The following is a 144,179-nucleotide window of genomic DNA, read 5'->3' on the forward strand; positions in this document are numbered from 1 at the left end:
ATTTCTTGGGAAGGAACCAGCAGTTAGATCCACCTCTTTGTGAATCTTAGTGGTGTTCTTATCATTACACTGGCACCACCACCCATGAAGTTAATTGAGGTGCTGGCTATGACTAACTTTTCAGGATTCTCCAAGGTCTCAAGCAAGCTTTGGCAGTTGTATGTCTTATTCTGCAATGCTTTTAGAAGGAGATAATTATCTATCTCCATATTGTTCGGGTACTTCTGAGCATATATGCCAGCCAGAAAAAAAATTTAGCTGTATTAGAAGAAACATAGTGAGTTCAGGTGCCAGGATATTGAAGCAGTGCTGGAAAATGGGTAGATGAAGATCTTTGGGACTCAGAAGGGTTTACCCAGAAGGGTAAAGGCATGGGCCACACTTTGGGTAGTCGTTAATAGCACATAGCTTGAAAACTGCTGTCTTTTGGGGGAAAAAGTGGTCCTAAACACATCAAAACCACCAAACCAATCCTAATCTGTGTTTTGTCTAATCTGTGTTTGGGAGACATCAACACCAAGGCTGTAGGTTCAGTCCCATATGGGCCTTTTCCTGAAGAGTTCGATTTGATGATCCTTGTGGGTCCAAGTCAGAATACTCTGTGCATATTCAGAATGTTCCATCTGGGGTAATTTCGGGTGAATCTGCAGTTTCAGCAACCACTGCTGCCTGAGTATTATGTGAGGGATTTCATTTCCAGGCTAATAGAAGACATGAAGAATTTGCAAGACAATCAGCTTTAAAAATATTAAAATGCAGTTTATCTGTATACTGAAAATCTGATAATTCCCTAGAAGTTCCATCAGAAACAAAAAGCTGTAATTACAAATGCAAAGTAAAAATTATTCTAGTAATTTACAGGGGCCTCCTAGACATGAATTCATCTTACTACTAAGGTATTTAAATAAGAAACCTGTGAGAATGCCAGACAGCTGTATTTTTTGGAATAAGCTAACATGGTAATGAGTTTACTGGTTGCATCCTGTTGCCCATACTGAAGTCTGTGCAACTCAGTCACTTTGCTGCAATTTTTCTTGCAGAACCATCTTAAAAGCTGCCTATTGTTTTACCTTTTCATTGCTTGCTTGCATCTATCTAGAACCAAATAGCTCAGAGTAAGTGCAGAAATGATGCATGAGGTATTAACATGTGTGTGTGGCTGCAGGTTTGTGTTACAGATATAATAAGCAAGAGGTGTATATATATGTGTGTGTGTGTAGGCTGCACATACATCTTGGAAACCTCAGGGTTAGGCTGACATAAGTGCCTTCTGATGGCTTGCTAGCTAAGATCCAGCATGAGGCTCTCTGGGGATGAATTTCTTAAAAAAATAAAAGTGGGTTCGGCCACATTTATTTGATATTACATTCATAGGTGTAAAATAGCAGTTTATAGTTTCACTTGTCCATTTCCCTTGCTCTGGACCTGCTTCCCTGATCAAGAAATTCAATAGCTATTAAAAGCTGCAGCTGTACTAACAGTCCTATGCTTTATAGGAGGCATTTTGCAGCTATTACTGTAGAACAGGCGTTCTGTGCCAGTACAGATGTTACGTCCACCTTTTTCATAAGCACTTTATCTGCACCATGGGCATTGCATTTCTAATGTTTGCCTGAAATTGCTAAACATGCTCTGTGGCTGTAATTTATTTGGGCTGGTGTAGTTTAAAGGCCTGAAAGCTGTGTCTGCACCTGTTCTATTCATCCGACCAGAAAGCACGAATTCCACTGCAGGAGGGTTTGTGCAGTTTGGATCTGTTCTTTATAAGTCTCCTGAACCAAAGGCAGCCATTTGCTTCATGTGTATGCTCCCCTTCCCTGAAGTGGAAAGAGCTTGCATATATATCACAGAATCCCAATTTTCTTATACTGAAAGGAGAATACACCTCTTGTTCTAATGAAGGACAGGCATACAGATCCCATATTCCCTCCCTCAGCCTATCTCTGAGCAATCAAATGTGCACAGTGAAAGGTGAAACATGTGGCTCCAGTGTGTACAACTGGAGCAAACTGTGCCAGGATAATGACACCAGTTTCATTGTGGGACAGTGTGACAGATACTTCTGAGTGAAATGTACTTAAAGTGATATAAAATGAGTGAAAAGGGAAAGCCACTGCTGAGCCAGATTTGCCTCCTGACAATGCTGATATCAGTGAATTTGTGCTAATGGAAGGTAAGCAAGAGTTGAAGATGACTGAAACATTGTCAATATCTGAATTTTGAATATTGAATGCTGAACCAGTGTAAGAACCATTCATTCAACTGTTTTAGCCCAAAGTTTTGGAATTCATGCAAAATCCAGGAGTAGTCCTAGCTCTGAAGGACAAAAAATAAACAAAAAAAGAACTTAAAAAAACCCCAGAAACCACCCCAAAACAAGCAAACAAGGAAGCCACTGTTGAGTGAGGTTTCCCAAACCAAAGCTATGTCCCACTTTGCCCAGTTCTGCCAGAGACATATGTCATCTGTAGACATGTCATCAAACATGACTCAAACCAACCCGTCCCCCAAAATAAATAAATCCAACCACATAGACCGAAATGATTCTTTGGCATCCTAAAGATTCTACCCTACTTACTTGTGGTGAATTTTTAATTTACAGTTAAACCAGGGGCTGATCCATTACTTAGTGTTTTCATTAAAGTAAAACAGAAAAAAAAGCACTTGTGCCATGATCAGTCTCTTGAAACACTTGTAAATATGTACTGAATTTAGTGCAATAGAAGGGAAAAGCAACATATCTATAAGAAAAAAAAATAAAGAACCAAGGACTTGAGGAACAGAGCTGTATGTGGAAATAAAAAGGCAATAAAAAGATTGTTCAAAATATATATTTTGGGAATAGTGAATGAATACTTACTCAAATATATTAGTGGTAATTGTATTATTAACATAAAATGCTCCTGAATTGTGCATTTAGGCTTTGAATTCCTTTTGAAATTTCTGATGGCTTTTGGCAAACCACAAGCCTTGTTCAAGAGGCTAAGGATACCTCCTTTGGTAAATCCAAAAGCAGATTCAGAATTTGGCCCTTCAGGTGTAGGATACCATCAGAAGCTTTAGCTAGAATTACAGTCCTGCTGTACAGAGCTGAGTGTATATAATTCTCTAAGTAAAATTCATGTCTTATGTGTTGTAAAAGGAATGAAAGGTAGCTGTTAATTCCAAGGCTTATAAATATGTCAGTGGGTTTTCATAGTGTCTTAATAAATTACAAGAAAAACTCAGTGACTCATGATGTCACCAGAACTACATGCTGCACTGTATTTATTGTAATTATGTACAAAACTCACAGAATTCTTTTTACTATCTACATGAATATATAGGTCCCACTAAAAAATCTAAGCAATCCTCAGGGATCTCTTCATTATTTATTTTCCATCTTTTAGCTGTTTTCTTGTTCTGAGCACTTCTTCAAATGAAGAAAATTTTCAAGAAAATATGTTTAAAAGAACATTGCTGCAACTGCTGTATTTATTCATAGAAAAGCTGAAATAAAATACAGTTTCCAAATATCCTCAAATTTGGGTGAAGTTCAAATTTTCCTTGGATCCTAGTTCTCTGGCTGGCCACCAGCCCGTATCACTAATGGTATAGCTAGCTGAAAAATGGAAAAACAATTTCATGAAAATTTCAAGGTTATTTTGGCTTCAATCTGACACAGAGAGATAGCATCAGTATCATAGAGTTGGTACTGCTTCATTCTTTAGTTTAAGAAATAAACACAGGACAGGCTAAAGGCTTTAGGCAAGTTAAATGTGCAAGACTAATTCAACAGCATTTCACATTACCAAAACAAACTTAGTGCATGAAGAAGCCCTTGGCTCTTTAGAGCTCCCTGCCCCAAGTGATTTTTGCTGTCCCAGATGCAAGTGTAGCTTGCATTGAAGTCTTGTGATGATTAACTGTTCTCTTGTATCATAAACCACAGGGCTGATCTGTGGAGCTGGCCCAGCTCCCATGTGTGTGCTAAGGTGTTGAGTTCAATGGAACAGAACCTGTTACTTAGGATGGGGAGCAAAGGAAAGAATTCCACACTGCATCCATGTTTTATGGCCCTCATTTAAACCACTGGAAATGGTACCTCTGAATTTAACACACCTTGATTTGATGACATGCTCCTCTGAAGATACAAAATAAACAACAAAAAAATAATGACCCCAGTGTTTCTCCCTCTGTTGCTGAACTAATTCTCCAAGATATCTGTGCTTCCAAAGCCTGTCCCCTTCTTCCAGCTGCATGTCCACTCACATACTGCTTGCCATGCAACAGGTACATTTTCAACATGGATGTCTTCATTTTCTGTCCAGGAAACACCATTCCAAACTTACCATTCCAAAAATAATAGCAGTGTTTAGTCACATTTTATGAAAGCATCTTAGAATTTATATAAATAAAACTAGTGTACATTTTTAAGGAATATATAAAAAGCTGGTGTTTTACTGCAAAGATCAAAGAGCTGATTTGAATTAAAATTTCATGAACTTTAAATTATGCATTTAGTCATAAAAAAAATTAAAATAAAAAAAATTAAAGCAGCAGGTGTACCTTATACAGTAAGATAAAGTTTAATATATTTTATTAGCTTAAGGGACACAGAATAACTATCTAATCAGAACTTCAGGCATGCATTTACATAAATATATTAAATTAAGAAAAGCAATTATACACTTAAACATCCTTTTGTCTAAAAAAATCATTAAATCCACAGATTAACAATAAATCCAACTCTATGTATTTATCACTTCCAGATACAACTGTTCCATTTCTCAGATATTACACAAATACATTTGTTAGAATTTATATGCATTATACATATATTATATATTACATAATAGTGTGTATACATACATGGTGTTCAATAATATAATAATAATTTGTAGTTTTTATAGCACTTTTCATTTGAAGAGCTCAAAGCGCTTTTACAAGGATTGATTTCACTAATTTTTGGATGGGAAGTGGAGGCACAAAGATGCAATAATTTCAGGTTGTACAGAATTTGTGACAGACAGCAACTGAGTTCTCTTGTTGGGAACTTCAGTCCTGCTGTCTGCCTAAAAAGAACTGCACGTATAGCATAGAGAGTCTGTGTAGGTAGACTTGCAAAGACTTGTAAGGTCTCAAACCAAGAAAACATTAATTATATTAATAATGTTAAGCACATGACTTCAGTGAGGCTCATATGCTTAAAATTACTTGTGTGCTCCCAGCTAGATCGGTGCCTGTATATGCTTAGTAGTATAATTCAGTTTACAGAAGATGCTTAAACCTAGCTTGAGTTTTTTCTCCAGATATTTTTTAATCTATTTTCCCACATTTCAAATGTACATACAGTACCTGACAGCTACTATGAATTAAAACTAGTTGAACAGGGGAATGCCCCTACAGTAATGTTCTCAAGTGACAGAAGTTTGTTATTTCCTTTTCTGCTTGGCTCCCATTACAATCTAATTGTTCTCAAAGGGGAATTGAAGTTTTAATTCTGCAGTATAATTTGTGGGGGACAACTAATAGCATTTCTGGATAATTCACAGGGTAGGGTTACTGCTCCTGGTACTAATGGAGACCACTACAAGCTTCATCTGGTGACTTAATACCAGGTGGTTTCTGGTCTCAGTATGTCTTGATATGAATTAAAGTCATTCTGCACACCAGTTTTGACTGCCTAGAACATTTTCTTTTTAGCAGCTCCTTCTAGGAAAATTCAGAAAATGGGCTTGTTTGTTACTGCCTTGTGATGCAAAACACCCTTTGTCCTACTGTAAAATGTATCCTACATTAAAAAAACCCTGTCTCCAAAGCAGCCAACTCTCTCTGCCTTCTTTCCAAGAATACTGTGAGCACAGCCATTGTGTATATTCACATGCTTTAGCTGATGTTGCCTTTCTGAAATTTCCTGGGAATTTAAGCAGTTTTTCACTTAAAATATTTTTTACTTCATCACAAAATGAAAATAAATAGGAAAATCTCATGGACCATAGAAGGACCTTTACTATATGATACACTGAACCCTCTTGGTAGTGTGTAACAGATGGAAAGTTGTTTTTTATCAGTAGAAATAAAATTCTTCTCCAGTAATGCAGCTTGCTGTCTGAGCAAGAAGATCTGACAATTTTGTTTCTGGAAGCCTGGCTGTGTGCAGTAGACAATAGGTAAGGATACAAACTATTTGCATATAAACCAGAATATTGTTTGTGAATGTCTGTAGCATAGAATGATCACTAGATGATACTTTCTCAGTACTGAGAGCTCAGGGAAGCAGGAGACTCACTCGGCTTTCCCATGAGCTGATGGCCAGACATTTAAAAAGCATCAAGAAATCAGGCAGATTTTGTGTGAATGCTGGCAACACCTATAAGGAAACCCAGGAGGATTGGAAAGCTCTGTAGGGCTTCTGCAGGGCTGGGGCTGCACTCTTGTTCCACAAAACATTGGTGTAATGCTGCAGATGCAGACACGGGGAGGTCATGTGTGCACTGATGTCTGAAGTTAAGATCTTCTGCCAGCTAAGTGGATATCTTTTAAGTTCTTAATCCTATAACTAATGAAGTCAATAGGAGATTATCACTTGACATCAATGGGCTTGGAGTCATGCCCTCAAAGATTAAAGTAATCCTGTACTAAGCTTTCAGGTGGCTTCTGCTGTTTCACACCTATATCCCAAAAAGTACGTGCCTTATTTCACTGAATTACTCTGTTGTTGAAAACAACAAACTTTTCAGCAAAGCAGTCTTAATTTTTTTCAAATGTTTCTGAAACATTTTGTCCTGAAACTACTTAGGGAAATATTTATTTATCAGGTATTTGCAGCTAGAACTCAGATTATTTGGTACAAATTTTCTGCAAATTTGAATTAAAGGGTTGGCTGCATTTTTTATGAGTATTTTACATTTTATTTTTCTTAATATTGAAAAATGAAAATAATTAGTTTTAATTTACCACTTGGCTTCCTTTTGGTTTTTTCCAAGACAAAGGACACCTTTTAAGTTGGACAGAAGATCAAAATGGCAAAATTCCTAATTTAAGTGATACATAGATAATCTAAAGGATAGTAAATTAAAATGCATGAATGTCTTTTAAGAATTTGCATGATTAAGGAGAAATTAGCAGTACAGGCTATCCTTGGACTTGTTTTTTCCACATAGAACTAATTTTATAAATGCCTATTTCATGGATGCAATCTAATCTTATGAATGCCTATTTCATGGATGCAATTAGAATTAGATGTATGAAAACTCATTTTCACCATAGTGCAACTTTACACCTGTGGAATTACTTGTTCATATTTTCAGCATCTCCTTTTTGCATAATTTTACAGGAAAAGGTCCTTGTTTCTCAAGCCAAATTAGAGAAAACATGTACTGAAAAGCTACATTCCATCATGCCAGGGATATCATTCTGGTTTTCAGTTAAGGCATCTGATCACTGGATTGCAATGGGTAAATTTGTGATAAGCACAGTGACTGAAGTGATTTCTGCCTTCCTCCAGCTCCAGTCTGTTTGTGCCTGTGCTGTGTGAGGCTGGAATTCCTGGACTGTAAGTGCCCAGCTAAGACACGGTGCTAGAAGTCACTATAAGATAACAACATTCTGTGGAATGACCAAAAGATAAAAGGGAAGATGTTGATGCACACATCTGTCAGGCACTTTCAAAATTAGTAAGCACCTGCAGCAACCAGGGATTGCTGATGTTTGCTGTGGGTCTAGAAGGGATGAAGCTGCAAAACCAAATGTGGACAAGTGAGTGAAAGGAGATAAACAGAGGTGTCTCGTCAGTGATACAGAATTTATATTCTTATTTATACCTAACTTACACTTTGTTTGCATGAAATAGAATAACGTGTGAGGATTTAAAGGTAAAAAGGGTTTGGATCTGGGTCCCTGTCTGTTAACAGAAGAAATTTATTCCCAGAGCGGGGGGCTTTGAGTTAGTATTTCTTATGGGGTGCAGGAGAAAAATGAGTTTACTGTTTTTCTGAAATGGAGTGAAATGATTTGGAGCTGCTTTTGCATAACATCTTTTTGTCTCCCTGCTTATCTATGGAGTAAAGATGTTTCTCCTTATATTCCAGTAATATGCCCTCTTTCTGATCAGCAGCATGTAAAAAGAGAAAGATGAGTTTACTTCCCAAAATAATAAAGCAGAGGGTTAACACTAGCAGGCATCAGGGAGAGTCATGTTTCTTGCAACAGGTAGGTTTGTTCTCCTTCAGCAGCAGAAAGGCTGACAGAATGCCTGAGATGTACAATGTGTTGGGAACAGAGAGGCAGTAGCTCCGAATAAAGGAAGAAATGAATGGAATAAAAGATTAGGAGAGAGAGAGAGACAGAGACAGAGACAACTTGAACACATACATAAAATCCCTTCTGGAGGCCCTTATCTAATTGCCTCATTTATCTAGTTTCATTTATAAGCTCAGTTTTATTCTGGGACACTCTTGGAGGCTGTGTGAGAATGGCTGCAGAATGACCTAACTGGCAACAGGCTTTCTACAGACCCTTTTTTTTTTTTTTTTTGCATGCCAATTCTCAGGGCAATTACTGCAGTTGCCCTTTTTATATCAGCATCTTGGGTGGCTAGGCCTGGGGTTTGCTCACTCTTTTTAATAGTATAATTTCTTTTGATAAATAAGCAGCTAGGATTTTTTTTTTCTTTCTTTTTTTTTTTTTATGAGAATTCTTCTTTTCCACTGGGACTTCCTATGAACATGTGGGCTTAATGCAGATGCCTGCTTTCACGCAATATAAAAGATGATTTAAAAATGAATCAAAACAGTTTCACAAGCTATCTCATCTCTCCCTCAAACCTTCACTTAGATTATTTCTTAATTTTGAAGTTTTTATGGAATGATTCAGAGCAGATTTTTTTTTTTTTAATAAAACAAACTGAAGAATTTTGCTTAAATTTGAAAGTGATTTTCTGGGTGCAGCACAGTCGATGTGAGTTTTTGCTGTTGATTTGAATGAGGCCTGGATTTAATTCTTTGCTCTTACTGGATTTTTATTTTTGGATTTCACTAGTAAACTAAATTTTCATTATTTTTAAGATCAAAACTCCAAGATCGTTGTTTTCTGTTCTCTGCATGACTGTGGCATGTATATATTATTGTGAACCTCCAATTTAGGTGCCATCTGTGGCATTTTTTAAGGCACTAAGCAGTGAGAAAAGAGCTATCACATCTCCCCAGCTGGTTGTTGAAAACATGTCACAGTAGAGTTAAAGTTGGGTTTATTTTTAAATATATTTCATTGAAGAAAGTGTTAAAGATGTTATCTCTGTCAGATATTTAAATGTTGCTAAAATACTTCAGCAACTTTCTTGCCTTGCTGACTATGAAGAGTGTAATAAAACCGTGCTATGTGACAGATTTAGACAGCTGGCTCATTCATGAGAAGTTCACGTTTTTGTCACCCACGTTGAATAAGGAAAGATTAGATGCTAAGGTCAATTTACAAAAATGGTTGTCAGGACATTTTTTAATTGTAGAACTTTTTGTGATGGAATTCAGGGAAAAGACTAAAGGCAGAAAGCAGTGGAGACAAAGAGCTGCTATTAACCTACAGATGCTACCACAGGGTTCATTTTAAGATTGGTCACACTGCTTAGCCAATGAAGTGTTCGTGTGACTATAAGGGACCACCCTTTTCTGGGGTGAGAGGGCAATTTGGTCTTCATGCTCATTTAATCCCAAGATGTCTTTCAATGGACTGTCAGTTGAATCTACATTGTGCAAAATTATGCATGCACTTTTTAATGCAGACCATTGTTCTCTGAGCACTTAACCAAGATTTCTCAACCAATTCCATTTGGCATGAGGTCACTGAAACCCAGGCAAACATATATGGAAGGCAAATGTAATTGTCTGTTCCTCAGAGCTGGAATGTGTGAGACACAGAAATGCAAGTATTGGTTATGCTGTAATTTCAGATTTAATACTTACTAAATGAACACTGACAAATTTCTATAAAGGAAAATTTGTTGCATGCTGCTGCCCTGGAGAGATGATTTTACTACTGGAATGTAACATGGGGAAAGTTTTTAGATCTGTTTGGCTAAAGTGTTGTCAGTCTTTGATGCATGAGCAGCTGCTTCTAAGGACCACAGGATGTGCACACTGGGGCTGCTCTGCTTTCTTTTCTTAGGCAAGATTTTGTAAAAGCTGCAGTAGGTAGTTTGCAGGTAGTGCAAAGGAAACCTGATAGTTGGTAAGCAGTGAACAAAGAAACTGCCAGCAGAGCTGGAGATAAGAGGGCACCAGTTCTGCAGAATACATCTAATTAATTAATACCTTAGAAAACCTGACTACAGCATGTACACCACATTTATTGATACATTTACAAAGACTTGGTTTTCTGTTGGCTCTCCAAGGAACACTTAGAACCACATTTGGCAAGAGCTGCTGTAGGTTTTGTGCAAGTGACACCGTGCACAGGCAGCCCGTGCTCATGCGAGCTCTCGCCCCGGGACGCCCCGTTCAGTGTGACATGGGCAGAGTCTGCCTGGGTATCACCTCTTGCACTGTCCTGCTACAGTGGAAATCACTTTATGGACTCTTGCAACACATGCTGCAATTTTATTAGGGTTGGTGGGTGTTTGCTCTTTTTTTCTCATCCGCTCTAAATGATCACAAGTTGACACAAGGGTACATTTCTTGATTAGATCCACAACACGTTAAAGTGTGTGTGTGTTTGCTCTCTCTTTCCCACTCTTTCCAATTACCTTGGTGAAAAATGTAACTTTAGTATTTTACAGGACATGGTAAAGCTGTCTCATCTAGGTGATGTCTATATTATAAAAATAAAATAAAATAATATAAATATGTAACATGAACCCAGTGCCCATCGTTAAATAAAATATATGATAAAAAGCAGACCTTCTAGGATGACTGGTTTTGAAATATGCGAATATAATTTAATTATTAAACACTTGAAACAATCTTGATATTAAGCTGCGATAACCAGATTTTTGCATCTATGCTAGATAAAGAAATAACATTCTGTAATAGAGTTACATTGATGAAAGTGAAGGTTACAGTCTTACAATGAATTGCCTAGATAGGAATGCATTAAGCAGTTCTGAAATATTGTCCCATGATGGAGTTCAGTTTACCTTAGAAACTGTTACAACTGGATTTTATTAAGTCCAGCAGTTTATAGAGCGATGTTTGGAAACTGCTTTCTCACTGCTATAATCAGATAGGTACAGGAACGAGATTTCTGGGATGTCAAAGAATCCATTAAGACATCAGGAAAGTCCTTTGACGAAAATGTGTTTTACAGTGGAATTGCTTCGTAAACTATTTCTCATGAAGAAATAAATATTAAAAAAGATTCCACTCTCTGCAAAACCGTATTTGTGATAGCGGCTGTGTGTGTATGCGTGCACATATTGGATATCAGGACGCCTGTGGAGACGTGCAGGAATATTTACACACATACAGGGGATTTTTCTGCACATTGGTGGATATTACACTTAAATTAATAAAGGAAATCAAATCACCGGTGTTTGTTGCAGGATAACAGTCTTTCAAAAACGACAGGATTCTAAACAAATGCCCGCTGAAAGTGGAGTTTCCAAATAGTCCCAGAAACTATACAATGTAGCTGGTTAGATCCAGCAAATAGGATGTCATGTCTAGGATCTGATCCAGAATACCTGCCCTTGTCACTCTTCGGATGTTTCTGTCCACTTGTTCACACTGGGGGCCGAGATAGCCTTTTTTACACAAGCATTTATTGGGCCTCACACAGACACCTCCATGTCGACAGGCTGGGTCACATTTTGCTGTGGGTGAAAAAAACAGTGATTTTCTAATTTGTTTAGATCATCACAAACTAGAAAAAGATACAGTAGACATTCATTTAGAGCTTTTCTAACCTTGTAGTGAAAAAGCATATAAATTAAAAACAACATAGAAAGGATGAAATATTAGGAGTGTTGAAAACATATTTTCTAAAGTTTTAGAATATTAGGGGAGAAAGTAATTTTGTATATAATTTTGAGGACATTACCTGGGACAAGACTGATAAACTCAAATAACAGATTTTTTATGAAATGTCCAATTCCCATATTCAGGTTTCATTTAGGAATCTCAAGCAAGCTCCTTTGTATACTCAGAGTTCTGTACTACACACGTGCCTCAGCAAAGCACACTACACCTGAGCAGTGCACCCAATGCACTCCTTTGGCTCTTGAATCACTTAATGCTGGGACCAAAATTGAACTCCTATTGGAGAAAAAAGAGCCAGGGTGTTTTTCAACCATTTTTATCAGTTATATAAGTTTCAAAGTTTTCCCCTCTCTTTAGCAGATGCCTGATGATTTATCTGTAGAATTCTAGGTTAATCAGCTTGCTTCAGTCCTTCAAATATAGCTCCTATTTTAAATTGTAGCAAGTGTTAGCAAAATTAATAATCAATAACTGTAGTTGTGGTAGTATTTTCTTCTGGGGTAGTCACAGGACTGTGATATATATAATGTATATAGTATATCTTTCTTTTTCTGCAGGCGTTATGCTGCTTAATGTTATCTATTGCAATGAACTTTAATATGGATTTACGGATATTTATACTACACTAACGAAATGCAGGTTTTCTTGATTCTGTCCAAGAGTTTCTTAACTACATGAAAAGGAAACTCATACCTTGAAAGGTAAATTTTCTTATTTAAACTATAATAGTAGCTTGAGGTTCAATTTAGACAATCCCTATTAATTGTCATGTGGGATACAGGGAAGGAAGATCCTTAGTCTACATATTTTCTGTGGCTTTCTTGCTCATCATGTCCATCACATAATCTATCATAAAGCTGTGATTTTTAAAACAAAGCAGGTTATCAAGACCCATTTATGTTCATGTTGGAGGCATTTTTTAAGTTCCACTTGGACAAAGGCTGTAGAATGGGCCTCATTCTCTAAAAGCAGGATGGCTCTGGAAAGTGAGGACAATTGAAGTTGGGATATTTGGCCAGATTACCTCATCCATTTCTCTAACCTGCCTTCATTGCTGGGTTTTGGATGGTCAGCTTATGAATCTTTGCCAGTAAGATACTTTATTAGTGGTTTAATAATTTCATTTCATTCCGAAGTCACTTCTGCTCATCATTAAAAACCTGGAGGTTGCTGAAATTTACACTCCAGCCCATAAGTACTTCATAGCTGACCCTACTTCACCAGGCCCCTCCTAAGTGCCCTTCCAACCTGGATTATCCATGATCCATCGTGGGATCCTTGTTTTCCCTTAGTCCTTGCTATTTCTTTGAGTTTTACTGCCACAATATGGACATCTCGGTGTTAATCTCTCATGTGGTCAAACTTGCTGTCCAAAATATGCCCAGTCAGGGGACTCTGCTGATGCTGAGGAATAAAATCTTTGTAATAACATCTCCTGGTACCCAGGCTGGCTCTGGAACAGCTGTACCGGCCAAAATGACACAGCTCAGACAGAGCCATGGCCTCTGAGACAGTGATGGCACAGCTGAGACACTCTAGGCTCATTCACCTCATCCCTTGGCTGGCACACCCATCATCTTAGTTCAATCACAGTCACTTTTCCAAGTGACTTCTAAAAGCTAAAGCAACAAGATAGGACTTGATGAAATGACTGTAATAATGGATCACAACAACATTGATTATTTGCTGTTTCGTGATACATTGTACAGAGAATTCTCTTCAACAAACTGGAGCCCTTTCATTTGGCAGGATCAAAGCAAGAATGTACCAAAACTAAAAAATATGCATTAAATTAGTGAAGTGCAAAAGATGCAATGGAGACCTGCAGTTCTTCTTTACCATCTCTCCTGACAAGTCACCTCTCTGACACTGACAGTGATGATACTGGAAGTGGAAGGTGAATGTCCAAACACAGGACATGTAGTGACTGCATCTCCTTTCATTGGAAAATCTTGGTGGAAAAAAAAAGAATACTGTTGTCATGTTTATGCTATCAATTGCATTCTGCACTGGCTCACAATGCATTAGATGTTTTAGCAGTTGCATTCATCTAAAGACTTATTGTTCTCCTGCAGCTCATGAAATCAGTATTTTCTAATGTTGTCTTACGACTGAAGGCCAATATATTGGTGAACATATACTGAAAATTTCTCAGAGCAAATAATTAAAAGCCAATTATGACATGTCACTGCTTTTTTCACTTGTTGGTGTGAATCTGTATACAAACCAGTTCTGCAGAACTCTCCTTCCCAGCCTTGATTACAGCAGCATTTTCCTGTGGGAGTGCAGTGCCCATTCCTACAGTGCCTTGAGCATTCAGATGTCAGTATCTGTGCAGGCTGAGCTGTTCTTTTGCATTCTTCAGGGACTAAAGGCCTGAAAAAAACATACAAACCAAACAAAGAGTTAAAAGTTGGGATCAAGAAGAAAAGTTTTGATTTTTAAATTAAAGACCTGATTCTCTGCTGTAGTATTATCAGTGGAAAAAATAATGAGATTTCTTTTTTCCTCAGAAAAAGAAGTAAGCCTATAGATGATATGTTACAGGAAAATACAGTACAATTTGCTATTACTTTATGTAACTGCCTTCAGAGATCTTCCACAAGATTAAGCAATATTCCTTGAGAATTCTTGAAGCATGAACCTGCCAAAACCAGCTTGCTGAAGGTTTATCTTCATAAAGCTGCCAGCTTACTGCAGGCAGTGATGGTGGTTTTTTTTCATTTCTAGCTGATCTAGATTTCCCCTAAAAAAGGGGGAAGAATAACCTGAACAAGTTTTATGGCATTGTGATGTGTAATAATTTTGCAGAAGTATTTCCTCTGTCTACGAGTTCAGCTTTAAACTGCTGGCTTTTTATTTCCATATTTCCATAGAATGATATTTGGATTGTGCATTCTGGATGCTTATTTAAGCATCTGAACATCAGAAAAGACTTTTTCACTCCAAGAGTGACCAAGCACTAGCAAAGGTTGCCCAGAGAGTTGTGGAGTCTCCATCACTGGAGATACTCAGAAATTGTGTGGGAAATTGGCTGTAGGAGTCCCTGTTTGAGCAGGGTGGTTGGACCAGGTGTTCTCCAGAGGTGCCTTCCAAACTCAGCCATTCACCGTCAGGTGATTCTGTAGAATGTATGCACAAAGGAAATTCTAGTTCAGATGGCTTAAAATATTTCTGACACTGGATGTTTTGGTTAGGAAGATAGACCTTAGAGAAACCTTGGCTAAGTGTCCAGCTAGAATCCAAACAAACCAAAACAAAATTCTATGAGAGAATAGAATAGAATAGAATAGGACATTGCTCATTATACTGGCATCAGTATTAACACCCCAATTATGTGCAAATAGCTGTAATAGCAGCTTGTGCACTGATCACTCTGTCACATATTAAATTCCTAGACTGATACTCCTGTGCAGAGGAAAGGATAGTTTTTGGGGTCTGAGAAAACATGGGTATGATGGAGGTGTAGAAAACAGTGACAGAAGAAAAAGAGGAAAAAAATTTAGCAGTCTTGTTTATCTCCCATTTCAACATCAGAAGAAACATCAAGGGAAAAAGTTAAGCTAAAGAAAATAAAATTAACTAGCTGAACTTGTGACTACTAAGATATCAAAAGATACCTGAAGCCCATGTTCTACTAGGATTTTAAATAGATATTTCTGTGTGCAATGGTGCCATTCAGAGTAATATTAGATAGGGTAAAAATAATTTTTTAAAAAATAAGAATTCATACTTAAGTCCCTCACCAGTTGACTGGGCTTACATTTCCCCCTCCCATTTTGACATGCATCTTGTTAATGGTTCACTACAGGGTTTGTTGCATTTTTCCTTGAAAGAGAGTAATAGAGTACAGGCCCACTGGTTGGTTTCAGCATAGCACTTTCTCTGCTCAGTCTTAATTACTACCATGATTGTTTAAACATCCACACACAAGAACCGGTTCCCCAAAGATGTTAAGGACAGAAAGAATGTGAAGGTGCTTCTTTAGCATAGCACCAAGTCCTAATTTCCAAAGCATTTCTGAGAATCACACTGAAGGTCCTGTATTATTCAAGGGATTTGAAACATGTTTTGACACCTTTGGTGCAGCATATTTGAAACCCTTTCAGTTTTGCTGTTTACATATTTCCACAGCTGTCTTTTAAATAGAATGCATTATTTTTTTGACCTGTAAGGAATTCCAGTTCTGTAATGAGCAATGAGTATATTACATGTGTTCTAGTTAAGAAAGTTCCTACCCTTAAAAAATTATAAGCAATATTCACATGCAATGCTGTTTTGGAAACGGTTAGAGAGAATAATATGATTTTCAGTGGAGACTTGTTCAGATTTAAGGTAATAAGATCTGTCTTCTAATTCCTACATCTGGAAGAAAAATCTACATTTGAAATTATTTCTGTATAGCCAACTGCACAGGATGCAACATTCTTTACCTGTCACTACTTAAAGCTCATTTATTTGAAGTTACTTTAAATGGGAGGCTTCTCTTTCTCTTGCTCAAGCACAATTACAGTTCAGAGCTTAGCAAGAAACATAACCTCAGGCTCCTGCAGCATCTCTTGGAAAAGAGCTCCAGTGGCATATCTTTAGCAAAGAATGACCTCTTAAGTCACAAATGTGTTTTATTTGGGAAGATAATGATTTATTTTATTAATAGATGTGAAGTATTTGTCTATGATAATGCTATAATACATGTTCTTTTTGTATGCAATTAGGAAGGCAGAAGTCACACTTCTTTGAATCCAGCTGAGCATGGCTGGTCACTTTTATGATTTAAAGTTTTCTACCGCTCTCGGTACTTGTGAATATAACCTTGCCTTTTATTCTACCATCAGTCAAGAACTTGCACTCATCAGCCTTGGATAATATTTATTAATGGTGGGGTGGAGTAGAAACAAAGATGGAAAAATTTCTGGTTGGCAAGGTGCCTTAGGAGAAGAGGAATACAAATGCAGCTGCAGTGGAATCCTCGCGTGTGAGAATGGCTGGTTTCCCTGAGCTGTGCTCTGGGAAAAGCCACACTTCTTTCTCAGGATTTAAGCACTGCTCTGGGACCAACACGTATCGAGAGAAAGCCTCTGCCCCACAGCACTCACACTTTGCATTCTTAGGGCTTGGAAGAGGTGGAAATGTTCAGGCTGAGCACAAGTTGAAGTGAGTCTCACAAAGATAACGCAAGTCCTGAAACCGACTGTTGGGACTTGATCTCTCCTGCACTTAGACAGGACCATGATTTTGTTTATATAACCAGTGCTTCGCTGTGTCTCCTGATGTGGAAAATGGAGAGGAATAGATGGAGCCACACTCTGGGCTGGAGAGAATTTTTTTCCTTGTATCCCTCAATCTATAAAACTCTAAAGGGTACAGCTTGATTACTCTTACAGTAAGCACTATTTGGTCCGCAGAAAGTCAGCCAAAAATGTAGCTGATAATGACTATTTATATGGTCTGTACAATTCTAGTTATCTTAAAGAGCTGTTCATATATACAGTACAGTACAGTATATCTTGCTTGTTAAAACAGGCTTTCATGAAACTGTATAACAACTCTAAATGTATGGAACACGAAGGAAAAGTTGTACTGGGGGCTGGGGCCTCACTGGATCCCTTCGCTGACGTGTGCAGTGAGCCGGGAATTCTTGACTGTGCAATGTGTAAAATAATTTTTGCTGCCTTACCATAGCTAGTAGAAGAAAGCTGCCTCTACTGTTTAGAGGCATTTAAAAGTCCAACATGCTTTAATAGATTAAAACTCATTCTGGCATAGCTCAGGACTTCATGCTTTCTTCAGCGCATCTCTGTTCGCAGCTCCACTGAACACATAGAGTGTGTTAGTTGCTGTATGTGCTATCTGTAACTCAGATGTGCATAAATCAATGCAAATGGAGGGCCAAACTCTGCAGTAAAATAATGATACTGAACAGAAAACAATTCCTCCACCAGGCTTTTGACACAATATCAAAAATCTCTACTTCCCTACTAAAACGAGGGAAAAAAAGGCAGACAAAATTCCTGAATGTTCAGATTTCAAACAGGAGATACTGCTGTAGAAATCTTGATATAAAATATATGGAATTATGATTCAATTATCTGCACATAAGATTTAGGTACTAGAATGACACTTAAGTATATCACCAACATTTGTGCATCAGTTGTTGAGGTTTTTTCCTTTATAAGGGAAAATGTCAAGAAAAAATAATTTTGTTTCACTCTTTGTCATAACCTAAATTTACCGCTTGTCATAGAATAAATATAGCATCTCTTCAGGTACAGCTTCTAAAATTAAAAAGTATACCTTTAGTCCTGGGAGAGATGCCAAAAGCTCGTTACTTGTCTCCAGATTTACTACATGGGAATAATGTGGAAAAAACTCATGGCTTTTAAGATTTAAACTCAGCAGCATATCAAATTTATTCTTATATGGTATACTTGTTCATGACCTCTAGTCTTAAGAAATTCTGTCATGTTTGAAAACTAGTCCCTAGCGAAGCCTGTATCAATGTTAATAGCTAAGAGGTCAATGCAACTGCTAAACAGTTTGTATTACTGTCAGGGTGGTCATGAAAACAACACCTGCTGCATGAGCACTTGGCAGCTGGGTCAACAGGCACTGTGGGAATTTATCAATTTAGGGGGCCACTTGCATAACACTTTGACTGATGAATTGGGAATGACTGGCTTACTGGTCTAAAGCTGCTTTATTATGTGTGGCTTTCTTTAGGATGGCAGAGGCTTCCTGCAGGCTCCAGAAAATAAGCAAAAGATAAACTGAGCTGTTTTTTTCCTTATAAAGTGATAAAAAGTGAGAAGTCCTTAATAGCCAATGCTAGGAAGACTTTAAGAAAAGGGGAAAAAATATAAAACCAAAACAAAAACTTTTACAGTCAGTGAGCTGTGATGTGATTGAAAAAAATCCTTAGGTTTTTCCATCGTGGTTACAAAGGACTTTTTGTGAAGTACTTCTGTAAAGTGAAACTCTCTAGACTGGTATTAGCAAAAAGCTCTAATTTCTCTTTAGTGTCTCTTGTGGGAACAGTAACTGCATGTGGGTAGGTAAATGAGATAAGAAATTTGTATGCTCCGGCTAAACTAAACATAATTAGACATTAATTCTGGCTTTCCATTCCCTCAAATGACTTAAGGGATAGTAACTTTCTGAACAGAAAGAAATCATATGGCCCACCTGGGTTGGTGAGGGCATTCACCAACAAAATTGGCTCCTTCTACAAAGAGTTTCCAGTAGGAGCTTTGGAGTTTATCTATAACTATCAGAACTGAGTATCTTGATGCAGATTACTCTAAAACCGTGTGTTTCCATTTCCACAGGAATTGAAGGCTCAAACAGAGCTTCACTTTCATAAATGCTTTTCTTCTGTCATACTACCAAACACTCCTGACTCACATTAAAAAATCAAATCACTAATGGTTTTCTAAAGAGCCTGAACAGCGTCAAAATGAGGCATGGCCTAGATATTGTCCCTTGGTGTCTGAAATCAGCCTGTTTGGAAATGCTCTCCGACAGCGGAAACCCCGGAAGGTGATGATGGAAAGGATGATAAGTGGAATTATATACTCTGGAGGGGCATGAAAGAGGAGTGAGATGGTTTGAATCAAGTTCAAGTTTCAATCCAACGGGAAGCAGCAATTCCACTGCTGATCTGAAACACATTGAAGTCCAGATCTATAAGGTGTTACGAGGAGAGGAAGAGGAAATCTTCTTCTGTGTGCAGGAACACTTGCTCAGGCTCTGCCCTCCTTCATAAAAATCACCTGCTGGTTTCAGTGAGCCATCCTGGTCAAAACAGTCACTCATCCCCTTTGGAATCACTCTATGGATGGTGGCAAACTCTTAATTAAAGCTTCACACTTAAAACTTCACAGCACATATTTTAAAAGGAAAACTTTTGCATTGTCTGTCACTTCTAGACTCTTCTCTGGATATCTTTCCTTTTATCTGTAATTTCCTTAGAAATTAAAGAGATCATATTATAAATATCTGAAAGAAAACTTACAAAGCCTCTTTATGGCTGTTCTTCCACCATACAAAGTTTATTTTCTTACTTCTTGGTCTAGTAATAATGTTTAAATTACAGAGTGTATGGACCTATCAACAAATCTTACTTATTTAAATATTCATTTTCACAGTTGATTTTCTCCTCTCATCATGCTAGAAAAATGATTGCTTTTTCTTTTCTAATGGGTCTGTCTCCTATTTTCTCTGTTATTGACTAACTGGAATCTTTTGACCTCTATACATTTTCTACATCACTGTTTACTTAGCTGATTTTTCTTTTCAGTTCATCAACACTTTCGTGATTGATATTAGTATGTATTTTTAGAAACAGAAAACATGATAGAAAGGTTATAAAACAGAAAGTAGAAAACTAGAAAATAAAGAGATTTTGGTGTTTGGTCACAAAAACAATTTATAAAATGCTAGTATTTGCATTGATCTTCAGGATATCTGGTAACCCTACCTTTTAGTTGAGAAGAACATAAGTCTTTCTCCCTGTATTTCCTCACTAGTACCAATCCCTGGAAAGTAGTACTAATGGGTTTTTTTGATAATCCTCAAACAGTGGAAATATTTTTCAGAGACAGTTTTAACTTAAAAATGTCTTTCAACTGCCAGTTTAACTAATGTGCCCAATGTTGGTTTTATGTGCCTGTAATTTTTAATGTTTCCCACATCTCCTCCATCCTCAGAGCTAAATATGCTATTGGCTATACTCATTTCTCTATGGGATTTTTGGTAATATGTAGTATACCTATATTTTGCAGCACTTCACATGCTTAGGGCTTTTTTTTAATCAGTTCATTGTCTGTGAGCTCTCAGGCACTAATGTATCATTATAACAATCTTTTTACAAAGAGAAGGATTATTTCACTCACTGCTTTCAATGGGGGTCTGTTTAGTTATTGATATGAAGTACTTGGAAGAACTGAACAGAACTTTTACTGTGGTACCTGGAATTCTGTATTTCAAACTGCTTTGGCAATTGTGGGATTCAGAACCTCTGTGTTGATCATGTTCATCAATTTGTCATATATCACCTCAGTTAAACACCTCATTTCTATTACACTTGAAGGATTGTTGTAGGATGGGATTTTCCCATTGCTGAGTGTTGAAGACTAATGCAAAGAGTTTTGCATTAGTCTCATCTTCTGATCTCCTAATGTTTAACCTGCGACCTAATTTGATTTTTTTCTATGTCCAAGTAATAGAGTTCTGTCTTAAGCTACATTTGAGACAAGAAAAATAGGAGTCATGGTTTTGTTTGATTATGCAGTAGTTTTCCACAAGACAAAAGGATATGTCCTCAAGCTGTGCCAGGGGAAGTTCAGGTTGGACATCAGGAAGTATTTTTTCACTGAAAGGGTTTTTAAGCATTGGAATGGACTGCCCAGAGAAGTGGTGGAATCACCATCCCTGAAGGTGTCCAAGAAACACCTGGACATGGCACTCAGTGCTCTGGTTTAGTTGACAAGGTGGTGATCTGTCAAAGGTTCGACTTGCTGATCTTGGAGGCCTTTTCCAACCTTAATGTTTCTATGATTCTAAAAAGATCAAAAGAAATAAAGCCCTGCACCTTCATGTAATGTTTATTTTTAAAATAAATAATAATTTTGTAAGCTTGCGGCAGCTTACAAATGACCACAAGGAGAAGAAGGTTGTGTTTGCATGGAACTGTTAATTTCCAGCAAGGGGCTACTCCAGGGCATGATAATTTTGTTCTTCTACACTGCCCCAGGCATGGAAGATTCTCTTTGTAAATTAACAGGTCTGCCAGGGACCACCTCTCACAGGGGTTTTTTAGTAAGTAATGAATTTCTAAGACATGACAAATCAATAGGTTCATTATTTTATTATTACCACCTACCTATAGTCCACCTGTAGCATCCTTACTTTGTGTTCTACAAAGCTTATTGTGGTAGGGTTTATGTGAATATTTGTTGTATTGGTGTGGTGCACACCACGAGGAGAAGCAACAAAATATAAACATGGAAAAGAATATTATCTTGTAAATAACATTATTTTGTTACTAAAACTTTACATGAACATTTGCCAAAGCCATGGAGTTTTTAAGTTGTTTACATGGGTGGTATGAACTCAGAATGGAATGGGAAATACATCTGCAATGCTCCATTGTGGAAGTCACTCATTATCGTTCCCGTAAAAGCTGCAGTGGTGTGAGACTGAAAGACAGCAAAACTCAAAACTTTGCCTGAATGAAAATTATCCCATGCTTCTGAGAAGAGTTACCAAAAACGATATTCCCGTGCCACAGTCTGTTTAATTTCAACTGTGTGCCAATTTACAAAGGTATTTTATAGTTTTCTGGTTACTTTCACCAGTAACCAAACACAGTCTTGACCCTTTTCCATGCATGAAAACAGCCAACCATGAGTGCAGCAATGGGAGGTCTGGCCTTTCAGGTATGTCAGCTGAAGACCACCCTACTGGAAGAGGTAACAAGAACAAAAAGCTGAGGTCAAAAAAGGCAGCCCCATGTAATTAGATACTAATAGTGGATTTAGGGTGTAAAATTCACTTAAAACCATACACCAACAGACTAAACAATCCCAGGAAGAATGGCAAGTTTTGTTCTAAAAAAATGTTTTCAATACCAGAAAGCATAAATAAAACATACATAATAACCTTGACTGACAGACTGCACCAACCTGCAGTAACATCTGCTTCCAAATTATTTGTTGTAGTTTTGGGGTAGTACAATTATAGAACATGGAAGTCCACTACCCCTGAAACTCTAACTTACAGTACAGTGTGCAACCAGTGTCATGATTTTCTTGTTGTATTCCCTTGTTATCCCACTAACAATGTTTAGAATTTAAGTCTGACAAGAAAATAAATTCCTCCCTTAATAGGAAAGCCAAAAATGGAAGTCTGACTGTATCTGATACCCATGGAGGAACATGATGAAGTAGATGCTGAACAAACAGGCAGCTGCTTTTGTAGGGTACTATGGGGTCAAAGTATTATACAAAAAACTTCACTTCTGATGGCTGACTCCTTTTGTGTTGATTTCTGATACTTTTGCAGGATGGATGTGCAACTTTTACATGTCAGAACTTGGTCTGATAGAGCAGCAAGATCCATCATGAAGAACATGGTATTTCCCCAGCTAAAGTGAGTATCTATCTGCTAGTCATCAGCTCTTATTGCTGCTGGGGCCCCTGGGTCATGTTGGGAACTGGCTTTTTGCAGTCCTTCCAGATTCCTTAATCTTTTCATACATCCAGCTGCTCTGCAAAGATCATGCCTTGAGGAGCTTTGGCTTGATAATTTTCATTTATCCTCATTTTACAACTGGTAAATTAGTCTAAATAATTAGAACAATCCTATTAAATTCCATGTCTTATAAATCACTTGAGTGGGATTTATAAGCCCTTTGGAAGCAGTTCTTTAAGAATGGTTAAAGAATTCCCTGTATTTCTGGCACAGAGTCCAAGGACAGAGGATTTCCCTTCCTGGTGCTCCAAGCCTGCCAAGGGAGAGATATATAATAGAAGGGGTATGGAAGGGGTATGTTTAATATCAGTAAGCAGTGACAACTACACCTACTGAGAACTGAGTCCTCACTATTATTGTCCATTGGTGGTATCTCCTGTACAACAGGAGAAGAGATATTTGGGAAAGACTGAAGAGATATTTGGGAAAGACTGAACGAGTCCCTTAGAGCTTACTTATGGCCAAACTGACCCTGGCTAGGACTCACTGGTTATTTTCTGTGCTTGCTGTTTAGTACACAGAACAGGTTTTGTTACACAGTGCTGATTTTTGGAGGCAGCTTTTGTTGTGCCCTGTCCCACCACAGTGGCAGGTGAGGAAGCAGCAGTACTGGGGAGAATTCCAGCATCTGCCTTCCACTGATGCTGCATAACTTTCTGTGGTACTTACAAATCACTCGGCTTCAGAACTACCAGGAGCATCTTCTACCAGTCCATATGGTTCCAAATTAAGTAGGTCAACGTCTCTATGAAAACATGCTAAGAATATACATCTAGGTGGGAAAGTGGGCAGCTTTCAGCACAATGTCAAACTGTAAAAATTCCCAGAAGTTAGTGCTGGTTACCCCTCTGCTGTTCTGACATTCACTTCCTATGAGACAGTGAATCGATTCTGCTTGCTGCTGCTGGAACATTTGCTTTTAGGGAGCCCCCTGCATTGGGAATTTTCCTTTTTATTGAACAACAGTATTGCATAATTCAGCCACATGAACAGAACTGCAGTTACCTTCTGGTTTTTAATCTATTTGGGCTGATCCCAAAAAGAAGCGCAATACTCACCTTTTTGGGTCAACAATCTTGTAGAGTTTTCCACTGTGAGGCTGTGTCATACTTTTACTGCTTGATAATATGTAAATCTCACCTGTTAGGGAAAACAGTGCAATAAATTACTTCTCCTTTCCTAAGATGTTAAATACATGACTTTTGTGAGCTGGTTGTATTTGCCAAATGAGATTTTAAAAACTTCAGAAGAAACAGTGAAATATACAAAGGAATCATTTGCTATTTGAAAATTTATATAAGCACTTTCCTCAAATGGATGTTAAAATGTGAAAAACATTCTATAATGAGAGATTTTTTTTTTCACAAAGTAGAGAATTGATTAAAAAAATTAAATTGGTGAGGAAGGGCGAAGAGGGGTCAGTCTGCTCATGCAATATCTTTGCCCTTTAATTCCGTAATGCTGGAAATAAAAGCAAGTATTTTATACATTGTGTCATAGTGAGTGCCAGGTTCACAGCATGTGAGACACAATAAGGATTTTTGCCCCTTCCAGCAACACATCCTCTTCTCAGTTCTCCCTACAAGGCTGCTGAGGTATAGCTGAGAGCCGTGAGAGCAGCTTTGGCAAAGGACAGATAGCCTTCTTTTTAAACATTTACTATAATTATGAATACTGCTGCAGAAATTACTGATAACCCTTGTAATTTAAGAAAAATTCTTTTAGTATTTACCTAATTCATCTTCTCCAAATCCCAAGACAGGGCCTGAAAAGAAACCTCTACATGAGCCAGTGTTGCCAAGACAGAGGGGTTTCTCTTGCCACTGTTTGGTTGCAGGACTCTGTTGCAGCGTTAAAAAATTTCTACATTCACAAATAGAAAAAAAAAGTTATATAAAGTTATATTACATTTTGAACAGAGGGTTTTCATTGTCCAGATAAATAAGTAAACACTTGTTGCAAGTAGCTTCATAGATACATCTGTGCAGTTCCTTGTCTTACGACTTTCTGTACCTTTTTCCAAGGATTAGGTACGTTCTGTATGTCACCATGCATTAGAATGCTGTGCTATTTTATTCCCAAATCTAGAATCTAATCTGCATTACCCCACTGCTAAACTGGCCAAGTGACCCAATATACAAGACTGACACAGGCAGCTGAGTGACTAAATCCACTTGCCATGCATTTCTGTTCAGAGTGAGCTGTACCACACGTACCCATTGCGGTCTCCAAACACGTAACTTCCATAGAGCCTCTCCGACTGGCAGCCCCGATACACAAATCCACCAACCAGGGAGCCACTGCTGAAGGGTTTGAATTCTAGAAGGGAGGGCTCACTCTCTGAAAAGGAACTACCGTAGCATTAGATCATATGCATTTTCATATTGATGCACATCTAGAAAAACATTACTGCTTCAGTTAAAAAGATTAATTCCATTTAAAGATTCCTCAGAATTCAAGATGCATTGACATTGTAATGTTAACATCTCAGAAATGAGATGTTAAAAAAAAATCAGAAAATTACAACAAAGTCTGTTTGGGAAACAATCCCTTAAAGATTTCAAAAGGTGAGGCTATAATTGTTTTCTTCCATGTGCACAAGCTGGGAGAATAAAACTACATAAAGATTAGGCTAAACTTCCATTGAAACCAGAGTGATTACTGCTATTAATTTCTATATGTCAATCAGTCTGCAGACTGGATCTCCTGAACTTCAGGAACAAAATAACCCCATTCACTGTAGAGTCCAGCGCAGAAATTCCAGTGATTTCCAGTAGAATTAGTTTTGAAATCCTTTCAATGGTTTGAGAAACTTCCCAAGTCACAGTTTTAAACATGTTATGTGTGTTATATCCCATAAAGCACTACTATTGCTGGCTGTATCTTCTCATGGTACTTTATTTTATGCTGCTGTAGTAGTTGCAATTCCTATACTTCTTTTCTGCTTTTTTATTTCACAAAACCACTGAGTTTAGTCCTATCAAACAATTCTTCAAGGAAGTTTCAGTGTACATTTTCCTATTCATGCAATCAAATACCACTTAGGGTACAAGTAGGCTTCATTTGACATGCTAGCTGCATAATTTTTAAAAAAGCCACAGCCAGTTGACCATTTTTTAATAGGATTTTTTTTTTAGTCAGCAGGCTATCTGCAAGGCTTTGATAAATGCATTTCCCAGATTGTTCCACATGAGTTAGAGCTGAAATTTTATGGGGGAGAAAACGGTGATGAACTCTTTATTGAAGCCATTGACCCACAGCCTAGTATTAATATTGGCAAGCTGCTCGGGACAGACACAATATTGCTTAGTTTACTCTGCAATAAGGATGCAGTCAAAATTCCATTGGAGCAGTGGTTAACCAAATATTATTCTTTGGTTTGGCTTCTATAAAATGGACACAGAAAATCCATGCAATAACTAAAGTAGTACAATTGCATTATGCTATTGTGTACTGTTGTGCCAGCCAGCACAGCTGCTTTGCTTTTAAGGGGAGTACAGGTGGGAGAACCCAGGGATGTGATTAGAAAGGGAAATGCTACATTCCAGAAGACAGGCCAGATCTCAAAGCCTTTAGACACCGTTGGCATTTATCACATGTTACCATCAGGAATTTACAAGCTGCTAAATGGGCAGTCAAGGCAGGTGATAGCTCAGAGGAAGTGTCACCTGGCTTGCCTGAACTTGCAAGGGACCTTGGTGAGCATCAGAGTTAAACATCAAACTGAAATTGTGACTGGCAATCATACTGATTCAGAGAGAGCATGAAGCACTTTAATATTTTAGAGTCCCTAATTGAGTGTATTTATATTTTTGTAATCTAATCTAAACTAGTAATTTATTATGAAGTAGCAGCATAGTGCCTTTTTCTAAGTTTTTTATTTTTAGTAACATTTAAACAGAGCTCAGTCATTTCCCTGTTTGGTTGTGGTCTGCTGTTGTCTATCTCACTTTTTCCATTATAAGAGGCACATTACATGAGGTTTCCATTCTCTGTCTCAAAAGGTTATTTGTGAAAGACTAAGAATACTAAGAAAACTAAGAATGCGTTTTGATCATTTCCTGATATTCCAAAATATTCTCTTTATGAGCCAAAATATGCAGCAACAGGGAGATCTTTGACAGACTAGCAACTGTCAAATTTGTTAAATCTTATTTACGTGATATTCTACACCAACAAGAACAAAGTTGAGTCATTTCCATTTGGTTTTGGCCTGCATCTTTTATCTGCTTCTACATCGAAAATTTCTTTTGAAAAGATAGCAATTTCACTTCTATCTCAGATAAGTTGTCTATCCTGTCTATGCTGTAAGTTTCCTATCGTGGCTATACAGGCTTTTACATATTCTCTTCTGCTTTCTGTTTATTATTCCATGGAAATAATAGAACCTGACTGTTGCCAGCAGCTTTACCCTGGATAGAACTTACCATAGTCTTTGCCCTTTATTATTTGTAAGATCCTTGCTGAAGATCTGTTCTTTCCATTTGAATCTGAACAAAGTATAGTTAAATTGACGTTTACATCTGTTGGGTGCCGGTCCACAGCACACCTTTAAAACAACAAAAAAAAAAAAGAGAAAACCCATGAGAAAGGTGAGTTCATGACATATAACTATCAATCTGAAGCATTACATTTTAAAAGCATTATTGTTTCTTTGTGGTGCCTATTGTTTCATTTGAGGAACCTATTTCCCGCTGAGCCAAAATACCTGAGAAATGCATTGAATTTATATACAGGAGATAATACAACTTTCCCGTTCCTATACATTTCTATGTAATGTGAAATAAAAGTATTTTTCCCTAGTGATATAATGTAGTCTGCAATATAGCACCTGGAATGAATAGTACCTTAAGCTAAATGAACTTACATGGTGTAGGAATTTTGGACTGTTAAAAAGTTCAGAATCAAGTCCTTATCTGAACAACTTGACTTTCTGATTTTTTTTCAAACCAAGACTTTAAATGTCACTCCAGTACTACCACCCACCTAATTTGCTGAATTATGTGTTGTTTAGTTAAAGCATTGTTCTCCTCCTTGCTATTGTTTAGATATCACCAGATGTTCTCATTTGTTTTCCACGTGCCTTTTTTTCCCAGTCAAGATTTCCATTTCAGCTGTACTTTACCAGCTTTCTGCTTTAAGATCTTTTCTTTCACAAAGGTAGTAATTTTATTACTGATTAAAGCTAAAAATTCTGTACTTTGTTTCTGTCATTTTGGTCCTGACTTGTAGTAGTTGTGCATGCTCTTCTCTTTCCCCTTTGCCAATGTACATTTGTTTCTAACTATGACATATGTGTGGAGGTGGAGGAGTGGAAGATTCAAAAAGTTCACGAGTGCTTTTATTACTGAAATATTGCTGCCTGTCTGTATAAAAGCAAGCCGGGTTGAAAACTGTCTGCTCCAGAGCAATTTCAGTTTAGTGGAAACTTACTTACCGGCCTGGATTGTGGAGTCCATGTGCAAAAATCTCAGGAGGTTGGTTGGTGCTGTTGAAGTGTGGGTTGCTCCGTGGGATGGAGTAAGGGACATTGCACAGGTCAGTATTGACATCGAGGCGCAATACAGAACCTGTAAAATCACTGAGAGAGTTGGAGGGTAAAATAATTGGGTTTTTAAAGGTGTTTCACTGGTAAATTTAATCCATATAATACTAGAGTGAGCCAGCAAAATAAACAACCCACTTTACTGATTAATCACGTAGTGATGGATGCAAGTCCATCATGGTGGATGCAAGTCCAAAGAAGTGTAGCAGAGCCTTTCAGAGATTCACTTGGACAAATATCTTGCCTTGTTATGTGCAGACTAAAATGCCTCTGATCATTGTTGTTGGGAAGCAACTTGATCATAAGAATAACTTTCTAAACATCAAAATTGTTTAGGGCCTCAAATATAAGGCTACTAAGTCTTTTATACTGTGTGTCATCTAGAGTAAGTTTGGATATAAACTCTTTGTAATTACAAAGTGCTTTTTGCTCACACTCTGGATCCTACTCTTGAATTCAACGATTTCTAGTCACAATACAATCCAAAGACTAATTATATAGAAAGCAAGTGAGAAAAAATTGTACGGTTTCAATGCAGGTGTTGATACTTTTTTATAAGGATTCAGAACTTTCTTGTTACAAGAAACAGGAGAAACCAAAATGTGTTTTAACTTACATTTGTGATTGGGATGGAGGAAAGGAGAAGTAGAGGAGCACACTCTTACCATAAACATGAAACGATGTAATGTTTAAATTAATTCCATTCCATTAATTTAAAACCAGGTACTACAATTGCCCTCTGGTCTGGGTTTTGAGTATACCCTTGTACTTAAGAAATATTTTAAAAACCACAGAAGCACCTGCAATTCTCCTGAGCCAAAGAGGTCTTTGTGCACAATAATAGGAGTCTATCCACTGGTAGTTTTTGTACCTTAAACCATCCATCTCCTCCATGTCATCTAGAGTGATCATGCCATCTCCAAGAAAAATGTATAGGAAGCCATCTGGGCCAAACAGCAGCTGTCCTCCTAGATGTTTTCGATGGAGTTCTGCTACTTCTAAAAACACTCTTGCTGTCCTCATGTCAACTTGGTGTGGATTTTTCCTGCAAGTTAAAGATATGAACACAGTTCACTATCTATGTTCTTTCTGAAAATACACTTGACTCATTCAAATTATACTTCGAGATGTGGATGTTGTAACTTGGTGGAAAAATGCCTAGCAGTTATTTCTGAGAAATTTCAATTTTCCAGCATTCACAACAATTACTTTGCTGCCTATACACAATAAGTAGGAAGTAATCATAATTAAAAATTACAGAATAACTGAAAAAAGTCTTAAAAAGAAAAAAACTATGCTCTTACTGTCATTCCAAAATTACTATTTGCAATAAAATCCACAATAGTTTTTCTGTAGGTGCCCAAGTTCATACATTGTAAACTCATATTCATTTTAGAAATCAGAAATACTAAAGTGCAGAGGTTGCTGAGAAATACAGAGTTTGTTAATTTTAGACTTCTACTGATACCTGGATACTGTGTACTCTACGACCCTAAGGATGTGGTCATGAGGTCCAATAGCCCACCGTTCTTGGTTGGTGGTATAAGACACATACAGCTTTCCATTTTTCTTGTAATTGGGGTGGAATGCAAGGCTTAACAGTCCTCTTTCATCTCCTCCCTGCAGTCAAATGAAAAACACAAAGAATTGTGAAGTTAATTATGTTCTTTATTGTGTTTCAGCTGGAACCCAAAAAAAAAAAGTTTCTTTCTTGTGGATAATCTTTGCCCAAACTCTTTTATTTCTTTCCTGACTACTGCACAAAAAGGATTATAAAACATTTCACTTTGGGGAAGTCTTTAAGAGTTAGAACAAGACAATTGCCTTATGTAGTTATCTATGCACAAGTCTGTTACGCCACTTTTGTGGAGTGATTTGTGTATGTAATCTTTGGGAAGCCATGAAGACAAGTTTAAGTGCTGTGAAGGATTCTTTGCTGGGTTACTAGGTTGCTTGTAATTCGTAGAAGACGAATAAAAAGGTCTATAATCAGCAGTCACTTCTAATCCAAGTATCCAAAACCTAAAACACAGTGCTGGCTGCCAACTCCCACTGTCTTGGCAATATGTTTAGAAAACAGTTAAATTGCTTGTGTAATATGTAAACCTTTGTTTTACCCTGGAGGCAGCAACATCAGTTGTCACAACTATGGTGGTCTGTTCATCATAGCTGGTATACTGTAGGTAATAAGCAGCCTTGGTCTGTGTGCAGAGAAACCATAGTTTTACATGTGGTCCCTCACTGGAAAGGGGTTTTGGGGTTTTTTTTTGGTTTTTTTTTTTAAATAGAAATAGAAAAATCTCAGAACAACTTGCTTTTGTTATTATGTTTGCTATGAAGATTAGTGCAGTTATATGTTAAGCATCCAATCCATGTAATGTACTGTGACAATTCAAATACCCTGTCAACTTAAATAGAAGGCTTTTTGGTTTCTAAAAAGCTTCTAAGAATGTATGTACTATTACTATGCCTAAAACTGTATTTGTATAAATGAAGAATAAAACTCAGATTCATTTGTTGCTCTTGAGGCAATACAGGGAGCCAAGCTGAGGCGTGGAAATAAACACAGCACATAGTTAACAATTCAAATTCAATTAATATATGTGATTATTCACAAAGTGACAGAAGTTTTGGGGTTTGACTCAGGACTTGCCAGCCCCTCAAAACTAGAACCAGTGACTCTGTTGTAGATTCAAGTACTCTAGCTCTGCACCAATAAGGAGACAACGTTTTGCAACTCTAACCACACCCAAGATAAGTAATTATGAAATTTGAAATTATAACAGAGGATGAAGCTTTAAAATGTATTTGCACTTCAGAGTGATGGATGGGCCTGTCTTCCTGTTGAAAGTCATCCCACAAAGGGCCTAATTGGGAAAGTGCACAGCTTTAATTTATTTTAATTCAACGTGATTGCCGTACTTCCTTTTTAATCACAACCACCAAAAAGAAACCTGAGTCAGAAATGGACATGTAAATAGGTCAAGAGATTTCCATACAAACAGATTTGTACAATGAAATCTGGATCCTGCTAATTTAGAGGCAGACAAGATTTGCTAGTTTGTTTGCTCGAAAAATTTAGTTTCAGGGGGTTATCAGAGAGGTTAGTTTTGAAAGTCTAGTTAGAGCTGCCAAATCAGTTGCAGTCATCATGGATGAAGGGACTGCCAATCCAGCTCTTTCTCCTTTATGTGCCAAAAATAATTCTGCAGCTGAGTCTGAACTGATTGTAGATATTATTGTTTGAGTTTCTAAGAGCTTTGACCAAGTTGCTGTGATAAAGTCTGAAGCAAAGGGAGGCAAATCAGTTGCTTTGGGAACAGGAAGGCATATTTCAAAGATTCCTGAGGAATGATTCTATCTGTTGTGCCCAGACAAAGACAGTCCTATTTCTTCTCCTGAGAGATGAGTTCAACTCATTTAAGGGCCCAGGAATGTCAGTGAGTCACACTAGGTCTGCCATGCAAGGTGAGTTATTGAAAGTATTAGTAAGAAAAGATCTTTTTGTTACTGAGCTGAAGATTTTATTTAGTGCTGGATGCCATGGCAGCCGTCTCAATGTGAAAGCGAAGTTGTTGAAAGCGTAAACAGGTGAAAATTAAATTAAGAGCTTTTAATGAAGTACACATGAAGCAAGAATTTGAAAAATGAATTAAACACTGGAGCTGCAAGGTAGTAACTATGGCAAGTTGCATTGTAGGATCAGGCCTTGACTTTTATTTATTGCTGCCTTGCATGATTGTTAGAGAGCAGTGTATCACTTTATAGATTGTTTCTATTGCTTCTTGAAAAGTCACACTGCTGTTTTTCAAAGTCAGATAGACACATTTTGTTCTAAAAAGTCTATTTACTCATGCAGTTAATAAAAACTTTGTGATTATCCCTCCAAGATACTGAAATCAGTGCAGCATCAAGACATTAGTTGGCTCACGTTCAACTAGAAATCCAGATGAGTTTTTCCATATTTAGTTTTCCTGGTTTTGGAAACCGATTCTTCATGTGTATTTTGAACTTTATCACTAACTGGCAAACCTGTGGCAGGGATTTGGTTCTTCCCAACCAAATCCCTGCCACACTTCCATAGCTTTTAAAATACCCTCTATGTGCCAGAAAGTATATCGTTTTCTGTAGCGTTGTCTCATATGCTGCATGGTAAATGGAGAGATACCCAGCAAAATCCCTTTGGAGTAGTAATTTTAGTACTATCAAACCAAATAATTCTGTACAAAATCTCAGACTTTCTCTATAGAATATTCCTCTATTTTATTTTTTATCAATGGACTTTTGATGTGAAACCAGCACTCAGGCTTTACAGTCTTTACTGTGTATACCATGTCAAATAGTTATATCTTTTTCTTGGCAGCTTAAAAGGTTATTGACATCCTTTTCTTTGAAAGTTTCCCTTTAGATGGAACCAGCACCAACAAACTGTAGATGACAAATCAGCTCGTATGAGATTCTGCACTGCACTATTTGATGGAATAACCATTAATGTTTGTCAGTTGTATAAGGAAGGGCAAGAAGAATGAGACAAATCTTTGTATTCCATTGGGATGTCTGTTGAAGACAAAGAATGATGGTTGGCTGAAATGAGTATTAATTACTTAAACATACTGTGGACTGGGGCCAATGTGAAATTTGTGTCGTAACAAAATCTGGCAGCTCCCACTTTCGATGCCTGCCTGTGCTGCTCTGTAGCTTGAAGGCTCCCCTCTCCTGTTCGTGGCTGTGACACCTTCTGCACCAATACTACACTTTTTACCAAAACTGATTTCCTTAGGCCAGGGACCTCAGACCTTTAAACCCCAGTTTGGTCTAGTTTAAGACCACAGCCACGAAATAATTTAATCAGAATTCCATAAAGTCAGTACAAAGCCAAGTAAACATTAAAACAAAGTGTTTCTATATTTTTCATTTTTAAAGGGCTGTTTAGCTATGTTATGTCTAAAACATTCTAAAAGTATATTGCAGCAGTATGTGTTCTCAACTGAAGGATATTTTTGATACTTCTTTTTGCGTTGTAATTTCTGCTATAATATATTTACACTTGTAAAAATGTTAAACGAGTGCACAAAATTATCCACTTTGTATTTTGACCTAACACAAAGAGAAGTAACTTGCCTGTGAATACTGGATGTGAGACATGTGAATGCTGGATTTTTATAGAATGGTGCTATTTTCATGTAACCACTCCTTAGCTAGGGCTCTGCTTCCAATTTGCGTGCTTTCAAATGTACTCTGGTATACCTCTGGTATTACAGACAGAAGTTTTATTATATTATTAAGATATTATACTTTTTCTGTAATTCAGAAACATATGCTGCACTTATTTTTAAGACATTCTGCCATTTAATTATGTCAATATATGTGTTATTACATATAGTAAATACAGAGAAATACACAAGAATGCTTTAACTGGTATTTTAAATTATTTAATTTAAAATAGATCATATTGTAAGTATGACCCTTAATTACATATCCTTAGTAGTAATTAATGCTAGTAAGCAAAACCAGACGTGACCATTTATTTCCATTACTCTGTGTGGCTTAATAGTAAACAATGTAGGTAGCATATTCCAAGTTTTCCTTTAAAATTGATTTTGAAATGCAGTCTTTATATAATACTTATAAAATAATGGTATTTATACTTAACAGTACTAATGTGATGGGTATATATAAATATATGGTATATAATGGTATTTATACTTGACTTTTTTGTCTGGACAAACTCACTCTCATGTTGGAATGGAAGTAACAACCTTTTTAAAAAGGGGTTGTGCTTAAAATATGCAAATTCAACACCCAATATTTTAACTCTAATATCTTTATCTCTTTTTTTTCATCTATTCTCATAGCAGAAATGCTGGGTAAGTTGTTGAAGTAATATAATCACCTTTAATTTAGTTTATTTCCTACGTAATAAATAGCATAACCGATATGCTTTACCAAGTGTTTGATCTTAAGGAGTTTTATTTGTAAAAAAACATGGGTGAAGGGTAAAACCTCTTATCAGGCAACACCATCTGAACTCTTCAGAACGAGATGCAGGAGGGCTGAAGATCAGTGTCAGGTATTCTTCTCAGTGGGAAGTGTTTGCTTAATTGCCATGTTTTGGAAATTTGGCCCCGGCACAGAACAGAAACGTGACTCCAGCAGAAGCAGAAGCCTGCCAAGGTCTGCTGCAGGGGTACACCCTGCCCTTCAAGCTGCACCACCTACTCTGAGCTCCACAAGAGGGAATTGCCCCTGCCTGGTGGAAATCCAGCAAACATGGAATGGAAGGAGCAGAAGTTGTCTGGGCTGCAGGAGCAGAGCTCTGCGAGACCTCTTGGGTGTTGAGGACTCCAGTGCTTTGCTATCTGTGGGGCCTGAGGCCTCTGGCAAGGGAAGGATTTGTAACATTAGACATTTACCTTAGGGGAAAATAATTACACTGATGTCATGGCTCAGTATGGGCTACATACTAGACCCTATCTCCAAAGCATTTCCTTTTTCCTCTTGTGTTGCAGAGCTTTGCTTTTTTCTCTGTTTATAATGGGCTTTGCAGTTGTCTAAGGATTTTTTAAAAAACATTTTCATTATTTTTTACTGATTTCAACAAATGCACTATTTTAATACTTGACTTTAAAATAACTTTAGGTACAGGAACATGTTACAAATTAATTTATACGTGAGAAATACTTAAAGGACTGTACTCTGGCTTGGAATTTAAGCACAAAACCTACTGAAGTTAGAGATGCTTTTTATTCAGTTAGGTACAGGGCAGGATTTAGCTGAAAATGGCCAAAGTGCATCCATCACAAACTTTTCTGTTCTGATGTTTGACAGCACTAGAACTTAAAGCCTAATTATTTTTTTCTTCTTACTTCTGTTGCAGCAAAGACAAAATTTTGATATGGGGGGATAATTTTTTCTTTTCCTTACCTTCACAGTCCTTTGAAGATACCAGTCACTAAATGCAGGACCTTTCACTTCTAGTCCTAGTCCTCTGTACTTATTTTTTTAATTCCTCAACTCCAGATTTTGCTGTTCTGCTGGGCAAGTCTTTAGTTTAATCCAAATGACAATCCTCGTCCCTGATAATACAATTCTTTCTTCCCGTCCTCCTAAAGAAAGTACACGAAACTTATAAATGCAGATGCCAACCCAACACAAACCCACAGCTTGCCTCCTTCACACTCTTCTGGTACAACAGGAATCCTGCTTTCCCAACTCTCCCAGTTATTGGTTGGGAGCGGCTGAAAGCTTTGAGACTGCCCAGAGCCAGCCAATAATTGAGAGGTTTTGGGCAGAGCGACACAGGGCTGCGAGTGTGCTTGCAAGGAGGTGGCCATGAGCCCATGTGAGGTCTGCATCTGGACTGAGAAACTTTATGTACTGCACTGCTTTAGGAGAATTGGAATAACAGAAGACAGTGGAAATCAGTCCCGGAAGAGGGAGATTCAAATAAAGACCAGATGATTATTGCATTCAGTAAAGCTGGCTCAGGAAGGTGTGAATTACACACTTTCCTGCACCACAGAGGCCTCTTGAGCTGTAAGCAGCATTTATCCTCTGGGAACACAGGTGGTGATTCCACCTCTGTCCCCAGCTGGATTTATTTTCAAGGAAGCTTTACATTCCACCAGCAACTCAGTGAGTGGTTCACCAGCGGAGGCCACTATGGGAAGGTAAAAAATAAGTATGCTCCTTCTCAGTTCCCTGGCATGCCTCCACTTTCTGCTCTTTTATTTATTTATTTGGCATATCTGCTCTCCTACACTTTTCCTCTTCAGCATTCCTTCCACAGCAGACTGTCTTTCCCTGACAGGTTTTCTGCTGGATTGGTTTGAGGTCTATTGTGCTGCAGAATTAACCTTCCAGGATAGCAGAGAAAGCTTCCTTCCAGTGAATGAGAATGCAGTAAGTGCTCAGAAATTCACTGACCATGAAAATCCTTCATTAATAGGGCAGAATAGACTTGATGACCTTTGTATTTTTTCCTCCTCCTTTCTATTGCTCTGAAGCTTTACCCACCTTTCCACACCACTTCTGTGATAAAGGCAAATTTTACAACTCTCTTTCAGTGGGCAGTCCAATAAAATTGGCTCAGATGATGCCCCACAGAGAACAGACTACGTTCCATTAACATTCACAAATACATGACATGATGACAAGACACCAATAATCCTTTTTCCCAGTCACCAAAACTGGGGCTTTGCCCCTTCCAATCAAGAATGACTTTTTAAAACTTCCACCCTATTTTGATGCTATCTGACTTTATTTTTCTGTAAACACACAAAAATACAAATTTTTAATCTTCTTAGTGACTTGCTCTTCTACCAATGCTCTAATTTGACTATGATCCTTTCACCCATCTGTTCTGATTTTCTCACGCTCTCCTTCCCTCACTATGTATATAAAACTTATCTTTATTTTTCAGGAGCATATTCAATATAATTTTTCATTTTGTTTAAAATGCAGATTAATGACAGAGAGTTGTCAAAATACTCTAAGAATTACAATTGAATACATAAGTTGCTTTTTTTATAGCATGACATTTCAGCCAATCACTGCTGTCATTTTTGTCCTTCCTATGGATAAAAATATGCTATGGAAAAATAAAAATCCTACTACCATGCAAAGATCTTCTTTGGCTGCTAATTTTAATAAATGTCCACAAAAAAGTCTACAGCACTTTAAATGAGCTGTAAGACTTTTCTGCTGAGAGAGGGGGAAAAAAGGATGTACAGTGACACAGAGCAAATTTGACAGTGCTTATGTAAAATGAACGAACCTACAACAAATTCTATACTCTGATAATCGAAAACAAATTCATGCTGTTTTACCGTGACCACTTTATATGGAAATTTAGGGATATAATTCAGAACAGAATAACAGTAATTATCATACTCTCTGCATTAAATTAAAACCAGAAATGTTGATCTGTCTAATTGTAGGCATTAAAAAGAACTAGTTTCAAAAAAGAGGGATGCAAATGGGAATATGCCATGATGACATTACTCTTACAAACAATTCTGCCTTTCTCCTTTGGCTCCCAGTGCTGAGCTGTCACCTATTAGAGCAGGTATTTGCTTTTTCTGCTTGCAAAAGGAACGGTACATTCACATGAGCTATGTACTTAAATATTGTGGGGCTGGGAGAGAACACAGAAAACCACAGCCAGCTTGAAGGAAAAAAGCTTTAGATTTCCACTTAGATTGGTCTCCATGTCCTTACCCTTGTCTGCATGCTAATGGATCTTAAAACTTGCTCAGCAAGTTGCTAGCAGTCTGCATCTTGCAAAAGAAATGGTTAAAAGAATTCTAAAAACCACCCCTTCAACAGGATACCTTTTGCCAGAGATTAATAAAGGGCTAGAGGAGCTTCATTCAGTCCCCACCCTTTCTATTCCTTTGCCAAGTATTACCATGATAATCAACATAACCTGGATTAAACTGTGGCCTTTATGAGCTCTGTCATTGTTTTGAGAAAAGAGTGAGTTCCGTGGCTTATCAAAATGTTGCTCAATCTTTGCTGTAAATATAAAGGTAATATTCTCCATTGAAGGTTATTTCTTAAGCAAATTCCTGGCTTTAGTCACTAAGGTTCTGAAGGTATTTAGGAAAGGCTTAAAAGTGATTTCTGCAAGATATTTCAAATCTCCTTTTCTTCTTATTGTAAGAAACTGGAAAATAGCATTATCTGAATGGATTTTAGTAGGGGAGTGGGAGACAATCTGAGGGATAGAAGTTCAAGTAGCATAAAGAACACAGTAGAGAGAGAGAAAGGATAAAAAAAGGTTTACTGCAATTTGTGCTTATATAGCACCTATGATCTTGTCTGAGGTTCTCTCCTGAGGGCACAGACCCCACATAGAACGTGAGGCTTTGCCTGCAGGCCTGAAAGATGGGAACATGTCACTATTTCTCAGTTGCCAAAAAATGTGTGTGCAAATCCTAGAGATAAAGCAAATGCTATTCTGCTCTCTAATATCCAAAGAACTTTTGGACTCTGAAATCTGGATGCATGGCAAGGCATATTTCAGCCTCTATTTGGCATCAGCATTCAGCATAGTTTTGATAATAACGTGTCATATCTTCAAAGCAAATGCTGGTTGCATGTGTTGCTGGTTTACTCAGTAATTATTGAGCTAAACATAATAGGCAAAGTCAGACTTTGTATTTAGAGCTATATTTACTGAGCTATAAAGCTCAGTAAATGTTCTTCAAGATTTTACCAGTAAACATACAAAAGCACTACAGGCTAGGCCAGTCTGCTATGTCTTCTTACTCCAGTATTGAAATTGTTTATGCCTACATTCTTTGACCATTCAGCCATTCCAGAAACTCTTGTCTTATTGGCACAAATGCAAACAGAAAACCCATTTAGATGTCCAGTATCTGCTACTGAGTTTTAAGCTTCCACATGTGAGTGTGAGCATTGGAACTGTATTTGTTATCTAAAATCAAACTCCTTGAAATATAAGGACTGCATTTTTGGAGTCCTGGTACAAATGCATCCAGAAATAATCCAAAAAAGGCTATGATTGCATTTTTTCAACAAAAATCATGCATGTGCATCATATTTGTACCTGGGTCAGAAAAACATTTAAGCATTGAACCCTCACATTTCTGAAAAGGTACTGAATGGCAGCTAGGAAGAAAAATACATTCTCTGATACTGCCCAAGGATTTTTCTTCCCAGTTCTTTGCCAATCCCTTCAACCTCCCAGTGCCCCAGGATCTGAGCAGCCCAAGGGCAGAAAGGCCAGTGAGCAACTTACACACTGCTGCAGTTAAGCTTGGCTTTAAATACTGCCCTAACCAATCAAATTATTTTAGTTCTTTCAGTAAGTCTTAAGAAATATATGTATTTTGCCAGCTACCTGAAAACAAGGAGTAAATAAATCCAGAGATATCCAGATTTTTTCCACAGACGTTTGCAAACAGCAGAAGAAGCTAAAATAATCATTTCTTTTGTGGATCCCTCATACAGGTCTTGTCTTTACCTCTCAACTAAAATAGTGAGAAAAAATATTAATATTTTGAAGAGAGACGTGAATATTTTTATGAAATGTGCCAAGTGGAAAAAGCAGGGCGGTGGAGGATATACGGTTTGCTCTCCATGACTAGGATCTGTATATAAGAGGAGAATGATGGCAATCCACAGCCGTGTTGACAATTCAGACATACAGGAAATACCCTTGTAGGAAACTAATACCATCTGGGTTTGGCCCAAGATGTGTGAATGAGAAATATGTTTCTTGTTGAGAATGCAAAGATAGTTTTGGACATTGCAAAGAAGGAATGTGTTAAGCATGCTCAGTTATAAAAATGAAATAGGGTGAGGCACTGCATGCATATGGAATAATTGGAGGAATATGTTTGTGTGTGTCAATAGCTGATGCAGACATAGAACTTCAGAACTCATTTGTCCTAAGACAACCAATAAATTACTATGAAAAATGTCTTCAGTACAAAAGGCTGGAAGATCTCTCAGTAAAGACAGCGTTGGAAAATGATGATTTGTCCAAGCCCCCACTTTCCCTCATGGAAATGGAGGTTTGCTTGTCACACATGTTGTATTTGGGGGGCAAAAAGTGAAATAGCTCTGAAATTCTCGGAACATCCAGTTCTAATACGTGTAAAAGTGGGAATTTTGATTATTTCAGTGAGTTGTTTTCAGTTTAGAAATTAGTTTTAGTTAAAAGAATGTCAACACTGAAATGAAATATTTCATTTGGCCCTTTCTGAGAACCTTTCAGTCCACACTTGGTGAGAGTATGTTTTCAAAATCTCAGAATATTCTCACTCCTCTCTATCCTGTTCTGGCATTAACTGTCTGAGATTTTAGTGTCTGTTCTTGGCATAGGAAGGCTCTCTGGTTTCTAACGAAGCCATTGCCAGCATTCTGAGGTTCCTAAGACTCGCTGCCTGCGGGATGGATTTTTGCCTCTCCCTTGACACCCTCATCTACTTGTGAAAGCCCCAGCAGTGCTGATTTTTCTGTTATTTGTGAGGATAATGAATGCCTTGCCTTGGATAGGAAAAAGTTCCAGACTCTCTTTTTGGTGCACATTTGCCTTCTGCTCCAGACTAGCTTTGAGTACTATCATCCTTCCTCTAAGTTCAGGCTCTAAATGCTCTTTTTGAAGAAAAATATTGAGAAAATAAAAGGTTTGCTAAGCTTTCATGCCTGTCGAGATTCTGGATTAACCCTGTTCCAGGCTCAAAGACACTCATTTTACAAATTACCTGTTCCTTAACTGAGCAATGCTCATACAATGGCAGTAAAATGGCTGTTATTGTATCTTGGTCCTAATTTGGTTTTCAGCAGATTTTTAATGTATCTGATTTCTCACTGTTTAACATTCCTGGAGATATTCATTTAACATGTATCAATTGTTTTAGTGCATATCCAGAAGTCTGAATGCAAAAAAGGGAAAAATGAATGTTCATTATTTTATCTTCAGTTCTTTTCTTCATTGAACTTGCATAGCACCTGAGACCTTTAGACAGGATGACCAAAGTCAATTGAACCAAATGTTCCTAAGACACTGAAGGCACACCACTGGGTGTCTCTGATTGATGGGCAACCTGTGCCAGTGTCTCTTCACCCTCACAGTCAAGAATTCCTTCCTCATATCCAATCTAAACCTGCCCTCATCCTCTGCCAGGCTGGACACACAAAGCACTGCTTTCACTTGCATCTCCTGTGGAACATGCACATCTGCCTTGCACATCTGCCTCTCAGGGGAGGATTTATGACTGTGCAGGGCTTGGATTTTCCAAGCTGTTTATGCCCATGTGTTATGCACATATTCACTACATACACTTGCATCCAGCATTTAGACAAATACAGTTTTCCTTGGCCTTGTAGGTTAAATTCTCATCAAATGTCATTGGTTTTGTAGCCCCAAAAGTGGAACATGAGTGGATATAAACAGTGCACACGTGCTTGATTTGCATATCTTAAGGCTTAAATAAATGGCCTTTGAACTATCTGGAAGGATTTATTTTATAGTAAAGAATAAACAAATGTGGTTATGCCTGCAACATTCAATTCCACTGTTGGGGAAAAAGGGTTTTGAAAACTGCACTTCATGTATGTGCCCTGTGTATTTTTAAAGAACTCATTAAATTATGGTTGTACTACGTATTTTAAATATTGACATTTCTGAGTGGGGTTTAATTTTTATTCTGCCAAGTGGTGTAAATTCCTGTTTTGGATTCTGAGGATTTCAGTGGAGGTGGAAAACCACTAATAATTTCTTCTTGTTCACGCAACTTATATTCCCTTGCATGTTTTAACTTGAGGCAGGCCTTTTCTATTGATGCTGATAACACTGCTTTGAGTGTAAACCAAACACTTTTGGAGTTGAAAAGAGTAAAATTTCCTCTAAGTAATAGCAATGATCATTACCCTAATGTAAAATTTTGTTTCATAAGGCTCTAATTCAGCAAGTATTTAGGCACATGCCTAAACTCCACTGATTTTTTTTTTCTAGTGCAAAAAAGGATAACATGAGGCAGCCAATTCTCTCCACTTCAGCGTTTACTTGATTTTTGGTGTCAGTAAATGAGATCTGATACAATGTTGATGAGGTGATTTATCAATCTAAAGTGCTTCTGATTGAGGAGGAAAAGAAAGTACTGGAAAAAAGCGGAGAATTTTCTCTTAGAAAATTCTGAGATTTCATAAAGATTATTTTATGGTCTGTAGCTAACGTGGTGGTTATGCAGCTAAAGGCATTATCTTCACATCATTATAATGAAACATAACACTGGTATCCTATCCTTTATTAGCCAGGCTTCATTGGTATCTGACATTATATATTTCCTATTATAAATCTAAATAAGAACTTACACTGACCTGCATTAGACCAAACATTAAACAATTTACTAAGATTACAAGTTTAGAAAAAAAAAAAAGAAAGAAGTCTTTTAGACCACCAAGAAACAACCATAAATTTAAGGAAATATGAGGTTTCCACCATGTGACTTCCCCTGCAGAGTTATGCAACAGACTGCTGTTACTTAAAGGTCATACATAAAAAATTTATGGTACATTTTTTAAGAGATTTATGGTGTTTCTATTTATACAACTTATATGTCAACAATTTAAAGGTATAGTATACTAAAATAACAAATTAAACTCTAATCCCTTTGAATCCTTGATAAAATAGAATGCTTTAACATTAAGTCATATATAAAAGAGGTTTAATAAATGTATCTGTATTAACTGATGTGGTATATGTGATGTAATGATTAGCTGTTTATTATCTATTACAGATCATTTGCTCATTTTTATCTTGAAAATCATTTGCAAATGGGGCTGGTTAGGGGAGCATTCCTTGGAGCATAGGCCCATTATATGGTGGTGTAGCTCTCTTTAGTATTGCTCTGCAAATCAGTCTCAGAACTAACTTTCCTTTGTGCTGAGCTGAATGATGCCATTGATACAACCTACACCTCTTGTTTTGGGATATCTTTGAACTCACATACACATCATTTATGGAAGATGTTGCTGGATTTTCTGGAAGTAAAATTTTGTAATGCTGTATGATGGTACCAAGCCTTAGTTATTTGCTGAACTTTATTTGCTTTGCACTGGAATGAAATAAGAGCAGTTAGACACTCACTCAGCATTGCTAAGGCAAGAGGGTGAAAAAGACTGAGGGGCAATTTCTCAAAAGCTTTACCCCTGGGACTTTAACTCAGCCATGGGAGTCACATTGTGAAGCTTGCCTTTGCACACCTAATGTAAATATATCCATGTGGGAGCTGAGACTGACAATGGATCGCTTTATGCCAGAAGTCAGAGCCAAATATGCAGATCTGGCGGGGATTATTGATGATAAATTCATCCTTGAATTTTGCATATTAAATTAATTCATGAATATGATGGCTCCATTGGGGCACAGCATTTAAAGTACCCTGGAGTGTGTAAGCACTGTGATACCATAAATATTAATTTCTCACGAAAACAAGCCTTCACAGATAAACAAAGGTCCTAATATGTATAACATCTATGAACATGCTGAACCATAAACACATTTATAAGACCATTGCCTTTGAGGTCAACCATAAACACAGTGCTGAATGGGGCAAGAGCATTTGGAGAAAGATACTAATATGGTCATGGAGATTTGTGGTCTTGTGGCCTAATCTTGTCCTCAGGAAAGAGCCCAGGAATGCAGTCTGGTGGTACTAAGTTCCTAAAAATAGGGAGGGGAATTCTCCACAATTCTCCAGCTTGCTGTGCCACCCACCAGGTTTTAATTGTGGAGTCCCTACTGACTTGAATCATCGTATCTCATCCCTTGATGACTCTCACAGTATTCCTGTAGGGATGCCCTTTGTCTGGGCTCAAAGAACGTTCCTTGCCTTGCTGTGGGAGACGCTGCTTTATTGGTGTCCTTGGCTGCTGCTGTCTCCGGCTCTGAAGATAACAGAGTGCCTGAGCAGCCCTGCAGAGCTGGAGCTGATCCTCTAAGAGGTCCTCAGCAAAATGACCCAGCAGACCTTTGCAAAAAGTGCTTATGCAACGCTGCGTTACCGGGGCTCTTGCTGTAAAATACAGCTCTACGGGTTCTGTGGATTTTGGAAGTTTCCAGAGTTGTGGCACCCTGTGATTTGTCTTTGCTGACTGCAGGAACATATCGCTATTCCTAAGCTGGTCATCACCCCTTCATCAACATAATTCATTCCCAGAGTAAGAAGCTGTTGTAAAGAAATTAGCTACAAGTCTTCCAGCAGAGTTTGTAGGTTCGTAGGCCAACCCAAGCGGCAATTAATTTAAAAGAAGATGTGATCATTTCCTATCTTTTATGAGCATTAAATAATATCTTTTTTCTTTTTGACAAAAAATATTTGACATGTCAAAGGAGTAGAATAAGAGCTGATAGTATCTATGGTATTTTAAAATATGAATATCTTTTATAAATAAGAAAATCACAAAGTGTTAGAAAAGAATAACAGATACGGCATTTTAAAAGCTGTTTTTCTTTATAACACTTAAGTGTAGAGTTTCAGAGAGAAAACACTAATAAAAATTAGTCAGTCATCATTATGATGTCATTCTCATAATTTCCCTTGAAGTAAACTAGCAAGTACAAATAATATTTGTAATGTCTGACATCATCTATGTAGCTTTCCATATGCTCAGACTTTAGGTTAAATTTAGTGATGTTTCCCATTTGTTAGAGAGAACACCTTCTGGGTGGAATGGATTTCATTAAGAAAATCTCTCTGAAGTTAAGCCATCTTTGTAACTTGTTTGAAACAAAACAAAACCAAACCCCAAACAGTCCAGGAATGATAGGAGTACAGCAGTAGCAATTTGTCAAAAATGTGATTGTCTGTAAGAACCAAAGTTTCAGTCCTGAGTCTTGGGGCTCACATGAAGAAAAGAACCATGCTCTTTGGTGTGGCTCTCTCCTAAAAGAAATAACCATCATCATAATTGGTTTATGTAGGAAACAATTTTCCCTTCCATGTGACAAATGCACATTTATCACAGTTGGTCTGCAATGGCTTCTTGGAATCAAACTTAAAAAAAAGTTTTAGAGGAGTCATGGACTCATTTTTTGTTGCTTCAGCATGACTGTCTCATCAGCATCCTTGTCCTTAGACAAATATCTGCCAGTTGAGTTAATTTGTAATGGAATTATCAACTGGGATTATATCTTTCAAGTCATATTTCAAAGATACACAGTACACAAATGATGTGGACCCATTTAATCCAAAGACCCCTGACAGCATTTTCAAATGGTCCATTGCATTACTTAATATAAACTTGAAATTTAAGTAAATTTTATTAATTATTCCTGATTTTGTTGTTGCTGTTGGAAGACTTGGGCATCTGTTTTAAATTATGTCATTATTTACACTTTTGCATTTGAATGGACATTAGCTAAATGCGACAGTTATTCAAACTCAAGGTAGAAAAAATTACTAGAGTTGTCAGAATATTGTAATACACTGATATATTATTCCTTCATTAATGCCAACATTTTCTATTACCCTCTCTTCCCCCCAGAAAGGAATAGGAAATTCACACATTTGCAATCTATACCTAAGTACTGAATGGAACAATTCCTGAAAGAAAAATAGCTTGCATAAACATAATTTCTTCTTTAGAAATATGAGGTATGTAATAATTAGTAGAGCCTCACTAAAGCTACAGAAACCATATTCCCTTAGGAGAAAAAGAACAGTAACTTCTGAAATAATGGCAGGCTACACACAGTTTGCTGTATCTGAGGAATAAAAATGTAACTGCTTAAACATATTTCAAAGTGGTAAATTCACTTCCTCTACAAATTCATAAACTCAGAAATATTTCCTTGCAATTGTTCTTGGAACTGATAGAGGAAAATCTCCCAGGGACACACCAAATGTAATAAGTCTAATATGAAAATTGCCCTTTCTGCTCTGAAGATTGAAAGAGAGCAGATATTCTCCAGAACACCAGCAGGTTCCCCTGCTCCCTGCCCATATGGGCTCTTCCCACAGTCTCCCTGCATGAGGGACTTATGAGCCTCGACAGAGCTGGCTGTATGGAAGGAATGTGGGCTCAAACATTTGCAGGCATGCCACAGAACCTCAGCAATCCAGTCTCTTGTTAATTACAACTAATATTTCATTATGTTGTGGAATTTTCGGCTACATAGCTGTGTGCACACATCTTAGTATGTCGTGTAGCCAACGCTTGCAATTAAATTAGAAGCTTTGCGAGCATAAGAGGTGTATTGAAAGCTGAAATTAGTTGAATAAAGCACTGCAAGTAGGTTTTCAGCTTTTTAATTTGAAACCTTCAGACTTCTTGATTGCAGGAAGAAGTCTGAGAACACAAATCAAACTAAAAAGTAAGGAGGCAGTGAATTTCCACTCCCCCTGTTTTCAAATGAACTCTTTAAGCACGTGGCTTTTAAGCCAATTTCATGATTTTGGAGTCTGCCTCATGCGTGTGTGAATGGACAGGACTGAAGGTACTTTACATGGCTTATTTAAAAATAACATCCTAACCCAAGCTATAAATCACAATAAGTATTTAATGCCGTACGTATATAATAAATATTCAAGTCTAAGTATCTGGTTACAGCAGTGATTAAGAGTTCTGAAAATCAACCCCTTAAAGGACAGTCTTCAGTGGGAATAGTGTGAGTGGTGAGGCTTCTTTCACACCCTTCTGTGTATATTTGCAGTTCACTGCCATTAAGTCAGCAACATCACAGCATCTGTTACTTCTGAACTCTGATGCACATCCATGCTTTTGGCAAATTTCATTTGAATACTGCTGTTTGAGGAATTAAAGTAATTCTTAAGACAGAGAGGAGCCAGCCTGATATGAAGTTCTAAACTTTACAGTGTTTAAAGCAGCTTGATGGGTTTTGTGGTGGGAAGAGAGAGTGGAGGATAAGAAAGATATCTCGGGGAGGCTATCTCTGGATTCTAGTTTTTAAACAGAAACCTTGATCTTCGTTGTGCTGGGGAAGAACTACCTCTGACTGGATAGCCCAGCCAGAAGGAATGAATCAGAGCTACAGATAGAGATCCCTGCAGACTTTTTCTTTTCCAAATCCCATTACATTTGCAACAATGCAGGCAGGGAACTGACTGGCTGGGGACAGCTCTGCTGAAAGGAGTGTGGGGTCTCGGCAGACAGAGAATTGAACGTGAGCCAGCAGAGAGCCCTGGCAGCAGAGAAAACCAGCAGCAGGCTGGGCTACTTAACAAGAGCACAGGCAGCAGAGAAACCCCTTCTCCCTGCACTCAGGAGGCTGCAGAGAGGACGCTGCACCTGCAGTTCTGAGTTCTACAGCCCCTCAGCACCAGAGTGGTGTCATTACACCACAGTGTGAAGGGGGCTGGGATCTGGAGCATTTGCCCTCTGCAGAGAGGCCACCAGAGTGGGGCTTGCTCAGCCCAGGGAATAGAAGGCTTTGGGACCTTGTTCTGCAAGTGGGGTAGTTGGGTGTGACAATGACATTAGAGAATGACATCCCCAATGTAATTGTCCTTGGCAAGAGTCTGTGACTCATATGCCAGCCTAGGGTTTTTGGCAAAACATTTCTGTGGCAGGTATTGTTGGAAAACCCTAATCAATATATATAAAAAACCCAAACAGTTCAGGCACCTAATCTAAAGATTTAACCTATCAAGCTACTTGTTATGTTGTTAGGGATTTTTTCTCCTTTTCTTTTTCTGTTTTTACTAGAATTTCTAGTCTTTACCTGAGAAGGATTCCAAACAACCTTTGTAAAGATCAGGAGAGGAATTCTGCACTTGATTCATGACAGGGACTACAATCTTCAATTCAGATATCCTGGATAATGTCCTTGATCTATATAGAGCAATGAGTCCCTTTTACCAAACAATATTTAATTTCATGCAGTAGCACAGCAGGTCTCTGTGAGCAAGGACCATTGACTTTATATGTGCCTTTGAAGCTGCCTCTCTGAATTTAATTGTATTATTGTATATTGTGTCCAATATTTTGTAATTTTATAAGCTTCCCCAGAAGCATATCTTGACAATTCCTAGTTACTGTTGGAAATGTTTTCTATTGCATCCAGCCCTGACACAAACCAGCCTGTACATGTGAGTCTGGTAGCCTAAATGAGTTATCAAGTCACCAAGCTTTGCAGCATACCTCAAGTTTCACATAGAAGCTAATCTTGAGATGCTTGGTCCTGTCCCATGCAGAAAACAAGCACTAGCACTATGTTATTTCTGGACAAGGAATCTGAAGCAAAGATTAAAGGTCATAGTTCTATAGGCTACCACACCAGCAGACATAGGACCTACCTGCACCCAGTTTTATTGACAGTAGGCCCAGTTCCCTACCAGGAAAGCTACATGACTGCTGTGTTTTTTGTAAGCAATTGGATAATAAATTATAGCAGCAGAAAAGCTACAGGCTTTTTCCAAATTAAATATATTTTCAGATGCCGTCAAAACCCTTTTCAATATTATTTTGTTCAACTGTATCTTGCTGTACTGCTGAGGATGCTGCTGAGTTAAATAGTGACAGTGTTCATTACCCAAATATCTCTTTTAGATACTGCTCAATAACTGCTTTTTATAGTTGGTTAGATTTTTGGAGTTGTCACTGACACTTCTTATATTCTTTTCCAGGACAGAACAGAATAAGGTCAGAGAGCTCTTTGTGTGTTGAAAGATTCTTTTATGTTATATATTACTGTGCCATTTCATTACTTATATTTAAAAAAATTTCTCTAGACTTCCTTCCAACACACTCAATCTTGTATCACCAGCAAATTCAGACACTTAGTTATGAACTTTTCAAAGTAACAGCTGATTTTCTGGAAGCAATACAAGATTACACATTTTAAAATTATTTTAAAGATATGGATTATTTATTTGTTCTATTTGTTTTTCACTCCTAATTTAGAAGTGTACTGGAGATATGTCCAGAGGCATTGCTATAGTGCAGTTCTTGCCTGAGTGGAGTCAGAACCACAACAGCTCGTGTTTTTATTGCAAGAGCAGCAATCCCTCATACCACTTTCTTCAGAAACACCAAATAAAAACTTCTAGAGATATAAATTACTTTCTCTTCATTATCTTACAGATTCTTTGACAGCATTCTGTTTGTGGCAAGAAATCCACATTTAAACAAGACGCTTTTTTGGGCCTAATTTCACAATTCTCCTAATTTTTCATCTGGGATTTTTTGTTCTCCCTTCTCTGTATTTTGCAGGATGACCTTCAGAGCCCTTTAAAAGCCAGATTGAAAGATGAAATTTTGTAAAAACAAATAGCACAGCTTCATTACCTTAACTACTCTAATTTTCAGTTGCTTTCGAGTACTTATATTCAGGGTAATTTATGCTGGTGCTTTCAATGATTTCTCTTCTCCCTCTTTTTTTTTCCCCCCCTTCTCATCCTACAGGTGGAGAAGCAGCAGATGTTAAACATCAAGTATAGGATGTTCTTTTCTCAGTTTCTCTTATGGAAAGAAATAAAGTTGTATCTTTTCCTTTTATACTCCATTGGTCCCCCTAAGCAGCCTCTGCCAAAGATCATCACTTAGCTTGAGGGAGTTCTTCTATTATGATGTCTTTAAAAATTCTCTGTATTTTTCCCTATTTGTCCTTTAAATTTCCTCTCAAACCTCAGAATGTCGTTCTACCACGAATATTTATGGGAAACTCCTACTTACTCTGTCAGTGAAACAATGGCAGGATATAACCCTTACTCTGGTGTTCTGAATTTATATTCTGCTCTATTAGTGCCACTTGAGTTGGATTTCCATTTTATTATAGGATTATTATTTTTTGGGGGCCTGAACATTCCCTTGTACCTCGTGATATTTCTCACCTTCTTGATTCCTGATTGTTCCAGTATATACATATTTTCCCTGAATCTAATAAGATACTTTTAAAGAACCTCCATGCTGCTTCTATGGATTTTAATTTCCTAACTTTCCCCTTCAGGCTATTTCTAACTTCCTCAATATAAAAATCTTCCTTTTTTGAAAAGTACTTTAATATTATTACCTTATGGTAGGTTCCCACGGGAGGATGTTGAGCTTAATTACATTATGGTCGCTTTTATTTAGTGGCTCAACCATGTTAACTTCCTGAATCAACTCATATATTTTGCTCAAGATCTGCATCAAGACTAGATTTGCCCTCTCAGTATTCCATAGAAATTGTGATACCTTACAACTGAAAGCCAATGATGATGCCCAGTAATGTATCTCAAGCAATCAGTTGTTGTTGTGCTAAGATTCAGCTGAAAACAATCTTTAGGAGTGAACTATATGGTAGTTCTGAAAAGCAGATTGAAATATGGTTTGTCTTTGAACTAGATCCACTGCTTCTCTGAACTTATAAACATGACTTTGAAAGAATGTACACTGTTTTCCTGATTAGGAGTCCCTTCTCTTTTTTTTTTTCCATTACTCATTTATTTCAACCCCAGTTTTAAAATCTATCTCATTAGAAAAGCATTCTTAATAACAGAAGTTGAAACAAATATAGACATGTGTATCCTCGTTCAACACAGAGCTATTACTATTACATGTTATGAGAGCACAATATTTGGTATTAGTCTCAATTTCTTTATTATTTTAAATCCCAAACTGATTATCTTAAATCAAACTTTTCTTAAATTTTCCAAGAAAGGTTTACTTCATTAATGTTACAATTTATGGTTCACATTTCGAAAGAAAGCTAAAAATAATTTCTAAAATAGTGTGTCTTTCTGACATAAACACAGCTAACTTACATTTTTGCAGTTTCCAGGATTGTTTCACTTGTACAAAGCAGTAAAAGTATCCTGCTCTTTCCATTTTTCTCGTACTATAAGAACCAAGAAAGCAGGAATTTGTTTAGCTCATTGGCTCCATTTATCCTGAGCCAAGACCATGATCTTGGAAACCCTGTAACTTGGCTGAATACAGTACAAAGTTCTTTGCAAAAAGCCAGTGCAATTAGAACAACACAGTGTATGTTCAGTCTCAAAATTAAGACGATAAAGTTTCAAACAGTTAGAATTGAAACAAAGTATCATGGACCCAGACCTTTAATCAGTTGAACACAAATCCTAATTCCACTAGATTTTGATCAAATGAAGAATTGTGTGCTTGAGGACAGCATTAGGAAAACACTATTCTACCTTCTTGTAAAAGGGCAGAATTCACACAGAAAACAAGGAAACATAATGGAAGAAGTGCAAGTTTTGTGCAGTCCAGCCTTGGGAGCTCCTCTGAATACTCCAGACAGAGTGATACTATAGCACAGCAATAGCCTCTGCACTTTCTGCTTTATCACTGCTTACTGCTCAGTGGCCATACACATTTGCTAACCAAGTCAGCACGTTGCAGACACTGTTTCAAAACCCAGTGCTTCAGTTCTGAAGCTCCTTTTTTTTTCCCCCAAAACCTCCCCTTTGCTGCATATTTAGAACATCTAACACATACATAAGACATTCTCTTCACTTTTTTGAAATCATCTATAATTTCTACCTTGATGAACTACAACACTTAAGGAAATCAAATAAATAAAATTCAGTACCAAGCATTGTAGTTCATGATGTTTCAATCCACCTAAATTATTCATGGGGTGTTGAAGGTACATTTTTGTTTTATTGAATAAAGGAATTATCAGGCTCTATTAGAAATAATTTTAGTTCTCCTCACATTGAAAGTAATTTTCTTTCATACATTTTGTTTGCAATTTTTTTGACGATTCATATAAAGTGATTTCAGAAGTTACTAGGTTAGTAAGGATCAAATTAGTTTCACTTCCCTTAGTCATTTGTTACCTTTTTTTCCTTAGGATACTTACTTCTGGAAGTTGAAATATTTATGCATATGGTAAAATAAAATATATACACATTGATGAAATGTATATGCATTTTATACAAAACAGAGAATTATATGGATTGTATAGAACTATGTTCCTTTCGGTTTTTTATTTGTACCGTAAAAGTTTAATAAACTCATTTAAAAGCAAAAATTTTTAATAGACAATATAATTTGTAGGGAGAATGTATCTCTACAAGAAGTGTTAAATGTTGCAAGTTACAAAATGCTGACTCATTAAACTACAGAAAAACCACAGTTTCAATGTTTCTGCTTCAAGGATGACATTACTTTCAAATTAAGTAATCCATTACACATTTCTTTACCAAACAATTGTAAATAAAGGCTTTGGTCCAATTGTACCTGTGGTTCTCCCAGCCCCACGGGCCTTTGGAGAAACATGGATCCTGTCTGTGAAATAGTTTTGGTTTTTCCCACTTAGGGAGAACTAGGAGAGGGGTAAAACCCCACAGGGGCTGGTTTCTGTGAGGCAGTTCCCTAATATTCCCTACTTTTGGATTTGTCTGCTGCTTCAGACTTTGGACATGATGTTTGGAACTCCCCTGGGTTTGGCAGGGCTGTGATCTGAAAGTCACTGTAGGGGCAAACTGGAGTGATCTCCTAGGTGGCTTGTTGAGGTTTATTTGATCTTCTGGCTTATTTACCCAGGCACACACCTGCTTGTTACATGAGAGCACCGTGACTTCTTGCTCCTTCCCTCAAAAAGTCACTGGAGCAATCCTGTCCTGATAATATTGTCCTGTCATACCTTGTAAGGCCATTATGGGGAAGGACAACAGCAGCAATGGAAGTTGCACATCACCTCTCTTCTGATCTGAGATCCTTTTGATTTGATGAGATCTTTGAAGTGCTCAGGGTTTTAACAGCCCTAAACATGGTGTGCTACTTGATAAAGAGAGTCAATAGTGCTTGGGCACGTCTTCAACCAGGCCTCTGTGAGGTGTACAATACCATTTTACATTCATTACTAACAATTAAGCATCCAGTTTGTTATGGTATGCATTTTCTTTAAGGAAGAACTCAAGTAAGTACTTTTCTTATGTGGTTTGATATTAAATAAACCTCTTCTCAAACACGACAGCTCACTCAGATCCATGTATCTACTACCACTTGTGTGTTGTCTCTGGGCTGTTACAGTGATTGAGAATCCAGCTGAGGGAGATTCACCAAATTTTTAAGAATGCCCAAAATATAAAAGTTTTTGGGTGATTTACTCCCTCTTTTATTCCTTTTCAAGGCATTCAGTTAGCATAAAAATAATGATTATTACATAAATTAAAGTTGTTGCAATTCAGCTGTAGGGATTGCAGTCCAAAGACAGTGAAGATAGATCAAGGTTTTAAAAAGTATCTGCTGTAAATTAAAAACAAATGGTTGAGAGTATTTTGCAGACCTCTCTCCCACAGATTGTATATTCCATTTTCCAAATTAAATCTAAGCAAGAATATTACTTTATTGAGATTTATGGAATAATTTCTTTAAAAATTCCAGCAATATGAGAATGTAGGCAGACACTGACAATGAAGAAAAATAAGTGTCAGCTACTAAGTGGTTTCATCTTTTGGAGCTTTTTATGTTTTTGGTAATGGGAAAAATTAGTTCTGACTGCTTTTTAAAGCTAAAATTATATATAAACCATTAATTAGGGGCAGATCATTTGTCCAACTTTTACTGCAGAGGGGATAAAATGGGTGGAAAACATGATAATATACCAGTGCTCCTTGGAGGAAGTGTTCCTCCCTCAACTCAACTTGCTGATCCTGTCTAAGGAATAAGACTTAAGAGCTTGTGAGAAAATGTGTGTAAGAGGATATAAAAGAAAATTGTTCTGTGGCATCTGGGGGAAATATATATAGGAATAGCAGTTGGGCTGTATTAACTATGAAAGTAAATGTGTTACTCAATTTTTCACCTCTTTTAAGACAAACACAGGACCCTTTTTCCATGTGGCACAGTACAAGGGATGTAACAAAAGGAAATCCTAGCTCTGGTGGACAGGAAAGCACAGAGAAGAAGTCCCAAGGACACAGACTGGTTTCGAGAGCTCCAGTGTGTCATGGATTCCCTGAAGTATTCTTAGGACCTCATTACAGTTTTTGGGGTGTCCAAGAGCTTAAAAGGATGATGAATCCTGGAGCCTAAGTGGACTGTTAAACCTCCTCCCATTAAAGAAAAACATGTGGTTGAAACTGTGTTGGCTAAAAACCATGGAATTTTCTGCGTAACTTTATTCCTTCTTTGCCATTTTGTGTTGGCTATCATGATCTGCCTGTTATATTTCAGCAAAAGCAATAATTTCCTTTTAATTAGATAATTGCCATGTTATTCATTGGTTTTGATCACTTCTAAATTCAGCTTTTGGTTTTAACAAATGTAGTTTCAGAAGATGATGGATTTTTACATTTTTTAAACCGCTAAATGTTCAAAAAGGATTTGTACACATAACAAAATTAAAGTAGGGATTATCTAGCACTGTGTGTGGGATACAGCTATAATCTATACAGAGCATGGAAAAGAAACTGGCATTCTCAATTGCACTGCACACATCTCAGTAATAACAGGGTATGAGGCATACAATTTCATGGAACACCCACAATGAAAATTATTCTTTCCAAACAGAGAATTGTTTTGGAATAAGTTAGGTTAATTGGCACCATGGGATTCCTCTCAAGGAAACACAGAACATTAAAATCTACACATGTGCATGTAAAATGATAAAGTATTATCTTCTTTCCCCTCTCAGCTCCTCAAATCTGAGACACGCTACCCAAAATCAACAGACACAATTACGTTTTGTTGATTCAAATTTCCTCAGAATAAACTGGCAATTCTTCATCTGGTCAGCTTACAACCTGAGAGCCACTGCACTGTTCCACAATTGCTAGCTCGAGTAGGGTTATCTAGTGCAGGCTCTCACACAAAAATAGAGGTCTCGAAAAGCTTTTGGCACATGCTTTTTAGATGGTAAAAACCTTCATTTTTTACAAAGCTATATGGTGCTAAGATACAACCTCTTTCAAAGGCCTGTTGTGTCCCTATTAGGATTAGAACCAAAATCTGCAAATGTTTAATGAGAAATTCAGGCACATTTCACTGTCATTATGCAATATTTGGTTAAAATGCAGTATTTTACAGATTCTGAACACAGCTAAAGTATATTAAGTCCTCACAATAGCAATGCTGCCCTCTCGAAAATTACAAAGAACTTACCACTGATTAAGAAAAAAAAAATCTTCCTATTCATGAAGAAGGCTGAATTCTCATGCAGAATATTGTGTCTGTTTTGTTACTGTTTAAGGTCACTATAAACAATTATATTCAACGTGGTTTATCTTTAAAACGTCCTGATTTTTTCACATTTGGCCATTTTCACACCTTAACCATTACTTTTTTCTGAGTTTTCTGCTCCAGTTATGTCAAGACATTTAAAAGCAATTAATTGTGGTGCCTAGTGGGCAGGTCACAGGTGAGGTGTGGCCTCAAAAATTATGTCTGTTGTGCCACAGGTCTGACTGCTGTGCTTCTGACCTCTCAGATGAGTGAGAAACCCCCATGTCCTGGGACCTGACATCACTTCACCTGCAAGTCCTGCTGAAAAATAGTCTTCATCACTTCCCTGTCATCACTTCCCTCTGCAGTCTCCAGGAGAAATACAAGGTCTGTCATTTTTGCAACAACACAGGAAATGTAGTGTTTCAGCTTCTCACCAAAGACATGCTAGAGTCCCCCTTTTCATACACTGAGAAAAGAGTTCCAGGACACCCCAAAATACCCCAAATTATCACTGTTATATGTCAGTGATTTCATCCACCTTGCCCCTCTGCCTGGGCCTATGCACATGTCTTACATGGATTTACCATTTCATTACTCTTAGAAGTACAGGGGCAGGACAGCAAATAGAGATTGCACTCAGCACTGGTGCAATTAATTGTAGAATGGAATGGAAATGAAATCTTTGTTCATCATAGAATATATGTCATACTTATGTTCTGTGCCTCAACATTGATATTTTAGAGGACTATCCCCATTCTTTATATAGAGCTGAGAGCTTGGTCTGGTAGGACAATGAGGATTTACTTTCCAGAGTTTTCACAATCTGTTTCTGAATAATTCTGAAGAATTGCAGGCCCATTGGGTTGAAGAAGGAAGAAATTCAGATAGGACCTCTCAGTTGTCCTTCCAGTGTCCAGAGAGAAATACAACCTTCCACTGCTCCCCTTTCTCTCCATACCTCAAAATAATCCCTTTCAGGACCAACTGGTCATGAATTTAGTAGCCACTGTAAGTTTGGCTTTCAAGGGAGCGGAGAGCAAATAACCTTTGTGGAGCACAACAAGATAGTTGTGCTTTGTGGAGGAAAGCACAGCTTGTTGTGATGTCAGGGCAAAAAGTTCAAGAAATGTTCATTGATTTCAGCCTCATCCATGTAAATTTTCAGAGGGAAATAAATTGAAATTGCTGGACTTGGATGGAAGGATTAGCATGAATTATGTGAATTATTCTGTCAGTAATATAAATCCTGTGGATATCAATGGACAGTGTATGTGTTAACTTAGATCTGTCTGTGCATCAGCAAGATGCAAGAACAACTGTACACATCCAATCAAGAGGAATATGTGAGAAGTTTTATCAGTGACAGAACTGAGCAATTCAGCAAATAACACAAACAATCTGATTCCCACATGAAGTTTTAAATAGATTTTATCCCTGGCTTACTGTAGATTTTGTAGCCACTCCTCACTGCAAAGACAGCACAACCTCTTATAACTTCTTGGAGCAGGCTTTTCCAGGGCTGGAGGTAGTGGCAGTTCAAAGAAAAAATTATCTGATTATATGTTGAATGACCTGAGTAATAATATTCATATGATTAAATGTCACAGAATCATGGAATCATTAACTTTGGCAAAGACCTCTATGATCATTAAGTGCAACCATTAACCCAGAGCCTCCAATGCTCACCACTAAACCACGTCCCCAAGTGCCACATCCACCTGCCTTCTGAACACCTCCAGGGGTGATGGTTCCACCACTTCCCTGGGCAGTCTGTTCCAATATCTTGACACAACCATGAAGGCACAGTAGATGTTCCACTACTAATCACGCATTCCAGAAAAAAGATTCCTGTGGTGACCAGATGCTTATTTGATCCTGAGAAACTCTGGAATAATTGGCTCAGAGCAGCACAGTAAACATGTTTAATGCCTGACAGTCTACTCCCATATTCTTATACTGAACATATGAATTGCTGTGTTCCACAGCAGTCTTCATGGCATCACAGGAATTTCCTACCTGAATCACTGGATCACTCATTAATAAGATTCTGCAGGACTGAAAGCACTCGTGCTCTGATTAAAAAACTACCAAAACACACAGTAAGAGACATATCTAACTTTTAACTCATCTAAAGGCTATTACTGGGAAATTTGATGAGCATACACTTAAAATAATTGTCAGATATTTCTGTGGATTTTTTTTTTCCTGCAAAGAGAACTGACTGTTATAATATTTGTAAGGAATTAAGTAGGAATATAGCATTTTAAAAACTTTGGGAATTAAAAAAACCTCACATAAAGTAGTCTTACTGATATTAGTTTGAAAGCAAGATGAACTAAGAAAGTGACTATAGCTTAATATTTAGGGGAAGTTTCTGTTTGTTTCTGACAAGTAAAACCATAGTCTTAGATCAGATACCTCTGTCTAAGGTAGGTGACAGAGGTAGAGTTTAACTCAATGGTGATCTCTATACCACTTAACTGAAATTTTCTGTCCCTTTTTCCTTCCCTCTCCTGCCATGCCCTTTCCTTCCTCAGAGACTTTGCCCTTTATCATGATATTCCCATGAGATACATGAGAAATATTTTATTACTGGCTAAAAAAACCCCAAAAAAACAACTGAATCTCTACACAAGTGCAAGTGGTAACTGCACAATGGCAAATTTAAGGACACCCATTTTGCAGGGGTTTCTACTCTCAGCACTGTGTGAGGCAAAGTGCAGCAGAGTGCAGCCGTTCTTGCTGGCTGAGCAATTTATGACCCTGTAGCCAGCAGATACACACCAGAGCTGCACCAGAGCTTTGTCACAATCAGAAAGAAAAAAAAAAAAAAGAAAACAAACCCAAAAAGCAATAAACTGAAAATAACCTAAGGATCAGAGATGACAAGCAACTGAACATGAAGCCCTGCTGCAATTCTGTACCTAAAGAGTCGTTCAGTCAGTGGATTTATAAGTAGAAAACGACCTTCTAACTACAGGGACTTGATTTTACCATTGGCAGCAGTAAGATGTAAACTTGGCTACTTTGTACAGTTCTGAGGTCCTTAGTTTTAAAAGGATTTGGGGAAGTTGAATAATTATAGGGAAGGACCACAAAAATGATTTAAGGACAAACAGTTGCAGCCCTAGAGCTACTTAGCTTTTCAGAAAGTATCCTGAAAGGTGATTATAGCATTTACTTCCCAAGAGAAGTGCTAAGTTCCTAATTTTTTTGTAGTTGCCAAACTGTACCTTGATGCCTTCCCTTCTGAACAATATATTTTAAACCAATATATTTTAGACCAATACAGGTTTTTGGGCTCAGGAGAGAAGAAAGTAAGTGAAAATTGATGTAATAGGTTGTGCTACATTTTATAGTGATTGCTGCTAACCTAAAGGTTTCCAAATCTTAGGAAATAATACAGTTAATAAGATAAAATACAGTCACTGGAGCATGAAAAGTTGGAGAACTGCTACAGCATTGACCATTTTTCTGTAAGTTAGATACAATCTTGAGCACCAGGTGACTGGACTGATCTTGTAATAACAGCATAATCAGCATTGTTAAAGCTCATTGTTACAGCAGGAAATCATTAAATCCAAGTGTTTGGAATGTTTTGACACTTTTTTTTCCCCTGCTGAGCATTATGAGATACTTTTGGAGCTTTTAATTTTTTTGCCTAAATTTTGACAAGAGATTCAGACGCATCAGATCTAAATTTTCTAGATAATTGATTAAGGTCTCCTTAAATGCCACTTAGTGTTACCATTATTAGTTCAATAGCTTCTCATTTCAACTTTCTGCCTCTCTTCTACTTGCTAATAGTTTAAAACAGAAAGAAAATAACAGCAGTGAAAATCAGACAGAGAAAAAATGGGTTCTAATATTTTCATTAAAAATTTGTCTTTGCTACATAACTTTGAAGGAAGAACTGTAAAATGTTGCTCTGAAACTAACAACTCTCTTCTCCACAACATAATGGAGCAGTAAATCACCAAAACAGGGAAAGCAGACTTTTAGTTTGGGTGTATTATGAGGGGTTTTTTTGGTAAAAGGTTCATTCTTTTCTTCTGTATACACTCAGGACAGTTCACAATATTAATGGGTATGTTAATATATTAGGAGATGGAATTGGTATTTTCTCCACTACACTGGGCTAGATATTCCTAAACAGTTGAGCCAGGTGCATGGCCTAGATTTGGGTTACAGGTCCATGTCTCACTCATGTCCTCGCTCAGCTTTGAGGCAAGACCAAGGTACACGGATTTTTCTTGTCACCACATTCCTGAGGCAGGGGAGGAGGTGACAGGAGGGGCTTGGCCAAGTGTCCACACTTGGCAATACTTATGTAGCCAGGGTGACATAAAATGCAGTGGAAAAGACCACAGATGTTGAATTAACAAATTCTTAATTAATATCCATTCAGGGCTTCCAACAAGCAAGTTAAAAAATAGGAGATCCAAAAAGCATTCCTGCTAACTGTGCAGAAATTAGGAGACGTGCAAAGAAAAATTGGTTCTTAAGCTTTTTAAAAATTGTTTTTAAATCTTCAGGAATCCTGCATCTAATGTTCTCTTGAGTAGGGCCACAAAGAAGCACAAGTCACTATCACCCATTCATGAAATCTATCTCTGTTATGAAATGCTTCTCCACACTTGTGCTAATTCCTTCTGAGATACTGGCAGCAGATAAAATTATTGCTGCTCCTTTTTAATTTGAACTTCTTAAAATTAAATCATGTAACTGTCAGTAATTGTACTGCAGCAACAGTTTTCAAGCAGAGAACCTCAGTGAATTCAATGAACATTAAAAGCCAATGGACCAATAAAACTTAGGCAAAGAGTTGTACCACTCTTCTCACTTACTTTCTATTTATATCCACAGACCTTCCCAGGAGTGATGGACAAGAAGCAAGCCCAGACAATCCTACTGATGGGCTTAGGGCATGAAGAAGCCCTGCAAAGGTGCTCAGAGCAATGTTAGGGGCTTCAAATGAATTTCATCAACACAGGGACCAGTAGATCCATTAGAGAAACAAAAAGGCATCTTTTTAGAAGGGAAACATGAATGACTTATTATTATACAATGCAATCATCTTTCTTTCTCTGTTTTTGTATATTGTCTTTCTCCTTATCTGACTGCCAGTGCTGTAATGAGTGAAATATGTTAGTGAGATCAAAACTAACCTCCAGGATTATTTTTATGAAGGAAATATATCACTTCAGTTTCTTGGTTATATCAGCTTCAGGATAGTTTTAAGTTGATTCTTTGGAACAGATTTGCTAATTTAGGACAATGTAATGATTTTATCACTACTAAATTTCCTCTTGACATTAAGAAAGAAGACAAAATTAACCACCACTATATTATTCCATCTATTGGTATTATAAATATCTTAATGGGATAGCTGTCCAAAATTCTTTTCAGAGGCATCAATTTATATAACCTTTGATTCAATCACAGCTGCATTATTGGCATTGTCATTATCATTATTCTAATTATTTACTGGGTACAACATATGTCTCTAAAATTCTGAAGAAGTATTTTTGCTGTTTTTACTGTCACTGGAGTTAAGTATTTGTTTGTATTTCTCTTTTCAGATATTTGAGTGTAAGAGAGAAAATTTTTACACTTGTTTATAGGGGAAAAAACAGTTTGCCTTTTCTTGTTATTATTGCTCTGAGGCTGCAAAACAGATGAGTGGTTTTTGTTTTCTTCAAAGTGTGTACATCCAAATTCTGGCACTATGCATGGTTCCTAAGTGAGCACAGAGGACACATTCCATGATGTTTGCACTGTGCAAGTGGATGCAGTGTTTCACATAGTGGTTTGTTGAGGTTTTTGTAACTGCTGACTGTTCTGCACTGCCTGCTGGAAAATCATCTGTCCACAGAGTATTCTCCATTACTGATTTCTAGTATTGAAGTGTGTAACAGGTAAGTAAAACCAAATACTCTGTCAAGTAGTGACAACGCTGCCATTGCCACAGTGATCTCCCATCCTTGTGGGTAAGGAACCATGGACAATGCTTATAGGAACTAGACTGCAAACGTAAAAATGTTTAAGAACCCTTGTTTTAAAACTATAATTTAGGTTATAAGGGGTTTGGGGTTTTTGATTTATTTATTATTTTATGTAATGTACTCATTCCACAAATTCTTTACTCTTTCTGTTTAAGAGCTGGAGTCCTGCTCCTAGGCACATTCCCTTGCTCCTTCGCTGCAAAGTACATAAAGCCTCCATTCTTGCCAGCCTGCATTAAACACTGCAACACAATTATCCTTAGTCACTGGGCTGTTATCTCAGGGAATTAAATTAGACTTTCTAGCTTAGAAACATCAAATTATTTACACAAAATGTTATAGTTGAAACAGATCCAGTGTAGAGCATTACATGTTGATTTTTTAAAAAGATCAGGTCATGGATTTAAAACAGAACTGAAAGTTGTATCTGATCCTGAGGGTACCTGTTGGGAGTCATGTCAAGCAGGTTAGTGCCTGTTCAAAAGCATGGAAAATCAGTTTTCCATTTAGCCTTGTCTCTAAGTTGCAGCTGTAAAAGTTTCCTCAAGAAAGATTGCTTTGGGACCAATAACGGTTCTGTGGAAATTTCACTGTCAGTTTTCCACAAGTACAAGTGATCAGAACTTTTGGTTAAGAAATATGAAACAGCCTTAGGTGGCTGTTCAAAAACACCTCTGATAAGTCCCTTCTGTTTGGGTATCTTGAACATAATGGTTATCTTCCGGGGCAGAAGGGGAAGCATTCAGCAAAATGCATAATCATATAAAGTAGTTTTTTCCTGAAAAAGGTGCAATATGTTTCATAGCTCTCTTTTACAATATACACTAAAAACCTCTGAGATTTGCTGTCAGAAAAGTCTATCCTAATTGGCCCCTTGCCCTTACAGCTGAAACAAAATTATCAGTTAACATGTGCTATGCATTTCAAATTGACCTAGTTTGTCACAATTATCATTTAAGATCCCTCTGTCAAGAGTGTGTCAATATAACTTTCATCCATGAAGGCTTTTTGATACATAGTCCAGGCTGTTCTAGGCATAACCTGATTACAACTTAAAACTTCTTCATATATCTGAATTTTACTTGCATTACCACTCTGAATGGTAATGGATTTCTTGTGACAAGAAATCAGCATGGAACAACACTTGAATTCCAGCATTCCAGAATAAAGTATCTTCCAACAGATTTAAGAGTTTTCCATTGGTACTTACCCCATAACTAGATGTAATTTCTCACCTCCACCTTCCAACATATTCCCATCAGTGCCCATTCCACCCTCACACACCCAACAATGAAAGTGTTCCCAGTGGACAGGAAGGAAGCTATTCATCCCACCAACCCTCATATCTGAATTTAGAGGGTCAGTCACTTCTTTGTGCCCCTCCAACACACACAGTTTTAAAGCAGCCTCCCACCCAGGGAAGCTTTGGCTACATTTGGGGTTGAGCCAAGAAGGAATGAGCACTCCTGGTCCTTCCAGGGCATCCCTGAGCATTCCCAGGCCCCCTCCTGTGTCCAGCTCCCCGGGCAGCACCAAGCACCTGGAGGGCAGGGGAGCCCCTAAGCCAAACTTGCTCCCACTGGCACCACAGGAAAACTCATTTCAATTCAATGGGCTGGAAATGAGCCCAAAGAATGAAAATACAAAGATATTGCTGTGGAATGCTGGTGCTGAATAGTTTCATTTGAATTTAAAGTGAGGAAAAAAATGAAGGGAAAGAAAATAGTTTGATAAGAGTTACAAGATGCTGTTTTCCCTTCCCACTATGAGTTTTCACTTCTTTGCCAGAAAGAACTGTGGTGTCTCTTGTCTTTACTCTTTTTTGTTATTTAAATTTAATTAATACCTAAAAAATATTCTTCCCATTTCTCCCATACACATGCTAAAATATAAAAAGGTAGAGGTAAGTATAAAATCCAACCTTTATTCCACTTTGAACAAGCTTGTGTATATCCAAAAAAGGTTCCTTGAGTATGTCTCCTTCGGGAGTGAAGATCTTCACGTATCCTTCTTTCTCAAGAATAAAGAGGCGATGGGATCCATCCCCACAATGTACTGCTCCAACAGGCTGCCTTAGTCCACTCACAACCTCCTGAATACAGAAGCAGTTGTGCTTGTGTTTTCTAAAGAAATTTAAAGAAATAGTAAGACATTTCTTCTTTCTTGTAACCATGACACAACAGTGTCCCTAAAAGATAAAATTATTGTTGTGCAATAATATTAAAAACAGGTTTATAATAACACATTTTTAATATATTAATGTGTATAAATTATTCCCTTGAATGTATGCAAGCACATAATACAGAAAATCAGCTTTAACTTCACTTGAGGAAAATTTGGTCTGCATACAAAAAAGAGAACATTAAATAAACTTAGATCCAAAATGTAGAGCAAGTTGGCGAAAGAAGAGAATAATTTAGAAATACAGAATTTCTACTGTAAAACAAACAGAGTAAATTTCATCTCTTGGATAAAATTTGGATTCTGATATCTATTTTAAAATAATGACTTATGATGGAATAATCTAATTTAATTACTTTCACAAAAAAACCCTCCACAAATGAAATAAATTGAAGATAATGATATAAATTTACTAATAACCTTATTATTGTTTTTTAGTAATATTAAATTTAGGTACAGATTACTTCCCAGAACTATGAATGATCCATGGTCTGGACAATAACCAAGATCCACAGGGTGGATCAGAGCAGGATTCTAACACCTTTTCAGCAAGGCAAACATCAAATGGTACTGTAGTGCTGAAGCTCGTGTAACTTTCTCTTTTGACGTGCACTAGCAGCAGCAAAAGAAAGTCACATCTGGAAAACACAGCTGCTCAGCATAAGCACACACGGAGCTGTTTCACTGTGAAAACCACAGGCTTTGCTAGGGGGGTTTTTTCAGCATTAAACAGCATTTATCTTTATGAACCTGCTGATCTCTTCCTCTTTGTCGTATTCTTCCATGTGGTCCAGGGAGTTAGAAGCTGGCCCTCGCACTTGTTTTCTTGGAAAATCTGGAAAGCACACACCACCATCTTTTCTTGCATAGTAATAGCAAAACTCATCAGCTGTAGTTTGGAGGAAACCTTAAAAATGCAAAAGAGCATACAAATATTTAGTGTGTTGTCATGTCTGCAGTTTTGTGTCATCAAACTCATCTTTAAATAGATTATAGTGGAAAAAGACATTTTAAACAAAGGGCTATCTGCAAAAAGCGAGTCTGCTCTGAGTAAACACAAATGTATAAACACAAACTGAGCATTGCCTTTTACAGTTTATTCATCTGTATTTGTATTAAACCTCATTTTCAGTGTGCTTAAGTTTCATTCAAAATGACACAATAGTTCACTCACTAAAAAATTAAGAGACAAAGTTCAGAGTTGAGGCTGTGACACACTTCTCCCTAATTTTAACCCTATCAATCAAGTGTAGTATCTGCTGTAAAATAGCCTGAGCAGCTTCTGTTTAACTTTTTTTTAAATAAGTGATTAGTTCTAGTGAAAATCTCAGTGAAGACTGTGGTAAAAGACATGCAGTAATAGTTTTGTGGAATGCTGCCAGCAAAGGACATTGGTTGGAGAGGTGAGAAGTGGGAAGTAGTGCTGAAAACTGCACCACATTGACATCCAGCTGGTCTCCCCAGCATTAAAGTAGCTGAGCAGTATCCCATGGTGAAGTCTACTTCCTCAGCCCCATCCCTTGAAAAGGGGATATGTCTCATCCTGCACTGGATGAAAGGTGGTCCTTAGGTTTTAGGTTAAAATGGGAAGGACTTTGAAGACCCAGAGAAACACAAAGTTGATAAAATGGGAGCCTTTGAAGAAAAACCCTTCCACTATTGTTATTACTTTCTTGCATTATCTTAAAGGACGTTAAAAGAAATCTATTTCTGTTCACAAACTTATTTCTAGTCATTTCAATCCAGGTTTAATCAGGAGTATTAAATCTAAGAACACAGAGTCTGGCCAGTTATACATGTACTATTTCACCAGAACATTGTTGAGAGAATATGTCTTAAGTTACCTTTGTTCCTGTTTGCATTACTGGCAGCTGTCTTAGGATGTACTATAGTCCAGGACATAACTCATAGGATACACAGAATTAGCACTTAATTGGAATTAGAGGCCTAATTTATGCATGGCTTTACCACTTGTGAATAATGCAGTAATCCATAGATCTTGGCCATAAAACCTCTGGCTTACAACGTACAATAAAAACTGATCAGGGACAGCTGTGTTTCATTGGAAAATGCCAATTTCTTACAAGCAAAGCTTTTTCAGAAACATTATCAGTTTTGACAAAATTTTACTTAGCATGATGTTTCTGGTCCAAGCTCAAACTTCTGGTCTAAATGAAAAAGACAGAACCAGACAGCAAACCTTGTATCACTATACTCCAATGTCTTGTAATTAGGGTGTTTCATTAGGAAAAGGAATATTCAGGTCAATGCCCCTCATCTGTCAGGCAAGAGTTTGACCCTAAGTCTCCCATTTCCCAAGTAAATGTCCTAACAACGACTTTATTAGCTATCCTGGGGTGGTCTCTCTGTGGCTTTCTTCATGGAAAATTTCGAAAGAGTTCAATTTCTTCCTTATGTGGAATAGGAAAAATTTTTGGATCCCAGAATTCTTGTGGAGTGAAAAGCCTTTCCCACCCAACTATACTTCTTTTCATATATATCTTCCTTTAAAAATATTGGAAAAAATGACAGGAAAAAGCCTGCCTTTGATTTCTATAAAATAATATCTGGAAACACATGGTAGTGTGTTGTGGTGTAGAAGTTTAATTACCATGATTTGGAGCTTCAGTAAATTTCATCTCTGAAGAGCTGCTTTTAATTTATAGTAGTTACTTGGAGAAAATGGGAGATGTAATTTCAAGTGGAACAACTGAAGAGGAATTCTGATATAATCATAGAGTAGGATTCCAAGGCTTGTAAATATAATGCCAAAATCAAAGGTAATCTAAAATCTTGCTGTTGAATTATTTGACTTAAGAATAAAGGGGTTTGTCTTTAATAATTTATTTCTCTAGGCACAGTGGGTCATTTGAAAAAATGCAATAGCAAATTAGAGGTGTACAATTACTAAGAATTTCTAGAATTTTCCAAGTATACAATTTACTAATCAGTAAAGATAAACTTCTCTTGGCTTGAGTGTTATCTTTAGTCAGGGAAACCCAGAGCAGGTTGTGATCCTGTTGTTCACTAAGAACACGTCAATTTTAAATCAGATGCAAACTCACTCAACCAGCACAATGCCTTTTCTTATATGTAAGACTGATCCCTTTGCCTCATGAAATATTTTATCATGCACTAAAGTGCATGGTGCACTGCAGTTGCCTTTTGCTGTTTAGCAAACCCATCAGCAGATTCGAAGAAAGGATAAGGCTCATGGACCATTTCCATTAGAAGCACTTGTAAAAAAGTGGGGCTAGAATTAAGCTAGAATTAAGCTATGAAAAATGTTGCCTTGTTCCTGGAAGGAATCTAACCTCTGTAAATACAGTTTCACCTTTGCATTAAGGGTGGAATATTGCTATTTTGTTCTATAAAAAACATAGTAATTTAGAAAAAAAAACCCTCCATGTCTTATATATGCTCCATTTAACATACTAACAGCTTCACTGAGGACATTTAGAGAAACATTTGCTTCTGCACTCCTATCTGCTTGTAGCCATTTATTATCTTCTTTCTCATGCTTAGATTGTAAGGTCTTTAGTGTACAGTTTGCCATTTTGTTCAGAGTTTGTACAGTGTCCAGAAGAATGGTCCCTGACAAGTGCCCCTAAGCACTAGAATTGTTTGGAGAAAAGGAAAAAAAAAAGTAATAGGGACTGCAACCCTTGGTCCTGTGTGAATTTCTGTACTAACTAATTTATTTTAAAAGACTCATACATATTATTACAAATTTCCGACCAGCTGTGTACGCGTTGACAGAGCGGTGCCTGTGTTAACGAAGAAAATTGAAATCACAAAGGATGATTAAACATCATGTTTAAGTGTCAGATTTTGCACAGGCTTGCATTTCTATGCTAAACTTTGTCTTGCAAACAAGAATCCAACGACAGGCTTTTCAGTTAAGGCAGCTACAGTGAAGGCTTTCTGTGTTCGCCTTTATAAAACACTGTGGGAATAAATTGCAAGATTAAAAGCCTTTTCAAAGGAAAACTGCTCCCAGCTGATCCCCACCTCCTCTCTCCACTTGTATTTGCAGCCAGTTGTTCCTCACACTGTATCTCCCTTCCTGTCCTATCTTCACCAAATGCCACTTTGCTGGATTCCCTGATTACCCATTCCCTTTCCTCTTCTCTCTGACACACAACTCCAGAGCCATGGCAGCAAGTCAAAGTCTTTGCATTGCACACAGGATTGAGTATCATCCACTCATCTGAGTAACCCTGCACTGCCTTTGAGGGCATCTGGAAATCAGGCTCACCTGCTTGATTTCTGCTGTGACCTTGAGCATACAGTTCAACACTCTGTCAAAGCAGCCTTTACCTTTTGGGTTTTTTTTTCCTGATTTGCACCTTTGACAGCTAGATGTGAATTTGTTCACAAAAATCCTACATTCTCCTCTCTTCTCAACTATTTGGTTTTTACTAACCAAACCAAAGATGTGATTTCAGACAGAGTGTTTCAAAATGTACTAAGTCCACTGGTAGCTCACATAATTTCCAACTGGTTTTCAAGTGGCTGGTGACCCTCTTCTCCTGCCCAGACACTGCAAGTTCCTGCACACAGGCAGGGCCAGGCTTGATCCCCTTTGTGCTCTTGTTACCAGTAGCAAATTTACCACCCACTACTATTTTTCTGCAGGTTGACTGTGTTGACTGTGACTATTAATCAGCCATGTTAGAACTTCTGGAAGTGCTCTGTGAGTTGTAGAATTTCTTGAATTCCAATGTTTTGGGCTAGAATTCCAACATTTTGGAACACCCTGTTTGGTGCTTGAAAATTCCCATCAGACATCTCTTCTGGTAATGTCTGGATTCAGATCTGGGCCTGGATCTGAATTCACCCACAATCATCTGGAACCCATTTCTTCAAATGAAAATAATGGAGGCCAGATAGCTCAAAATCTCTCCCATGTCCTTGGATGGCACCATGGCTGTGGCACAGGTTTGTTCCTTAGAATATGCCACTTCCAATGGCATGGATCAAGTTTCTGATTATGTCTAAAGGCAGAATCAGTTGTGGCTTTCCTTTACTATCTGTATTAGTAATAAATATTATACAGTCTTCCCTTTTGGAAAGAGAAAACTTAAAATTCATATTGATGGAAGACACATCATTAAGTCACTTAACTCCACTGTCTCCATCAATAATTTCTTAAACTGAGGCTTGAAGTAAAGATTAGATGAGAAATAATCAGAACAGTTATCTGGAATGAAGCAGAGAATCTCTAATCTCAAAGTCTTGGTGAAACATTACACCCTCCTGCTCATCCATACAATCCTAACAGCTTCTGATATTATTCTGCTTGAATAAAGAATAAGGTCCACTTTTTCTCTCAATATTCTTTATGAAGTTGGTGGAAGTTCTGATTCAGTCATAACTGGTGGGCAAACTGCTGTCTTCAAAAGAGTTAACCAAGGATCTGGTAGAGTTTTCATCTTTGCAGGAGACAGAACGTAAATGAATTTTTGAAGCTAACTCATGAAAATAACTGATGCATAATTTCTCAGCCTTCTTGGTTAATATGTCCTGCTAACATTTCAATCCCAGAAAAGATGCTTGCTGTCTTCAAATGTTAATAATATTTCTCATTTGCACAGGACTTAAGGGATAAAATTGTTTTTGTAGTCAGCAATTTCCTTAAACTCTGTTGTATTGGTGTTCAGAAACAATTAGCACTCCCTAATGGAGGAAGAGTAATTATTCGACATTTTAACAAATGCACAGTGAATCATTGCCAGAGACCTTGGGTTTGGGGCCTGGTAATTTTCAACTCTTTCTAAAATCCTCCAGGCTAAGCTAAAAACACAGCTTCCACATTTTCTGGTTTTTTTCTTTCTTTTGCAATAAATATTATTACGGATATACAAATCTCACAAGGAAAACAGAACCCCCAAATAAGTTATTTTGATTACTTATGTTTCAGAATGTACAAGACTATAAAACTATATTAAAATCCTATAGGCCATCTTCTCAAAAAGAGGGACCTGAATCTTAATGAATATCTTTGGGAAATGCTAGAATAGGTATCAACAACCATGAGTACCAGTCAACTCACCAAATTAATCCTGTTGGTGGATGTAAGCATGCAACAAGTTTTTGTTAGTACAACCTACTTTCAGGACAAGTATTTAGAACAATTATTAGCATCTGATTGATGCAGGAAAAATCCTATTTTAACTGATGCTAAAGTATGTAAGCTCTTTTGCTGCAAAGCACATTGCTCTGCCCAGTGCTAAAGTTATGCTTTCATCTGGTTATCTTTCAAGGCAACCTGGGTGGTCACAAAAAGCACTTGACATCTTGATGCACTTCAGCAGTTTTACATATACACAAACTTTGTAGAAAAATAAATTTGTCATTCGTCACCACATATGTTGATCTGAGGAGTGAGGTTCCTGTGGCTGTAGCTCCTGTGCTGCTCAGCCCTTTCTCATTCTCCCTCCCTCCCTCCACCTCCTCCTTCTTCCCCCCTTTTCCCTCTTTCGCTTTTTTCAATTAAATAATTGTTTCCTCATAAACACAGAATGTCACAAAACAACTCTGAGGGTCTCGTTGTGCAGAATCTGAAAATCCTTTGTGCTAGCTACAAACTCATGTCAAAAATGTCTTTGTGCTGACTTCTTATATGGGCCAAACATTTAGAATATCTAATCTGTTATCGCTGTTCAGCAGGCAGTCTTGGCAACTATGATCTATTCTGCTTTGCTTTGGGGAATGTGATAAAGAGCAAGAAACAGCTGGTTTAAGAAAGCCTTAGAAACATCTCTTAGTTTATAAAGACAATAATAATATTTTCATATTTGAATGGGTTGAGATACATGTTAAACCACAGTAAAGGGAAAAAGTAAGTCAATTCAAAATGTTTTCTCGAGTCAATAAAAGAACACTGCAAAAAAATCCCTGCACTCTTGGGGTTTCAGAGGAAACAAGTACACACTGTAAACATGCAATTAAAAAACTGTCCTGCAAATCCCATCCACTTAAACTATCCCCTTTACTCAAATATGTTTATATTATATTACAAAGCTGTGTTCATATGTTAAAAGTGACTATTCACAAATTCATTTTTCATTTCATTATCAAGTCCTTTTTTCCAGTCTGTGTTACTAGTTTAAAGAAAAAAAAAAAAAAGAAATCTTAACCTATTTAATTATTTTCTCCTGTGTGGCATTGTTTATAAGTAGTGTTTGGACAGGGAAAAAAGCATAGTTTAAAAATGACAGTCTTAAACATATAAATAATTTACTATTGGGAATACCAAAGATGTTATTTAATATAATAGTGTCTTAAGACAGTGTTTGTAAAAGAGCCATCCTCTGCGGTTATTTTGTTGATATAGTTACAAGTGATAGCACACATTTGGTGACTGCCTCAGACAGCACAGGGCAAACTCTGCTTTTGGTTATGTCCAGCTAACTCCACTGACTACACTGAGGAAGTGTTAGGTAAGTCAAGAATTTGCTTGTTAACAGCACGCTGGAAGTGATTCAAAGATCACAGAAGTCTATCAAATAGGGCCCTTTGATTTCAATGGGCTTTAAACCCTGTGGAAAAAACATCAGTTTCTAGGGTAACAAAACCAGAAAAAACACTTTTCTCATCAGCTTTTAGAGGCTACAGCAAACAGCCAGGACCTTTTATTTCTTGCATTTTAAAGCAAACTATCATTTAGAATAGCCTCCTGGATGGCCAGCTGCTTGTTTGCATGATCAGAATGAACACAATAATATTTCAGCAAAGGTAACAGTTTCAGGTGCCTTTGACAACAATCAAACCATGTGTGTTTCGTGGTGAGTTTAACAGGAGGGTGGCAAGAAAGCCCTCAAAGTATTTACCTCCCTACACAAGATGTGCTGGGAAGACATTCTGTCCCTGCTTGGGCAAATTCCCCTGGACATCAGTGGGGATTTTTCCTGGTTAAAAGCTGGATCTATAACTGCTCAGGCAATATCAACATATCAGGATATCATTTAGCCCCATATTTTGTTACAAGTTTTACCTGGTATGTGACCTCTGCAGGTGTAATAGAACTCTTTACAATAGTCTTTGCACAGGTAGGGAAGCATTAGTTCTTTTTCAGGAGTTTCCCCTTTCTCAGGTGAGTGGAATAGGTTCTGAGCGTGAGGTGAGCAGTGTGCACACTTGATTTCCTCCAGTAGCTTCGCACATTCTGTGTTGTTGGTAACAGAAAGGACCTGCAAGCCACAAACCAGAGACAAGTAAACCTGTGACCTGTGTCCCCGTCCTACACAAAGAAAGATTGCATGGCCTCATGCCATAAATAAAGCCAATGGAACCAATACAGTTACTATCAATGTATCGAGTTTCATGTCACCGTTCTGGAGGTGCAAAAGTTATTACTGTGAAACGTGCAATATGCCATTGGTACAGTGAGATTTTAATTTCTCTGATTTCTTGTAGAGGATTCTTACAAAATCTTCTATAAGATTTCCTATCTGAGCTTGCTTCTCAGAGAAGAACAACAGTACTCATGTTATTCTAAGGAACTGTGCCTGTCATCACATAGGCAAACTCTGAACTAGAGGAATCATTTATATAAGAGGGAATTACACCAGCAGGCCTACCCACTTCTCTGACAAGAAATATCTAGAATCCTAACTTGTAAGGCGGCCTACTCAAGTGTTTAGAGACTAAAGCTTAAAATTCTTGCATCAGAACACATCCAGAAAACCATGTCTAGGTATTTGTAAAATAGGTGTATCTTGAACAGCACAAAGCCTGGCTGCTGAAATGACTGCTGTGGAATTCAGCAGGTGCCATGGATTTTTCATGCTTTAAATGCTGCTCTGCTTTTTGCTCTCTCTAATGCACACTGTTTGGAAGTGGGAAACCCTGTATGTTTTCAGACATTTTTCTATTTTAAGTGCAAAAGTAGAATTTGTAATGTCTTGTTTGCGTCAATATGGAAACATTAACTTTGTCCTCTAAAAAAGCATATATTATGGATGCATAGCACTTAAAGAGGCACGAAACCACAACTGATGATGTGTTTAAGAAAACACAGGAGCCGAAGTAGTGCAATGTCATCAAATCATGAAAAATAATGGAAAACAGCATAGTTGTCTTTATTTGCTTTTGAATGTGTGTACTTTATTAATCTATTGTTAACTACATGGATTGTTTTTTGGTCATTCATCCCAATGGTAGGCAGTGGGAAATGTGTTCTCTCTGTTGAGAGGGTCTGAATCCGTTCCAGTGCAAAAACAAAGCTCAGGTTCTTTCTGCTATTTATATAACACAGTTATAAGCAGAGACTGTACGACACTTATGTTAAAAAATATTGATGTCGCAAATATATGTATTGTATGAAATTTGTAAATATTTGCAAATCACATATTTGAAAATATTGCTAGTTTGTCTATAGTTTGTATCTCTGGACTGATTTACAGAAGGACTTTCCAATGTCATTCCCTTGCCGTGTAACATTCAAGGGAACTATCTAAGTTGCTTTTGATAGATAAGTTATTTAGTGCAGGAACACTCTGGATATGCTTGAGTTTGCTATCTCATAGGTCAGCTCTCTTCTAGGATGCTGTACTTTGATAACACAGGTCTGAACTCAGCTTTTTATTTACAGGGCATAATTACATAGAGCTCAAATTGCTTGAGAGAAATGCACTTTCAATTGTTTAAAACAGGTATGTATTCAAAATATTACACAAAATATGGCTCATACATTTAAAAAACATCCCATTTATAACAACCTTAATTTAGAAGGCATTCTCTATCCAGAAAAATTTAGTCTTACCATACATATATTGTCAAAAGACCACCTGAAATGTGCACTAAAGTTTAGTGTTGTAAGTTGGACCACTGATTAGAAGACCACCATTTGGCTTCTACCCTTATTCTGGATGTGCTGCCATTGGCTTCAAAAGAATTCCTCCAGGTTTGCCAGGATCACTAAAAACATTAAATGTTCTGTTCTTCAAACTATCTGTTGTCAAACTATCCTCAGCTTCATAGCACCTGCAGGCAAGTAATGTGATTAACATCTGCCACATATAGTTTATTATCTCTCTTCAAACCTTTCTTGAGAATGTAATTATCCCACATATTTTGTAAAGGGTTTGTCTTTTTTTTAAGCTTTAAGACAGTAATCAATCAGACAGAAATGACCTGTGCATGTTGCATGTATGGCAAAAGGTTTGCCTTAGTTCTGAATTCTTTCAGGAATTTCTTCCATGGCCACAGGTTCTTCACTCCTGAAAAAGTTTGGATTCCTTTTGCTAGATTGCCCATTTGGGCCATAGCAGTAGAATTCTTAACCTCAGTCTTCTTTCTTGAATTTCAAATGTTGTTCTGAGATATGGTAAATCTTGATGACAAGAAGTAAAAATATAGTAATAAGCACTAAAAACTATAACCAAAATACATAACAACTAAAACTTTCAATTTGAATACTGCTGAGGGTTGCAGTTCAGGTAGTAGAGAAGAGACTTGACATGCTTGCAGCAATCCATGCTGCTGAGGCAATGTTCTGCACTAGGCTGAACTTTCCTAAGGGATGCTGTGATTCTGACACAGGGAAGGGGCCTGTATAATTCAGTCAGGTCATTGGCTGCCAAACAGGGCAAAGTCTGAAGCCAACGGGGGATGAGCAAAACCACTATCCATAAATGCTACCTTTAAAGAACATCATGTCACTTGTCTCTTGAAGTAAGGATGAAATAACCCATTTTGGTGCTTCCATCAAAGGACTGTGAGCACAGACCCTTCAAAGTACTTGCCTACATGCAGTAGTACCACCTGGTTTGCAGAAGTCTCAGAAGTTTTCATCAGGGAGTTCATCTCAGACTTTCTTGTGGTAACAGTGTGATGGTATGTTTAGAAGTACAAGTAAACACAAGGTATTACTAGATAAATATTCAGTGTGTTTATTGAATTAACTCTACAGAGATGCAGATAGAAAACTGTACTTCTACTGGAAGGCTCCAGGACACATTGTGAACAGGGGGGGAAAAATAAATTACAGGATGGCAAAGCTAATTTACTGTTTCTTGTGGAAAACGTAATTGACGTTGCCTGGTGATACAAGCTTGCCAACATTTCAATCCTCAAAGTTAAGACAAAAGGATCCTAATCCCCCTGAGCAGCTGCTATCCAGGAATTAACCACAGGAATTCACCCCCTCATGTCATTTCTGGAATGAATCTTGGTCATATAATAGCTAATCGGAAGATTAAGGAATGAGAGTCAATCAATTATCTGAAAATCAAGTACAATGTTACTTAACTTTTAGAATGGTCAAGCAAAATAGGGTGGTAACATTTGCTCTGTGTGAGGTCTGATGTGTAACTCTGTACTGGCTTGGAGATAGGACAAGTCTCTATTCTGAATTTCAGTAAATCGATAATGTATTTATCCTGGAGTATACTAAACCAGTTCTAAGCAGATTCTGAAATACTTATTTAAATGAAGCTTTTTTCTGTTGGATGTCTACTTTGAAAATGACCTTAAAGTTGACAATGGCTTTGGTCTTTTGAAGAAATGTAAACTAATTTCCTGCTTCAATTTTTAAAGTCGTATGTGAAACCATCAAACTGCAGTGGTTTAAACTAACTGTGCTCTGGAAAATATGTAAAACTTCCAAACATTTATTGCAACATGCCTAATAATGATTATGCCTGCTGCTGACTAATTTACAACATCTGTAAGATCATCCTTTAATCTCTAGCCACATGAAAGTAGAACGGGTAGACTAAAGGTAAGATAAATCCTGGAATGCACAGGAAAGCACAGCATACTAAATTGGTTTATCAACAGAAGGAGGAGTGCAAAGAAGAAGAAACAGAAGATGACACAAGAGACAGACAGAAATTCTTTACAACTAATATTGTCATCTGTTTTGTGTACTCTGTCATATCTAGTTAGAGAAAGGCAGTAGAATTTTGATGCTAACAGAAGGAAGAAACCAGTGAAATAAGTCATTGCATTAAGCCATATTTGATATACAAGCATTTATGTCGAAAAATCATGTGCTGACGAGATTGTTCAGCTGTTGAGTTGAACATATGCCTCTTCTGTATTATAGTGCTGGATTATGTCATTAAAGAGTTCAGTTTCAATTTTAGGGTAATATTTAAATAGATCATTGTACTAAGGCAGCTGTTAAAGGGACCCCAAGATGAGTTATTTGTTTAGTTGGATGTGTTCAACAATAGCCTTTGTTCATGAAAGAGCCAGAGCAAACAAATGATTGTAAAAGGGCACACTTGAAAACAATTACTTTTCACCCATTCCTTGACAGCCTTGGCTGTGAAACCATCCAAGGTAGAGAGGACTTCTTTGCCTGTCAGGCTGTAAGCAAACTTTTAGAAAAATTGATATTACAATGTTTGGCTGGGATGTAGCAGCCCTTCATAAACAAGGGGATATTGCCAGAAAAATAAGAGTTAAATGTCAACAACAGGACACAAACATTTTACTTGAGCCAGTGCAGTGTTGTATCTGCTCTTTACAGGAGCTCCATTATTGTTCCCTAAACTGCAGGTGGTGTTTTCATTTATAAGCACAGATCAATAATTTGGTCAAAAATTCTCACAGACCCAGCATCTTAACCAAGAGGCTCTTATTAGAATGTCTACTAAGCATGGTCAATTAATTTTATTTTTTTTTTAAAGATGGCAGTGCTCAGATTTCTGTTAATGGCATGGCCTCTCCATCATGTACGTAGATGATGGAGTTTAAAAAAGCTGGTTTGGGAACTGTAGTAGAACACAGTTTAAAAAAATGTGCTTTTAGAAAAGTTACATTCAAATGTATACCATTAATACTATGCCAAGTCTTCTACAGAATGCCCACCCCATTCTGTCAACTATAAATTACATATATTTTGACATATTTTTAATCATATATCTATATCAGATATGATAAAGCACATTTGTGAGTTTCATTAAAATTAATCTTCAGTGAAAAAAGTCTGATTTTACAACCCTGTACAATAACATTCCTTTAAAAATTTAATTTATGTTTTAAAGAAAATACGAAATGGGTTCAACAGCTCAGGAATAGGTACTGTGGTCACTTCCTCACATTTACATCAGGTTTTTAGTACCGTCAGTAAGAAAAAAAACACATTGCAAAGGAATTAAAAGATCTTTTAAAGTAATAGTAAGAAGAGAATAAACACTTCAACTGCCTGGGGATGGAAAACTAACCAAAATTGCACTTCCAGTTTATTGCATTCAACCAATTACCACAAGGGTCTCCAAGCACTGAATAATCTCAGTAGTATATATGCCACCGAGACATTGCAAACAGGGTGAATTAAGGACATATTTTCCAGTCCTTATTATTTTTTTCCTTTTTTTTCCCCTTCTTTTTCTCCTTTCTTTTTTTTTTTTTTTCCAGCTAGATCTTTCAGGTTATCTGTGTGTGGTTATAGTTTAATTCAATCATCACACAGGAGCCTAATGACACTGTCTCTAGACAACATGAAGAAATATATCTGCCTTGAATCTCAAACTGCTGCTGCATATGGTATGAATAAAGAGAGATCTGCAGCTGAAAACCTGCAGTAAGACAGTTCTCAATCATCTGGGAATAGAGGGGGTAGGACAAATGCTCCCTCAAAAGGCATGAACATTTGGACAGAGCTGGGGACTGAAGGAGAATGATGTTCTCCAGTTTCACCCATTAGTGAACCAACTAACAAACACAATGGTGTTGTTGTTATTCTTTTGCCATAAGCAACAGGACTCTGTGTGTGGGCAGCAGTTTAGTGGGGAGGAGGATAAGTCGACCCCTTTTTGTCCTATTGATTTTTTCCTATTTGCATGACTTGAGCAAATTAAATGATGCAATATGGCTTTTTGTTACAAAACAAAGTGAGAGATACCACCCAGACACATATGTTGATTCGTAGAAGCTGTTTACATGAGAATGGAGTGAAATCTACCGTGAACTGAGCATAAAAATTCGATTCAGGCTGGGTATTTTTTTTTTATTATGCTTGGGCCAGCAAGACTGAAACACAAGTTTTCCAAGAGTCTCTCAGACCTTGACAACTAGAGAGTTGTAACTGAGGAATTCTTAATTAAACCTAAAGGAGGATGAAATGTTAAAAAAAAACCCCAAAATAACAAAAGGAAAGGAAAAGTAATAATATTTTTTTTAAAAGGCACCTGATTGTTTATTTCATGTGCAGTGATTCTTAATGACATTATTCAGCAACTTCCCTCCCCGTGCATACTCCCGGATGCAGCACTGGCCAGCACAGCACAGCTTATCAAACACAGTCCTGCCTGGTTAGGTACCCACGCGTTTGAAAATCTAAGCAACAGGCTGATAAGCAGAATTTAACTTGCTAAAGGATGCAGAGAACTTGACAATTTTAAAAAATCGGTGAGCAGAGGAGGTGCTTCCCTTCACATGACCGCAGCTTGAAATTGGGCAGAGAGGCTGCCAGGTAATGTGCAAAGGCAGAGTATCTCAGGGCACCTGGTGCGACACCGGCCCTGGGCGAGAGCCGGCACACCGGGGCTCCACAGCGGACGCTTCGGGGGGCTTTCGCCGCTGACACCCGGAACCGTGAGTAGCACACGGGCCCCGAGGCGGCCGGAGATCACGGAATGTCCGTACACCGGCACCAAGCCACTATCCGAACCCCCTCCCGAAGTGAGCATGTGGAGCAAACTGGACACGATCTTTCACGCCAGGAAAAGCCCAGCCCGGATGGCACCGCCGGGCGAACGCACAGTCCCTCCGCTGCCACTGCCGCCGCCCGGCTCCTCCGCCCTTCCCCGCAGCAGCGGCGGTACCTGCGGGCAGCCCGGCCTCGCTCCACGGGCACGGCACCGCCGCCGGGGCCGCCGCCGGACACTCGGGCGCTGCGGGCAGAAAGTAACTGGGAGGCAGAGCCGGCGGTAGAGCCGGCACAGCGCTCCCCCCGCGGGGCGCCCGTGTCCCCTCCGGGCGCGGAGCGGAGCCGGCTCCCCGCGCCTCCCGAGGCAGCGTCAGAGCCGCGGCCGGTCCCGCTCCCGCCGCGCCCTCGCCCCCCGGGCGGCAGCGGCCGCCCCCCGCCGCGGCATCGCCCCCACCGCCCGCGTGGGAACGCGGCAGGTTCGCGGCCGGTGCGCGGCTCGGCGCAAAATAATAAAAAAACAGCCCAGAACGCCAAAAACCTCCCCCAAAGCCCGGCGCAGCCCCAGGTGGTGCCTACCTTGGCTTCGGCGTGCGGCAGACCCTGCGCCTCGGCGCGGGAGCAGCAGGACAGGCGGGGGTAGAGGCCGCGGCACATCGCCTCCCCGCCGCCCGCGGCCTCCGGGGACAGCACCCGCCGGTCCCGCTTCTTCAGCCGCCGCGGCGGGGTCCCGTTGAGGCACCTTCTCCTCCGGGCGCCGCTCTCCCCAAACTTGGCATCCCCCTCGAAGAAGCACAGAACCACGGCCACCAGCAGCAGCTTAAACGGCAGCATCTTGAGCATCATGCCTGAGGGAGCGTGTGAATGCACCCAAACCGGGGGTGGGGGGGTGGGTGGGGGGAGAAGGAAGGAGGGGAATCCCACTGACTTTTCTTTGCACTTCAGATCAGGAAACCACCTCCCTCCCCCAGAAGGGGAAAGTCTGGAGGAGAATAATAACAGCGGCGGTTAAAGAGCCGACGGAGGAACAGCACCTCGGCCACCCCCGCTTCTTCCAAAAAGGTGGACGCGAAGAGGCAGGAACGGGGGGGGACCGAGCCCCCGAGCCCGGCGGGAGGATGCTCGAAGCCGGCGAAGTTGTGCGAGCGGCACAGGTTTTAGCAGCTGCCGCTGCCGCGCCGAAGCGCCGAGGCTCGGGGCGGGCCGGGCAGCGGGCGGCGGCAGCAGCCCTTCACTTGTCGTCCCATAGGAAGGGTGTCCCCGCGGCGGGACTGCGGCGGCGGCCGGGCCGGGCGATGCCCCCTCCGCTGCTGCTGCTGCTGCCGGCGGCGGCGGCTGCGGCTCGTCCGGGCTCTCATGTTTCGCTCCCTCTTTTCTTCTTCTTTTTAAGCGGCGCGCGGGGAGGTGCTGCCACCGCGCGCCCTGCACGTCACCCGGCGGCATCCACCGGCCGCGCGTGCCGCCCGTGGGGGCCCGCCGGGAGCGGGAGCGGCGCGGGGGCCGCGCCCGCCGGGAGGGAGAGGCGGCGGGCCCCGCCCCGAGGAGATCCCCCCTCCGGGGGGTCCGGCTGCCCCTTCCCCCCGGAGGAGCGGGAGCCGGGCCTCCCGGAGGGCCGGCGGAGAGAGGGAGGGAAAGAGAGAGAGAGGGGGCGGGAGCCTTCCCGCTCCCCTGTCTCGGCGGGAACCGGGTGGGATCGCGGCGGTGCCCGGCGGAAGGCGAGCGCCGTAGGTGGGTCCTGCGCCCCCGACGGCCGAGGCGCTCGAGGCAGGGCTCCCTCGGGGTCGGCTCGCCCGCGCTCGCCCATTGCCCCCGCAGCTCGTCCCCAAGGCCACGGAAGGTTCCAGAGGCGCGGGGCCGAGCGCGGGGCGGGCGTCGACGGCGGGAGCTGCCCCCAGCTCCCGGTGGCTTCGTGCAGCGGGGCTTCGGTGCCGTGGCTGCCCCGAAGGTGCCGCCAGCTGTCCGACCCTCGGTTTGCGGCCGGCATGACCAAGGTACAACCTGCTGGGGATGGCGGCACGGCGGCCATCTCTGAAGCCGTGAGGGCGTGGCACGTGGAGGGATGAGCGTGGTCCCGGTGTGCCGAGAACGGGAGAGCTGTGTGTGGGAAGAGCAGGAAGATCCAAGTGCCTGGTGGCAAGAAAGCGCCTGTGAGGCCAGGTCTCAATTTCTGAGTCAATTTCAGTTTTCAATTTCAATTGTTTTGCAATCCAGAAAGGGAGGGCCAGCAGGGGTGGAATGGAGGGAAAAGACGGAAGCCCAGAGAACCCCAGCCCGGGGTAAGGCCTCAGAGGGGCTGAGGTGCAGCTGCAGCCACTGACTTGGAGGCGAAGGGCACCTGCACAACCAAAGTCAGAGGTGTGTTTACCAGGGGCTGGCTGCTCATCCCAGAAACTGAGGAAAATTTGGCATGTACCTAAAGAGTCCCCTTAGGAGGGAGAAAGGGAAAGAAGTATTGCATTAGTTCCTCACGAGCACTGGTGTCTCTATACCAACTGGGCCCTGTTTTTCACCAAACAAAGCGAGTCTCTTCATATTTACACTTGAGCTCTTAAACAGCAGCACTGAACTAAATAGGAGTTTGGCATGGATACATAGCACATCACATAAATTCCTGAGAAGACAGAAAGACTCTTTCCTCTCCCTTCGAGTGCATTTTTGAAGTCAACTCACGACTACCCCTTGTCTTGCCACTGACTCTCATTTGACTAAAGGTTTTCCCAACCCTGGCTTGAGCCACATCCACATGAGTAGGGAAGGCCTGTGGTGCAGCTTGGGCTTCCTCACTCATGTTGGTGAGTGAAATAAGGGTGTACTCCTGAGATACAGTATCCTCACTTTGTAGTTTTAGAGAAGAGTTCTGCTTTGCAATACACAAACTTGTCCCATAAACAACCTGACATGGCAGAGCTGTAGCAGTGCAGTTGTACAACAGCAGCTGTGCCTTTTTGCATTGCTCAGGGGTACTGCGTAGATCACTCTGAAACGAAAGTGATTCTGGTCTGCAGCAGAATAACAGTATGATATTAAAGTCACTTTTATTCCCAAGCAGATCCCTCACAGAGGGTTACACTGGCAGAACGGTAGTGGCCTAAGGACAGAGCAGGAGGTCTGTGTGTCTCTTCCCCCTGCGTAGGCATACATATCTGTTCTGGTTCTCAGAGGAGGTGAGTTTGGGGTATATTAATTAGAGAAAGATTTCCCAAAATGGGCTTTAGATCAAGCTGCCAAACTAAGAAAGATGTGACAGTTTGTGAAGAGCTGTTTCTACACAGAAATTTTACTTGGATCTGTGATGGAGACATTTCCCAGAGAGTCTGTGGAATGTGCTGTTGACCTTGTGTAATATGAAGTGCTCAAAACTTCAAGCTCTGTAGTGATGGGGTGATGTAAAGATGTATAAGCAACCTTGAAGAAGGTTGAATGTTCTTTAAAACCTCTGAATAGAAATTGCTGATTCTCGGGGTTTTGTGCAAGAAGACCTGATTTAATCTAATGTTCCTTTCCACTCTTTAAAAGTACAAGTTGGCTTCTTTTCTAATAAAGTATTCTTCTTGGTTGATACAGAATTTTATTTTAATTTTAATAATGCAGAGTTAAGATTGGTGTTAGTATATATCAGTTCAGAGTGTTAACTTCAGGTGACTTCCAGCCCCTGATAAACAGAGATAAGGGAATACTTACGAAGTAAAAACATACACATAGGAAATATGGATAATAAACACGTCAGGTTTTAAGGCCACCTGGATTCTGTGACATGAGGCTCATTACTAGAAATAATTAAGCATGATGATGCCATAAGAGAGCTGAATAAATTCTTTTATTTCTTCAGAAGCGATGATAATCTTTGTAGGATATAAATGAGAATCTTTATGGGATATAAGTAAGAATCTTTTGGGTTACAGTTCGATTATGTGTGAAAGAGTTAGAAAGTTTTAAAAAGTGAAGCTATTTTTGCCACACTGTTTGAGTGTAGCTAGATTTTGTTCTAGATTTGCCTGGGAGATAAACAGACAGTGCTTAGTTACACCATTACTTTAATTAATAGGTATTATTGTGTATCTAATGATATGTCCTTGGGTACCTGTATCGTGTGGATTGAATGTGTCAAGAGTATGAGGCTGATTGTGGCATGCACTTGAACTTACTGTTTCTCAAATTATTTTATGTTATACATATTTTGCAAGGGAATTCAGCTGCATCAAGAAACTTGCTTTCAGGTTTGAAGACCTGTTGGACACCAGGAAGAATTTTTTCAGTGAAAGGATGGTTAAAGCATCGGGACTGACTGTCCAGGGAGGGGTGAAATCACTGTCTGTGGAGTGTTCAAGAAACAACTGGACGTGGCATTTAGTGCTGTAGTTAAGTTAGCATGGTGGTGCTCAGTCAAAGGTTGGACTTGCTGATCTTGGAGGCCTTTTCCAGCCCTAATGATTCTATGATTCTGGGTCCAGGGACTCCCAAGAAGTTTGAACAAAAGAGGAAATGTGTAGTCACGTGTAGCAGCTAGAGTCCCTTTTGGAAATACAGTTATCACAGGAGTTTACAGATAGGTGCAGAAGCTGGGCAAAGTTATTTCATGGCACCAGGTTTGATAGCAAACAGTAGCATCAAATTATTCATAAACTGCCCACAGATGTTGTTTGATGGCACAGATTTACATATTCTTGTGATTCACAGGGAAGCTTTCCAAGTGGTCACCTCACTTGTGAAAAGCTAAGCCCATGTAGTGTGAGATGTGTCTTCATCAGAGCTAAATTCCAACCTTTCACATAGGTGGTAAATACCTGGCATGTCTTGAGGATGAATATTGCAGCATTGGAGTAGGCTTGGAAATTATGATATTGTGAAATTACAGTATTCTGAGAAATTATGGTATTCCAGATCCTGGTGGGGAAGCATCACCCCTGTGTATCAAGAACACAGCTAGATAAAGCAGATGGACGTCAGTTCTTGGGAGAGTGACTCTGCTCTTCTTTTAACTGGAATTTGAGTTGAATTTCTGAAACACATTTATTTTTTTAAAAAGAAAAAAGCTTTTTTTCTTTTTTTTTGGAACCACTTACTTGAGGGTGAAATCTCTCCTATCTCTTTACCATTACACTTTTCTCTGAGTCCTTGCATATACTGTAGGATGTCTTGTGAAGCCAGTGATTCCTTTTCAGTCTAGGTGGTTCTCTGAAGAGCGGGGATTTGGGCTTGGTGATCCTTATGCCTCCCTTCCAACTTGAAATGTTCTAAAGTTCTGTGGTCTTACTGGGATTACTCTGTGTCGTAGACCAGTAAGAAATACTCAGCCATGGATTCTGTGCTATAGATGCTGAAAACTAGAGTTCCATTTCCAGATTCAATTATTAAAAAAAAAAAAGCCTTTAATTTGAAATTTTGTATGTTTCATTTAGAGAGGAAAGCAGAAAAATCTTTCTAAAGGTCACATAGTTTGTTTAAATTACTTTGAAAACCACCAAGCTTGAGAGCCCAAGCTCTGAGGCTCCTGCTTCAGCTGCGGCTCCTGAAACTTCAAGTTCCCATCTCCCTGTTTTCTGTCAGCTAGATGGACAGAGACAGAGGAATCTGGAAATTTAGAATGAGGACTTGGGCAGGAATTTCAAGGTTTGGCAGTCTGGGCTCCTGTGCTTCTTGCTTTTTTTGGGTGAAAGCCCAACTGTCCTGAGAGTCCTATTAGAAGTAAAGTTGAGAGTTTTTTCTGGCTCTGGGCTGAATCACTGGGGCTGGGGTTCCTGTGGCTTCAGGGCAGGAACTGAAATATCAGGAAACTCTGACTCTGGGACAGTCTTAATGGCAGGAGTTCCCCACAGCTGTGAACTCCACAAGTCCAGTCACTGTAGCAGCTTCTCTGGTAATGAAGAAGGAAAGCTGCTGGAATGGTTTCATTAAAGTGTCTTGTGGTTAGTCAGAAGTTTATAAAACCATTATATTTTTGCTTATATTTCTGTTTGTGATGTAACAGAATTTTTTCAATTGGTCAAAACATTTCTGGTTGGCTCTCCCCACCGTATACTATAGCCCACATAATTTCATGGGGTTGAGAATAACATGTTGCTTGTCTTTGCATACTACAAATACAAGGTGTGAAAGCTGGTATAGCATGAATGAACAGGACTTGTTAGGATATTTTTTATGGGAAAATAGGTGCCCAGACAGTCACAGAAAGGTTTTTAGGGTATGCCTTTACCACCGATTTCCCCGTGGCTCTTACAAATCTTCTAACCCAGCTGAAGCCACCTGGACCATTTGAGTCTGTAAACTAATGGGTCTCCTCTCTACACAAGACTTCAAAAAACCCTGATTCCCATCTGTGTACAAAAGCAGTATTGGACTGATGTTAACTCCACTTGATTGGCTCATCAGGGATTAAGACCTGCAGATTGTTTTAGCACATCACGGCAGCTGCTAACACAAACCTTCAATTACGTGTGTTCAGTTTTGCAATGAGGGCTGGTCTAACTAGGAGGCAGATAAAGCAAAGCATTTTGTGAGGGAATGAAGACTCAAGAGGCCCTCTTGCCTATAGCCTGCATACTTTCACTACCTGCTGTAATTCACCTCAACAGCGGGTCTCTATTTATGTGTTACAAAGAGACAAAGGAAGCTGCTGTGGGAAAAATATTTCTTTCCTGCCAGGGACTGTGGTAATCCCACTCCGTACTGCAGTTTACAAGCCACGTGTATGTTGTGCCTTGCTCCAGTGTTTGAAGTTTCCATAACTTGCTGTAGGAACAATTTGCATAAGATGTCAACAGGGGAACTCTGAAATACTTGTAATACTTACCAAAGTAATAAAGGTCTTTCTGAATAAGTAATATTGTGCATGCCAGAACTAAATAATGGACTTAAATATTTGTGCCTAGTATTCTTTGTAGCCTGCTGAGTGTGGGGATGGAAATTTTCCCCTGGCAGTGTTAAAAGTAAACTGTTAGGAGGCTCTGCTGTGAGCTGCCCAATCACTGGGATGTCAGACAGGATTCCGCAGGTTTTCCCTGTGTTGATGCAGTGCATGTGCATTTCCTTTGTTCCACAGACCGGTGTGAGTCAATTCCTATTTGATGTGGAAGCTTGGGGAAGTTGTTCATTGTAGCTTTTGTATAATACGTGGTAAGGCACCGTGTACTGCATTGCTGCATATCGGGCATATATGCTAAATTAACTTGAGACTACTTTGCAAACAATAAAAAAACTTTGCTCACACAAATGGAAAATAACAGTGGAGTCAGCAACCATTGCCATATATTTTTCTGGAACAGCATGTGTCCAATTCATATGTACGATGCAGCTTTCAGAAAGATGTCTCTAGTTCAGTACCATAATTTATCTTTTTGAAAGAGGAGTTCGGCTGTCTTACAATTGCTCTGTGGTGCATTGTTCTCACAGCTACCCAGGGCCCTGGCACACGGGGTGTGTACCTGACACTCATGCCTAGCCCCGTGCCAACAGCCTGCCCCAAATCAGACATTCTGCCATGTTAACTGATTCCAAGCAGTGCCGAACGCTGCCTCACGTTTCTGGCATCACCTGTGAGCTCTGCAGGCTGGTGTGCACTCCTGTGCACTGTCATACATACATCAGGCCAGCGTGTCCAGGTGTCTGTCCAGCCTCCACTGACCTGTGGTTGCAAATGTTGCCCTCTCTTCTCTTTTTCTGTCTTGTTTTCCTGAAGGGGCATTGGGAACATTGTGTTACCAGCCTGAATCTTGACCAGATGAGATCAGTCTGGAGACAATTAAAGCTGTAGCCTGAGTCCCAGTCATGTAAAGAAAAAGCTGGTGGAAGCAGATGATTTTGTAAAAAGCTAATTCTTATGGATGGTATTCTTTGGGAATCTATCACTGAAGTCACTGAGTTTGGCCTGCTTGCCCCCCACGCTGTGATGTGCAGCAAATTTCAAGCCTATGGATCTTAGATTATGTACAGTAGTGAACCTTTAACCAAGAAAGCCATGCTCAGGTTCACAGTAATTAAAAGGGAATGCCAGCACTCGTTTGGGCAGTAGCTTAGGATGTGGTCATAAAGCTGCTTCAGCCACACAGAGTACTGTCAGACCATCAGGTTTTGGGACTCCCTGGTTGTGCAGCCTGATACTATTCTGCCAGGAATGTGGTCTTCAAAGACAGATTGGACTGTGTAAATTCTTCAAACCTTGAGGTAAAGAGTCCATTAACTTTGGTGAGAAATAAATCTTAGTAGGTGGTGGGTTCACACACAGGTGGCAATGTGTGAGTAATTTCTTTCATTTGACTGTAAGATGCATGAACAAAGAAGATCTTTGGATAAAGATGTAAACTGATGTGGATGCCAGATGAACTTTGACTGAACTTAAGGCCGAACCACATTTTAAAAAATAAATAAATTACCCAGGATAAGGAGAGACAATAGCAGATGCTGGAACCATCTGTTCCTGGACAGCTCTAATAGAAAACTCCTTCTAGTCTATTGCATGTTTCTTTCTCCATTAAATAGTCATGTTCTCCCTATGAATGTGGTCTGCCTGTGGTAGGATATGAACAATAAAAGCCTTGATTTCCAGGTGAGTTGTCCTCAATCCCAGAACTTCCATATGCAGCCTGGCTTCTGCAGCATTTGAAATTCTGCATATAATCAAGTGATTGAGTTAAGCACTCCATCCTAACCTTAAGGCATGTATTACAATCACTATCAAATGAACTTTAAGGATGAGCTGTACTGCTCCATGTAATTTGTTACAGATGTGAGGGAATCCCTAATTTCCCAAGGAATGGTCACTGCAGACTAGATGTTGTCTGAATGAGGTAAACAGACTGCACTTAACCCTTACGACAGAGATTTGGTTTTAATTTGGGCAAAACTATGATTCAAATTCATCACTATCCAGCTTTTTAACTTTTTCTGCTCCCCATATAATTTTTTAGAATAAAGCCTAAATTGTAAAACAGAATCATAGCATTCCAGGGACTATACAAAATACAGGCTATTTTCTGTCTTTGGGACAAGATTAGTAGGTATAGGTCACCACTCAGATATAGTATTGACTTTCATAAGGGATCAATTTTTTGAGACCCATCCAGTGGAATAATGATATTTAGTGATTTTGAATATGGAAATACATTGTTTGCAGAACAGTGTCTATGCCATGGACAGGTTGTTGAATCTTGCTAGCAAATCAGTCAAGTATCAGTGGAAGTCAGATGAGTTTCTATTGCCACTCAACATTTTTTGGAAACTCAGGGATCAGCTGGGTGCTCACGAGGGAATTCTTTGTTCCAGCAGTTATTTTTTTCCTAATACAGAGTCTGAGATGAACTTCTGTGGAACTGTTTATGATAAACTTATCTGAATATATGTAAGGAAGGAAGGCTCTGAGGACATTTGAATCCTGTGCCTCTGGCAGCTTGAAGGAGCAGAGGGACTGTGTGGGTTGTTCTCTCTGGACCTCTGTTTTTTTTTAGTAGATCCTCACACCAAATGTTCAGTTCTTCTGGGAGGTTTGTGTATCGCTCCACCAAGCGTGGCTTTCCAGAGGGTTTGAACTTTAACACTAGGGGCACTTGCATGTCTCAGGAGGAGGTAATCTGTATAGACAAAACTTTGGGAAACACTTCTAAGTGACAGCTGCATGTTCCCTGAGAGTGCTGTTGTACCAAGAAATCAGTGAACTGGTCTGGAAGTCTGCACAATCAAATTGTTTTGACAGAGCTGAGTGGGCAGGTAATAATTCTAAATTTTCCAGTATTTTTGGATACGAGACAGAGTTTTAAAGTTTTAATACTGATTTGAACAAGATGTTAAAAATGTAATTTCAAGAAGATAGCAGAGTAATTGTGAGTTATTTAATCTTTCTGCTTTCCTACAGGGAGGGAGTCATGTAGGACATAAACAGGACACCTCTAGAAAAACAACTTCATGGGCTACAGTCCTGTGCTTCCTTCTTACTGATCCTTATTTTAGAGATTTCTGGAATAGGATTCCACACTTTGGATATCTTGGGATCCATCCAGTAGCATGAGAGAATTCTGCAAAGGTGTAACATTTAAATGAGTTAATTGTGATTTTTTTTTACATCCTTTCTCAATGCAGACATCAATTCACTCACTGATAGGTAGAACTAGGTAAATATCTTTTATTTTAAGAATGTTAAGATTTATGAATAATAATAAAATGAGACCATAACTGAAAAAATACTGAAGAAAAAAGGAAAGAACAACAAGAAGTGATAAAATAGAGAAGGAAAAGTGAGTAATGAAATCAAGGTTCCTTCACATATGCATCATCCTTTCCATTGTGGCTTGATCCAGAGCTCATTCAACAGGTTCTCCTGAATGTCATATCATAGAATCATGGAATGGTTTGGGTTGGAGGGGTCCTTGAAGATCATGGAGTTCTAACCCCCTGCCATAGGCAGGGATAGCTTTCACCAGACCAGATTGCTCAGAGCCCCATCCAGCCTGGCTTTGAACACTTCCAGGGATGGGGCAGCCACAGCTTCTCTGGGCAACTTGCGCCAGGGCCTCAACACCCTCACAGTAAAGAATTTCCTCCTAATATCGAACCCAAACCTGGCCTCTGCCAGTTTAAGTCATTACCCCTTGTTCTGTCTTGATCCTCCCCTCACTGTGGAGATCCTTCTCCTCTGGACCTGAACTTCAGCTGATACTTTATTTCTTGTGAGTGCAAAGATGTCAGCTAGCTATTATTTGTTTACTTACTTACTTACATTTCTTTTTATACTCATTAATCTTACATTGATATGGAATATTTTCAGTCATGCAGTGATAGGACAATAAAATTGTTTCATGTACCAATTTACTTTTGAGCTACGGGGAAGCCATGGGGTTTGGTTAGCTCTGAAACAAACCATTGCAGTGTATTCTGATTCTTATTGGAGAAAACACTTCTTTTTAAATCTTTCTTAAAGATACCCATTTCAGTGACCTTACTTGTACAATGCTCAGAATCCTTATGTACTTGTTTGAGGAGTCTTGTAGAGATGCAAAGCACTTCTTAAGTGCTAAGTACTTGTTTATAATAGGAATTTTTCTTCCACTCCCAAACCTAAACTCTTCCCAGAAAATTATTTAGCCAGGCTGTGCTGTAACTTTCTGTAGTGTTTAAATGAGAATAATGTTTCATTGCTTCATTTGGCCTGTAAGATACAGTCTTTGTGTATGGCAACCCACAAAATAGAAAGGAAAACTGCAGTTTGTGTTATTAAATTACTACATGTAATAAGCATGCATTTTTTCATTGGTATCAAGGGCTCTGAGAAGCTGTTTCAACAGAAAGCAACAAAAATTGAGATTTTGTGCTTTGTCATACAGGTTTGATGCTTTTTCTGAGTCACAATTTATAAACATTGTGGAACATTTATTACTGTCCTGATAGAAAAGAACTGAGGATCTGTTGTATCGCTATATGTCAGAAGCACATGAATACTCAAATATTCCTGTTCAAATGAGTGATAAAGATACATTATTTTTCATACTTACAGTTTTACATTTTCAAAATAAAATGTAAAATACTGCGGAGATGAAATTTCTTGAATTTGCTTTGTTTGTGGAAACGCAGCTTTCCAAAGAGCCGTATTGGCTGATGCTCTGATTTGTTTACATGTCTGTAGAAAGGAGACAATTGGAAATGATGAAATCACTGCTTTACAGGTAGCCAACACCCTTGGCTGTGTGGATTTTGGCTGAGATGGTGAGGAGTGCTGCAACCCAAGTGTGATTCCACCGCCAACTCCGTCAGTGTTTCATACTGAGAATGGGTAATTAGTTTTCATTAAACACTTTAGCTGACACTGAAAAATATGAGTATTGCTACAGAACATTATTTGCAGGATCTATATTGACATTTTGGTATAATGTGAATCAAAATTAATTTTATGTTCACATTGTGTCATGGGTAAAACAGTGTCTGAATCACCTGCTTTTGGAAATTTACTTACTACTGGAATAAGACATGAAAGAGAAAGCTGAATATAATTATTTTAAAAATCTTCATTATGTAAGTTAGTTCAATATAACTCTAATCTTTTGTTTTAAGCCTGTTGGAAGTTAATTTTCCATTTGTATTTTAAATATAATTGTATGTTGCCCCGCACAGTGGCAATCTGCATTTGATTTTGTCATTTAATTCATATTACAGTAGTTTATAGAATAACATTAGAGTAAATTTTAAGTAAACTAAGGAAATATGAAGATTGTAGAAGGAACATTTATCAGGGTACTGTTGTATATGGAGAAAATGCATGCTTCCTTCTATTATTAAATTAAACATCTCTGGGCAGTAATTGAGACTTATTGAACTCTGGTGTGAACTCTGAATGGTGATTTCCTGGTTTCGTCTTACGAATAATTCTAAGTAAATTACTAAAGATTTAATTTTATTTTTTTAAAAAATAAGATGTTAAATTAATAGGTTGATTAATTTACTAATTAGTTGTTTGGGTCTTAATGTAAATTGTAACTTTGTGAAAGGAAAATATAAGCCTTTGCTCTCTATGAGATTGAAAATTCCAAAATTACTGAAAATTTGCAAAATTCTTTGTTTTTAAAGTGCGCGTGCTGTAAGAATTAAAGAAGAAAAAGCTTTATTAAAACCTGTAGCAGAGTTTTTTGTACTTGATGTTTGAGGCACGGAAATTCTGTGCTGGGACTTCCTATGATCCTTTTATGGCCACATTCAAGTCTCAGTTGTAAAGGAGAAGAGGAGGCCCATCAGCTGTTTGAAACTGTCATGTCTCTGTTGATTTCAGTTTGGATCATTTCTAACTACAAGTCTGCCCCATGGTCTTTCCATAAAGACCCTTCTGTGTTATTTTCTTTGAGAGGCAAAAAACCCATACCCAGAAAACAGCAACAAAATGCTTTGTGCTCCATCTTGTGCATTATCACTTTAGGATATTAAAGTGTACTGGCACTTTGGTAGCAAAAGAAAGGAAGGTGGCCTGCCAGCTAAAGCAGGATGCAATTTCCTTTCACCCTCTTAAACAGTCTTATGATTTCCTCTTTGTTAGCCTGCCTCTGTTGTATTGAATTAGTCTTCTCCACATTACTTAATTCCAAATATATAAATGCTGTTGGTGCTCATAAGGCAGAGTGGACGAGAAAAAGATTACCTTAGTAGCCATGGAATGTAAAAAAAAAAAAAATTAAACCTTGTGCTGTTTCACCTGTTAACTTAGGACATTTGGTAGACAGGCAAGACCACTGAGAGGTCCTTTGGTGACACTTCAGAGACAGCTGCCCTTAAAAGTGGTGACAGAGATGGTGTGGAAACACCTGAGATTGACTCTGTCTCTGCCTTAACTGCAGCGAGAGTGCATCAAATCCAAAGAATTCTGAAGTGATTCTTCTTCAGTTTGTTGTCCTGGATGCTTTGCATTCCCTATTTCCTGCAGGAAAGGAGTGTCTCTTTTTTGTTGTTGTTGTGCTGTTGTTGTTTCCCTCCCCAGCTCCCCACCTACCCCACAGAACCAAGCGTGGCTCAGTGGAATTCACCTTGCCGAAGAGCAAGACTTTTCAAGGCTCCTGGCCTGCTGCACAAACACAGGCTGCTTGTGTTGTTTTGGCTAACAGTTCAAGTATCCCAGCAAGTCCTACTTAATAAGCTATCTGATAAGGCTTGATTGTGCTTCACTGTGTTTAAATTTCCTGGGGAACTGTTTAGATGATGAAAGTGCTCCAGTTCCTGCATTTGTGTAAAACTCCAAAATTATAAAGCACAGCCTTTAGTGTTTCAAGGTCTCAGATGATTGAAATACCAAAAGGATTTGCATATTGAAGTATTTGACTCAGTATCTCAATATTAGCATAGATGATACTTTGTGTAAATAGTATCTGTTTATGCTTTGCTTTCTGTGTTGCGTTTTGCTGGTGTGACTGTTAAATAGAACAGTCAGAAAGCAATTTTTTTCCTTGCAGTGCCAGAACCTACAGGAGGAAAAGGTCCCTGTGTAGATCATCTAGTTTTTTTATCTCCTTGCATTTTTGAGAGATTCTTCTGATTTGTTGAACTTGAAACAGTATTATCAAATTGTAGGGGGTGCTATTTCTCTTTGGCATTATATTTCCATTAAATAATGTCTTTTGAAAATTATGTGTCTCACAGACCAACAGTGTCTTAACATTCATCTGGAAAAAAATCTGCATGAAATCTTAACTGATCCTGGGTAAATAGAGAAGTATTCTTGTTATTATGCAGTGACTTTCTCCTATCTAATTGCTCATCCTTACAAGTTATAGAACACAAGCTTCCGTTATGTACCTGGCCTGAGCCTTAATTTTTCAGAGCTATTAAAGGAAAAAAAAATTTCAAGCAACAGACTATACTGTGACAAATAAGGAATTTCAAAGGATATACAGGAAACTTGTTGAAGTTAACATGTTTCAGACCTTCAAAATGCCAAACTTCTCACACATTCCTTTACCTCACATTGAAGATATCCAGGTGTGGTTCTACTGATAGCATTGTTGCAGCTGTGTTTGTTTGGCTTTTTTGTTTCAATTTAGCTCTTCCTTTCCCTTCTGCCCTAGCATTATTTTCTCTATGGACAATGTTTTTACTTAAATTCATAATTTTGATAATTCCAACTGAACAATTGTGTTTCATTTACTTATGGCACTTCATGTGAAACAGTTCTGCCTTCATTTCCTGTTTATTTTTAGTTGCTAATTTTCAGACTTTTTCCATCCCCTTGGGTTTTTTAAAAATCCTGTTTGGTACAAACCAGGGTGGTCCAACTGGCAGCCCAAGGAACAGTTCCATCTGGCCTGCTGCATTTGCCAAGGAGGAGCTAGGAAATGCCTGTAAGGGCATGCACTGCCCTCACAAGCACATATTATCTCTTGCTCAGGTACGTAACCGTGCTTGAAGCCCAACTGTTGGGCCATGTCCCCCTGGAAAAGAAGATTGGCACTAGACATTCCTTTTCCCCGGCACAGCTACTTGTCTAGGGGGCTAGTTGTCCTTTCAGCAATCTTCAAAGAGGATGCTACAAGTGGGAGCTGCCACCTGTCCCTAAAAGAGAGAGGCCATTGTCATTTTTCCCGGTTAGACTGATAAATAGACAAACTGACAGGAAAACTGTGCTTAAGCCCCAGGACAGTAGGAGATAGTTACAATTTTAATATCAACTTCAACAAAGCTGATGTTACCAATTCATGCGTTTATTTCAGGCTTTGCATCTGCCAAGTGTCCTCTATCAAGTCACTCTGTCTTTTTTCCTTAGGCAAGATAAGCACGAAGGTAATAACCAAGCACTGGACATTAAAAGCACCCTAAGAATGAAGTACATTTTGTCAAATTGACAATCTAATTTCAGAGGGTTTCATTTGGTTACTTTGCAGGTTTCTTTTTGTTGGAGAATCCTGTGCTTTCAGATGCAGATGGGTGCCTCACTTGAAATCAGTGCATCTGCCAACATGCAGTTTCTCATAAGAAATTATCTCAGAAGCTGAACTGATCCCATGTACTCCATTATGTTGAAGAATCATTGCCTTTTTGTAGCAAAATGAGCCCAAATAAGCATGAGGCCTAACCAGTGCCTCATAAAACAATTATATCACATCTTTTGATGTGTATTCCATTTCCATTAAAAATATTTATAAAATTGAGCAAGAATGGAGCAGACTACAGCTTGGCAAAAGGCTGAAATAAGCATTCAGAAGCAATATACCCCAATGTAACATGTACATTTACAGTTACTATGTATCGTTATGTGATGACAGCAGAGCTCTGTGGTTTTATTATTCTTATTCAATATACTGTAGCACATAGAGGTTTCAAGAGCATATAGCAAAAAACCCCTCCCTAATATTCAGTCTTAGTTTTGTACTTATTCCTTTTAGCTTTCTGCTTTCCTTCTCAATTGTAGAGAAACACCAGATTAATGTTCATAACTTACCTCTTTCCAGTTTAGAGTGTACAGCAGCACAACTGCTCTAGTCACTCTGTGCTCATTTATTTTAAAATATTTATTCTGTTTATTGTCCTACTCTGGGCTGTAGTGTTCCCCGTTGTACCAGGCATCTCCAATTTTGGTTAAAAACACCCCTTATTTCTGATACAAATCATCTCCCCAGGGTGGGGTGGTTTTGTTTTTTTTTTTTTGTTTTTTTTTTTTTTTGTCTTGATTAATCTCCTTTGTTTTCTGCCTCCTCTTTGCCTGTTCTTTCTTATTGTCTAATCTTTATGCTATCTGTGGCTATGGTGTTTTCCCCAAGTCTTTCTTTCCTTTGCCTTCTTTTCTCCTTTTATGCTTTCTTTTTCACAGTGATTCGCCCCTGTCTCCCCTTGGTGTTCACCCCTTCCTCAATTTTCTTTCCATATTCTTCAGTCTGTTAATTCTCTTCCATTTCTGCTGTGTTCACTTTACTTCACTGTTCTACACCCTCTTGGTCTTCCTTTGCCCTCCCTAATGTTGCCTTATATTTGGGAGATGACTGATGCTGACAGAAAAGTGGAAGGGAAGATAACAGCTGAAGTAATTTAGACATATGCCAACTTCCAGAGAAAAGTTTTATTCAGGAGTAAATAACTGAATTGAAGCCTCTAACAGAAACAGCAACAAACCCAATGATTTCTTATGGGTAGCTATTTGTAAGTGAAACTGAATTTTACTTGATGATTCCAGTCAGCCGTATTGTAGAAGGACTTAAAAGAGATAAAGTTTACTTAAAAGAGATAAAGTTTAAGTGAGGCAAAAAATACTTATAGTTATTAAGTATATCTGGTAAATAGTTGCAGGGTTCATGTCTTTAGAAGTGTTCATGGAGAGAAAAATGGAGGATAAGGCACTGGAGGATAAAAGAGGATGGTAAAAGAAATAAATACATAAATCACATGAGGAAACTACACATGATGTATGAAAAGATGGTGAATCAGCGGCAATAAAGACTTGCAACAAGTCTTTAGAGCTGGTTAAAAACCAGAAAAAGTAGTACAGAACTGAGAACAAGCAATGATAATTCTGTTACCACAATGGAAAAAACAGGAGCAGTGGAAATGGCAGCAGAACCAGTTTACTGGGTACCAGACACACACTATTAATTAAAGCAATTTCAAGAGGGTGCAAAGCTTTATGGATAAGACAATGAAGTCCTGGGAAGCCAGTGGGTTTGAAAAGGGGTATATTTCATACTGGTAAATTCTTCCTTGTTTGGCTTGCAGAAAGTATTCAACTAGAGGAATTTAGGTCATAGTTACCCATTGAACAGTGGTTTGTCAAAATTTTTGCATCTTACTGTGATACAAAGGTTGGGCCTAGATTTTTCTATTTGTATTCATGTTTTCTAACTAAAATTTATTCTCAGAGTTGTTACCCTGATTTAATGAAATCACAACCACAGGCAGAATATAGTCAGTCGCAGGCATTGCTGGAGTAATAGTCCTGTAAAAGAATCACAAGCTTCTCAATTGCAATATGTGCAAGGACTCAATTTCCAAAATAGAAGATCATTTTAGTAGCTTTACCAGCAAATCCAAAATTCTGGTCACCCCTCATTGGCTCCCAAAGATTATGATTGGGTGGTGTGTATTATAATAGTCTGCTGCTTGCTGAAAACCAAGGAATCCTCTGTAGTATCTCACATTATTCTCATTGAACAATCAGATAGCATAACCTTTGTTGCTAGAACTTTTTTTTTGCTTGAAAACCACATTTCCTGCAAGTCTTATGTTAAAAAATAGTATCACACATTGGATAAGTTTTGTTAAATTAAAATGACAGAGGTATATCCTTAATTAAAACACCAGCAAGGTGTGCAACATTTTACAGAAGTTAGATTAGGGGTGGCTAGCATGGCTTCACCAAGGGCAAATATTCACCAAGGGCCAATTGAGACAGAGCCTGCAGCCTTCAAGGGTGGATTGACATCAGTGAACAAGGGAAGAGTTATTGATGTCATCTCTCTGGACTTCTGCAACATTCTTGGCTCTAAATTGTGAAAGACGTTAATTTGATGGAAGGACCATTAGGCAGATAAGAGTCAGTCAATGGCTCACTGTCCAAATGGAAACCAGCAATGAGTGGTGTCCCTCAAGGGTCTCTATTGGCACCAGTACTGTTTAGTATCTTCACTGAGTCCATGGTATTTGCATATAAAGAACGAAGAGCAAGTAATGTTGTATCCGCTAATTGTTTTCAGCTGTTGTCTGAAGGAAGAGAAAAAATAAAATAGATGAAAATGTTTTCTTTATTCAAAACCAAAGGAGCATTTTATCTGGGACTAGATTGCAGGTTACAGGTTCATTACAGGAGTGTTATTTTGACATGTGAAGTACTAATTTTGTAGCAATTTAGAAGCAATGAAGGAGAAAGGACAGGCAACACTGTACTTTGAATAGCTGTGGGCAGTCAGTCTCCAGTCTTACCAATGGTGGTAGGCATCAATTGTCTCAGTATCAGAGGGAACCATGTATGTGTGTTTCTTATTACTATAATGCATATACCTAAACAATTTGCATGACAGTTTAATCTATTCTAGTCAATAGCCACTTAATAGAAAAAAAAAAAAACAACTAGCTTATCTTCTAAGCTGTGAAGTGTTTGGAAAAAGTAGAACTGAGAGTGGTTATAACAGCCCTTTGATTTCCCTGTTATTCTGTCCCCTTACTTGCTGTGAATTAACCTTTCCTTAAGGGCATATAAGGAGTGAAATTTACTCCAGCATAGTGTTGCAATCTTTTTTTGCAGATAATGAAGTCAGAGAAAATGAGCATAATGTAGACTCATCTCTTTTGTTTGAAGTATTGATTCTATTGCATAGTCATAGTTGTAGGAAAGAAATGAAGGGGATTCTGTCCCCCAAGTGAAGCAGATGTCTTACTGAGCCAAGTCTGAGATTTTGTTTTTTGTAAGGAAGCAGAGGGAATGCCTATTTATGGTATTTTGCAGCTACACTGAAGGAAACGTTCTCTTCAGATTATGTTGAGTGCTCCATAGTATACAACGGCTGTGGTCCCCCTGTTGAGCCAAGAGCCATGTAAGCAACATTTACGCAGACTGGGCCTTAAGAATCTGATCCTCAGACATGAAGACAGTCCTTCATGAGTTTAATATTCTGGGAATTCAGGACTCTTTGCAATATTTTCTCCTGTCTGAGTCACATAGGTTACTAAATCAGTTACTGGTTGTGCTTTTCAAGTTAAGTTCTATGAGGAAATGACATGTAATTACAGCTGTCCAAAAGAGACAGAGTTGAAATCCATTCTGTATCTCCAAAGTTATTAAAGGTGTAAGTAAAACATGTTTTGGTTTTATGTTCTGGTGCAACAGATTTTAATGGAGGGCAAAGACTTAAGGATTCATCTGCTTCCCAACTAAAACATGCTTTAGAAAAGCAGAGACTCTTCTCCTTGCTACCTTTGAACTGACATGAAAACTGGGGGTATTTCAGTCCTTTTGGGCTCCTGTAGCCCTACATCCTAGTTTCTAGCATGCACCTGTTATTTGCAGGAATATCAAGCAAATTCTGGGCAATAACTTCATTTTAATTAATTCAGAAATCCTTTCTCTTACTAGCCCAGTTGGTCAGTAGGGTGTTTTGTCCCAGAGGGCCCAGTGTCTGTCATTCAGGCAAGCATGTCTATCCGTATATGGAGCTGTGTTGCTCCAGTTAAATATACCTCAGTTGAGCTGACAACACAGCATAGCTTTGTGGTTGCATAATCAATGTTTTCCCCTTCTGCTTTGTTTGTGACCTCTAGTCAAACCCTGCTTCGAGTAACTAATTTCCATGTGGGATTTTCTATGCAATTGCTGCTATATTAAATGAGTTTTCTGCAAGCAAGAAACAATATATTTTGTGAAATTAGCTCTTTTCTATGCCCCCCACAGAAATAGCTGTGTACTTGAAAGACTGAGAGTGAATCCTGTTTTGTCATGAATGCCTATTCCTCAGAATGCAGGAGACTTTAGGCCTGATTGCTCAATGGGTTTTGAGGTGCCTATAGAGCTTGAAATGTGAAAAGCAGAGATCTTCTTGACTTATGTCACTGTTGTAAGAATTCAGGTCTTCTGGCAGACTTCAGAGGCAAAACAGTTCCAACAGAGCAGTCTTCCATTGCGTGAGTGAGACTTTGCTTTCTCTTCCCTCACCTTTCTCCTGACATAGGCTGCTCCCTCAAGGGCTTGAGTGCTATTCTTTCCCTCAGGATCTCCTCTTATTCAGCTCAGTAGGGACTTCTAAATTCACATTCAGAAGAGAAGACTAATCTTTGCTTTTGCTTCATTTCAGGGTACTGTCTGCATTTTGGAAGAAATAAGGCAGAAGTCTAATGACAATATCCTTATTCAAAGCCTAGGCCTTAATTGTTCCCTAAACACTATACTTCCTGACTATTGAATGAAGCAGGGATCCCAAACACATTAATGGAAAAAAAAAAAAAAGATTCTTTATGTGTACAGGAAGCAATTAAAGATTGTACAGGTGAAGATAATGCTGACCTGTTTCAAACTTTGAGGAAGACTTTGCAACATGTGTCATATTTTGTCTAGGTTTTAATGTCCCATCCTATCTGACAAGGTAGAATGTAGGAAAGGAAATAAGACCTTCCTGAAAAATAGAATTGTTCTTAGGTGGAGGTACACAGGCTGCTGTCTTGGTATTAAATAGAGATTTTACTGACCTGTGGCAGAGGCTTTTGTGTGTCTTCAAATGAAATATTTGGCAACAGCCATAAGCTGTCATCTCCTTTGTGGGCTGACCACAGTGTGGAGAAGATTCATGCAGCTCACCAGTGACTTTCCCAACAGCATACCTACAGCAGAGGAATCTTAAAAACTGAGAGCTATGCGTCCTGTTCCAGCTTCATGTGGGAAGTAGTTGTACTTAGTAGTACTAAGTTGGAATTAGTAGTACTAATTAATATTTTTCATACTTTTCCCAGCAGTTTGCCCCTTCTGCTTTTCTGCTGTCAAGTTTTCCCATACACTTTAAGTCACTTTTTTTATGAGTGCTGCGTCTTCCAACCCAAGTGATTCTTTTTCTGAGCTGTGTGTTTAACAAGAAGAACATTGAGAACACAGGAAGACTGTTTGCCTCTTTTCTGTTCCAGTGCCCAGTGCCATAATTGTTTCTGGCAGCCATGAGGAGCTGTTGCAAGGAAAAGCTCTGTTCAGTCTGGAAGACAAAATGTGAAAACAGGCTCTGTAAAGAATGTTGCTTGATACCCTCTAGCAAGCTTTCATCGAGCACGTGCAAACTCCTGATTTTTCTCAGAAGTTTAGAGCATGTCTGCACAGGGTGAGACTGCATAGTGACAGTGAGAAGGATCCTGCCAAATTTTAAGTCCTTCAAAGAAGGAAGATTGAGGACTCTCTCAGTGAAACAGCTGTAAGAATGTTTTAACACAGGCAAAAATGTATAATGAAGCTACTTTATTGGTTCTTTTAAAGAAATGAGATTAAATCTATTAAATTGAAGTGTGCAACCACACACAGATTTAGAAGACTCATAGAAGCAGCATTATTTGCCTGACATGACAGAAAGTTCCAGATTCACCTGTAGAACAGGACTTCCTAGGAAAAAACCCAACGTTTTTGGGGGAGCCAGAGTTGTCACTGAAAGTGTTATATACATATATATCTGATAGTCTGCCTGAAATAAAGGTTGCCAGACAAGCTAAAGCCTAGCTGATACTTGGTCTCATTTCAGGAAAGAAATCAAAAAGGAATGACTTTCCCTGCTGTTCAATAAATGCAACTGTAAATAAATTCTTGCACTTCGCATTTCTTGAAATCCCTTTGGCAATTCGTAGTGTGGTCAGCTTCAGTATCTGAGGAGAATGTGTTACATCTGAGTGTATCTTGAGCCCCTCTTTCCTCAAGTAGCCAGGTAGCACTTAAATGATTTGTTAATCCCTTCCATGGCTCGGGACTGCTCTGGACGCTGCCTTTGATAGCCAGGTTTATTGAGGAATGGTATAGGAGAATTTCAGAGGGAACAGAAGAGCAAGCCCCTGTCTATCTGATTAATGGCTGGGGAGAATAAAGGGACAAATTAACAACCTAACATCTTCTGCTGGCCATTCTGAAACCACACTGTCATTTAAGAAGAGACAACAAACAAGAGCCCTGCCTAAGGCAGGCTGAATTGTCAAGACCACTACCTCATCCTCTGTTTCTTCTGAGAACAGTACTGTACTACAGTAGCCCTAAAATGCATGAAGGGTGGAAAACAAAAACTACTGAACTTTTCGCCACACCATGACCCAGGTTTTTTCCTCACACCCATGCAAATTGTATCCAAATGTTTATTGTAACCTCCTTTGTCTCAGACTGTTCCTTTTCCCTACAGTGTCATATTCTTTGCTCTCTGGACTCCAGGTTCTGTCAGCTCAGTGTGCAAATGTTTCAGGAAGTAATTAGAAAGCTATGTGCTCATTACTACCATGTAAATTAGATCACAGCTCACTCTCCAGGTAACTCATATAATCAGGCATGAATTACCTCCCTTCCTCAGGTCCTAAAGGAAAGGTATCATTTAAAATTGTCTATCATTAGTAAGTTCATTTAGGTTCTGTTTGATTTTGATATGTTTTTAGTGAATTAAACACTCTTAATTTGAAGAGAGATTTTAGCTGCGAGGAATTAAAGCCAGATTCTGGTGACTAGCAGCAGCAGCAATCTGTGAATTACTGATGTATACATTTAATATCTCCCTTGAGAGCAGGAAAGTTCTTCAAATGTTGAAACTGGCTTAAATAATTCAAATTCATATGAGTGGTGAAAATTCTTTGGCTAATAATGTTAGTCTGATCTCTTCACTTCCAATTTAATCTGGAATATTTGGAATAGTTGTTAATAGTATGTTGATTGATTTTAATATCTTATTCAACATAATGGTTTGCATCCTGACACCTTAGAACTGACTAGATTAATATTCTCAGCTTGATGTAAACAAATATGTTTTCATCAAGCAAAGTATTATGTTCCTTCACATACCTGGTTTTGCTTGTTGCACTGAGAACTAGTAAAATGCCTGTCTGTTTTTCTTCTCTGTTTCTACAAAAGCTGTTAAGGAGGGTTAATATTTTTTTCCTGTGAAAATGCTACTTCATGATCACTTTTACTAGGAATGATGAAGAAAGAAAAAAAATGAATGAAAAATATGAAAAATAAAGGGAGCACTGGGATTGGGTTGCAGAAAGCTGAGTTTTAAGTTCCTGCTCTGACATTAAAATGAGGACGCTGACAACTGATGCCTTTTGGCTGTTCTGGGCTCTGTCTTCCCTGCTTTTATGTGGGGAAACTTTGAAACTTCTGGAGTTAACTCTAATGTGGGAAAGAAATATTTTTGAGATTTCAAAATTTAAGAGGGAAGGATCTGTTTACCACCCAGATACAATGTCAAGAAATAATGTGAAGCAAAACAATTGTCAGCAGCAATCATTCAAAGTAATTTCTTGTTCAGGTTTGAAACTTCAAGTGCTTACCCACAAAATAGGTCATTGATAGGATGGTCCTTCTCATTTCTTTAAAGAAATTGAGCTATTTATTTTAATGGTAATGGAGTCCTTCGGAATAAGAAATGGAATGTAACATGAAAACTGTTAGGTAGTACAGCCAGTACATTAGGCTTTCATCTCTTTTTTCCTTAGACCCATCTATTTTCTTTCTGTGTAATTTGAAGTCCTGGTATCTCTGTACGTGAATATATGTTGAACATGTATGTCTATCTCTTTGCAGAGAGAAGTAAGCAGCACTGCTCTCACAGTGATTCTGGTGGTTCATATTCATGTCAAGGCCTGCAGTAACTTCTACAGGGTCTCTTGTTTTCCTGCCATTTTCTTACACAGCCAAACCCACCTTTTCCTTTCTTTACAAAGTAATTGTTCACCTTTCTTATAGACACAATCACATTTAATATTTAGCCTCCTAAAATATTTGTTTTGTATTTTATTCCTTGAATTTTGTATTTCCTTGTATTTTAGTGTCCAAAGAAAAAGTATTGTGATATCTGCCCCAATTTTAATAAAATAACCCAACAATGCACTGGTGTGAGGTATAGTAAGGGAAAAGTAATGCTTAGTGTGTTTATAAACCTTGATTGTGTATGTGATCAGGATTACATACTAGGGTGATATCAGGATTTCATACTAGCTGTGTCCAAAATAAATACACTTTTCAAGTTTATTTTTGCAGCAAAAGGGCAAGTGCTGCCAAGTCAAGAAGTCTTGTTAAATGCAGGCAGGACCAGAGATGTGTAAATTAGACCTGCACATCTAGCACAATGTAAAAGTACCCAAATACCTGTATAAATAAGCAAGTTTAACCACTGGCAGAAAACTTGCTGGAGAAACATGCATGTTTTCCATACTAAATAAGCTGATATGTTTGGCCATGGCCATGCAGCAGGATGTCTTCTTGTAGGTGGCTTAAAGTGAGTTTGGACATCTCTGCACTTTTGTATAGTCCTTTCTGTAATGTAAATTAGCAGTGGCATACCACCCTTAAATATTATGCTGTTGCTGTGGAAATAATGATGCATTAGAAGATTACATTCAGAAAAGGTATGGTAAATAATAAGCACTGATAAAACAAAGTATAATTTATTGTGTATTTGATCAGCAATTGGGAACACTAAAAAATAGAGTTAATGAGATACAGAAACTCTTGGATGAAACTATTCTCATGAGCCCCTGAAAAGGCATAGCTATCAGAAAGCTTCTAGCTTGCAGGATTCTATACCTTTGCAGTTACCAGAGAGAGGCAAAATCAAATTCAACTGCTGAGAGTGATAGCTTTTGACATTCAAAAGTTTTGAAGCTTCTGCCCTGTGAGACAATATTTTTCTGATAATTTTTGTTGTTAAAAATATCTTATAGTGAGGTCAGTCATTGCTAACTACTTTGAGAACCATTTTTTTGTGTCTTATAATGGCCTACATGATTAATGTCACAGTCCTTAGTTACTTAGGATCGCTTAGTTCCAAAATGCCTTTTAATAAATATGACAGAGACTATCACCTTCTGACAGGCAGCATGTGTCATTGAAATAGAGGCAGTCATACAATAGCTTTAAAAGAGGAGTGCCACAGCTGAACAAGCAGCTTTTATGTTCTTTTTTTGTTGGACCCTCTCCGGGAGTAAGGGGTAAGTTTAGTTTATTGCCTTAGTTTAGCTTTCAGTTTAGTGCTAAACTAAATTTTTCTGGCAGCAAGCTTGACTAGGATCTTAGTAAGATAATCTTCCCGAAAACACAGTAGAATCAATGCAGTCAGACATGGCCATACACAAAATGTAATAGACATAAAATGCTTTGTACACTCTGTTTTAATGTTTGAGTGTGCAGGTACTTGTACCTATATGACTGCATGTATAAAACTTGATTTATGTGTGGGGGTGCTCATGTGTATGAAAAGAACCAATAATTTACTGACGGATTAATATGCAACAGAAACAACTACACTGAAATCAAAGTAGTGTAAAAGCAGTGTGGTAAGTGAATCACACCGCCTCTAGATCAAGACTATTGATCAAATTTGGTTTTATTATGAAAGATATTGTGTACAAAAACAGGCATATATACTCACACAACCTGTATTAAAAGAACAGTGTTACAGTTCTCAAATCCCAAAGTCAAATCATAGGACTTAAAGTATTACCATGACCTGGGCACCTGGATTTGAGCTTTTGTGTATGCACCATGTTTAATTACATGACCTCCAACTTTTTGTTCAACAGTGCTTGGAGCAGACAAATACATCCTAAAATGTGACTTTGATGCTGTGGGCAGGCTCATGGGATTGAATATTACTGGAGTTCCAGAGTTCCACCTGTGACAAAATCAAGTTTTTAGCTGTGTTCTTCTTTAGGTTTAATAACCTTGAACTGAACTTCTGCTTTGTACTTACGTATTCCTGCACTGTTTGAAACTGGATTGGATCTAGGTCCAGTCATTGGAAACAAACAAGTTTGTTTTCTCTTTTTTCTTTTTGCTGTTTTGAACCCCCGTGGAAGCACAGAGGAGGAGTTGCCTCGGTGGAATGCAGGCTGGGAAAAGACAAACATATATAAATAAACTAAAGGAATTAGGAAAAGAACAAGATAGCCATGGGCAGTGGGCATAACAGAGCTTCAATAAGGGATGAGGAATGAGAAAAAGCCTGGGAGGTTTTGATGGAGTAAACTTGGTCCCTTATGTGTTTATATTTAATTATGAGATTACACTATTTTTCCACAGAATTCCTACCTCATGCAGGATGCACTTAATGAGCAGCTATTAAATATATTGCTTTGCCCTTATCATGCATGGCTCCAAGCCCTACTTGTTACAGACATTTCAAATACTTGTTCAAACATAGAATTATTCCATTTTTTTCTGAAATTTTTGTAAGGCCTCTGTCACTTTTAGCTTTTTAAGTGGGGTTGTACCAGCAACACTAATTCCAGTGTTTTCTAAATTTTCAGTGCTTCAAGTCATAGTTGCAATATATCAATTTTTGTTGTGTATAATTACACATATGCATATATATATATAAAAATACAGTGTAAGCAATGGACTGATGTGTGTTACTCAAGGACAGAAAGCTGCTTTAATTTTCATTTTAAAAGGACAGAAAGTTACATGAGGGCATAAAGAACTCCAGAAATGACTGGCAATAAAAGAAAGCAAAGCTATTCCTTACTAATTTTAACTATTGTGTTACATCACATAGTTCTGCAGCAGATTAGTCATCACACTGAAAGGTTGATGGAAATAATAGTGAAAAGCACTTGGCGGACTTTGAACATCTATGAGGTAATCCAATAGAAGTGACAAATGACTTCTGGCATTTAAAGGTGAAATGGAAAAACTACAGCCAGAAAACCTGACATTTCTGATTTTTTTACGGCAGCTTTTTGGTTTTGTTTTTTTTTTTCTTGGAATATTTTAAAATTCCTTATTGCAATATGTTGATAACAGTGCAGGTTCTAGGGGTCTGTTCATAAATTAGGGAGAGTACAAGGATATCAGTTATAGTAAAGTAGTTCTGTGATTTTAATTATTTTTAGGTAATTTAGTCTAGGGAGTCCATGGGAGAAATCAGCAAGGTGAAGTTCTTGCTGGAATGGCTAGGAATGTGATATTTGAGGCAAGGAAGCTGGCCATTTCTAAATCTCATCAGTGTATTGGGATAAACTTCTTCCTAGAAGTATACAATATTTGACAATAGCCTTTATGGTTCCTTGAAAAAACTTACACTGATTTTTCAGCAGAGCTCTGCAACAGCATTTTGCAAAGCTGTCATAATGTTATTGACTGACTCAAACTGGTGGAATCCATGTTGAGAAGTACAGTTATAGTAGTATAGTTAAGAAGAAAGGAGTAAAGAAGAGAGTTTTTACTTTTTTTTTTCTTTTAGAAATAAAATAGCTTCAACAGATAGACATAATACATTTCTAGAAAATTTCTGCTGTGTGTCCTAGGCAACTGCCTAGGACATTACCTGATTACATTACCTGATACATCTTTATTGTTTCACATATGCAACACCCATTTAGGTTTACCTGTTAGGACCTTCAATGGGGCTAAAAATTACAGGAACAAATAAAGCATATGAACAGCAAGGATGTAGATGAAATTTGTACATTAATATATTAATGATTGCTGGACAGATCCAAATAATATGTCTCAAATTTATTTTAAAAATGTATGACTAGTATGTGTATAGTAACAGTAACAATAATTTTTAAGGGACCTGACATAAGATGAGGTTAAAATTTAAGATTTTCATTGTGTGATGAAATGGCAATACAGGTATTTTTGTTAGGTTAGGTTTAATAACAAGTTATAATGTTTATGAAGCAGAAAAGAATAGATGAGGGGCAAAAATTTATCTAAAAGTTCCTTTTTTCAGTGAGGCAAATGTAAATTGTATGCATTTTAATAAACAGGTGATTCAGTGCTTGATAATGTGATATGTAATTTCTTTTTTGTGCATATTAACCATGTCACATCAACAATTATTTACTTGACCATGTAGTATTCAAAGTGCTGTGCTGTTGAAGATGGTGATCAGTATGTTCAGCAAAGTTCCATGTGATTTTAGGGCTGCAGTTTCACAGTTGGTGTAAACCAGTTTAAATCTATTCTGCTACTGTCCCACCACTTTTCCACTCCAGGCCATGGGTTATAATGCCTTTCTGCTGGCACCAATGTTCAGGCAGCTGGGTAATTGGTTAGATCAAAAAGCTGATCTGCCTGAAAACTAATTAATTAATTTTTATAGTTTTCAGCTGAATAGAGTCAATCCATCTGATCCAGTGCTGGCACAAATGAGGGGCCAAGGGCTCAATGAAAGAGGGAGAACTTTCCCTTTTGGTGGCAACATGGCCATGGATTGTGAAAGAAACTAGCTGTGAAACTGTGCCTGAATTGTGATCAACAGCATGGTCTACAGAGGATGGAGAAATAAAAAATGAACTAACAAGTTGTAAATGGGTACAGCATAATCATGTAAGTGTTGTAGGAAACTGAAAGCTCTGTTTTGAAGTTAATGCATTGTATCATGGAGTGAGGAGGGAGTATTTCTTCTCTGTGGGCCTACTCTAGTTCTCTTATGAGTCCATAGAAAAACTATTGTGTCTTTAATATAAGATGGGTCATTTTATGTTTGAACATGAGTCAAATTGAATGACTGAAAGAAAATAGTAGTGACAAATTCACCAAGAGAAGAAATCTTCACTGAATATCCATAAACAGGTGAAATGGTTAAATACAGTTATTTGAAACTTAATGTATTAACAGAATATTTCATGAATTTGGAATGTAATGTGGCTTGGTGTTTGAAAAAATATTGTAAAGGTTATTTTATTTGGTTACTAACTATCATAAAAGTTATACGGGATTACTACTGTGTCCTGGTCAAATACATGCTATAATTCTCTTAAATTTTGATTTCTGATGCAAATGCTTGCTTTTGTTTTTCATTGATCCGTGTTTTAAAATTAGTTCCCTGGGCATAATTGAAGTACTTGTTGAGACAAATGCAATATAGATGGTATCACAGATAGTTAATTTCTTCATTGAATATAGCTTCATGGATGTAAGGAGATAATAGTATTTATCCCAGACAATTGCAGCCTGCTTCTAACCATCAAATTTCCTAGATCATTGGAGAGGGCACTAAAGAGACAAGGTTACCACAGTGTTTTAAAAGATAAGGTATATATTTTTTTCAATATTGTATTTTCAGTATATTTTCAGTATAGCTGAGTGAGTAATTTGTTTTCTTGAAAAAGATTCTTGGAATTAGTATTAGGATTCTCTCTTTAGCTAGTTAGGTGAAGGTTAGTAGTTAAGTTCTGCTGTCCAAGTCATCTGCCTTTTTTCCTCATCTTGACCTTAATCCCACTTCCCAAGGATGCAGTATTCATCTAATTCAGATAGCCTTGCAGAAATTAGATTTACAAAGTCCTCTTGCCTTCTGAGTTGCTTTTCTCACATTCATTTGACTCTCCCCTGCCAACTTAGCCTTCTGTCCTCCACCCATCCCTGTTTTGATTCATTTCCCTCATGCCGTGTGCCTAAATATTGCCAAACCCATGTGGAAAGTCCTTAATTCTTGTCAAGACAGGGTCATGACTAGCCCACCCAAGAAGATCAGAACCATGGCTCTGAAACTGGAACAAGGCTTGCCCACTTTATAGTATAAAAGCCATTATTCCCTCATGCTCATCCAGGCCTTTGGGTCAGCAGACAGTTGGAGCAGAGGCACAGAAGGGCATGTGTTAGGAGAGACGGGATACACTGGGAAACAGCACCAGATTTATCAGGGACACACAGGGGGCAATGCAAGGGGTGTGTGGGGTAGTGAGACTGGCTGTGAGACTGTGCACAAGAGCAGTAAACTGATGTTAGAGGTGGGGGACGGGAAGGGTCAGTGAGTGAACTGTGCAGGGGAAAGAGGTCTTGGTAAGTTGGCCAATATGTTTTCCCTTAGTTAATTCTGGGCATTTGTAGGAGCTGGGGAAACAAGCTTGGCAGAGGACCAGCAGGCCACCTACTCCAGCTTTCTTACCCCATGGGGGAGGCATGAATTGAAAAGAATTACTGAGCAGACTGAGGCTATGCAGGGCTTAGTTGTGGAACAGGCCCACCCTCAGTTCTGTGATGCCTTTGGCCACTTCCATCCAAGTCTTTGATGAGTGTTGTCCTTGGTCCACTGGATTCTTTAACTGCACAGCCTAATAGTTCATTGACCAATCCATGGCCTGTAGGATACTTGGAGAATGTAAAAGGCTAGCAAATAATAAGAGAAACAAATCAAGTGCCTTGGGGATTTGAAAAACTGAAAACTGACCACACAAGAATTTTGAGGAAAGTCAACTTTTTGAGGATGGTATTGACAAGCAGCAGGACTTGAATAAATATTAGAAAACTCCATTAATCCCAGCTGTGCCTTTTACAGTGGACATACAGTATGGATATAATTACCATCTGTAATACCAACCTCTATTTTACATACCTGGGTCTAGTTTCTGGGATCTGTAGAATCTGTTCCAGCCCAGCCTTGAGATATGCTTGAGACAAGCACAGTTCTCTAATAGCTGACATATTTTTTTAGTCTTTTAGCCTGCTCTCCAGGCAGCAGCCATTTCTGACTATTCTACTACTCTATTCATCTGCTCTCAGGTAGCAAAATTATTATGCATAGCAGTGTTATTTCTTAGGCACATTTTACTAGACAATAATTTCTGTGGCTTATCCTCATCAGAGCCTGAAAATATCATCCACCAAGTACTATTGTTCACAGCACTTGGTGGGCCTGATGCTCTCAGACATCTTTTCCAACCTGATTGATTCTGTGATTATGTCCCTTCCAACCCAAACCATTCTGTCATCCTGTGACTTACGGTAAATTGCTGAACACCTATTTTCTGGAGAAGAATGGGAAGAGGCAATGGTCATGCTGAGGAAGCTGTCATGGTTTGTTAACTTAAATGTCTTTGGATTACATCACACAGACCAAACTTTGTGGCTACCTACATGTATGTTGTTTTACAGATATTTCTGTTGTTATCTGAGAGAAGGCATATAAAGCCTGGGAAACACTCAGATCTATGTCCTCAATAGTTTTCTTAGGTGGGCTTCAGTTCTGTGGGATGAGAAGTCTAATTTCTAAAGTCTGGTCATCACAGTGAGCTGTACACAGAGCTGCAAAGATCTGGTTCAAAGGCAGTTACCTCATTCCAATCAGGCTCTGCTATTTATTCCTTTCCAGAGTATTGTGTCCTGTGGCATCTGGCCAAGTAGCATAAGTTCCTGTGACACCCTTTGAAGTCCTTAGCCTTTCGAATGATTGCCATGAAGTGTGGAATTAACTGGATCATCTGGCCCTAAGTATTTGGCTCTCCTACATGATATTTGTAGCCTGGAATAATCAGAGAAGTTGCTTTTTTGGCTATGAAGTGGCTAACCTTTGTTTGCTGTCATTGCTATTAGACAGATTCCTTTATAGACCTAATTTTGGTCATCTTATCTGTGCTTTGTGTGGAGGATGTTCACAGGAGTTTATTAGAAGTCTATTTCAAGAAACCTCCTAAGAGAATGGCACCATGTACACCAGAGATGTGGTTGTCTCCTCTCAGAGCTCACTGTCTAATCCACGCAGTCCATACAGAATTACCTCAGGGAATGAACAGAGGAACCAAAGGGTGGTGTCCAGGGATGTACACAGGAACTGTGCATTGTACAGATGTAAAGAAAGGCTAGGGAGAAGAGAAGGTGTTCACAGCTCTGCTCACAAGTAGAATACGTGAAAGATGAACATATCAAGGGAAAAATAAAATGTTTTCAAGGAGCCTATAGAATAAATTTCCTTACTAATTAGGAGAAATCCTATTGCTTCAATCTATTTATGATAGAGGATAAGTGAAAGGCACAAAGCACTTCTGAATGGACAAGGGCTGGGTGAGGTGACCTTATAACTGCCAGCTGTAATATCTCAGCACACACAGTGCAGCAATACTGGTAGGAACTGAAGTAGAAGGCCACTCAGCTGTTCATGGCTGCCTTATTCCTGTTAAAAGTTGGAACAGAAGCACTTAGAGTAGAGTGAAGGTAGTGTGCTTGACCAATGTCTGTGGCATGCTCACAGAAAGTACCAAAAGAATGTTGCTCTCTTCCATTGCAGCAATTTGTAGTACATTTGGGTTTTTTACTGCCTGATGTATTGAACTTCCCATTTGATTTATTTAGATGTAAGGTGTGAAAAATATTTTAAGTTGTATCTTAGGCATGATTGTTCTCCCAGTTCAACTTGGAAAATTGATTTCAGTCCCTTTAAGCTATGCTCCAAGATGGAAGCTAAGAAGTGTAAAGGGCTTACTTTTTTCAGAATTAGTTTTGAAACATGAATTTAATGTCTTCCATTCTTTGACATTTGCCTGGAGCTTCTCTGTTTATATCATAGGATACAATGGTACTGTTTTAATTTTTGTCTGGAAAAGTAACTCTTCTTTCTTTTGACTGAAATTGAACTGATGGAAATTATTGCTTATGAAGTCATGCAATTGCTAATTACTGGTGTAGATGATGGAATAATACAGTTTAAGTGATAATACATCTTGAAGCCTGTTTCTCAATACAACATCTATTCATGACTAGGCTTGATTATTTTCAGTAAGACACTTGCTAAGGCAATAGTACTGCAACATGGAGGATTTTAATAATTTACTCTTCATGTTATGTTTTTTAAGTAAATTGCAGTAAGAGAAAGCCTTAAAATTTCTGTTTCCTTCATTTCACTAGGAATGCTACTTTAGTATGAGTGCTAAAACTTTTAATATCTGCTTTCAGAAAAAGTATTATGTGACAAACCAAACTATTTTATATAGTTTGAGACACCATTTCTATGGACAAAAATTAAGATAAATGTTTATTTGGCTCCATTATGAGCAAATGGGCTTATTGCTCTACAAACTGTGGCAAGACATAAACTGACATTACCATGTTTTTGACATCAGTAAATACTGTAGTTCTGTTTTAGTCATGTCCCTGAAAACTTGGGTTTCTGAAACGTTGGCATTTAAATACAAAACAAATGGTTTCTTTGAAATACAGCATATACTTTTGTGGATGACAGGTTGGAATTAAAATCTGGTTTTTTTCTGTGAATGAGGACCTTCAGCACCATAATTTTTCTGTGATCATACAGTTTTAGCCTTTAGTCCAAATAGGAGCATTTGTACCCTGGTGTTTTCAGTGTGCAACATGGTGCTAACTTCAACAGGTTTAATCTAAAAGCACTGAAAAAATGAAAGAAATGACAGAGAAGATTTTAATCCCCTTAACTTTATGTTTTCAAGCCTTCTACAATGCAGTTGTCCAAATACAATGCAATTGTCCAAACAAAGCAGAATATTAAAGATAAAGAAATATAAACCACTAGCCAGAGACACTACTGCCAAAAAGCAAACATAATTTATGTCCAAAATAAGTATGTACATATACAATATATGCCTGTGTATGTCTTTGAACACAATTTTGCAACTCTGCTGAGTCTTTTCTATGATATTCTCTTAATCAGTGATACATAGCCACAGGAATGGCTCTTTGTGTGAGTTATAAATTTGTATGGCAGTGTCTTATCCTCTTCATAACTACTGGTATTTTGGAGCTGTCTGGGAGGGAGGTAGGAGTGGTGTTCTGAAGGTGCTCAAAAATTGTAATTCACATTAGACAAGTTGGCCCAAAAGCATGTACAACCTCTGAGCTCAAATAGAAGTTTACACACTTCAAATATTGAAACAAAATATGTGTGGAGACCTACCCAAGTAGATGAAGGGTAGACTTCAGCAACACATGCTATATATACCAAAACATGGAAGAAATCCAGTGGCCAGTTACTGTTCTTCATTTTGGAAAAGTTACTTGACTAGTCCCTAAGAAAGGGAAAATTTATATTTTAAGATGGATTTACTGCACCAAATGTTTTCAGGTGACAAGTGACACTCATTTGTAAATGTGGTGGCTGAGATTGTTAAATATGTTTACTTGACATAAGAAGTATTAGTAGAGAAGTATTAGTATGTCTAGACTGTTACCAGTATATTTGTAATGCAATTATGAAAGGAGAGGCCAATCAAATGTAATTTTTATTGTATTGATGTTTTCTGGTGAGAGGGAAAGATTCAACAAATGTGTAAACATTGTAATGGAAGGAAATGGGGAGAGGGTAACTTTTGATGTTTGCCTATGTGACAATTTTGAAGTAAATAAGTTGTTTAGAAACATGACAGCTCATGTGAAATCCATCAGGTTTGCTCAGAAACATTTTAATGAAATGGACTTAATTTTAAGACAAGCAGGGAAAGTCTTGTGATTTTCATTTGCATTTCAATACTAAACATATTTTCTGTATTCTTAACTTTTCTAGTTTGATTCCTTATTCTTTGTCTGGTGATACTTAACTGGAAAAGGTATTGGTGGTTTATTATCATTGTATGCAATGCATTAATGATTTCAATGTTTTATAGTATTCTGTAAGAATTGGGGTTTTAAAAACCACAATATTTGCTCATAAGAGTCATCAGTGGAAGAATCTATTTCAGAAAATAAATTAAAGGATATGTCAGCTGTACCATTTCTTACAGCCACATTTAAAGATTTTTTTAAAGGCTGTTGGAAATACAGAACTAAAATACATAAACAATTAATAAAATATGGAACATACCATGAACGCACATCAGTGAAACTCTGCAAAATGTTAGAATGAATTATTTTTTTGCAACTTGGTGTGACTTTTGCTTTGGAAATCATGCATCACTTTTCTAGTTTTGACTGAAATGAGGACCACCCTGAAGCCAAACTTAATTGAAATAAATCCCTTAGGAGGCTCTATTTGTCACTTTGTTGTAAATTTGGCAGCTAAAAAGACATAACAAAATATGCAAATTAGACATGAAATAAATTTTATATTAAAAATATTTAATTTGGCGTATTGAATTAATTCATCATTGACAACTGATTCTTTGAGGAGACAGAAAGTTACTTAAAAATAATTCTGAAAAATTGCCAGGGAACATGGTACTAGAAGGTGCAGGGTTTCTCCACACCAAACTTAGTAGTTTTTTTCATAACAAAACACTTCTGGAGAGACAAATTCTGTTAGTAACTTAAACCCATTAATATTTACCAACAAGCATGACTCTCTTCACCTGTTTCCTTGTGTTGATAAAGGAGAGCCTCTATAAATAATTATCTTGTAGGGAAAAAAAATTATCTCAGTATGTTTATTGGTCTCTATTCAGAAGGGTTTTGAAATCTGAGCCAATCACTGTCAGGCAGTCTTTAGATCATCACTCCATACAGAGTGTGATGTTAATCACTTGATACAGAGTGTGATGTGTATACCTTGATGACCAATAATTGGAGTTTGGAAAAATATTAAAAGTATGACATCACTCTGACTAAACATCATGGAGATGTTGGTAATGAGTTGTTCCAACTTTTGTGTCAGTTTATCAGTGTGAAAAAAGGGTTTCTTGATTGCTGCCACATACTGTTGTTCCATAAAAAAGAGGCAAATTGTGAAAGCATTAAATGTTAATAGGACAGTATTTTTTAAATGAAACTTTACATTTTGTTTCCTTGTGTCAGCACAATTTGGTAGATCTAATTATCTTTTACTGATTATGTATGCATTTTGTATTGTTTTTTGTCATGCCAAGGAGATGACACAAGGTTTCCCCTTGTCTTTACTGCTCACAAAACAGCAATGTAGCAGAAACTTGAAAGAATGCATGAAAATGAGGAAAAGCACTCAGTTCAGGTGTTGGGCTCTTGTTTTGATCCTCAGAAATATCCAGAAGATGCAGAAATTCTTGTTCTTCATTGCTCAGTAGCAAGAGAACATACTGTACCCAGGCTGCTTTCAGCTTGCAGAGTGGACTTGCTGTGGTTTCTTCTGCCTTCCCTTGCTCATCTTTCTAAAGTGTATCACAGTTCACGACAGCACTCTTACCTGTTGTTTGACAATTCGCAGTTAGAATAATTTTCCTTTTGATAGTCCACCAAAACCTTTCCAAGAATGTGTGAAATATTTAAATGGATGTTCCATGTAGAAGTACTTAAGGTAGGTATTTCAGAGTACTTTCAGTGGTTTTTGGCTCTGGCTGGATGCTGTGTTTTTCCGCTATGTGCTTTGTCATATTTTGCGTGACGCTGGTTTCAATGGCAATGTGCACCTGCACATTAGCTTGCTTGCAAAGTGCAAATTTTGCTTACATTTCAATCTCTGTCCCACATGGTCACGTAGGAGAAAACAGATTCTGTACATGATTACTCCTATTAACTATTAAAAGGATTTAGTAGTTCAAGAAGTAAGAAATACAGTTGGAAGAAACAAAGACAATTGTATTTATGTGTAGGCACATACACATCTGGAATAACTGCATTATAAATATTTTTTTATTAAATACCTCTTGAAGTGCCAGACACAGCAAGAATGGTCCTAGGAGTGGGCTGCTGGAACAGATACAGTCCTGGTCAGTGTGGTAATGGTCCTGGGTGTGAAGAGATAGCTGTTAAGGCTCTAGGCCTACAAAGTGACAAGTTGCTGCCTACTTGTCAGAGACAGATAGACAGTGTGGCCAGCTTTAAAATGTCACTAAAGACAGATATGGCCTGGTTTAGGAGTTTGAATCATAAAACATCCTTGAATTCTCTGATTAATACTTCCAGTACAGGAACCTTTTGAAGCAAACCCTCCTGTTTACTCTAGTGGCTTCCCATTCAAGTATGGGACTGTCTAATTCCAAATCACCTCATAGAAAGAAATCACAACTGCACTCCATCAGACACTGCTCTGGAGGGAGGTGTAATGTAAGGAGGTTGTACTGCTAGAGAAAGGTGATTGTGAGAACAATGTATCTCCTGAGATGTGTATTAGAGAGTATGCTGAGAGAACTGGCATTTTACAACCTACTGTTAACAACAGCTTGCAGTCATAATTTTTGTGATATTTCATGGCCTTAATAAAATGGCAGGATCAAGCTCTTAACCATGTTTTTGCCTTCTTTCTGTACTTGAAAAGCAAAGTGATACACATAGTGATATGTTCAAATTACTTATGAGAACAACATCAACCCTATCAGTTAAAATGAAATAACAACCATAACTCCTGTCTGTTTTTAATGTGTAAGAGCATGAGAACTGGTAATTATTTATTTTTATGTATAAACTTATGTTTGGGGAAAAAAGGGTTGTAGTTACACTGGAGTGATTTAAAAATTGTTATAATATTTATGTTCACTACAGGAGCATTTTCAGGAAAGTCATTAGTTTTTAGAATTTGCAGTCAGTTCATCCCTGGAGTACCCTGCATATGTCACTTTTTTATTCTGGTGATGAAACATTATTTGGTAGCTTATGTCGGCAGTAAGTTAAGTTCCTGTCTATTTGCACTGCACTGACTGGCAGCTGTTGTCCAGATAAACCCAGCAAAGGTATGAGGATGAGCTCTGCTCTTAGCCAGCTTAAAACTGGAAGTCAGTTTACTTGCCATTCCTAGAGTCCCACTAGAACGTTAATGTATTAAAATGTAGACTTAGAAATAAAAGTTAATTCAATGGATTTACCATTTGGACTCAAGGATCTCAGAGGAATTTTCCAGCCTAAATGATTCTGTGATTCTATGAATCCTTTTGTTACTGGCTTCTTAAGGATGCACCTACTTCATTGCCAAAAGCAAGGCAGTGAGATTAGTCAGATCAATCAAATATTAAAATATCATCTTGCCACAGCTCAGATGAGTAAAAAACTGCCATTGAGGTAGACAAAGGTTCTCAGGGGAAGAGTGCAACTCAAGAAATGGTGAGGAAGCCAGAAGCATTTCTGTGCTTGCACCATGTAGCATATAGTCTGCTTCAGCTCCAGGCTTCTAATTCAGCTGGACTCCCTGAGTTTAGACTTGCATGATCAAACCAGGAAGAATGCAACTATATTTTACTGAGGTAGAATAGAAGAGACTAGAAGAGAATTAATTAGAAATGTTCTATACCTCCATACTTAGTCACCTGCACTTGTGACTCTGGACTCTGAGCACTGGAAGCTTCACAGCTTCTGTTCATTTCATTCTATTTTAGAACTTCTCCTTGATAGACTCTTTTCATATTCCTTTTTTTTTTTTTTTGATAAAGTGAATGAAATTACAGATGAAGAAATATTGATTTTAAAAAGTCATTAAACATTGGATCCATGGCAGTTGGATCTACATTAGCAGATTTATTGGGAAGCGATTACATGAACAATCTCATTATTTATTATTTCTGCATCTTTAAAATGCTGACTAGCCTGCAATCTGCCTTCTCAGAAATCTTAATTATACAGTAATTCAGTCTGTTTATAACATGTTTTCAATTTGCACTACATATTCTACTGTCAGAAAAATATGACATTTGGTTTTATGGAAATATTTAAATCACAACAGCAAGCTACTGCACTGGAACTCTGGCTTTTGGAGACAAGGATGGGCTGGTGAAATTATTCTCTTATAAATAGGACATTCAGAAGAATTCCCAATTGATTTCCATAACAGATGAGTTAAGTCAATGTGGAGAGCATCTGAAATTCCATTGTATTTTAGCAGCACTTGTAAAATGGAAGCAGTATCTACAATCATGATGAACGGTGTTCAAATATCGATCTAAATCAACATTTTTATTTATTCATTCATAAATTAAACATAGCTATGTGACTCAGAATTTATCAAAACTATTTGTGGCATTTTAACATATGTGCTTTTCAAATATGTGTTATCAGATCAGTTTTGGGAGTATTTTTTATAAGGCTAATTTTTGTTCACACTAATTTTCAATGGAAATACCTAAAGAATTCCTGTTGCTTTGTATTGCAAAAGAGTCTGTTTTTTATAATGGTGTAGGGTTTCTTACAAACCTTTTGATAGTTAATAAATTAGCATGGGTAGCAACAGCATGCAATATTGGCAGTGTCCTTAAAACAAGGCATTAAAAATAGGTACCTGTAAACAAGGGCCAGGCTTGACTACTCTCCCCAAATCCCATCAGTTACAGTCACTGTTGAAAACAGAACAGTGGGCTGGATGGACCTTTCCCTCACCCAGTGAAGCATTTATTTCCTTACAGTCTTACAGTGTTATCTGCTCACTCTTGTTGCTACAAATACATTGTGCAGTGTATTTTACTTCATACATAGACAAATATAACTGTAATTTGAGATGCTGTTTGAGTGGACTTAAAATATCAGCGAATTTGCAAATGAAATGTCAGAAAGAGATTAATTAGCTTTGCATGACAAATAAGGTATCTTCTTGAATCTGCAGCTTTTTGGGTGAATTTTTCCACTTAATTAAATTTACTTACACTTTTCACGTGCTCTTCTTGCACACGGTGATGCTGACTGCAACTCTTCAGAAATTTCCAGTGAGTTTGCTGTTTTAAACCTACTATACAAGCTAGACAAAACTCCTTTCTGAGCTTAGGACATACTTTCCATCCCATGTTTATTGTACAGCAATGCAAAATGTTACATTGCTGCCATGTGAAGTATTACCACTTGTTTTGCTATTACCTAGCCAGGAAACTATGTGGCAGATTGCTGTTGTAAAACATTGGGAGACTACAGGCAAAATTCTCAGAACCCGTAGTCTGTGGATCTGACAGCAGTGATGTTACTTAGGACATTCAGTAATTTCCTCATTAGTACATGTAAAGAGCTCATCATCTCAACTGGTAGTTAATTCTGGGGGGGTGTAGTGCTGTCTCATAGGCAGGATTTACTTAGCCTGTTTTTACCTCTGAGATTACCACAGCTGGGAATCATGTGGTGATAGAAACAATGGAAATTCTCTGACAGACAAGCAAGTATCTTTATCTAAATTCCTATTTTCATACTGTGTGTTCCTTTCTTTCTCTGGCATTTTATTCCTTGCAGTTAATCTCACAGTTCTGAAGTCCCTGCCACAAAAACTTCCCTCTGCCAGGTTTTACATCCTGACTGTATTCAGATAAATACAAAAAAACCCGAAACAAACCCACTCAAATTGTATATTTGTGGTAGCCTCATTAGTCCCATTTTCGTCTGATTTTCTAATAGCCCTTTATTTCCAAATTTGTTTTCTTCAAATCTCTTAAAACATCAACAATTTACTTTACACTGATGATGTGACAGGCTATTGTTCAAAGTCTTGCTGATAGTTCACAGAGTATTTTGAAGTAAATTTTCTTGATCCAAATAATTTACCTGATTGGAGCTTATATCTATGAACTGTCCACATCTGAAACATGTCCTTTTTCTGCTAAAACATTACCATCACACACCAAGTTCTTTTGTCATGTTAAATTTAATATCAATATGGAGAAATGTAGGGAGACAGCTGAACTGAAGTTGCAATGAAAACCAAGAGTTTAGAACACCATGCTAAAATATTTCTAGAAATATTGTCTTTTTCAATGGTTGTTTTAAGACAACCATTGAAAACTAGTTTCTACCTTTTTCAAGTAATAAATAGGAATTATATCCACTGAAAAGGGGCTTCTGGAAGTTGGTTTAATATTATGGGGGATAGTCAATTTATTGTCATACTTTTTAAGACATTATCAAATTCATTCTGAAAGAATTCTTTATGGAATGTCTGAGAAGCTCAGACATCTCTCAGAAATCAGGAAGCTAATTCAGATGATTCTGTGTAATCTCAGAAGAGTTTTCAATGTCAAATTGCTGATATTTAGAATCTTTTCCGGGACAGGATTTAAACTGTTTTTTAAACATTATAGAAAGCTTCCCACAGTAAGGATTTGACCCCTGTTACAGTTCCAGACTCAGGGAACTCCAGTTCAGTTTCTAGATGTAGCCAAAGCAGATGGGGAAGTCTGCCCCTACCCCAAGACATAATGAGAATCCACACTCATGATATCCAAAGGAAGCTCTTTGCTGCTAATGCCACTGTCTTCCCAAGGCAATAAAGAAATAGTTCATAATTTTCAAATACACAATCTATCTCTCCAGGCTGCCCTCACATATAAAAGTTCTAATTTCAGGTGTCTCATCTGAATCAATACTAAAGTTCCCTAAAGCCGTGCTTTTGAAATTAGAAGGCCATATTCAGTTTCCCCATGAAAAGGTGTGGAACTGCATCTCTTTAGAAAACTGCTGGTTTGGATTTCATCAGACCTGCAAACTGGTGATGTTCATCATACGCAGTTATTAGCTTGTGCCTACAAAAACAGGGGGGTTTATAGTGGCCAAGCTCCAGGTTTGATTGGAGTGGCCTGTCTGCATCTCCTTTCAAGTTTCTCTCAAGTTTGATTCTTTACTTTGCGGCTGGTCTAAACTTTTAAATGTTTTTTAAGCCAGCCACTGTTCTAACAATTGCCACATTTCCTCTATGAGCAGTTAATGTTTCATTTGTGGTTTAACTAATCCATAAGATGTTATTGGTTACTATGAGTTTGTCAAAGCATTAGTATTTGACTTACTAATATCTTTGAGAGACAAAGAAAATCTCATTAATTTCCAAAACTGAGTGCTACTGCCATAGAAACTCCCTAAATGCTGGTAGTCCCCTCCCTATGGCAGGGGACTATTAAAAGAGAAGGGTTGAGAAAGGGAAAATATTGTTCTGGAATGAGATCTCATACTGCATCACTGCTGTGGTATACCATGAGAGAGAAACACAGCTAAAATGCAAACAGAGAAATGGATTTTTTTTTTTTTTGAGAACTTTTGGCTACAATAAATTTGGGGTTGGAACTGAAAAAAAAGAGGTGGAAAGAGAAGACATGCCTAATACTGAAGTAGAACTTGTTTGTATCTAAGATGTTGGAGAAACTATTTGAGAACAGTTCATTCTAGTGAAAATATTACTTTTGTAAAACTGCCAAGATCAGTGTTTTCTCATTCATGAATCAGAGTTCTTTGCTCATTTGTGGTTGCTTTCTTCTCATCCTCTTTCCTTGCCTACTGTCCTTTTACAGCAAAAAGCCATCCACAGTTGCCTAGCTAAGCACTTGCTCAAGTATCAGTGGTGAGGGTTCTACAGAGCAAGTCAGCAAGGCCTGATGTGCTCTTCTTATTTGTGTAGTCCATACAACTCTTCAATTTTGTGAGGATATGCATGGGTTCTTTTGCAGTTATTTAGTTATACTGCAGAAGAACTTGTCTGTCTTCTGGTAAGAAGTGTGGAAAAGGTGTTGAAAGGCTGGGCCTTGCTGCAGATGTGGGCGGTCCAGCACAAGCAAAAGCACAGTGTGGGCTTTAATTCCTGCCACCAGCTGCAAATTACACGTGGGATCGAAGACCAAGTGAATGTGTGCTTTAAAAATCTGAAGGCGCTGGGCAAAAATATGAAAGTAACACAGGTGTAGGTGTCTCCCTCCTTAGCAACTGTTATGTAATGACTAGATGTCATTTGAATTATGAAAATATTGGTCTGTCACTACAGCTATCTAGGGGTTACTTTTCTGAGATGGATTTACTGGTTCTGCCTAATTCTGTTCATACGAAACCTGAAGAGGCCTGACAATTACATAGTTGTGGATGTTCTGTGCAGGAGAATATTGGCCATTTCATTATAACAAATCCAACTAAAACAAAATGATAGCTGGGGAAGGAAGGGAGGGAGGTAGGGGAAAGGAAGGCATTATTCCTTACCACAAAACATTCCTCTCTTTCTCTTCCTCCCCTAAGCAAATTAACAGAGTAGGTTCTTTATGCATGCAGGCCTGTGCAGGAAAGTTACTGAAGCACTGACACAGAAGGAAATCATAGAAGATACTGTACCTGGTTCCAGTAAAATTTGAGTGCGTGGGTGGCAGGGAGCTTAGTACCATGTGCTTTCCACCCCACAGGCAGCTCCACAACTTCCTGTTGTGGAGGTTTCTCCTCTTTCCTATGTGGCTTTGTGCAGTAGGCTTGCCTTTCCCTTGGTTGACGTTATTTGCAGCCTGTGTACAGTAAGTAGCCTTGTGCAGTTTGCTCATCCAAGAAGGCTGCATATTAATTTGACTTATGAACTCTGTAGGGTGGCGTTATGAGGAATTATCTCAACTAAGAATAATTTTTCATTAGTTAAACAGGAGATGACATAGTCCCTGACATTTTTCCCCTGGACTTTTCAATATGTCCCATTCAGGAATCAGGACCAAAGACAATGTTATTTTAGTTCTTTTTGGAATATATTTACTCACTCCCAGTGTGTTCTGCTCTTCTTAAAGAGACACGTGTTTACTCAGAAAGGAATATACCAATCACTAAAATGGTATATTTTCTGTTTTATGTGAAGTGGTTTTTGGCAGCCTGAGAGAAAATTTTGAGACTAAAATCTGATCTCACAGTCTAAGTAATAGGTCCTGGCCTTAATGATTTACAAGCATAATTATATACCTACTCCCTTTGCTTCTAAGTTTTTAAACTAAGGGTCATCATGAGGGCAAGCTGTATCTTGCTGAAACATAGACAAGTGTGACTGAACTGTTAAATTTATACCTTTTTTTTGAATCCTCTTGATTTATTAGGGGAGAAGACAGCAGAATGAATGAAAGTGTAGATCAGAGCCAAGACTTTCATCTTAGTATGGATCAGATCTGGACAGCAAGTTGAATGTTTTGTGGTTGAATGACCATCAGGGAGTAGCAAGAGCAATTAAGTAGCTCGATGTGATGCACATGTAAGTAATTTTTTTTATGATTGGAAGCCTTAAGTGTTTTGACCACTAACATGGAGAGGTGCAAAAGCCTGTTTGATGACATAGGACGTGGATAAAGAGGATGAGGGGTTACAATATTTTATATATATTTATCTTTTCTATCAGTCATCATCAACAAGCATCCAGATTCTGTTGACACAGCAGTATTAAAGTTGTTTCAGCTTCAGTAACTTGAGTTTGTTTTACATTTCAAGGGATTTAGCTAAAAATTGATAATGAAAACATAATACATATTTCAATTTACCATTTTAGTTTGACTAGTATAGGTCAAACAGCTTTGTATTTTATTGCCTTGAATATGTAGAGTATATTACAGTGGGATATTTCATGGTTAAGGCAAACTAATGTTTTTCAAATTGAAGGCAATCACAACAAATTTTTATAATGTAACTAGCATCAGTAACTCCTGAATAGGCACAGATGTCAGTTGCTTCCTTTACCACATAGTTTAGCCAGGATACTCAATTTAAATAACAATTGGCTGACTTTGAGGAAACTATTTAATAAGTCTAAAGAGCAAGGGTACAGTCTTCCTGGACAAACTATAGATATGATTTGAACATGTAAACAATATAGATTATATACTCTTCTACCATTTATTTTACTAGCAGATTTTTTACTTGCTGTCTAACTGGAATCCCCATTTAAATAATAAATATGCCAACCTCTGGTTTAATGGTGATACTAACTGTGAGCTACTAAGTCTATTTTTTTAGCCCATTAAGCCTTTATATAGTTTAAATAGGCTTTATACTAAATACTTTGGAAAGAATGAGAAAGTTTACAGATTTTGATCCTCCGTGCAAATCTGCTTGAGCATTTTGTTTAGTCACAAAATAGAGTGCATTTGGTTGGTCCAAGTACCAGGGCACATGAGTCCCAACTGGCCAATTTGTGTGGACTGTGGGTCTTTCATCTACATACCTCATTCCTGGCCACTCTTTTTTCCCTTTATCCAATCCTCAATGAGCTGCTGCACACACATTAATTGCCCTGAGCAGACAAGTAGTCTTTTCTGTTGCTACCATAAATGCCACTCAATGAACCAGCCACTAGGTCATGCTCAAGTGCAATGGAATCTTGTTTTTCCCTCCCAAACATCTAGCATCACCTCCACCCTGACATCAGCTTCTTTGAGGCCAATGAAGTTCTCTCACAAATACTCTTATTGTGGTTGGTATAAAGAAATGTTTGTAGATCAAACATTTACAGGAGCAGATGTAGAGGTAATTGTTGAATTTATCTCTTTTCTTCCCCCCTAAAACTTCTCTCATATTTTTAAAAGTGCTTATTTTATCACTGTGGAATTGAACAATACTGTAAAAGGCCTCCTAAGATTCAGCCTTTCTAAAACCACCTAAGGGATTGCATCACCAATATTTTCTCTTTCATGAGGACAAGAGCAATTGAAATATAAAATCCTTTGTCTTCATATACTTTCATCAACAGATCATTATCTATCTTCAAACTTTGTTTAATTAGATCTTCTTTTAAGGAGTATATTTAAGAGAAAAAATAAATAATAATAAAGAGTGTTGTCTATGAAAACACTCACACTTCTAGTGTCAATACAGATTTTAATTGGAAAAAAATAATCAAGTAAGTAAGTTACTAAAATGCTGCGAAACAAATAGCAGAAGCTTCTGGGAGATCTTCATGCAGAGGAAATTGTGGATTTTTTGGGTACACCTTTTGAGTCACTACTATGAAAAGAGCCTTTTAGATGGAGAAGATCATCAGACATAAAGCCATTAAGCCTTCATGTGTGATTTTTTAGCTTTTTCTACAGTCTTTATGAAAACTAGAGAAGACTAATTTGGTTTTACACAAGATTCTTTCTGATAGAAGACCATTAAATTAGCATAATGATGCCTTAGCATTTTAAGCTTATTTGAAGTATGTTGCACATCTGAAATGACTGAGAATCATTGGCTTGAACAGACATTACCTAACCCTGCAAAGTCTGTGTTTGTGGAATTTGATGAATATATGGAGAAATACATTGAGTGCAGCACTCTTTCCACTGGCTTAATCAGTCCTATGGAATTACCTCACCTTGATGGTTCTTCCTCTAGCAGCTTCCCTTTGGGAAATTTCTTTGCCTTAAGGAAATAGATCAATTGTGACAGTACCAATCTCTTCCAGTGACTGCTGCCTCGCTTTGTAGCTTGTACCACTCATTTTTGTGGCCTGTTTACACTGTGTGACTTGGGATGCAGTCCTGGGCACAGTAGAAAAGCTGCAAAGCCAGTTAAACTGGTGTTCTTTGTTTAAGGCATGGTACAGAACTCCAAACAAGTTGTGAAAGAGAGAGCCAAGAAACAAGGACCATCTATGAAGCTAGGATTGGAATTTAGGTCTGCTGCATCATTACTTCAGGTTCATTTTAATGTATCATCCTTTTTTTCTGAGTTCTGGCTGATATTTAGCAAACTGTGTTATTGACATGCAGCTCCTGGACCAAAACATTGCAGAGTATCTGGAAATAAACCAAAGTACGTTAGAAAGCAAGGTGAGAAAACTGTTAGGTAAAATGATGAGTTACTCATATTTTTTATATAGGTTGTGGAAAATGAAGCTTGTTGTTGGTATTTATCTTCCAAAAATTCTGTAAAGGGCCTGCTGGTTGCTAGGAATCACTGTGGAATGAATATTTGTCTGACTCACTATTTGATTGAGGAATGGCTGCTCAGCATTGCTACTCAAAGGGACATTTTACTGATCTGTATTGGAGGCTTCAAAAAAGGACTTTAAGAATATTTGAGACTGACCAATTAAGGATGCTAGACACAGGACTACTGGGAAGCTGACGCTGAGGAAAAGATCAAAATGCTTAAAAGCCAGCAGCTTCTGAGAAGGAGGATTAAAGTGAGACCTGCAATAAAACTTTTCTCTGCCTGAGAGTTTTAAAAGGAGATCTGCTATGACATTAATTTAGTCATTACTTCTGTGAATAGTAACCAACAGTTTATGGAACAACTCTAAAGTGACAAACTGTGGCTGGAGACTGTGTCTTGGAAGAAGGTACAGGATAAATGCAAAACTCTTAAACCCAGCAAATATTCCATAGGCATTCTTTCTATTCTCAATTACACTGATTTAATTCTGCTTAAGTGGGGGTCAGGTTGAATCAAAATTTTGCCTGTGTTTTAAGTTTAATCATAGTCTTATCTAGGTTCTCAAACTGGGGTAGGATAAATCATAGTGTGTAAGTGCCTGTGTCTCTGAATCTGCTAGAAATGGAGCTTTGCTTGTGTGTTTAGACCAGATGCAGTTACTAGAGTTTGGTGAGATAAATGCTGTTCATAATGAAATAACACATTTGTGATGGCTGTCAAAGGCTTGTTATTACCACATACTCGATTACAGTAGACCAGACCTCACACCTTAGGGGCAGGATTTTTTGTGTTTTGTTGTATGCTTGGTACTAAATGTATATGTGGTATTTAGTAAATACTGTCTGAGTCCGATATCTCAGTAAACTGCTACTGTGTTACTAAGGCTTTTGGGTTTTAGTGCAAGCAAATTTGGATTGGAAAAAACACATGCTTTATTTGCTCTTTCTACAGGGCAAATTACTGTAAACATATCAAACTCAGTATTTAGTAAGTAATGCCATTATTTTAAGCGCCTTGCTTAATGCTCTTTTTCACATCCTAGCAGCATCAAGGTTAATTATGTTAATTTTTGCATTCAGTGCTCTCAAGCAACATGCAATAGGTTCTCTAGAAATAACAGATGTGTAGAGGTAAATCTTTTCACTACCTTACAAGTACAACAGGGTCCTCTAAATGCTTTGGCAATGAACATGAAAGAAAAAAAATAGCTGATCCTGAAAATACCATTACCATTATTTATTTTGAAATTGACACTGCACAGTTTTCAGGCTAACACCCAGATTTAGCTGTGTATCTGAGATAATCCAACACATACACAAATCAGCCTAAAATGTCTTTTCCTTCATCTCTGTTATATCCATTTAATTTCTTGAAAAGGTGAAGAAAACATAGATCGAGAAAAAGAAATCAACTAAGGAATTTTGTTTATTATGATTGGACAGCTGCAGTTGGTCCACTAAGGATCACTTTATGTTTTATTTTGATTAAGGAGATACCAGTCTGCCAACCATAATTTGTACAATGCTGCTATTGCAGATGAAAATAGATGACCTTTTGCAGCTGACAGTGGTACTAATTAAGGTGTCATTGCTGGGCAAAATTTTCCATCTGTGACATAATCAGCAATGGGATTTTTGGTTTTATTTCTGCATATTGATATGTTGCCAATTTAATTAATTACTCTTCGCTTAGATTTGTAGTGTCCCCCATTAATATGTGTGAGGTTTAATTCTAGTCATATATTCAGTTAATCACATACTTAGTGAATGTTGATGAATAATTTGTACAGGCAAAGTTAACAATTTTGCGGAATCAGGGTTAAAATTTAATTTTTCATCACCTGACTTAATTGGAGAATGAATATTTGTCCAAACAACATTTGTTTCTCTTTTGATAGGAAAATAAGGGTTCTCTTTTTTTTTTTTTTTCAAATTTTCGTCTTTATATTCTTGGATCTGCAGTCTTTGCCCATGTGGCCATGTACCTTTCCTAGCCTTTGCACTGACTTTTTATCTTGTAGGACGTCATGGACATCTTACTAGTCTTCCACTTCTTTCTCATTTTTTTCCTATTTTTCCATCTCAGAAGAGAGATACAGAACAAAATTATACAGTCCTACCAAAATCCTAGCTACTGAATACAGTGGTTGCCTTTTTGCCTGTGGTTCTACTACTGAGTTTAAGTATGAAAGAGAAAAGCAGAATGCCATTCTATAGCCATCATGTAGATTATGTCATGTCTCTGGATTATGCAAATTTATTTTATACTGGGGAATATTTTCACTCAAATGCTCATATATATTGAATTAAAGAAAAAAGCAAGCAATACACTACTGGGAGCTACACTACTTTCTTATTCTTTTCAAATAAGAAAGTAATATTCTGGGTTCAATTTACAAGGGCCAGATCTGCTGTTCCAGCATCTCTTACTCTTTGCTGACTTTCTCCAAATAACGGGAGCATGTGAGACAAAAGTGTTTCAATACCATTTTTACTTTATGAAACAAATCTGAGCAGAAAAAAGAGCAGCACCTAGCCTCTCATGAAGGAGAAACAGGGAGCAACTTGAAGGACTCTGGTTCTGGAGTTTTGCCTGGATGGAGTTCATGTTTATTAATTTTTGGGCCATGCTCCAAAAAGCCATTTAAACGTACATTAAGCATATAAAAAGTAATTATTTTAGGGGAAAAAAGGACAGTAGGATATGACAGGCATGATGTGAGACACTCTAATGGGCTTTACTAATTGTCAGCTCTAAGGTAATATTCTGTTGCTATAAAACAATTGTTTATAAAAGAGGTTCCAAAATATTTACAGAACAGAGGTGTAGCATTGATGCAATTCTATATCCAGGCCAGTTGAGAGATAAAGCAAAAATACTCTCAGAAATCAGAAGTTTCTGATTTCACTACCCTATGGTATTTCTCTAGGAAAGTATACTTAAAAACATCAGTTTTTAAGACATCAGTAAAGCCCAATTGTTTGACTTTTACACTACTACTGAATTTAATGGAAATTTTGCCTTTTTTATAGGATTTAGACTTTACTGTTTCATCAGTAATGATTTCTTTTTAACTAAATTTTGAAATACCTCTCAGTTAGTTTATTTCTAAGTTCCTGAGTTTAGCAAAATTCACACTAAGAACTGTGTGTTTTGTATCAGTGAACACTTAGAAAAGTAATAAAATTTCAAATTATTATTTAAAAGAATACTAGCATGGGCTTCTGCTTCTACATGTAGGATGCTAATTTTTTTCAAACTGCTAGACATATTCTTTACCTGAGATATTTCAAATCAAATATAAAACTGAGATGCATGTATTGGTGAATGAAACAGGAAAGAAGCATATGACTTGCAAATACCATAATACTTTTATTTCTAGAATTTCATACATCAGGCACTGGACTACATGGATTTCAACAGTGGATTTCAACCAAAGAGATCAAAGTTCAGAATTAAAACTACTACCAACTCCTGCTTTGATATTTCCTGTAGAAAAACCTGAAGATCTCTCTTCAGCACTGGCCAAGGCCATTTAGTGAGGCACCAGCTTGGGGGTGTGAGTAGCTCCACTGGTGCCACTAAAGTCTAGCCTCTGTTTGCTTCCTTAAGAGAGCATGCTTCTAAGGCAATGCTGATGTATTTAGATTTGGAATTTGGATAGTTTAGATGTAGTCTGGTTTGGAGGTATTTATACTGTGAAACAGCCTGTTTTAATACAACTGTTTATTGTGTACAGCTTGTACACAAGGCTTACCCTTATACCCCAATTTTAGGGATAACTGAAATGGAGCCACTGTCACTGTTGTCTCTGCAGAACTGCAGTGTAATGTAATTTTGCAAAGAAAAACACTGTCATAAGGAAGTCTATTTTTATTTGCCTTATGCTTACAATTCTTCAGGTTCTGGGACAACGTATCTCACATCTCGCTTGTACTTACTTTGTGAGATTATTTGCTGTGGAGCTGCAAATAATCTCACAAAGCTGACACAGCAATTTCAAATCAGTAACGTGACAGCAGTTTTACAACAAATATGTGGGTCTAGGTTGCCAAAAAAGCACATAACCATGAGATACCATGAGGTGGGGAGATTTTCAGCAGAGAGGGAAAAGCAGCTGTAGCTGGAGGCCTGCCAGGATGCTCTCTTCAAAGTACTGCATCTGTCCTTGCACAGATTGCTGTCCTTGGTTGCAGCAATTGCAGGGAGCATGACAGACACAGTAATCTATTTTAAGATTATGGTCACATTTGTGAAACCCATCAGTTTTCAGAAGTGGATGTGATTAAAGAGACCAGGCCCTGCTTTTCTTTAGATGTTTGTGCAGTTCATTGCAACTAATTTCAGTAGGGTTGTGAGGCAAGACATGTGACACAACATGAAAAATATTCACATTACAGTCTTCCTTGCTTTTTCTTAAGAACATGCTGATTTCCTCCAATCCTCTGCTTTAAGTCTGCTTGTGTAATTGAATTTATGTGTTTATTGAGTTTTGATGAAAGTATTTTGCAGTCTTCAGCTCTGTATCAAACTACTGGGAAAAAAAGGGAGATGTCTGGATCTATGCCTCAGCAATGTAAAACAATTATTTCATGCCATCACTGAATACAATCTTTAGCACTCAATCTGCAGTACTGACTGCTTTGGACAAGAACTCTGATTTTTTTTCCACATAATTTTGAAGGGGTATCTGGTGAAAAAACCACATTTAAGAAGGAAGGCATGCTAGCTGTGATTGAAAGAGCAATGGAAGTGAAATAACATGTCAGTAAGGGACTGTTTACCAGAAATCATGTGTCATATATTGTGCTGTTCCTGTGTGGGGAAAAAAACCCCATAAGGAAGTAATTTTTCATAAGTTTAGTTGGAAAGGGGTTAAATTATCCATTATCAAGAGATTGATTAGGTTTTTTGACTTTCAAGCAACACTATGGTGTTCTCTTCCTTTTCCTCTCTAATTATACCAATATTAAATGTTGACTCTCTACTGTCTGGATGCTGTCCCATGTAATAAAGTTGAAAAGCCATGGTGTATCGTGAGAGGTTATTTCTTCATTGTGATTATCCAAATTATCCAACCTTATCCAAGGTTCCTTTCATTCAAATAATGTAGTACCAACTGCCACCAAGCTTTCACAATAGGATTTGTGAAAACTAAGTTAGATCCAAAGAAACAACTCAAAGAGAGTAAAAAAGAGGTTAAAGTTACCTAGAGGGATTGAAATTCAGGTGCTGGATTTGAGCACTGTATGCTTCCCCTTTTGGGACCACATCTCTCATCCATCAAAACACAGAACAGCAGTGGTTGGTGGTCATCAGAAAAAACCCAGAAGCCTTTTAATGGACCCCTACAACAACCCAGAGCAATGTACATACTGAAAATATCTACACTTCTAAAACCTCAAATATGAGGAAAACCCAGGAATGAAGAGAGAGTTCCAGCTAGTTCCTGATTGCCATTAGATCTATTATCACTCATTATTGCCCACCCAGTCTTCACTGTGCACTTGACAATTTCTTTTTAGTATTCATAGAACCACTTGCAAGAGTCAAAACCACAGATCACTAGGATATTTATTAGGAAATTAGACGCTTGAATAAGAAATGTGATTCAAACAATCTTCTAGCAATATATTATCTTGACCTCTGCATCTACTTTTGCCAATTTTATGACAGAGCAACATTAAATTGAGTGGGTGGTGTAAGCTAGGAAGGATTATACAGGCCAGAGGGAACAGATCCCATTACTGTTGCGTTCCAGATATTTCTAATTTAAGGGTTTTCATAGGACAATAGTTTTGAAATAGTACACACAGTACTTGTTTACAGGAGTTATTGGACTTCACTGAAACATATGTTCAACTTTCCCTCCTTTTAAATATTTTTGTTTCTTCATCCCAGATTCTGTAAAGAGGCCCTAGATATGTGAAGTGAGTTATACATAGGGTATGTTGGAAGAGCCACATAGGGTGTGTGGGAAGTCCTCCATCTGAGGCCTTTCAAAGCAGGTTCTTCCACAGGAGAAGTGTGGTGGGCTGTGGGAAACAGAGGATGGTGAAAGGGAGCTGGCAGACATATATTCACATGGAATATATTAAGCACATTCCAGTCGCTCCTCTGGGTTTCCCCAATAGCTTGAACCTCTGCATCTGACTCACTTGGTTTTATGACCTCTTATTGCTCCTCCTTTTGTGCTTTTGATATTCCTTCTCCTTCATCATGTCTTTGTCTGCCCACACAATTTGTTTCTTTAATGTGCTTCATCTTTCTACTAGCTGAAAGCAATGTGCTTTCCATCCACTGTTCATACACCCTTCTCCTTTCCCCTTGCTCTCTGCTGTTCCCTCTGCAGAATCTCAGCATGTTGGTGTGGTAATGGGTAGCTGTGCATGCTTTAATATTAAATGCCTTACCACATGGGTGCCAGCTGGTTCTTGGCTTATCTTAGTGTGATTGTAAGTATTATATATAAACTGTAATGGGCTTCCCTTTGACATTCTGAGTTGAAGATCTTCCCAGATTCCTTCCCTGCGTTTCTGTCGCTGTGCTTTTCTCAGAGTACTGAATAAATGGGTAATCCTGCTCCACATTGGAACTGCGAGATGCATTTCAGAACACCATGTGTAATTATGTTTGTCATTCCACAACATTTGGCATGCCGCTGCTGGTGGCCTACTTGTTGACAAGTAACAGATTTTGTGACAGGCCACACAATATACCATAAAATACTGAGTATCAACACTGGACAATCAATCAAATGTGCTTAATAATACAAAGAGATTATTATTTGAGGAATACTAAGTGTTCTTAGGAGCCTATGCAGAGATGAAAGTGGTTTTGCAAGCTCCACTAGACCAACGAGGACTACTGTTTTAATGGATGGGATAAAAGAACTGCGTTAATATCTTGTCAAGGTAGGTAGGGAAAACCCTAAACGACAGGAGGAAGGATAAAATTGGTTGGTCTAGCAATGAACACAGCAAGCAGGCAAACCCAGAAGAGAACTTACACTTTGATTTATGCTTTGTAGCCACTGCTATGTGTTTGCTAAAAAAGACAGGGCTCAGGGAGGGAAATGTTTGGACTATATTCACTGTAGAAACAGTGTGAGAACTAAGCACTTCTTTTGTTAAAACTTTATTAAAGCAGGGTAGAAATTCGTTGCAGTCTCTTAGCTAAGCTTCCACACAACTAATGTAGCCCTTAAAAGATACCATTTTTCAGTCAGCTACATGACTTGAGAGCCAGCAAGACACTCATTTTGATCAAAACTTTATTTTCAAAGATTGTGTATTTTATAATAATTATGTGCTAAAAACAGCGTCTTACACTATGAAAGTTCACATGGCTCTTCTGAATAGAACATTTTACAAACTTGACCATGGTGCTGTATTTGGAGTTATGTCTAAATTATGCAATGGGTCCTCTACTGCCATTTTTAGAGTTCTCACACTTATTTTAAGGTAAGCTTATAATATTCACAGTGCAGTCAATAACCTTTTTGTAAGGTAGCATATGATTTTTGCCTTTGCAGGCAGTAAGTATTCAAGAGAAATTTTTAACCTGAAAAAAGCAGGAAAAAAACCCACAACACATCAAACCACAAGAAATGGTGGAAGATGTGAATCTTAAGTTTGTGGATAAGGAGGCTGAATAATTCATTTTGCAGTAGTCTCTGTGGAGGGAAGAGAAGTGTTAAGTATGGAAGAAGATCACCATTAAAAAACAATGTCATTTAGTCTGAGCAACAAATGTCCGCAATGTTTTCTGCTGGACCATGCTCTGACTCACTTCTAAATGGGGAGAAATGTACAAACTGATGGGGTGCTAGCCCAAACTCTAGTCTTAGCAGCAGAATGGAAATAACCAACAGCTGATTTTCATCATTCACTGCTTTGCCTTATTTTCCAAAAATTATTAAACAAGATTTCCAGCTCTGAAGAAAGAGGTTGGTCTGGCAGTTGCGTTCTTCAGTTTTGGTGAAAGCAATAGTCTTTTTCAGGGAAAACTAGAGGAAAAAAAGACAACTGCTTATGGCAGCTGGAAGGGAAGGAAAGAATGTCAAGGGTAAATGACTGAGGGAGAGAGAGAAGGAAATGACTGAAAACAGGCAGGAAGCAGTACCAGAGGTTTTAGTTTATTCCAAAACTCTTTTTTGGAGAAACATAGACTGTTTTCCATTTTTCATGTAACAATCTAAAAGCCGTATGACCACTTTGTAGGAAGAGCCCATGACAGTTCTTGTTGTTTTGCCAGGGATGTGTGGCAGTTTCCGGAAGGAAGATGTGCATATTGGGTCCAAACGTGCAAGTTGCTGCCCACTAATATTGCTGTGTATAGCATTCTGGCTAAGGAGGAGGAGGCCCAAATTCTCATTACAAAGTCATCTTTTATATGCCCCATTGTGCTGTCTGTGTGTCTGCATGAGGCCCCAGTGCTCTACTAGAGCCTTTATTACAATGTAGTGGAGTCCCTTTCATTAATATGATTAAGATCATTAAATTCCTTTGGGGAAGTGTAGATGTACAGAGGCACAAAGGTGTTAGAGACAGGTGCTAAATCCTGCCCTGGAGCAAGGCTCCATTTGGATGCAGCTGATAGTACAGACAAATAAAGCCTAGTGGTAGGCTTTATTTATTAAACCCTTGGTCCAACATAGTAAAAATGAGGCTAAATTCTGATGCAACTACTAAAAGAATTAGAATTGTAGCCAAAAAGACCCATTTATGACTCCATTTAGACTCAGGTGTAGACTTTGGATGCACAAAAAAATTCCTATTTTTTAAAATTCATAGTTCTCTTTAATATTATTCAAATAGAAGTTTTGCAGAATTGGTAACTTATATTGGTATCTGTCTTGCTTAAAACTTATGGTTCAATCATGCCGTGATAAATAATCGGCAGTGGTAATTTCTGCCTGGTAGTGTTTTAATTTAAGATTTATTTAGAGGTGACTAAGAAAGAGGGGATTATACCAGAGGAAATCTGAATTTTTCAATGTCTTTTTTCCAAATTTGATGAAAATAATGGAGCACCAGTGATACATTTTCAGTTCTGTGCTTTACTGCAATGGATCAGAGTTCTCAGTGAAAAGGCCTATTCCAAATTTGTGTTTATAAAAGCACTATGTGATAAATTATTTGAAAACTCAGCTCCTTAATTTAAAAGATCACTTTCTAAATATTGAAATTGAGCAAAATAACATATCCTCATGGCATTTCTGCTACAGTTTTCAATTAAGTTAAATATCTCCTAAGGGAGAAAACAGGGTCTGACTCATTTATGTGCACTTGCATGTTAGCCAGAATGTTGGGTGTTACAAATTTTTCAAAGAATATTATTTATTTGATATTTTTAGATTATTTTTTATGCCAGCATGAACTTACCTTAATAAATCTTGGACAGCTGCTATGGAAAAAAGGTCTGGGCTAACAATGACATTCACTCAGTATTATTCATGCCTACTAGCTTTGAATAACAGAACTCTTCAGGATTTTTTAAACCAAGTTCCAAAAGTATTTATTGGGATGCTGGCACTGTGAGGCAGGTGTGTGCTTGCTCTGACCTTGATGACACATACATTTTATAAAGCCTGAAATCTGACTATTAAAATATTGCAGCTTGACCATCTGGCTTTTAGTGTTTGTCTTAGGTTCTCATCTCATTTACAGATTAGCAGTGGATGCCCATTATGGTGGTTGTAATGGTGTTTACCTTTTCCTTATCTGCTGGGAAGAGTGGAGCTAGATTTGTCCTTGCCATTTCCCTGGGCAGTCATCTGTTAAAAGAGAAAACAGAGTTCACCCATGAGAGGGAACATAACAAAAACTTATAACAAGGACAAATTTGGAGGCTGGTGGTGCTGAAATATAAATCTTTTAGCCACACATTTACATTGAAGCTTTGTAAAAATGGAGCATCTAATGCAGGTTTCTTACTATTATTCAATCTCAAGCTATAGGATTACTTTATTTCTTATAAGGTTAAATTTCAGAACTTTTGCTTCAGCAGCCAATTAAGGGATTTACTTGTAAATATCCAGTATGTCAAAGAAGTACTATAATTTTATAAATAATTTCATAAGCAGACAAGTGTTATTTTAAGAACAGTAATCAAGTCAGCACTACTGTAACCCAGTAATAAAGGTTTAATCCTTTTAGCCTGATTCTTAAAAGGTTTGCATTGACTTCTTTAAATGGCACAAATTAAACTAATATGTGCCTGGCAACAAAAAAAAACCTGTGCCTAAGTCACAGTAGGACATGTAAATTATTTGTTTGCAAATCATGTAATACAAGGCCATCTTTCTAGCTTTCTCAAAATCATTGTCTCTTGAGGTTACTGGAGGTACATTAATAAAGATTAACAAGTATATATGAGAGAAGAAACTGTCAGAGCCAAATTCAATTTCCAGAAGGATCACCCATGAGAAACAAGTTGGCAATTGGTTGGTATTTCATGTCAGTATTTCCCCGCTGTTTCTTTCTGTTTCCTTTTTTGCAAACCTGTAGTAAAGATTGTTTTCTTTGGTTGGCATAGGGTTTACTACTGCTAGTAAACAGGTTCAGCAACCCAATATTAAAATTATCCAAAAACATTGTTATTAGTAGTGTCAAGTATTTTTATAGTAAATAACATAAACAGAAGCTTTCAGTATGTATTTTTAAATGAGGACAGGAGAGTGATGTGTACCAAACCAGTTCTTGAGTAGACCTCTGACAGGAAGTTTGAGTCATTTTCTCAATGAAAACATGAGTGTATTTGGTGTATTTTCCACCAAAACCAGCTTTCATGCTACTAGACCATAGTTTTGTTTGAGTTTTTTCCTGTGTCCTAATAAGCTGGAGGTGTTTCCCAACATACACTAATTTTGTTGGGAAGGGACTGATTTGATGTCCATGTAGTTAGGATGTTCTTCTGAGAAATCTAAGTTATCAGGAATCACAGAATATTCTGAGTTGGAAGGAACCCACAAGAATCATCCAGTCCGACTCCTGGCCCTGTACAGGACACCCCAGGAGTCACACCCTGTGCCTGAGAGCATTTTCCAAACACTTCTCGAACTCTGTCAGGCTTGGTGCTGTGACCACTGCCCTGGGGAGCCTGTTCCAGTACCCAACCACCCTTTTCTGCTATGCGACCTCAATCTCCCCTGACACAACTCCAGACCATCCTTTGAGGTCCTGTCAGTGGTCACCACAGAGAAGAAATCAGTGCCTGCCCCTGCCCTTCCCCTCATGAGGAAGTTGTATGTTCTTGCTTCAAATTAAATCAGTGGTTTGAATCTGTGTGTCCCATATCCTGTCTTAGTGCAAATTTGAGGTTTCTGACCTTAGATTTTGCTGGAAAATTTTGCCTGGTCAGGATTTAACTTCCTGGTGAAAGCTCAGTATATTTCCATGAGAAATTGTTGTTTAAGTGCTTGGGCATTCTCAATTAGAAAACCAAAATTTATGTAAGGAGAGGAGAAAGGAGAGTAGGAAAAAAGAAGTCTTGACTGATTCTATGTAATGTTTCTCTCTCTGTGTGATTCTTTAGGGCATTTGCGCTATTGAGGTGTGCTGAGTTCTTCCCCATGGCAACTCACTAGTCCTCTTAGGAGATTGCACCCCACCTTGTGTGCTGCTTCCAGGTGTGATGAGTCACAGAACATAACTTGGCCTGACTACACACACGGGAGTGGAGGAGACTTCTAAATTTGTGTATCTCTAGTTTCGTTTAAAAATCGGAACCTCTCTGGCATGATTAAATGATTCCCATAAAATACTAGTGATGATAGTGGGGAAGAAGGTAGCAGTTTAGGCTTTCAGGGCAACCTGGATTTATATCTTGAAATAGCTACCAACACTTGGCAGTAACATTTGATATTTTAGTTAAATTGCTACTGACTTCACATCTTAGTGCCAAAAATTCTAGAGTGCTTTCCCAAATGGAGATGAGGAAATTTGCAGACTATATTCTTAAGGCTTTTTTTCTCTTTTAAGATTGTAGGACAGGATCTTTTCACTTGTGGCCTCTTGATTAAAAGCAATTGGACTTTGGCCATTTTGCTTTTCCTCTTCCTAGGACTGCCAGTGTTTTGCACACTGACCTGGGTTGTTGCTGGAGATTTGCACAGTAGGTTGTTTTTCTGCCTGATGCCTGTACACCAGGGTGGCCAAACTTTTTTGACGTGTTGGCTGCACAGTGATTTACAGATTAGGGCTCTGGCCAGCAGCAGTGCCAGCAAGGCTGCTCTTCTCTCTTGCTGACAAATCGTGCTGCTTTCAGCCACAAACTCTTTGCTTACCCTTTTGGACTTGTTAGACTCCTGATCCCACGTTTCCCTTTGGTGCAAAACACTCCATTTGGCACAAAACACTTATGCTCTCTGTCAGGCTCTGCTCCTACCTCTGTCTCAAGTGGCCCATGAATATGAGAGAGCAAACAGAAGCAGCTGTCTGTAGCCTACCTGTCTCAGAAAGAGGCACAGAAGGGAACAGATGCTGAGTATTGTTCTAAAAATGTTTGTCTTGCAGCATTGTTCTTTGCAAGCCTCCACAGAGATCACTCTTGAAATGTGCAACCCACTAAGAAGGTTGGCATAGGATTTCTTAGACAAGTGCGTGTGCATGGATCCTAGGCAGAGCTGAGTTCTGAGTCCTGAGTAACTGTGTCATTTAAAATGCAATATGCTAAGCATTCAGTAATGCTTTCATGAAGCTTCATCAGAACTGGCAATTGCATCTAAAGGAAGAGAATCCATGATCATAACTGAGAGTTCCCTGAAATCACCCTCACAGTGTGCAGCAACAGCCAAAAAAAGCCAAATTGCTGGCAATTATCAGGAATGGTACTGAGAACAGGACAGAGCCTAAGTGTAAAAACCCTGATGTTCTCACGTGCTGAGTACTGTGTGTACCTCTGACTTTTGTGTTTCAAAAGTAGAGAGTGGAGGTGAAAAAGGTTCAGAGGAGGGCAACTTAAAAGGTAATGAAGATGAAACATCTGCCTTATGAAGAGCAACTGAAATACTATGTTTGAAACAGCTGGAAAGGATTATGATCAAAGTTTGCAAAGACATGAAGGTGATAGGTAAAATGAATGCAAAATGTTAATTAGTTCCTAACATGGTACTTCTACAGTTGGGAGTCAGTTGTTGAAACTAACGGGAGATCCATTTAAAATGTATAATTCCTTTCTACAAGGCAGATAGCTAATTTTTGTGTGCACTTTGACAGAAGACTGTGGAGACAGTCTAAATGGGTTCAAAAGGGTTTAAAAGAATTCATGAACATCCAGTCCATAAACAGACACTAAACAAAATAGACAGAGGTACTCTTTAACATCCCTAATCTGGAAATGTTGATTGTTGGAGAACAGGGATGACTCTGGATAAAGATCAGGCTTGTGTATTCTCCCCAGTCAGCATCTCCTGTTGCTATTTTTCAGGATCCCAGGCTAAGATGGACCATAGCTCTGACCCCGTACAACATTCATCACTTTTTTTTTTATTTTAAAATGTAAATGGTAGTAGCCAATGATGGGAAACTTGCAGCAATGCATTACAAGTTGCAGGCACTAATTGTGGTTAAATTGCATATTTCCTAAATTGATTTAATGAAGAAGCTAAGTTGCTAACGCGAATGCTTCTTATATATAAAATAGCTGTCAATTATTGATAATATATTTATATTTACTATAGAACACCAGGGATTTGCAGCCAATAAGTCACTCCCATTGCATCTATGTGCCACTTTTAACTCCTGTTTTTATTATTGATTGCTATATTACTCTTAGTACAGAGAAAAATGCTCACAGAATAACAGAATAGTTTTGGCTGTTCTAGTAATTCCAAAGTTGCAAAGGGAAAAAAAGTTTGCTTATTTGAACTCCTAACCTTTTGCTCTGTAATTCTTGCATCAGAGTGTTTCATGAGTATTCTGCCTTCAGACATGTCAGATATATCACTGAGATAGTTTCTTTTGCAGATATTTCATATTTCCACTTCCAACTGAGATCAGAAAGTGTGGAGAAGTGTGATTTTTTGCTTGTTGGTTTCAGCTAACCAAACTCTTTGAAAGTTTGGAAATAAAACCTGGTTTTCACTCAGCTTTGAGGTGAAAGAATAATTGGCATTGCACATATTTTGAAGCCCCAGTCCAGGTAATGTGACAGTTTTAGCATTTTTCTTTTATCCAAACAAGCTTGTTAGTCTCCAGTAATAGAGACTGCCTTACATGATATACTAAACAGCAGCAAAACACACCTGATGGCTTCTATATGATATGTGAATTTCTCTAAGAGGGCAATTTGAAAGATGTTTTTACAGTTCAGGCATTAATTGCCAGCAAGAAATCTTTATCTTTGATTGATAAAGTACAGGTTACTTCACCTGTAAGCTTTCCATAGAGAGCTTATGAACTAAATATCACAGTGAGAGTTTTGGGATGATGGAGCATAGGCATTAAGTTATTATTCGATCATTATTGCCTGATATCTTCTGAATATCATTCTAAAAAGTATGCACTGTGGTGTGAGTATCGCTTCAAAAAGAATGTGCCCTGGAATTAATGCAGTTGAATACTGCCACTGATCATCCTGCACATTCCTTACAGCACTGCTTTCCTAATAGTTCTGCTGCTATTCTCTGACAATGATGTACAAATGCCTGACAGCTTCATTGCTAGAAGGCTTTTTTATTTTAAAGCTGAATTTCATCATCCTATCTTCTAATTTATTGAGGTATTTATTCATGAGAGTCAAAAGGGACAAGATGAACAGTAGGCAGTGAAGAGCCATTTCAGTCTAGTTGCTGGCACTGCATATTTTAAAAATTACTACAGAATCTCTCCACTGTATACAAGAAATAAGTTTCTAATTTAATGCCTTCTGTATCTAAATTTTAAGTTTGAGGTTTCTGCTAGAGAAGTAGTTCCCAACAAGAAGCGAGTCAGCTTTGCTACTGTACTAATTTAAAAATAGAGCTGAGGCTTTTGTGGGAAGCAATAATTTGAAAGTATTCAAAGAATATTAGTTGTTTAGTAGCATTGAAATAATGAAAAGCTGTATGATTCTTTTATTACCTGCTAAAAGAAGCTTTTCCCCTTTTTCTCCCAATTATAAGAAATTGTGATTTCCTTCTTCAGATCAAGCATGCCATTCAAATGGGGGGTAATTCTTGATTGCAACCTTTTCATTCTTTGGCACAGAAAGTGGACATTTGTTTTGCATAGGACAAGCCAGTGTTTAAAATATTTTCATTTGATTTTCAGAGGAAGTTGGTGAGTTTTATCTCTCAGCTGGACTGTCTTCCACAGGTTTTCTCCCCTTTTCCTGGTATCCCAGCAGAGTGCTGATCTTCCTGGAGGTTATCCACTACATGCCTGAAAGAGATTAAGATAGTCTGCAGGGGTGGGAGATTTTTCATCAGGATTTATTACTGTTCAAAGCCACCATAAGGGTCTCCATTGAAGTCTTCAGTGTTAAAACCCATGAAGATTGCTGATACCATGGCAAGCTAAAAATGTCATAGGTGTTTTCCACACAGTATTCCAAATGAGACCACAAAGAACCAGCAGCTGAAAACTGTGGTAACTCACCTTTAGTCTAACCATGTTGAAGTTAGGTTATTATTTGTGTTGTGCAACACAGACATAAACTTTGGGTCTGTGTACCTTCTGCTGCTGTTAGTGAGGGAGCTGGCTTAGTTTTTCTCCATGTCTCAATAAAAGATACCAAAGAGCTCAAGAAAATATCCCAGTAATAAAATTTTGAGCAATTAAAGCTTGCTTTCATTTTGAGAATTAGAAAGCAAAGGGATGTGGTTTCCTAGCAAACGTGCCACACAGAACTGTTTTATCAATCTCATCACTAAATATCTTTACTTTGCCATTAGGAGTGTGGTCCATCTCCTTATGTTGTATCCTGAACATAGTAACCTGATGTAAAAGGCTTGAAGCTTTTGTTAAACCACACAGTAAAATACTCTGGAAAGGCCACAGTAGTGCTGAATTCCTTTTGATGTGAGCAACTTAGTTCCTCTCACTTCCAAAGGAACAGTCCGAGGTAACTCTGTAAAATATACTTAGGAATTTGCAGATAAGGTATGAGAGATCCTATGGATTTAAAGAAACAGGCAATTTCTCTTTTTAAAAAATTTTTTAAAAAGATTCTGTAAGTGTCAGATTGTGTGTTCCTGTGTGAGTGTGGAGTGTTTACTTAAAAGGGACTATACTGGTAAATCCTACAGTCAAGAGATAACTACACACACACACAACACATGCTACACACACCCTTAATGCATAGAACTATAAAGGAGACATCAGCTCAATGGTTTGTTGTGGATGTTTTTTAGCTAATGCGCTAATATTGATTCAACAGCTCTCACGGGAAAGGAAAAAGATTCACAGCAGCAGGAGTCACCACTGCCAAGCCATGTATCACAATGGGTACCACTCTGTCTGCATCTCTACATGCATTTGACTCTACATCTGTGCTTTGTTTTTCCTGGTTAACTCAAATAATGCTGAAGACAGTGAGACTTCCCACTGTCACAGAGTGCCTCTTTCTAGATTTCAAGATCCATTCTGTTGTTACTGTGCAAAATAGCAGTAAGATTCTGGCTTCAGGAATATGATACCACCCCTGACTGCCCCTGGGGAAAGGTAGCATGTTACACCAGAGAGTCATCAGCAATCATTTGGGAGGCTGACTGCTGATTCTAATTGAGGGGTATGTCACCTCCTAGGCTGAATCTTCAGCAGGCTGCCCTGCCATTTTGCAGAGACTGGCTGTTTTCTGTGTGCCAGCTGGGAACCAAAAGGAATGCTGGCACGTAGGTATTTGGTTCAAACCCGTGAGACAGCAAAACATTCAAATGCATTCCATCTTTTTGATGGTGGGTTAATGACCTTCTACTCCATTTTTCTTGGATTTTTGCTGGTCTTTAATTTCAGAGAAAGTATTTTCCATATAAATTATGACTGTAATTTATAATGCTATAGTAACAAATCTAGGGCTATTTCCTTATGTCTCATCTTTTAGGAAGAGAGAATTTAATCTTTCTCAATTCAGTCTGTTATTGGCCGATTCAAAAGTATGAACTCATTGAAACCAATTTTAGGAACAGGTGCAGAAACCTGCCACTTTCAAGACATTTTGAATTATGTTCTAATCAAGGATATAGAAACTGAGGAAATCAGACTGTAGGCTGTAATAAAGCAATAAATCAAAAATATTTATATTAGCTTTTAAAAGAGTTTAGGTTCCACCTGTCTTGCCATCTTGCCCAGAAAAAAACCTAGGTAGTGTTAATATCAATTTTATAAAGTGAAGAGGATTCTTTCAAATATAAAAAACCTAATACTGCCTTGTACACTAAATATGATAGTGAATACTGTAATATTCCACACTAAATTTGAGCCAAACAATCTGTATATGTAGATGTATGTGGTGACAGTGACACCAAACACATGCATAGTTATGTTTTCCAGTGCCACAAAGATAATACAAATTTGCTCAGGAGAGAGATACTCTTAATTTTTTTTTTGTCTTTTAAAGAATGAACCATTACAACAAACCATTGAGCTGATGTTTCCTTTATAGTTCTATGCAATATCCTGCTTGGCATCAGTTTTTTTTTTGAAGAAATAGAAATTTATCAACAGATGCCCCAACTTTTTTTTGTATTTATTCTCCCATGTCTGCTTGATATAAACACCTTCCAGAAGTGATGCCTACACTTCACAGTTTGGTTGAACTGTGAGATGCAATTCTCTTTACTTTAAGGAGTCCTCAGCATTCCACTGAAGATTATGTTCCTTTAAGATGGAGAAGGGAACACTTTTCTATTAATGTTTACTATTTTTCTGCTCGAAATACTTCTTTCAAAGTCAAATAAAGTCACATGCAAGCTAATGGGATTCCTATATTAGATTCTTCTATCTGATTGAAATTTTGTCTTTATGACTCATATTCTTTAAACTCATATGCTCTTGTCAAGACTAAAATAATTTGTGGTTGCATGTATTTTTATAAACCTATTTTATAAATGTACCCAGAGATTTAAGGCAGAATCTTTTTTGAAAGTTCTTAAAGAGACCATGAGACATTTTCCAAAGATAGCTTCTGTGTGCCTTGCTTATTTGCATCAAAAAGATGATGGAATGAAGTGAACAAACTTTGAGACTATAAAATATACAAACTGAGGAAATTTTAATTTCACTGCAGAAAAATTGCTGTAATTTTAACGGAGCCAAGATCTCATTCTCCTGTGCTTCCTGCTGGGCAAACCATTTCTTTAGGACATTGGCAGAATAAGCTGCTCCTGAATTCAGAGTCTTAAATGCTTAGGGTTTCAAAGTTTCACTCTGGATCCTGCTTTTTCACAGGTTCAGAGGGGTCTCTGAAGTTCTAATTTAAGGCCATGTCTGCTTATAATTTAACCATATATGGTAGTAGCTATAATACCTTAAAGGACACTTTAAGGTCTTGGGAAAGAGGAAAGGTAATAATTGCTGGGTTGTCTTTCATGGTAGTTAATGACAATGTAAGAGTTTCATTGTTGATCATAACAGTGAGGTATATTATGCTGAGTCACTTAAAGTGAGGTTTATTTCATGGCTTGAGGGTTTTTTTTGGCCAATAAAATTTTGTTGAAACATGCATCAAAATTTAATATCAATGTACATGTATATAGATATATGTGTACATTGATATTAAATTTTGATGCATGTTTAGATCTGAATGTTGTCTCGTCCCGTCCCCTGCTCTTCCATGTTGTGTCAGCATGCTCCATGCCTTACGTAGTAAAACTTCCAGTACTTCCAAGAATGGACATTTCACAGCCTCTCTAAGCAACTTGTTCCCTGCATAGTTTTCTTCTTTTTAATGTTTTTTGACTTGTATGTGATTAAGATTTTATTTTTTTATTTTACTCTGCATTTCTGCAAATATCCTGACTGGCTTTTAGATAGCTGAACAAGAGAAACCCTAAGACTTGGCTTCACAGACTCAACTCTCAGACTCTTCTGCTGCATCATGTGCTCCAGATCAGTTTTGTGATCCTCCTCTGGACTCACCCAGAGGAGGATGTTTGTCAGTCTTGCTTTTACTGGGGGCCATGGACAATGTGATACCCCTATAAACTGTTCGATAAAGGAAATTACCTTCAGCCTTAATAGCCTTTAAATTAGAGGGTTTCATCTTTAAATTATTATACAAAGGAGAAGCTGTAAAATTTCCTTTATCATTTACTTTTTGCACTCTCATTTAAGAAGTAACTAAACTGAAGTAAAGAGCCGGATAATGGGAGATCTGAAATTAAGTCGGAAGTCCTGCTGCTGATTTTTCCATTCAATGAATAAGTAAAGTTATTTATTTTCTTTTTGATCCCTAAAAAAATAATCTCAGTGTCTAATATTTATATTTAAGGAAATTCAAAAGCATCCATGTAAATTCTAGGTTTTGTATCTCTGTTATTTTCTAGGTTTCTTTTGGCATTTGATTTCTCTTAGTACAAATTAAAAGAGGCTAGGTTTTACTTTCTTTAATAGCATTCAGATGAGTTTTTTTAGGTACACTCTCTCTGCTTTTTTATTTGGAAAAATTTTCTCCTTCTGATTCACCTTCCTGTGTACATTATTCAAGATGTGCTGCCCCCACAAGCAGTCTTACAGCAAAGCACAGAACTCAGCAAAATTTAAGTTACTGCTCACCTGTAAAGCTTACCTAAACCATTTTTCTACTAACTTAGGACCTCCACTGC

General features: G+C 38.1%; 1 protein-coding gene across 1 annotated transcript; it reads right to left on the reverse strand.

The window, feature by feature from the left end:
• Positions 1-4,562: 4,562 nt before the first annotated feature.
• HHIP (hedgehog interacting protein) lies at positions 4,563-79,445 on the reverse strand. Its single transcript, XM_036382523.2, has 13 exons — positions 78,730-79,445; positions 71,545-71,740; positions 64,296-64,452; positions 63,286-63,487; positions 30,215-30,366; positions 29,618-29,791; positions 28,639-28,782; positions 27,629-27,750; positions 25,418-25,541; positions 24,934-25,064; positions 24,260-24,341; positions 14,179-14,327; positions 4,563-11,785 (listed from the first exon to the last, which is right to left on the reverse strand). Exons 1-13 carry the CDS (start codon positions 78,994-78,996, stop codon positions 11,592-11,594), a joined length of 2,094 nt encoding a protein of 697 aa, XP_036238416.1. The 5' UTR covers positions 78,997-79,445; the 3' UTR covers positions 4,563-11,591.
• Positions 79,446-144,179: the final 64,734 nt, after the last annotated feature.

Source organism: Molothrus ater, chromosome 4 (assembly GCF_012460135.2).
Source record: "Molothrus ater isolate BHLD 08-10-18 breed brown headed cowbird chromosome 4, BPBGC_Mater_1.1, whole genome shotgun sequence".
Lineage (NCBI taxonomy): Eukaryota > Metazoa > Chordata > Aves > Passeriformes > Icteridae > Molothrus > Molothrus ater.

Coding starts and splice junctions, on each gene's coding strand:
- HHIP (XM_036382523.2), bottom strand. CDS start 78,996: ATGATGCTCAAGATGCTGCCGTTTAAGCTGCTGCTGGTGGCCGTGGTT. Junction 63,488..64,295: donor AAAGAGGAAGAGATCAGCAG/GTTCATAAAGAT, acceptor AAATTTCTTTAG/AAAACACAAGCACAACTGCT. Junction 27,751..28,638: donor GGACTCCACAATCCAGGCCG/GTAAGTAAGTTT, acceptor GTTGTTTTAAAG/GTGTGCTGTGGACCGGCACC.